The sequence below is a fragment of the Centropristis striata genome, chromosome 3, assembly GCF_030273125.1.
Source record: "Centropristis striata isolate RG_2023a ecotype Rhode Island chromosome 3, C.striata_1.0, whole genome shotgun sequence".
NCBI lineage: Eukaryota > Metazoa > Chordata > Actinopteri > Perciformes > Serranidae > Centropristis > Centropristis striata.
In genome coordinates this window covers 33,885,760-34,007,655 of record NC_081519.1, presented here as the reverse complement: position 1 = coordinate 34,007,655, position 121,896 = coordinate 33,885,760, and the positions used below count along the sequence as shown (strand labels likewise).

The following is a 121,896-nucleotide window of genomic DNA, read 5'->3' as shown; positions in this document are numbered from 1 at the left end:
TCAATTTAATTTAGAAGTAAATTCGTCATACTAATGAATAACTAAATATATAATGCTTAATATATGAAAAATATTTGTAAAATGTAAAATTAGTTGCAGCTCTGATCATTTCTAATTTACTTGCAGGCTCAGTCTTGCTGCGCTCTGATTGGCTGAAATTTTGGGAATGACTTGATGAATGGGTTTATTTTGTCCACATATTTGCCTCCCAGGTAGCACCTTCGCTATATTAGTGGTCAAAAAGCTTCCTCAAACAAATATTAACGTTCACATGTGAAGCTCAGAACTATACAAAACGGTTAAACACTATTGTAGTTATTTATTGCCAGTTTAACTTACAGAAATGGATTCTGACTGCCGCTTGAGCAAGCCAAACTCCGCCTGAGAGACAATACTTAGGGAGTGTAACATCACACTGTAGCACAACAAACCCCGGAAAAGGGAAGCGGAAGATTGAGCCAAATGTTAAACAAAAAAGTGAAGTTAGTGAAGTCCATGGTAGCTCAAATAAACGTTTCTGCGACTTGACGTGCACGTATGAAAGAAACAGTTTAGAAATGTAACGTTTAAAAGTCATTAATCTCGTCGAAAAGTGGCAGTTGAGGCAAATCGCGAAGCTAACGGTTAGCTTAGTTTGACAACAAGACGCTCTGAAACTGATGACACGAAAGTATTGGACGAGCAGTTTGTGATGATTATTAAGAATATCATCCAGTTTGTGACAAATCAACCCGTACTGTTTCATTTCAGGTGAGTTACCGTAGTTTCTTGATAACCGACAGCTACCGTTAGCTAACGTTTGCTTGGTTAACTGGTTTGTTTAACGTAAACAAGGGCTTACCTCATAACGAAACTAGTGCGCATACAGCTACCTGTAATTTTAGTTTCCCTTTTTTACCCGTGTTTTTATTGTTTTTCTTTAATACAGAGATGGAAGAAGTAGTGTCATCGTTTACCCAAGTAAAAGTAGCAATGCCACAGTGTACTAGTGTGTTACAAGCATTGTTTTTATTGTGTTCAGCGATGGAAGAAGTAGTCTCATCTTTTACCAAAGTAAAAGCAGCAGTGTAATAGTGTATTAAAAGCAGATCCCTTTAAAGTTAAAGTACTGCATTCAAAGTCGTACTCAATGAAAGTATCGTATATCCATATTCTGCCTAAATATATCGGAATATGACTTTTGGTCCATATCGCCCAGCCCTACTATAATGTATATGTTCTATAAGATTATCATATGTTTGTATTGTGAAGCTGTCCTGTGAGAATCATGTATCTAAAAAAAAAAAATCGACTTTCATTGTTTTATACACAGCCATCTTTTCTTCTCTTTTTTTCTTTTTTTTTGTTAGCTTTGTAATGATGCATTTTCTAGAAAATCCAAGATGGTTTTTAAATAGTTTATTAGGTTTAAAACAAAAACAACATTCAAAATCAACACAAATGGAAATGCATGTTTTTCCATGGAAGATGCAAAACTGTGATTTGAAATGTAATGATAGCTGTCAAATCAATGTGGTGACGTAAAAAGTACAATAATTGTATCTTAAAAGTAGTGGACTAGAAGTATAAAGTCGCATGAAATGGAAATACTCAAGTTAGGTTCCTAAAAATTGTACATAGCACCTGAATAGAAACAAGTACTTAGACACATTCCAGAATATATTTTGTAATAATAATAATCTAAATCTGTAAATTAACTAAATGTGAATATAAATAAAGTGTTGTAAAAATTACACTATTTCTCTTTGAAATGTAGTATAAATGTATCTCTAATATTTTTTGCACAAAAAGGAAGTCTTCTAATGAAGAAACTTACTAATTTGCAGTATTTGAGTAAGTCTACTCGGTTACTTCCCATCATAGCTTTTGCGTTGGGTTCAATGTGTTTGTGCCTCTTTTTTTGTTTAGTGATCAACTCTGGATTTCTGCCCAGTCCTCTCTGTTTCCTGTGCTCTTTGTGAAATGACCTGACTGTGACTTCACTGGTTCCAGCATCTGATGACAATGGCCAGAATAGCCTGGTATCAAGAGAAGGTAAGACAAATATTTTGCTGTTAAAGACCTATTTCAAAAGCTTGATTTAATTTAGCCTACAAACCAAAGTGCTTCTAAATTATTATTTTTTAAAGTAAGGCATTTTTGAAACAAGTATGTTGTTATTGGCAGAGAAACTGCTATATATTCATGTTGTCTTTATTATTTGATTGAATGCTGATTTTTAAGTTGTATTCCAAAGGTTGTGTGCAACTAAGATTCATTACAGAAAAAAGATGCATTTATTTATTTTATATCAATAAAAAGTGGATGGTCTCAGAGATAACCCAGCACACACACCACACACTGACATTTATTGATTTATTTTCCTAGTTAATTTGACAGCGATACAGCTCATGGATCTACAAAAACACTTTTTTCCTGTTTACCTTTTCCCTGGTTCTGTATGACTGCGTACAATCCACATAAAGTTGTGAAAAAAACGGGTTCAACAGGTTTTTATATGCTGAAACATGCAGGGGGATGTTTACTAACCCTGCCAGGGCTCAAAGCTGCCAGGGGCACAAAATTGTGCATCACTGACTTTTTCTCAAGTCATCTAATGAGCTCAGGCATGTGTTGGCGTGTCTGAAAAGCAGTCAAAAGAAGAGTTTTCAGCTAATGGACTTGGAATATTATACCACTAAGTCCCATATTCTCCCTTTGAAATGCTATTTACAAGAGTTTATGTGGGATGATTAAGTTTATTGTTTCATATACATCATTCTGACATGTATGAGGTTCTTAATTTGGTTTCTTTAAATGCCAGATATAAATTGAATTAAGCATTTATAAATGTTTTGTAACCTTATTTATTTGAAGCACTTTTTACAATCATACAATTCCTGTATTTATTAAGACCCTCTACCACTCTGTTCTCTTGATATAGAAAGTAATAAAAAAGCATTTTGTCCCGTTAAATGTGTGAGCCCAACATGCGATTTTTAACAGTAACACCTTTGTGCGGCAAATATGGACAAACTCAGTTTAAAAAGGGCTTAAAATGCTTAATTTTACCTAATGTGTTTTCAAGTGAAGGAATATGCTTGAATTTGGATATAGTCCTTGAAAAATGCTTGATATTGTAACATAATCTGTTTTTTCATCTCCATTTCACTCATGTATATCAAATCTAAGCTAGTTAACAGTGAAATAAATCCTCTTTTGATCCCTAATTCTGCAAAGTTGTAGGCATTAAATAATCATGATTAAACTGTATGTTTTGAAATTGCATCCATAGTAACACTTTAGGTGTGACGAAAGCTTCGAGGGTCTGGAAAATTTTGGTTTAGGTGTCTTGAATGAGAATTTTACACTTAAAAAGCAGTACGAACTCTGAATAAAGCTCTGTTGTTGCTACAGATCGGGGCCTATGATCAACAAGTCTGGGAGAAATCTCTGGAGCAGACGGATCTAAATGTAAGACACGTACAAACCTCTGTAAATAAATCAATATTTGCTTATTTATCCTGTGCATTTCCACTAAATCAACAATATGACTTGCCATTCATCATCTAGGGTTTGGACAGCAAACCAAGGAAGACGGGTCACATCAAACCAGACCTCATCGATGTCGACTTAGTGAGAGGTGAGGGTCAATGAAAAGTAGTTGCAGACACACAGCTACACACTAGCAAACACGTTTTCTGCCTCTGGCACTAATACCACACCAACATGTAATTTCTGCCTTCTTTCACTGGTTATTTGTTCTGTTTCTGTGACTTCTGTTAAATTGTGTTTCATTTAGTCATGCTTCAGCTTTATGGTAATAAAATGTCAAACAACACCAAAACAAAGTTAGTTTGTTTCATCGAGGGTATTCAGACGTATCTATAATGGTTTCCATGAAGCTGTGTGAAAAAAACCCTTTCCCATTCCTCCCCTCAGGATCCACGTTCAGCAAAGCCAAACCAGAGAGTCCCTGGACAGCTCTGACTCGGAAAGGTCTGGTCAGAGTGCTGCTGTTCCCGTTCTTCTTCCAGTGGTGGATCCAGGTGACCTCCAAGTCCATCTCCTCATGCATCCTCCTGCTGTACTTCATGCAAGGTTAACTCACCATTTCTAATCTAATTTTATTTATACTTTGGCTGTGAGTTCATGCAAACCTAACAAACTACTTAGCCCTTTCTGCCTATGAATATAAATAAGAGTTTAACTGCATAGATATAACATTACAAGTGTAACATCGGTACAGACAAATACCAAATGGAAAGCACATGCAAAAATATGCAAAATGCATGTACAAAGACATGACGCATGCAGCAAACAGTCACCTGCCAGATCAACCCTACAATGATAGAAAAAAGCCAACTTAGACATTTTTAGTGTCTTTGAGACAGTCGACAGACTCAGCTTATCTAATGGGAAGAGGGAGATTGTTCCAAAGTCAATATGCTTAGACAGAAAAAGTTCAGTCTGCTTTTCTCTTGCGTTGGTCAGGCCATACAGGTTTTGGTTGGATGACATCAGTCAGCACTCAGGTTTAGTAACTCAGGAATAGGCAGGAACGAGGCCATAGATAGGCCTGTCATGATAACCACATTTTGTTATGTACATTGTCCTGGAAATAATTGCACCAAATTATAATATTGTCATTTTGGGCTGGCTCAGAGTAGAGCAAGTTGATTTTATGGCATCATTAAAATCCTATTTGAACAAACATGCATGTAAATACAACGGGCAAACCGTACAGTATATGGACATGACCTTGTTAAAATCCTGCTGAAGTTAGTAGTAGTAGTTTATTTAAAAGGGGACAGTGCAATTTCGTAAAACACATGATTACACATGGTTAAAAAAGCCAGAGTTAGCCAGAAGGCTAGTTTTCATCTGTAGTCCCCTGGCCATGATGTAAAAAAGCAGAGAATTACGAAACAAAAAACAAACAAACAAAAAAAAACACGTACAATATACAAAATACATATACAAACACTTACGATACAATTAAGAAAAAATACAACATCACAACATAACATTTTATCATAACATCAAAACAACACAACAGGCTTATCTTTTAGTGTTGGCAGCTGTAGGTGTTGATAAGCCACAATTTTAACTTTTTTGTGAAGGCCTTGTATGTTGTAAGCAGTTTAACCTCCTCGGGTACTGAGTTCCACACACTTGCACTCCTTACTGACCAGGCCGACTTACTGAAAGTGCTTCTGCGCAGAGGAATATAACAGTCACCTCTGACAGAGCCTCGAGTAACACGCTCAAAGTTGATATTGTAATTACTGTGACAAGCCTACCATGTAGTGTCTAATAAGTGTATAAAAAAAATCTTAAATTTGGTGCTGAAGTCGAGAGAATCTGCACACTTTTTCTCTGTGGTTCCTGTTTAAAATCCTTTCATTGCAACAGTGACAGTTTGATTGTGTCATTCTCCGGTTACATTCTTCATACACATTACTGAGGCTGCATTAAGCCACTGAAGCATAATGACACAGTACTCGGGTTTCAATATGTGCTCAGTTCAGTATCTCTGTTTGTCACAGTTTTCATTCAATAATATGCAACAATAAACGTGTTACCCATCCCACCTGAGCAACACAGAAAGGCCTCATTAGTAGGCATGAATCCTGTTATAATGGCTCCCCTAAGAGACCGTTTTGTTTGCTGTTGCCAAATGTTTTGCTCCCCTCAGTGGCAGCAGTGCTGCTGTACTTGGAGGTCCCCGGGGCGAGTGCCAGCGAGGTGTTTGGGCCCATGTGTCTGATGCTGCTGCTGGGTACCGTGCACTGCCAGATTGTGTCGACTGAGTCCAGCCGGTGGCCCTCGGGCAGTCCAGCTGCCAGCTGCACCACCAGCCCCGCTCGCAGACGGAGGTGCTTCTCTCATTGTTAGGCACTGCACACTCATTTGGCTTTACAAACACACTCTCACCTCCTGGCTCATGCATAAACTCCCACATTACACACAAACATAGACTTTTAATCCACCTAAAGTTATTTGAAGCACTAAAGTCTGTAATACTTCATTCTGTAATAATCATTCTTTCACTCCTCTGCTTATTTTGTAACGCCTACTGTTTCGCTTGTCTTTGACTGATCCTTCTATTCTGTCTCCTTTAGGCCAAGGAAGGGCAGAGGGCTGAAAAAATCAGAAGAAAAGAACGACAGCGGAGACACAGAGCAGCAGGGTTCCTGGCAGTTCGAAGAAAGCCAGCGATTATACAGGAACGAAGAGAGGAGGGTACAGTCACTCATCTCACTAGTCAATCTCAGAACTGTCGGAAGTAAAGTCTTTTTTAAAAACATTCATTAATTACAGATGCACTATACTGGGAAAAGTAGTTAAACTTGAGTTTTGTAATATGTGCATTATTCGGCTAATTTAAATGTAAAATTGATTTGTTAACCTGTTTAGTTTTGTTTACCATCTAAATAGACTGATTGATTCAAACCAGAATTATTCTCCGTTGAGCAGGCAAATGGCACAAATATATTATAAATACCAAGAAATTGCAGTAGTTAGAGTATAGATCTCGTTAAAGTTAACAGAATAAACCCCCGTTCTGCCTGCCAAAGAATAGTTGAATCAGTTCAGTCCCACACAGCGTCCTAACTTTCAAGGTGGCTGTGAAAATTTTAAAAAGGATTTATTCATCTCATATCGAGCTTTACTTTAGTACCTTAGAGGTACCTTAGGAGTTCGAGGAAAGCCAGCGATTATACAGGAATGAAGAGAGGAGGGTACAGTCACTCATCGCACTTGTCAACTCTGTCAGAACTGTCAGAAGAAAAGTCATTTACTAAAAACATTCATTAATTACAGGTGGGCTATACTGGAAAAGTAGTTAAACTTGAGCATTATTTGGCTAATTTCAGTGTAAAACTGATTTGTAATAACATAAAATGTTAAGTTTTGTTTACCATCTCAAAAGGTTAATTGATTCTAACCGGAATCATTCTCAGTTCAGGAGGCAAATGACACAAATATTTTATAAATACTAGAAAATTGCAGTAGTTTGAGTATAGATTTCAGCAAAGTTAACAGAATGAAACCCGTTCTTAGTGTAACTTCCCCCCACCTATGACTCTGAGTACCTTTTAAAAGCGCTATATAAATGTATCATTGTTATTTACCTTCCAAATAAGAGTTAAATCAGTTGTCCCTCATAGCTTCATAAATTTCAAGGAGGCTGTGGAAATGTAAAAAGGATTTCTTCATCACATATCAAGCTTCACTTTAGCACATTAGAACATATCAGCTGCTGAAATTAATCTTCAGATGCTCCAGCTCAAAATGTGACCAAGCTTTTCTGTGGATATCAGTGTTTGAGCCATAAATCCAAAACGTGGTCTGCAAATTGATTAAGGCTTGTTTTTAGTCTGGCCGATTTATGGAAATGCCTTTTGTTTTGTGATTCTGTGCAAAATGTACTCAGGCATTCAGCGTATACCAATCCCCGTTGGCGAAATACATTGTCGTGTCATATTGACAAAAAAGTTGCCCTTTGTATCGCCACCATAAGTGATGAGTTAACCGACAAAGGCGTTTCAGCAGCTGGCTGACATTACTGCTTGTTTTAAACAACCATTTCTGCTGTAATGGTAGAATGAATGAATACAAGCCACAATTATGTTACCTCGGGCTGCAAATCATGACAGGAATCACCACTGAAGTAAAATGTCAACTTCTAAGTGAAAATGCCGAGAAAATAATCCCACCAATACTAATGTTCCCGCCGATATGTTCTCCCTCGCAGAAGCAACGGCTGGTGAAGAGTCAGCAGTCGATGATGATATAAAACAGTCAGCAAAATAGGTTTCTCAAAAATTTGGAGTCACTGCAACTGCGAGAGCTCTTTGGCCATATAGTCATAAATGAGCTCAACAAATATAAAGCTAATAGGTTCAATAGTATGTGTGATTAGCTGCAGGCAGGTACACACAAAAACACAAACACACACACACCCTGCAGGCTTACAACTGGCAGCGAGATAGAGATAAAAGATAAAACTTGTATCTTTAACCCTCTGTAGTCTCCAAAAGTGTCAAAGCATGACTTCTTCATGACATCCAGACTAGAAAACAAAGCAGCGTGGAGCCCTACTGTAAATTTACCTCTTAAGTTCTGGCTGTAAACTCCATGAGGCCAGTTTCAGTTTGATGATGATATACCAAGTAAAACTGGAGACAAGGTCAAATATATTTTGTATAAAATTATAGAACTGGATGTAACCCTCTTATATGTTATATTTGCAACCTTTGTTAACATTTGCAACATTTCAAATTCTTTATTGAGCATGATAGTGTTTTGAACGTTAAAAAAAAGATTCACAATCACATTTTATATTGGACTAAAGGACTAAAAAAGACAGAAAATGACTAAAAAAAATTGACAAAATTATTTTAAAAAAATAGACAAAATGATTAAAAAAAGACACAAAATGACCAAAAAAGACACACAATGACCAAAAAGAGACACAAAAAGACACAAAATAACTAAAAAAGACACAACAACAAACACAAAATGACCAAAAAAGACGCAACAACAAACACAAAATGACCAAAAAAGACACAAAATTACCAAAAAATGACCAAAAAAGGCACTAAATAGACACAAAATGACTTACAAAGACACAAAAAGAAATGAAAAGTATTAAAAAATTGACAAAATAGCCCAAGATTCCATGGAGTTGATGCAATCGATGACCCCCTCGTCTGTTACTAGAGCTTATAATAAATACTAGAACCTTCATTGATGTTTTATTCACTTCAGGGCTATTGTATTGGAGTTCATTAGATTGTCAGAAGTCTTGTAATTTTCAATAGTACACGTTCATATATAAAGCTGCTCTCGCCTCAAAGGTCTTTAACTCCACTCAACTGAAGCAAATGTACAAAATTTAATCTGCTTTTTAATGAACAAGTACATGAAAGTCAACCTTTACTGCCTAGTGTTTAATGTATTTATTTATCAATTTATGTAAGTTGTTTCATTATTGGAAACATTGAATGCCAGTCACCCTTTGGAAAAGATGTTCTAAGTCATGATATTGAATGTAATACTTTCATAAAAATGTATCAAACAGGAGGGCGCTTGCATACAAATGTCATTTTTGAAGGTTGCTTTATAAATCATTATAGCAGTATCATCTTTGGCATTTCAAATAAGATTTCTGCATGTTTTTGAACACATTTTAAAAGTGATCTGTATGTGTGTCTCACAGGCAAAAAGAAAGTCAGGATTTGGGGCGTCTGACGAGCTCTCCAGTGAGGAGGAGGAGGAGGTTCAACCAGTGGAAGTAATTCTTCCAGCTCCTCATCAAGACAGACTCCCTGCTGCTCCAGCGTCTTCTGTTAGGAACAGAGTGAAGTCTAACGCCAAACCCACATTAAGACCTCAGGTAAACCTCACAGGGTTCGTACGGGTGCTTGAAATCCTTGAAAATGCTCGAATTTAAATGTTGTATTTTCAAGGTTTAAAAAGTGCTTGGATTTTGGATGAAGTGCTTGTAAATGCTTGAAATTCTTACTGTATATCTCTTACAATCTGACTATATCCATCTATAGACTATAGATAATCACATGTTCAATGTAAAAAATAATCAGTAGCTGAAATGAAGAGTGTTCCTCCTAAAAGTGTAATACCATCGCTGTTGGTATGGTTAAGTGAAATCTCCCCCTTTTAGAATGTAAGTACTCATCTAAAACATGCAATTTACAACAGGTGTAAGATACTGGAAAAGCTTGAAAATGGACCTTGAAATTTCCTTGATAAATGCTTGAATTTGACCACTGCTAAAATGTACGAACGCTGACCTCATTGTTACACTGTGTTAATGAAACTGTGAGTTAGACGTGCATGGATTTTAAAGTGATGAGTAAAGTTCAGCATGATTTGAAGCAAGTCTTCACATGCTGATGACAGGAAGGGAGTGCGGCGTCCATCAAGGTGAAGCCTCGAGAGGTGGACCGCCTCCGGCCGAGCGGGGGCTCTCGTCCCGCCTCCGACACCGACGACACTCTGTGGGAGGAGCTTCTCCAAGGGCCTGACTCCGCCTCCACGGGGAGCAGTGACAGCGAGGCCAACGGAAGGTACAATGCTGGTATGGCAATCCCACAAACCACCACTCTGAGCAGCGACGATGAGAGCCTGCAGCAGGGAATCACTGGAGTAAGAGCGCCAAAAATTTTCTTTTTTTTACTGGTTTTGAATTATTGTGTCTTAAACATGTTGGTAGATTTTATTCATGGACGTCGAACACTCATTTTTATGAAGTTATATCTACTGTTAAATGTTGTAATAAGCACGGCAATCAATTAAAAAAAAAAAAAAATTGTACAATTGGCTGCGATTAATTATGATAATTGCTTCATTTTACTACAAGCTGACCATAAGCTGTGATGGGGACGCTCATGGGCACCCATAGAACCCATTTTCATTCAGATTTTTGAAGGTGAGAGGGACCCCTTTGAAAATGGCCGTGCAAGTTTTTTTCTTGCCAAAATTTTGCCAAACCTTGAAGCATTCATTTTCGGATTGGATCTTCTAGTTTTGGAGCTGTGGGATAGGCAACCTGAGGCTCCGGAGCACCATGTGGCTCTTCCGCAGTGGCTCCCTGTGGCTGTGATAAAACAGTTATATGACCTGAAATGGATAATTCTTTACATTTTAATTTTAATTTATTAAAGGTGTAGGCCCAAAGCAATTTGTATTCTTCAATTGTAAAAATGTGTAACTTATATACGGCATTATTAGTCAACTAAAATGTGCATCATAGCGTACAAAAGCTCATGGCGCGATGCTAAGCTAAATTTTGCCAACTTCGAGTCAAGTTTTAATTTTTCCCAGCTAGGCTAGCTTTTGATTCCAAATTTGCACTTGGGTCCATGCTGCGTTCTGACAAAATCATATTAATAAGTGTTCATTATGACCTTTTAGTATTGCTCATAGGCTAATTTAAACTTAGTAGGTGGTATTGTCTTCATTTTTAGGCTCAAAATAGGGTTTGTGGCTCCAATGCAACATTTTTTCTCATTTTTTGGCCAACAGTGTCTCTTTTGTTACGAAAGGTTGCCGACCCCTGTTCTATTTTCACATGATCTCTTCTGTTGCATTAAAACTGAGTCCACTACAGCCTTCGAAAAACAATTACTGGCTTCAATTTGACAGCACTAGTTGTATTTTTTTAATTGCTGAGATTATTAGCAGTCCGTATTAGTCAAATCCCCATGGTGATATCTATCCACAACCATCTCCTTTAATCTAAATGTATCTTAAGACAATTGCAGAACTCTTGTAGAACTCCACTTTTTATTTCCACATTTAAAACCAGCAGTAAACTTTCTGTGTTTGCTTTCAGAGCCAGCTGTCCTGGCTGCAGGCGTGTCACCCGTCCAAGGACCGTGTCAGTGCCATCATATGGGAGCAGGGCGAGTGCAAGAAAGCCGACATGTCAGTACTGGAGATCAGTGGGATCATCCTCACACGGGTACACATTATCCTCTTTATCTTGGTCTGTGAGTGAAGATTGCTCCGAGTTACAAGCTATAAAACAGTTTGTGCAGCATAATACAAGTGTTTAAACTCTTACCCATTCATAGCTATCGTCCGTGCCCTCACGTACAACAGTATTTAAGACTGAATCGCTTCTGCAACCTTACGTGCATAATCTGACTTGAAAGATGCACACCCACCTACTTTTACTCACCGGAGCAAAAATGTACTGTATTTTCTTAAGTTTGAGAAAAATAAAATGGTCATTAGGGGCTCTTCAAAGGCTTAATTAAGTATTCAGTACCTTTCTTTACCATCTTGAGAAGAAAATCCAATTTCCCGCTGTTCTGTAATAAGGAAAAGGTCAGAATGAGCCCTGCTTTCTTAATACAGCCCTCTCTGCCCTGCAGGTTTTAAGAAAAACATTTTACAAAATACAAAAATCTGATAACAAGCTACACTTTTATCTTTTTTTTATCTTGTCTTTTTCTCTATTTAATTTGATTTGTATTACTATTATTATTAATAATAATATTATGTATGTTGTCTTTTGGAGCCATCATCATGAATGAAATAATGTGTCAGATAAACATTAGATTTAACATTTAACATAATTACCAAGATGGCAACATTTAGCTGTCAGACTTATAGTTTTATAATCACTTGACCTTTGCAGAATCAAAGCCAGGCTGTGCTCTTTTATGTTGCTGCTGTCGCTTTTATCAGCATAAATCTGTTGCAAATATGTCTCCTCTTTCTCTCTCTCTGTCGTGTTTCTTGCTCACAGGTGAAGCAGGTGGAGCAGGGTAAAGGTTACCTGGTGCTCGGCGGGCTGATGACCGCCACGCTGGCGCTGCTCCCCTTTGCCTTCCGCCTGGCTCAGCGGCTGGACATGTCCGTCCTCGGCTCCCTGTCCCTGAAAGAGCTGGGGAGAATAGCGATGGGGCAGCGTGATGCAAAGGCCTGCGCCTTTTATTTTATCACAGCGGTGCAAAGAGTCTGCCTCACAGGACTGTTCTTCTTCATGATGTGTGTGGCCGAGAGAACGTACAAACAGGTGAGCATTTGAACCATTCGCTTGTTCTTTATTTTCAATTACGTCTCTCCAAAATCTGAAATTGGTAGTAAAGTAGTTACAATATTCAGGGTTCATACGGGTGCTTGAAATCCTTGAAAATGCTTGGATTTTAATGTTGAATTTCAATGTTTGAAAAGTGCTTGGATTAAGTGCTTGTAAATGCTTGAAATTCTTACTGTATTTCTCTTGCAAAAAAAAGTTTATTTAGTTCATTTAAAAATAAAGAACTTAAAAAAAAGCATTTTTAATGCTTATTTGTTTTAGCTGATAAATAACATTGTTTATTTTTACACAGGCCTTTTCAAGTCGAGTGTCTCTGCTCTTCTCTGTCTATTCATGAAGAGATATTTATCTTATAAATCTGTGGACATACTGGCAAAAAAAACAAACAACTGGACTGAAAATAACAATAAACACTACGACATCCCTAATTAAACACATAGTAAACTAAAGGAAACCAGACAAAAAGACCTAAAGATTAATGGGGCCTCATGCAAGAAGCACTTGTTCTGAAGTGGCTTGTGATACATGCATATCTCATATTTCTCTCTTAGACACAAACCAGATTTACTAGTAGTCCAGACCTGTAGTATTAATCAGGTGCAGTTTTTCCACTATTGAATTATATATTTCATTACTTTTAAGTGTTTTTGAGTTTAATTTAGAAATTCAAAAGTAAGACAAAGATAAGATAATAATCTGAGAATGTTCTTAATGAGGCAGCTGACTGAAGGTTGTTTTTTTAATGCAGTGTACTTGAATTAATCCTGACAGTATAAATTCATCAATCCATTTATTTACTCTTGTTGACTTGGCTTCCCTCTAGTGGCAGTTAAGAAGCACTGCAACATAACCACCCACTTGCCTTTTAACTCTGCACATCCATGTTTCCCCCACAGAGACTCTTATTTGCAAAGTACTTCAGCCACCTCACTTCAGCTCGCAAGGCCAAGAAGTCAGAGATCCCTCATTTCAGGCTGAAGAAAGTCCAGAACATCAAGATGTGGCTGTCACTACGCTCTTTCCTCAGGGTTTGTGCTCTCCTGCTTTAATAATTACTCTGTTCTTTTAATTACTGCACTTTTGCAATGGACTTTTCTTTGTTTGTAACGGTGTGTCACTGATTATTTTTAATTCCCTACAGAGACGAGGGCCGCAGCGATCCGTTGACGTCATCGTCTCCACTATCTTCCTGTTGGCGCTTTCCATTTCATTCATCATCTGTGCCCAGGTCAGTCGTATATCCGCTGGAACAGATCGCATCTGTTTGAAGAACACAAATTTAATAACCTTGTGGAAATAGTGTGACACTTGCATGGAGATAAAATAACAGGAAGACAGCTGCAAAACATGTAACCATCTAATCATATTACCTGAAGGGAAGATAAAAAAAAATATTTTATTCATTGTTGTTGTTTATTTTAACAACAACAAAGTGCCTGGGGCTTCGACATGTGCGCAGATGGCACTAGGGACGGGGGGGATATGTCTCCCCCAGATTCAAAGTGATCCTGATCCGTCCCCCCCACTTTCAGCATCAGTAAAACAGAGGATTAATGTTCCGTTAGTTAGATTATTTACATTGCAGCGCACCTAGAGAGTCTGGTGGCTAATGGTGCGTTCAAGGTCTACACAAATGTCAGAATTTTACGAAATTGTTCCAAGCTCCAAGTTCCGACTTTCAAGTTCTAACTTTGAGTGTAAATTAAACACACCATAAGGCGTTACGGTAAGAGCACGTTAGACCCGCCTTCAAAATAAAAGCAAACACATGTAGCTTTCAAAATAAGAACACATGAATGTGTTAGCAGAGTCCACCACAGAATTTACAAGAAGACTGTCAAAATAGGATGCCTTAAATAAAACATAGAAGAAACCTTATTCACCTTTACAATAATTCATTAAAATATGCAATGATTAAGATGGAATAGTGGCATTAGAATATGCGAGAGGCACCAAATTTAGGCTTTTAGGGCAAAAATGTTCTCCGGGGCAGTATGCCCCCAGAACTCCCTACTTTGTTTGGGTCCCCCATCATAGTCTCAGAAGATCTTGTGGGAAACACTGATCCTTAAGGCTTGACAGACTGTACAGACAAGAAATTGTCCAGCAGTATGTTCAGGGTGATGAAAGGAGGAGAGATGTTTTTGGGTCCTTCATTGAGTCAGCTTCAAGTCAGTAAATTTGTACTGAATTTAATGCACAAACTTCCATTTATGTATGTTAAAAAATGTTTAAATAACATATATTTGGGTTAAGGCATGGAGTGGAAAAATAACTAATCGAGTTGAAATCATTTGCTGACAGCTTCGTCCCCCCCAGTTCAAAAATCCCATCTGCGCCCCTGGGCTTCGAGTATAAATACTGTTGTTTTTGTTGCCTTTCATCAGCTCCTGCACAGCCACCAGACATTCCTAGACTCCCTGACTAACTGGGAGCTGATGGTGTGGGCGTCCTCCCTCGTCCTCTTCCTGTTACGGCTCGCCACGCTGGGCTCCGAGACCAACTGCAAGTACAGCAACTCCTCTGTGCTGCTCACTGAGCAGGTAAGAACCCACATGGAGCTGCAGGTTATTTCTCACTCGGAAACACCATCAGCTTATTCAGCGAGGAGCATCGATCCATTGGATGATATTCGCCTTGTTATCTGCCATTGGTTGATCAGCAAATAGTCAGAGTTAAGCCCCAAATGTCCTCAAATCAGAAGTCCTGGAGTTGGGTTTTTACAGCCAGACTTAGCTTGGAGATTAGTTTAAATATTCTGCTACTGCAGCTGCTGATTTGGAGAGAGGAAGCCACTGGCATTTACATTTTTTAACACTATTTTCATTGGTTTTAGTGTTGGAAGAACATGAAATATACAGTCAGATATACAATATTTGCAAACATAACCCTCACCCAACACTCAACATCACCCATTCAGAGGAAAAGAAAAAACAATTAATTGCATTAATTAAAAGGTTATCAAAATATTTTTAAGTGTCTAAAATAAATACAAATAACTTGTTAAAAATACATTACAAATTACAAAATACATACATTATTATTATTATTATTATTATTATTATTAATAATAATAATAATAATAATAATAATATAATAGGTATGAAACTCTTTATGTGCTTGCCATTATTGTTCGCTGACATTTACATTTAATCAAAAATAATGTTTTTGTTGGGCTAAGTACTAAAGAAATTCTTCTCATTAAGTAGGTAGAGATATGGAACATGATACAAACTTTTGAAGAAGTAAATTACAACAAAAAGTATTTTTCTTTAAAAAGAAGTAAACATTGAGGGTTGTTTCATAAATCTGTATGATCAGATTTGTGCTCAAAGATAATGTAATTAAATGCTGAATGACGTTTTTTTTAAATTTATCTGGCACAAAAGGTAGAATAAATAACCAGAAAAGTCAATACATTAACAAAACAAAAATGTTAAATTGTTATCTAGAATTTAAAAGTCGATGCATCCCTGTGATTCTGTTTTAGTATCATTTATTGAAGGTTTGAATACATCAACTACTTTATTTCACACTTCACAGACTATAAAACTGTTCTTGGTTGCAGATCAATTTGTATCTGAAGATGGAGAAAAAGCCCAATAAGAAAGAAGAACTCAATATAGTGAACAATGTGTTGAAACTGGCAACAAAGCTGATGAAGGTAAGACATTTTTTTGATCTTTGAGAAAGAAATTGTCATTATAATTTACCATAGAGAGGAAATTAAGAGGCGTTATTTGAATGATTGCAGTTATTTTTCCATTGAGTTCAGTAATCCACCAGCACAGTCACTCATAATTGTTTTCAAGTGTAAAATATTGTAAATAGTTTAATTTGAAGTATTTTAATCTCAGCTGATATAAAGTATGATAAAGGCATTGTTTCTTCTTTTTTTTTTTCTTGTTTTGCAATACTGTGTTAAGTCTTTTAAAAATTCATTGATATTGTGTCTTTTTTAGGACAATAAACCAAAACCTAGTTCAAAACTCAGGCCTTCAAGACATCCCTATTAACATCTGTGATAAATGCAGGCTCCGACCCACATTATTGAGTCCAGATGACTCCATTTTATTCCCTTTCAGGAGCTGGATATTCCGTTCAGACTGCTCGGTCTGACTGTGAACCCTCTGATCTACAACATCACCAGAGTGGTCATCCTGTCCGCTGTGTCCGCTGTGGTCAGCGACCTGCTCGGCTTTAACATCAGGGTGAGTTTTTCTGCTAAAAAAAAAAGAGACGGAGTAGGATAAGGGAAATTACGCTCAATTTTACACATTACGTTCAGTTTATCCATCACATGAAACCGTTTAACAATTTTGAGATTTCAAACATGGTGTACAGTGAGATTATAAGATCTTTTTTTGTACCACTCTTGTGCCTGAAAGTATGTAGCAAGAGCAGTGATGTAAAGTAGCTAAATACATTTGCTCAAATACCTTACTGAAGTACAATTTTGAGGTGCTTTTAAAAGGGAAATATTGCACTTTTTACTTCACCAAATTTGTTTGATGAATTTGTTTTTTTGCAGATAAAGATTTGAAAAAACGGTTAAGTATTTGAAATACAAAGACTTGTTATAAAGTAAGTTAAACCACCAAATAGTAATAGAAAATATTACAGTTAACTCTGTCTTCAATCTCACATGTTACAGCAACAATAATATTAATCTCATATTCTAAAATGTATAACTAAAGAGCCTTTGGCTGCATCGAGAGTCCTTTGATTTTTATCCTTTAAAGTACATTTTCTTGATTATACTTATATGCTTTTATTTAAGTAAGTAAGATTTTAAATGCAGGGATTTTTCTTGTATTAGTGTTTGTTTGTTTTTAAATTGTGGTGTTAGTACTATAACTAAAGTAAAAGATAGCAGCCTAGTTAAGCATAAAGTCTGGATACAGGAGAAAAACAGCTGGCTGCATCCTCTAATGCTCACTGATCAACCACAACTTGTATTTTTTATATTTCTGTTTGTGTGCGGATTAAACAGTAGATATGCATTATGTAAGTCTGTGATCTTTGGAGCTGCAGGTAGGTGTAGCCTCCTAAAAATAGCTTGGTATTTATTGCACAGACATGAGACTGAAGGTGCTGCTGCACTCTGATCTGTGATTATGTTCTGCAAGATGTCTGCTTTTCCTCTAATGAAAGTTTCTTCTGCTTCATTTCCAGCTGTGGAAAATTAAGTCTTAATGTGAAAAAAAACGGCAAACCACTAACAGTCGGACACTGGAGACCAGAAACTCTGCGTGTCTGCTGCGTACCGCGCCTCATCTACAAGAAAAGTGCAAACCTACTGACTGTTTATTCGTTGTATGTGCCTTCCGGCTGAAACTTCTGTCTTTTGAGTTTCATCAGTCTTTTCGCGAGCCTGAGATGCTCTGACAATCGCTCACACGCCACTACCGGCGGCTCAGCTGGCGCCAAACCGCCACGCCACTAACCCAGTGCCTAACCTTTGACCCTTGAATGTTCCTCAGTATTCTGTTAAATATAGCGGTGAGTTCGAGGTCTGAGATCATATCAGGCTTCTGTGGCATCCAGATTTCCAGATGTGAAACGTTTAACGCAGAGGATGATGGAGATAGTTTGTTTAGTCTTATTCACTGATGTTTCCCATCAGTACATTAGTACAACTAACTGTTAAACTATCTAAAGCCGGTAAATCAAAATGGGCTGCGACTTAATTAAATGAATTTTCATAGGACTCAACTTCAGCCAACTTTTTGTACTATTTAAAGAGGAAATGTTGTGATTGTAAGTGGGCTTTTATTTATTTGGGATCCTGTTTTAGCACTTGTAATGGTACCTGTAAATCATGACTCTCTGACCACTATCTGTCTTTTGTGTCGAGGACCATTGTTAAATGAAATAACTATGCAAAGTTTTGTATAGTTATGCTTAAAGAAGAAAATGTTTGATAAAGGTGAATAAATGTTTTTCATCCACTGGTCAGTTTTGTAATGTTTCTCTTTTTTAACATGCCGGCCAGCAACTTATCCTCTGCAGAGCCCTGAACATGGAAGGATTACTAATGGGGACCAGGAGCCCAAGGCGTCAGGGGGCCCACTGGCCTTATCTACAAAATGTCACTCAAAGAGACACGTACCAACTCGGAAGAAACTCAAAATGACTACTAAGAAACATAAAACGACCACAAAGAGACACAAAAAGAGTATAAAGGGTTGGAATAAACAAAAAGAAGATGCAAAGCAGCTTCAAAGAGACGGACAATGACAAAACAACTACAAAGACACTCAAAATGGACTACAAAGAGATACAAGCCAGCTACAAAGAGCCTCAAAACAAAAAAGGGACAAAAAAATGACAGATATACAAAAAGACTGAATAGATGAGAAACGGCTTCAGAGTCGTGGCAATTTTGACAACTGCACTAAGTTAATGGGTGAGCTGGCCAAACACAAAGCACTCAATACTCTGTTCAGCAAGTTTTATTAGCACATTTGTATTCCATACACCGCACAATTCCGAATGGCTCTTTTACAGTACAACAAAGTCCCATACACCGCTCGACTTATTTCTGTTGTATTTCCCAGCATTGATTCTTCAGCAAGTCTCAATGTGGTCCTATCTTCCTGCCCTATACATCACATCAGGACAGAGCCCACTGGTCTACATGTTCCCCTCTCTCATGGTGTTATCAGAGTTAAGTTCACAGAGTGAGTTCCCACAATGCCTTGCGTCTTTAATATCAAGTAGGTCGCCGCCTACTTCATGTCCCACCATGCAGGAAACAAAAAAATTTCCTTCGCAAGTCTCATGACTATGACATGACAAGACAAGACAGTGTCCAGTTCTTGTTGTAAACAAACAGAGATCGCTAAGTGAACACCTCCTGCAGCAGCAGCACATACACACTGTACTGCTACAGAGCTAACTGTTAGCCTATTAGCAATTTGCAGACTGGACGCAAAGGGGTTAACATCCCCTCTCGCTCCAGCTGCAGCTGGGAGAGACTGCTGCAGGAGGACTGTGCGCCTTGGGCTCATTCTTACTCTTCTTAACGAGCCGCCACCCCTGCTCCTTAAGAGGAGTAAGAATGTGTCTCCTTAAGTCTCCAATAACACCAGAAAAAGTCGCTGGATTTGTTGCCAGTCGCTTTTTTAAAAAAAATAGTGCTAAGGGGGGCTGAAAAGTCCCTAAATATATTGTTACCAAACTTGAGCTTGCAGACCCTCGAACCGGAGTAGGTGGACCCCCCTTGGAGAGCTCTCTGTTTAGCTTGTTGAGGTAACATAAAAATGATCGGGACCACGTTGGAAGAACTGCACTTTTATTTTCTATCCCACCTCGCAGAAGAAAAATACAATACCACACTGGCTGCGGTCGCACATGTGTCTGCCTGGTAGAACCCGGATAAACAATACACACACCTTCCCAGAATGCCCTGCTGACGTAGCCATGTAAACCCTAGCCCCTCCCACATAATTAAGTTACAGTAACAGGTTGAGCCTGTAACAACAGAAACAAAGTAGCTAAGTTGGCAACAGTGCTTCACCGGCTTTTACAAATGGTCTATTGTTGTGGCGCCCAGTACGTCACATCCTGCTTAGTGTTCTATCCAATCAGTAACCAGGCTTTTTTCAGGGGAGAAAAACGACTCTGCTCTTCTACAGGGCCGAAAAAAGTCCGGTAAAAAAATGCTCCCGACGGCTGATATTCAAATTAGAGGCGTTTCGGCGAGTGAGACCCGCCTCATTCAGGGTATTGGGCTGTAGTGGAAACACGCTTTTACTGTAATGTTTTGTTCAGAGGGCTTTCTGCATTATTGGTACTAAGAGTGAGTTGACGTATGGTCTATTATGAACGTTACGGTAAGGGGTGAAATATGACGTAGAGGCACACCTCCAGCTTGGAAGGACACCAGCCGACCGAGGAGGCACCTCAGCACCAAGGACAGGCCGACCAGACGGGCTCCTCCAGCCGCAGCGGCGGGGCGCAAACTCTCGGTCCGGCTCATCGAGAGACCTCCGGGGTTTTACCGGCTTTCGGTCCGGCATCGTTTCCTCACTAACCAGGTAAAGATATAATATGAATGAGATGCTGTTAGAAACGCGTGTGCGGTGACTAATGTAAAAATGAAAAAAAAAAAAAAAAAATGAAAAAAATCATGTCGCATAAACTCAGTGACCTCGGTCAGAGGAATCATGGCTTGCTCATATGCGGCTTTATGAAAATACAGCTCATGTAGCCAAGCGGGTTTTTCTCTTCCTTTAAGAGATGATGTGGCGTTTTCATCCTCTGCTCCTCTGGTTTATGTTACCAGGGATACAGGGAGAAAATCGATAACATTTTTAGAGAAATTTGTGTGCAAGATTCTGTTCTTTCAGAGATGCACGGAAGTCATAAACCTCTAAAACATGCTGTGGTGGATTGTAACTACATTTACTCCACTACTGGGGAGACTGACAGTAACATTTTTTGTTTGAACATCAGCAGCTCAGTGGTTATTCGTGATTAATCTCTCAAACCTTGATGCAAGGTACCAATATTCGTCTAGTAAGTACTAAGTAAAACTCACCTGGATACGGGAGAGGATTAGGACCAGGTAGGAGGAAAAAAATATGAGAAAATTAGTTATGTACTTCGAGAATAAAGTCCACTTTTGAGTTTGGTAGAGTAGACTGCAAGATACAACCTGATTTTACTCCATACGACTAACATATGTCTAAAAGATTCACATAAATGACATAAAAGTAGATTTTCCCAAAACAATAGTTTTAGTAGCTACTACCAAGAATGACACATGACTTCACAATCTCATTTATGTATAGGAGGATTTTAGTTCTACTACAACCTTAAATATTGTGGTTGTTTCTTATCATTTTATAACATTGATGAAAATCAGGTTGTAGCTTGCAGTCTTCCCAACTGTTTGGATAGATTTTTTTCTGATATCAACGGTCCTCTTATGAATTATTGACACGGAAATGACAAATCTGTGAAATAACACAAAAAGTTGACTGTATTCTCATCATTTCAACCTTTTTCTCGAACTGCATAATGGAAAAAAATCCTCCTCTCATTATTTTTTTCTCCTATCTGTCCCCAATTCTCTCTTGTACTTGGATGTCTACTACAAAATCATAGATTATGTGAGTTATATCAAATACTAAGAGTTTCGTTGTCTCAACCTACTTAAAAACTGGAGAGAGTTGTAATACTTCCTGGGGATTGATGTAAAACTTAAAGGTTATTAACTGCAGTATTATCCTCACAATGTAATTAATGCAATGAACAATGTTTTTAAAAAACAGTTTTAATAAGGGGAAAAGTTTAAAGTGACAAAAAACCACAAAACTATAAATTTTGCTGTTGTCCTTAATGTGCATGTGTCACAGTTGCAGTGGTGAAATGTAACTAGGTACATTTATCAAGTACTGTACTTAAGTACAATTTTGAGATACTTGTACTTTACTTGAGTATTTCCACACATGTAACTTTATACTTCTACTTAACTACATTTTAGAGGCAAATATTGTACTTTTTACTCCACTCTATCATTTAGCTGACAGCTTTAATTACTTTTCAGGTCCAGATTTAACATAAAAAAATATGATCAATTAAAATGATACTGCGCTGCCTTAACGATAGTAAAACACTGCTAACATAAATGCATCAATAGTAATAATAATCCAATGATATATTTAGAATTTATAAAACAATCTGAGTCGGTCCATTCTGCATAATGAGTACTTTTACTTTTGATACTTTAAGTACATTATTATTATATATTATATTACATATATTATTATGATGCCGATACTTTTGTACTTCAGTAAATTTTGAATGCAGGAATTTTACTTGCAGCGGAGTGATTTCACAGTGTGGTATTAATACTTTTACTGAAGGGATCTGAATATTTTTTACACCACTCGCTCATTGATTTTGAATGTTTGTGATAAAGAGTTCCTTTATGTGTTGAGAAAATTCTCCTACTACTTAAGCTAAATAAACTATTTCAAAACCCTCTTGGGTCAGCTGCAAAAAAAAGTCACAAAGCTAAAAACATCTTATTGAAAATGATGCATTGCTGTAAATTAAACTACCCAAAAGCAAGGCCAGATTAACCATATGGGCAACTGGGCAATTGCCCAGGGGCCCACGACCTCTAAAGGGCCAGGGGAAGTGTGGGCACAAGCCAAATATCTGGTTATCTCTTGCTTATATATGAAACGGTCCATCGGAGCCGTTACTCAAAAATGAATTTTGAGGTGACAGGGTGATTTCTGTTTAAAATGAGCTGAGGACCAAAATGCTACTTGATTCTAGATTCTTGATATTTGTTTGTGTCTTGTCTTTCTCTGTGATGGCTCTATCAATTCAATACATTTGTGCTGCTGGGAATAGGTGCTGTTAAATAAATATTGGATGCTTTGAAAGTGGTTGCTTACTTATTTTTTTGTGAAAATTGAGGACAATTCCTTCCCTATCTTTTTCTATCTTTTTGTACGGTGTCCTTGAGTGCCAAGAAGGCCTTCCCAATAAAATGTGTTATTATTCTTATTATTTTTATTATTATCTATGTAGTGGGTGAATTTTGCCAGATTATACTGATGCTGATGCGTTTTGTTTGGACATTGTGGTGCATTTGTAGTTCTATGAGCGTTTGCACATCTGTACATGAAAACGCTCTTGATGACAGTTAGTTATTGTTGTATTGCGTATATAAACTGTATATTACTGTAATTTATTCTATATTTTGCCAGATTATGGTGATTCTGGGGTCTTGAATATTGTTGCCCAGGGTACAGCAAAGTGTTAATTTGGCCCTGCCCAAAAGTAGTTAAAGTTGTTAAAATTAGCACAACCTTAGTTGTAAAATGCAACATGCACATTAATCCAGCAGTAATATTGATCCAAAAACACATATATCATAATAACTTTTACTTGTAGTAAAGTATTTTCACAGTGTGGTATTCATGTTTTTTTCTGCAGTAAATGATCTGAATACTTCTTCCACCACTGATTACATTTGTCTGCCTCCTCTGTTTCAGAGCAGCTCTGACAATGCCCTTCTGAGAGAAAGACAGAGAGATTTTGACTCAACAACAAGACTTTCAACATGTCGAGCACTCCGATGGAAAACGGCTCCACAAACTCTGTTGAAGCCAAGAAAACAGACCAGAGAGTGAACGAGAAGAAGTGCTGTAAGTGAGGTTTCCCACAATAATTAGATACGAAAAGGCTTTTCTGCATGACTGCTCTAAGAGTCTACAGGTGCACTAAGGTGAAACATAAAGCCTGGCATTGTTCTCTCTGGATTGACGTCATAAAAAGTCACCTCTCTCCGGGACACTGAGTCCAACTTGCAAAAGACAGAAATTAAAAGGTGAATCTCTGTAGGCGAAGAGAAAGAATGTGACACCTTCTGTGATTTTCACTGGTCCTCTCAGGACGTTTCTTTCTCTAATTTCTTCGGATCCTGTCTTTGATCCCAGTCCACTTATGATATTTGTCTCTAAAGAGACAATTATTTTTGTCCAGTGCACTCATGGCCTAGTTATTATTTTGTCCTAATCAGAGGCGGAGCAGAGGGTCAGCTTCCTGGGCTCCAGCGTCGAATGTTTTCAGTCCACTGATGGTATTTGTGTCTAAAAACAGACAATTATTTTTGTCCAAAACACTGATGGCCTAGTTATTATATTGTCTTAATCCAGGGCAGTAGAAGGGGTCGGCTTCCGGGGCTCCAGCACTGAATCTTTCCTCAAAAGCTCTAAATCTTTTTGGTTTTAAACACCTTAAACTTTGTGTCATTTCCCTTCAGTCTCTGTGACTTGACGGGCAGAAAAGTTATGCAACTGGGGAAATATCGCCATCCATGTATCAAAGCATTTTTTTCCTGAGGTCAGCATATTTTTTTCATGATTTGCAATGGGATCACTGCATTCTTACACTATGCTGCGAATTCCAGCAGCTTGCCAAGTCTCCAAGGGTCTATTCTGCACATCACAGGCATTTTTTCTGCCCGATAAGAGTTAAAAAATGTGGGTAAACTTTGGGTAAAACGCTGCGCTTGTTACTGTCACATTCTTTACAAACCTCTCTTGTCTCGTGTGCAGCATGGGCCTCCTATATGACAAACTCTCCAACGGTGATCGTAATGATCGGCTTGCCTGCGAGAGGGAAGACGTACATGTCAAAGAAACTCACACGATACCTCAACTGGATCGGAGTCCCAACTAAAGGTAGAACATGACGTGTGACAACGACCCTTCTTTCTTTCTGTGTATCTTTCAATTTATCCTGTTAACTCTATATTCAAGAAAAAAAAATCTCATTGCACATATTACAAATTATAATCCATATGGCCATCTTGTCTTCAATATAGGCAAGATGAGCACTGTATTTATCAGGTTTAACCTTTTAACATCCGCGTCTTTATTTATATAATTTTCACCTATAACCTATCCAAATTAAAAAGTTAATAAGAGGAGAACTGTAAGGCCAAAATGCATGGACTGTATGATGCTTCATTTGAAATCTTCTTGCTTCTGTAAATGTGCTTGTTTAACATGTGGCCAAAGTACAATAGACAGGGCTGTAACCTTTTCTTGGTTGTTTACTATGGTATTTTTTGTGCTGAATCCATTTCTGCCGGATGTCAAGCTGTAAAAGTTACAGTTTAGTCATAATTATTAATTAATTCGCATAATGATTGATTAATCGCCCAATATTAGAAATGGCTATAATTTTCCAATTTTTTAATATATTATGTATGGTTGTTTGGTATCATTGTAAATGGGGCGTCCATGGCTTTCATTTAAGCCCAACGCTGTATCTTTCTGACAAACACAGAGGTCACATGACCTCTTTAAACCATAAATTACACGCATTTTCCCACAAATTTTGCCTAAACTATTTTAGTTTATTTGATCCCTTTAGGATCAAGGGACATCAGGGACCCAAAAAACCAACAACTGCAATACTTAATAGACTCTGTATATTCAGGAAAAGTATAATATACACCTTCTATTTCTTTGTGAGAGGTTATTGTGAGCCTTAAATTAGAAGTCACCGGCTCAGGCCAATTCACCTCCATCTCACCTCTGAAGGGTTTTTCCCAAATTCGTTCTGTCTACAACCTCAGTTCAAACATGCACAGAAAAACAAAGACCCTTCAAACCGTACGACCATATATATGTTCATATATTCAAATAAGATTGTTTAATTTTGTTTTCACATGAGACATGAACGTTTGTTTGACCCATCCACCACCCATCCCTCCCTAAGTGGACTTTATCATTCTTTATACTTTATTTAATAGCTTTCCTGTTTTCTTCTACACTCTGTAGCTCATTTACGTCTTGACGTCTTTCATAATTACCACGACCACTCGAGGGCGCCACTAACTACAAAACGTAAAAGACAGTCTCCTCAAAAAAGATTCGTTGGTCCTCGTCTATACCATGTTATGTTTGAATATCAATAACTAGGATATGCTTTATGCCATAAGTATGAAAATCACTTGTCAGCCACACCTGTATAACATACCAAACACCTCATCCTGAGATCATTTCAGCAAAAGAGTATTTTGTTTGTCGTGTTATCGGTGTCCCTTAACTACTCCAAAACTATAAAATGGGTATTTAAAAAAAGGTTTATTTTATTGAAACATTTTTTTATTTTATCTTAAGGATATTCAAACAACCTTATCAATATCTGGCGGAGAATTTGTTGTTTTTTCACAAAGAAAGTAACAAATATGTATTTGCCAGTAATTCATAGTGCTTGCTGAGGGAGTTATTAAAAGCTTCAAACTGTTTGCAATGATGATCTCAACGTTCTTTGTATTGTTGTATGTGAACAAACCTCATCTGACATGAAATGACCTGTGCATTGAAATGTATGTTAGAATCTCTTGCTTACAAAAAACTTCAGCGTTTATGTCATTTGTTCATTTTGCAGTGTTTAACCTGGGCGTGTACCGCAGAGAGGCTGTCAGAGCTTATAAGTCCTACGATTTCTTCCGCCACGACAATGAGGAAGCCATGAAAATACGAAAGTAAGTTCCACTTTAACAGATGAGGTCGTCATGTGCTCTTCAGTCATTACATAGGGCATTATCTGCCTATGAGTAAGGGAAGCTGCAGCATCTCTACCATCTGAGTGTAACGTTTCCCCCAGTCAACATGAATCTGTTTGGTATTCTGCAGCCTGCACTGCTGCATCAGTGACTAAGCTGTTTTTGGGCCAACAGTCGATACTCAGTCGGGGTCAGCAGCACAGTGTTAATAGTACCTTAAACTGGCATTGATCTATACTTAATGTGCACTCACATGACAAAGTAGCACCACCAGATTCTCGTTTGGATTCAGATCAACATGAAATCACTGCTGATTTCTCCGAAAAGATGCAGAGCAAAGAATATAACAGCCCCCCTCTCTTTCCTTCTTGGTCTTATCCAGCAGTGCCAATTGAAATGGGGTTTATCGTTCACGGCTGTCATGAAAATGCGACAGGCTCTCGACAGTCTGTGCTCCCAGTGCTGAATTGTGACCTAGATATTAAACAGGCTGCCGCTGTCACTCTGAAGCTGACACATGCCCGTTAGGATCCAGGGTGCTGCATCGGTATCCAACAACCTGGGTCACACTGACACTGGAGAGAGTTTGTCTCTCTGCTATTGGAAGAATCAGCTGGGTGGGGTTAAAGGAATAGTTCCACTGCTGAGTGTTAGATGCAAAGCGGTGGCCAGATGGGTGGGATTGTCCCCAAAAAATCCCCCTGAGTTAAGTAATAGTAATAGATAAGAGGAAGTAATAGACCAACAGTTTTGGAAATGTACTTCTTCACTTGTTTGTCCCTTGTTGGATGCTTTCTGCTTGTATATAACTATTTATGTAATAAGCGGTCGCCTGTAAGTTGCAATCATTTTGTTGTCAGACACAATCCTCTGTTAATTGTGGTTTCATTTTCATTGTGATATGTTGTGTATGAAGAGATTGACTAATGCAGTTTTGAGAAGATATACACTATCTGTCAAGAATAAATCACATTGTCACAATGATCCTTTCATGGAAAGAGGTTTAACTTTATAAGCAACTGTGTAGCTTTATAGGCAACTGCCAGTAGCCTGTTAGCTTAGCATTAAGGCAAGGCAAGTTTATCTTATTGTGCAATTCAGCAACAAGAACATTCAAAGTGCTTTACATAAAACATTAAAAGAATGTTGAATACAATTAGTTAAAATTAGTTAAAAGAATTATTGAAATCAGTGCCCAGAAGCATCAGTGGCAGAAATTTGATTTTTTTTTAAAGAGGAAAACCCTATAAACAACTACTTATTTCCCCTTGAGTGCCCTCTAATACAGTTCTTTTGTAATACAAATGTTCCAGTTATGATTACAAAATCAGCTTTACAAATGATTGGATGTATCACCAGCAATATTTTATTGAATCTTCATTTTCCTGTGTGTTTTATAACCTTTAGTAAATAAACATTAACATGCTGGCATATACTGTAAATTTACCTTAAAAGCACAGTTACCCTAGTGTTGTATGTACTGTCCAATATGCAGTAATATACTGTTGAAATAAATCACAGTAGATGCACGGTGACATAACAGTAAAAAGCTGGCATCTCTGCTGACAGTATTTTACAGTGACATTCTTTACAGGGTTTGGCTTATCAAGTGTGTAACTCAGACATCGTTTGTTGAAAAATATATTGCTGCTGAGTTTGTCTAAAGGTGTTTGTTAGTGCTTTGAGCAGCACAAATCAAATTTTATACCCCTCAGTTTTATTGGGGTGGCAGCAGAAATCTCAGAGGTGGATTTGTCACAAGCTCAGCACATAAAACTGGAAACAGTCCCTGCAGTAGGAGGAGGTGGGAAATATGTTTTTGTGATTGAGATAACTCACCTTTTAACCCAGATACCATTGATATTCCTTATGCAAAAAACAGTCTACTTCATGAGAAAGACAAAGACTAAACAAATAACAAAAAAGCACTGAGAATAAATGTCTATTTGATCCCTACAACACTAGTAATACTTTCTGATTTGTGACATTTTCCATGACATTTGCAAATAATAGGCGTTACATGCGCTTTTGTAATTGCAATGACTGTGGATTTTAGTGAATGAGAGCAAACGGAGGCTGTCAGACAGAAGTGTTTTCATGTTTTCTCTCTGTCTCCCGCAGGCAGTGTGCTCTGGTTGCTCTGCAGGATGTGAAGGCGTACCTGACAGCAGAGGGAGGTCAGATTGCGGTCAGTCTTCTCTGCCGTTCTGTTCATCTGTCTCGCTGTCTGAATCGCAATGTTGACTCATTTCCAAAAGCTAAAAAAAAAATCTGGAACAGAAATGCATCTGGCATTAGGACAGCCTTAATCCTAAACTGTCCTTCAAACATTTTACCAGAGAAAACACACATACATTATACTTGATGAATACTTTCCCTCTCTTGTGCTCCTTTTTATCAGGTGTTTGATGCAACAAACACAACAAGAGAACGGAGAGACCTCATTCTAGCCTTTGTGAAGGAGAATTCATTTAAGGTAAGATTGGCCAAATAAATAATAGGTGTATATTTTTTGCATGTATGTGTTGGGGATTTGCAATTGTTTTTTTAGTTATGCAACAACATATAAGCTTATGGGCTCAAACAATAGTCGTAATTCCATCAATGCACCTTTTGAAGATTTGCATGAGAAAAGGTTGTTGGAAACACCAAAATTTAATAAAACTTGCACAAAAAATGTGCAAAGTATTTTTTGCTCGCTTGAGGTGGTTTTTGTCTTTTTTCGAAAAATAGTTAATGTGCTAAAACGAAAAATGGAAAGGCTTTTTTCCGAATAAGTTCAGACGTAGCGTGCACTTTACTCACTGGACTGATCAGCTGTTTACGCTCTGTCGGAAAAAACAAAAGAAGAAGAAGCTGTTTCCGTTATCTCAACCCCATTTTATCTCGTTGTCTGATTAGCAACCTCTTTTTATTTTTGTTTTCTCTCTACTTCTTGTACTGTTTACAGACGGATTACAATACATTACACTGCCATCTTTTGACCAAAGTTTGTTACTGCAGTTTTGTTTATTTGTCTAAACCAGTTGATGGAAACTGCCCTAATTCGCATTTTCTTTCATGCAAAATTTCTCTTCAAATTGGCTTCGACTTTAATGGAAACATGGCTCATGCAGGTTTAAAGATATTCAAAAAGGCACCAGAAACTACAGATGCTAAATAGTGAGTAGCTAAATCAGGTACATAGCATCTTTTCTCTCGAGATTAATGTATTTTTGTCATAGTCCCTAATAAAAATAACTTGAATAAACTAATCTAAACTTTGCAAATGTTTCATGAGGAAAGGAGTGAACTTAGCATTTGGGTGTCAAGAATACAAACAGCTAATTTTGGAAAGAGAATGTGTGAAGTGAATGTAAATATAACAGTTTGTTTATAAGAAAGCCCCACATGGTGCCTTAAGTCTCTGAGGAGGAAACAGCTGATAGTGTGACACAGAGGTGATTTAAGAAAGCTCTGGCACACGCTGACCCTGAGAGCCGCCCTCTTTCCGACAGGTGTTCTTCGTGGAGTCGGTGTGTGACGACCCGGAGGTCATCGCTGCTAATATTCTGGTATGTCACCAGCGAGACTCACAGGTCTGACCGTGACTCTGTCTGGGTCGAACACACAATCTATTAATATTTAGACTATCTACAGTGTTATGTCAGAGGGGCAGTGCCTGCTCACATTGTTTGAATGTTCTGAATACCTGTAACAGGAAGTGAAAGTGTCCAGTCCAGACTACCCCGAGAGGCACAGAGAGAGAGTAATGGATGACTTCCTGAAACGGATCGAGTGCTACAAGGTTACTTACCAACCGTTAGATCCTGATGATTACGACAAGTAAGAACATCAACTTGCACTGCTTCTATTTATGCATCTTTATTAAAAGTGCTGTACATGACATTCAGAGCAGATTTATGGTTCAGATTCTGAGCCAGATTGGCCCCCACACAGCTCTTGAACTCATTCCCAATTTATCACATACAGACACTTAGTAGGTGACCCTTAGTGTCACTTTTTAACAGCCCGTGCAGCTCACATGCATTTATATGCTAGTGTGGCTGGACCTGCTATCAAACAGAGAACAGTTCGGATTACAACCAACCCCCCAGGAAGAGCGCTGGGCTTTGAATTTAAATTTGAATTTGACATACATTAGTGGCTGAACTGTGGAATTCAAACTTCAGGGACATAAAGACTTTTTCCCATTGACTGACATTGGGAAGGAGGGAGTGTTGGACAGCAACAGCAAACATTTAAAACACCAAGCACACCATACAAACTATAGAAAAGTATTTATAAATATAGAAGAACAAACTATCCAAGAACAACTCTACAACAAACACATGTACATATTAAAAATAAATAAGTATAAATAAGTGGTTGTGTGAGAGTCCAGTGTCATCTTTCAGACAGACTTGGAGTGTCACACAGTTTTATTGCTTGTGTTTTTTTTTAATAGTTTAAAGAAGGTAAATTAGTTGTTTCATGATCAGAATTTAATCCATTTGGTCCGATAACATTCAGAAAGTCTAGAAGAGCTGCATGATTATATAATTTCATCCCCGTTAAACTTAGCTGAGAGGCAGACTGGAAGGGAGCCAGCTCGGCTGCAGGAAGTTCTCTGGTGCACATGCTGTATGGAAGATCCATAAAAGTCATTTTATACAAGGAAGATGAGCTTTTTAGGCTTTATGCACATGGATGTATTATAACAACTGGAAACTTGACCCAAAGATGGCACCTATTCAGTCCAAGACAATTTCTTACGCCTAAATATTTTTACTTCCACATTATGCAGCATAGCATAGCCCCGCCTGCAAGTTTCAGCTCAGAAACACTTTTTCTTACAGTTTTACAAATATAAAGCCTTTGCGAATAAAAAAATCATACCAGAAAAAGTAATTATCGACCTTGTTTAAAGTTCAAGATGTCCGTCAACAGTTTTAACTGTAACTGGGGGGGATTTTTTTGTTACAATATCACATGTGGCCACTGGGAAAATATGGCTGCAAGGCTGAGCAGCAGCCCCATATCCAGTCATACAAAACATCCACATTCATGCACCACTGAGCAACTTTCATAGGAATTAACAGGGTCCGCCTCCACTGCTCTATCTAGTTTCCCATCCACTATTACAACACACACATAGCCTCCTATGGCTATGGCTTCATTCTCTGTTCAGGATGTCATTAATCCACTATATCTTTACATGATAACATAATTGTTTGCTGCTATATTTATGTTCTGAATGTCGTTTACAGCATCTTAAAACAGGCCACAAAACATCCACATTCATGCACCTTCATCTCTTAATAATGTACTTTATTACCTGTGTCTTTTTATCTATTGCTGATTTTAATGTGTCCAAGTTTTCTCTTAGTCTTTTGTTTTTTGTTTCTGGTTTCTGTAGCACGTTGAGATTTCTTTATGAAAAGTGCTTTACAAATAAAATGTATTATTATATTATTACAAGATTATTCATGTAAAACTTAATCTGGAATGGAAGCGTAGAAATGTGTTTGCATCTTGCAAATCATTTGGTAGAACTACAGTTGCAGTTCAGGGTGAAAGCACTAGATGGTGTCAGTTAATCATTTGACTCAGCTTCTTGGTTCTTTGGTGCCTGCAGGGACACGTCTTTCATCAAGGTGATGAACGTGGGCCGGCGCTTCCTGGTAAACCGGGTGCAGGATTACATCCAGAGCAAGATCGTCTACTACCTCATGAACATCCACGTGCACTCCCACTCCATCTACCTGTGTCGGCACGGAGAGAGCAACCACAACGTCGAAGGCCGCATCGGAGGAGACTCGGAACTTTCTCCTCGAGGGAAACAGGTTGTCTTTTCATTATCCTCGTTTTATGAACTGCAAAGCCAGCGGCTTCTGAAAACCAAATTACAAACTCCTCTCGGGGAGATCAGCTCAGTGGGATAAGATGTACTTAACTTCAGTACTATGAACACCTGAGTCATGGCCTTTATCACATTAAATCCATTTCACATTTACTTGTCTCCGTCGGTTGAACATGAATCTAATGAAGCAGACAGGAATTAATGATGGATGGACAGATGATTGGATTCCTTTCTCTGTCTCTCTCAGTACGCCAGCGCTCTGCGAGAGTTCATTGAGGAGCACAAACTGTCAGATTTGAAGGTTTGGACAAGCCAACTGAGAAGAACCATCCAGACAGCGGAGGAGCTGGGAGTCCCTTACGAACAGTGGAAGATACTCAACGAGATTGATGCTGTCAGTACCCTCAACATCATCATCAACATTTAATAATAACCGATTCACAGAGCTCAGGTTAAGATAAAGAGAAACAATATTTTGGATTTTTTCTGAGATATTTGGAATAATGCGTGGAAACAGAGGCTTCCTTTTTGTTGTTTTTTAATTGGTTTAAATAGTAGTGACTTTACAGGTACAATCGTGACAGAAACAGGGATAAAATATTCAAGAAAATTAAGAAAATACAGTAAAAAGACAAAAAATGATGATATAATAGTCATAATTGCAATAATATTATGCAGTTAGTTTAACTTAAATTAGTGGCATACATTTTGTGTGTGTAAGTGGGAAAAATAAATAAATAAAGTATAAAGAATAATAATATTTTCATAAATAATGCATATAAAAAAATGAAAACCACTAGGTGGTATATAATAAGGGAGGAATACAAAATAAATTAATTAAATAAACAAAAGTAAAGTTACCAGTGGTTGAGAAATTATTCAGATCCTTTACTCAACTAAAATACTAATGCCTAACTGTAAAAAAAAAAATTCTGTTACAGGTAAATAAGTATTAAAAGAACACAATGCAGTTAAATGACATCTTGCTGATTCATTTTCTGTAAATCGACTAAATTGTTTTAGCTTTACATGTTCATACTTGGAAGTTTAGTTCTTTGTCTTTCTATAATCTCTATGTTCACTGTATTAAAATCCTGCAGTGATGTTTTCTGGGCAGCTTTTGCTTTAGACATTAAGATTAAAGCTCTGTTATCTTGGTCCAGGGCGTGTGTGAAGAGATGACTTACGAGATGATCGAGAACACATTCCCAGAGGAGTTCGCTCTGAGGGACCAGGACAAGTACCACTACCGCTACCCAGGAGGAGAGGTGACCCACACGCTGCCTCCTTACTTTTGTTTCCAAGTTCTTTTTGTTTCTTCTGCAGTGTTGTTAACCCGTAAGAACCCAGACCCAGTTATCCTTAAACGAAAATTATGGGGTTACACAACAGACCAAGTGGACCACATAGAGCACATTTACTGCTCACAGAAACACAAAGTTGCCTTTTTCTTTACATCAACAACTAATTATTTTTCAGATTTGTTTTTAAGTAACAAAATAAGGATAAATCAATAATAAATAAAAACAAATAACCATTTGCCTTTTTGTTTGCTTCTCCATAACATATATCAAAATTGTGACTTTAATTTGATCAGGAAATGTGGTCAGAAGAAGTTAAAACATTACATTTACATTTACATTTAGTCATTTAGCAGACGCTTTTATCCAAAGCGACTTACAGGAAGAGTAAAAGCAAACAATCAAGGTATACTGCAATAAAGGACACCTTATTAATGGATTAGAATTGTTAAATGGGTTTTAACTTAGCCTTGTAACAAAAAATAAGCTTTTTGAAATTAGTCACTTTTTCACATTTCTGTTTCCAGTCACAGCCACATTTTGGAGAAGTCACTTCTTGTCACATGACCACCACCAGGGTGTTGAGTATGTGTCGCTTAGGGATTTAATGAGTGAAGGTGAAGCATAAAGCTGAATATGGGAGATTATAGAAGATTGAAGGTGTTTGTTACATGGGTGTCACCATGGGTTCTTATGGGTTAAGGTAGTTTTTTCTCTTTCTCCAGTCCTACCAAGACCTTGTCCAGCGTTTGGAGCCGGTGATCATGGAGTTGGAGAGACAGGGCAACGTGTTGGTCATCTGCCACCAGGCTGTGATGCGCTGTCTGCTCGCTTACTTCCTGGACAAGGGTGCAGGTCAGATAAACACAAACACAAACTTATTTATACATATACAAAATCTCTAGGGTTGAGCTGAGAATTTAGAAGAAACAAGTATCCAGTAAAGAGCATGTACTCAGGGTATCCACGGGGTCTTAAAAAGTCTTAAAACGTCTAAAATCCAATAATTTGAGTCATGCGCGCAGATGGCACTAGGGACGAGGGGGATATGTCCCTCCCAGATTCAAAGTGATCCTGATCCTTATTCTACTTTACAATAATTCATTAAAATATGCAATGATTAAGATGGAATAGTGGCATTAGAATGTGCGGGAGGCACCAAATTTAGGCTTTTAGGGCAAAAATGTTCTACGGGGGAGTATGCCCCCAGACCTCCCTACTTTGTTTGGGTCCCCCCATCATAGTCTCAGGAAATCTTGTGGGAAACACTGGTCCTAAAGGCCTGACAGACTGTATAGACAAGAAATTGCCCAGCAGTATTTTCAGGGTAATGAAAGGAGGAAAGATGTTTTTGGGTCTTTCCTTGAGTCAGCTTCAAGTCAGTAAATTTGTTTGGCTGCACTGGAAATTTCATGCACAAACTTCCATTTATTTATGTTAATATGTTGGTTGTTGTTTACACTACAGTTTATTTAAAAATGTTTAAATTAAACATATTTTGGTTAAGGCATGGAGTGGAAAAATAACTCATTGAGTTGAAAACATTTGCTGAGAGCTTCGTCCCCCCCAATTCAAAAATCCCATCTGCGCCCCTGATTTGAGTTTAAGGCCTTAAAATGTCTAAAATTATCCTAAAATGTCTTGAATACGATTTTGAAAGGTCTTTAGGATGTATTAACGTTACTTTTATTTAAAACAAATGCATAGACTTCAGTCTCGCTTTTTAATGTTTCGATTTTTGAGTTCTAAACAAATATTAGTTCACAATAGAGAGGCTTCTGGTGTTTTTAGTTAGGTTAAGCATTTTTTATTCCAATGTGAAAGAGCTGTGAATAAATGCATATACTTTGCAAGTAATTCTGGGCCTCTGATTTTCCTTCATGTCTTTTGTACTTTTTTGCCAGTATGGATGTGAAATGGTTCTTAAATTGTATTCATTATGGTCTTAAAAAGTCTTAAATTTGTTATGTTTATAAAACTTGCTCATCCCTATAAATTTGTAAACTCTTCTTCATCCTATAGAAGATCTCCCATACATGAAATGTCCGCTGCACACAATACTCAAGCTGACCCCTGTTGCATATGGTAGGTCTTTACTTTAGATCTCAATGCTGCAACTTTAATGTGCATGTTTTATTTAAACGTTTTCTATCTTTTGTCTTGTAGGTTGCAAAGTGGAAATGTTTTATCTTAACGTGGAGGCAGTGAACACACATCGAGACCGACCTCTTGTAAGTGACTCTGCGTCTAGCTGAATCATCACAGCTGTTATGAATTAAAGCTTCAATTGTGATCATATATGCAGATTATGTTTATTGTTTACTTACACTATAATAGCTAATAATTTACAAGCAAAATCTCAACATCTAATCCAAACAGGTTTGTTGTTTGTTGTGTCTGCTGGTTGAGTGCACTTTATCCCTGTGAAGTTTTTGCTGCCTTGACTCCCTTTTCCCTATCCCTGTTTTGTTACAGTATGCTCCTTTTATCTTTAACTTAATTAATCAGTCTGGCTTGAGCTGCGAGCTAATGAATGTTACGTCAGTTGTTGTTGTTATGTTACCTTGATGGAGACAATGGCTGATAGTGCTACCTTGCTTGGCTGATCTAATCGTTATCATTGTTCTGGTTGCATCCTGATATTAAGAGTATAGCTCAGCCCCAAAGTCCACACTCACAGACTTACATGTGAGACATTTTTCCGGTAAGTGCATGAGGACTTAGGACTGTCTCACTGTCCAAACATTAAGTGCATGAGGGCTCTCTTGCAGACATTGTGAGCCCTATATGAAATAACCCAAAATTCATGGTACTACGATCCTAAAATCTAAAAAAAAAAACAAGGAAGACTTGAACACATTACATTAACAAGTATTTAAGATGCATAAAAATACATGAAATCAGATGATTCCAAGCATATTGGTTATTTTACACACCTGGTTTATTCATCAACCATTTGGTTTAATGTTGCTTCATAATGCTGTTTTGGGTCATCTCACAATAATCTCTCATCCACTCTGTAATACAAGAGCCTAGAAAACAATAAATCAGGCAGACGGTCCCTTAGGAGCTCCGGCAATCCCAGATACTGTCACTCACATGAAATGATAAGGCCTTAGGATTCAAGATTATGTTGCAATATGTTGTTGGAAAAGGAGGTGAAATAACACTCCAGAGTTATGCTAAAATTCTGACCTCAATATATCTGACTGAAAATGGGTTCTATCGGTACCTACAAGTCTCCCCTTTACAGGCATACACACTCTTTATTAATCCCATGCAGTTTTTGACAAAAAAACACAAAAAAGTGCCCTTTTTGCATGCACAGTAAATGTGCTTATATCCGCCTATTCTCAAATGGTGTTGAATCTTTTTGCATACTGGGGTCACTAAACAGTTTTTGAGTTGCATAAATTGGGTATGACTGGAAAGCTGAGATTCTTGTGGATCCAAAGATGTGTGATGAGGTTAGTCTCCAGTAGTATTTCTTGAAACTTGAACTGCTGTGACCTCTAGGATTATCACAGCCTCATGAAACTTTACAACCACAAACTAGAGCCCTAGAGTATGAAGAAGCAGTATAGCCTTGCTAGGTATATTGTCAATAAGGGTGTTTCTCTGCAGTTTGTACAATGGAATTGCATCCAATTGCAGAAAAATAGTTTTGGCATTGTAAAGGTAACATAATATGTCAGGGCAAGGTGCTTTCCCATTCCTATTTATACTATTTGTATCAGCCTCTTGCACTCAAGCACTTACCAGGCAAAGTCAGCTCAGCTCGTGAGGGCTGGGTGGAGATTGGGATTGGGCCTGTGTACAGTATTTATACTGCTGGTGTTAAAGCTTTAAGTAACTATCTTGATCGGAGCAGGTGTTGCTCTTTTAGTCCTGTTCTATCAGAGCTTTACTCCTACCTGTTATTAATGTTTTGTGTTGTGTGGTGGGATAACATTTTTAAAAACGTCACTAAAATACAGCTTCAGTTGTCTAACCTGTGGCTGTGGATCCACGTGGAGTGTGTGGCCAGTAGTTCCCCGTCCTCCCTGGGTGTTTGTATGTTCCCTGATCTCTTTCCTTTGGGTATTTCATCTCCTACCAGGGTAAAATCCCGAAGGACTCTACTCTCATACATCGGCGGAATAGTTACACTCCCTTGTCCAGTCACGACCAGGTCAAGCGTCCCAGGCTCTACAGCGCGGGCAACCAGCCCTGGCTCCCGCTCGCCCCCACCCCGTCAGCTCTGATGCCCGAGGGACGGCAAAGCCAAGTTAGTGCCAAAGTTCCAGGCTCGCCCTCTAAACCAGTCACCGTCAACTGTAATCAGTCACCTCCCGCCACAGTTGTAACCCTGTGTTTGGCATTCCCTCGCCTTACTGTTGGATTCTCTCGATGATTCAGTGTCTGTGTTGAAAACGACGTACACACAATCCATCTCTCTATCTACCTTTCTCTCTCAGGGCATGTTCTGTTCTGGATGTTGAATGAAGTCTCTTTTTATGTTTGCATGATCTCTGCTTCACCACTGGGCTGTCTCCAGCTTGAATATGCAGAACAGCATGTCTACTTTTCTTTAGTTAGCCTTGACGGGATACAAAAGACACACAAACATCAAAGACATTCTGTACTGTATTTTGTTACATGTACTGTATTAACCCTCTAAGGCCCAACATTGCAAAATTGCAACATCTTTTTGAAACTTTCTAGTAGTAGCTATTTCTGACTCAATGTACATATCCCAACTCTTCAGACCCTAAACTGTTTTATTTACCCCTTTTCGACCAGAGCTGGTGCCCAATTGCGAATTTCTTTGGTTTTCCACCACCAAAGAGCCAGCTCCCGACCATGAAAACTGGTTCCCCAGCGGCACCAAGTCTTTGCTAGTCTTGAACCGCGAACTGCTACGTCAGGGGCTGGGGGCGGGGCTATCAGACCAACAAGACCAACTCAGTGCCGTTGAGAGAGACGAACTAAAATGTGTATCTTTCATTTATTTGATTTGTTTAACTGCAATGTGATTGATACGGGCGAGCTAGCGTGCTAAGATGAGTGGGCGAACGCTAGCATGCTAACATTAGCGGGCTAGCATTAGCTTACAACAAAGTCCAACATTAACATGTTACGTTCAGTGTTAATAATAATGTATTCCATACACTGCAAAAAAAGGTGTGTCTAAAAACAAGATAAAAACACTAAATCTGAGGGAAATTATCTTGCTGGATGGACAGATAATTTCACTTGACAAGATTTCTTAAATTAAGATTGTTAAATCTAGAAATAAGCATGTTGAACGCTTAAAATAAGAAAATTAACTCTTAAAACAAGATAAATTATCTAACACGTTATACTTAGTACATTTTCTTTAAGTGTTACAATAAGGCAACAGGGTAGGGTTCAATGGCTGTCATTCACCAAATACGAGTAGAGTACTAAGACATAATAAATCATTATAATGTTCAAAAAAAGTTCAATGTCTAATTATGACGAAATTATCAGAGGACTGATGTAAAAAAAACAGTTTTGCAAGGTCATAAAAAAGAAAATCATGGAACAATTATAAATGTACCTGCTTTTTATTGCGATGTATTAAACAGTGTTATGTCCATTAAAAATATTTTTATCATACATATTTTGAACTAATTGAGTCATCAATGCATAATAATCTATGTACTTTAAAAGTAATTAAAGTGGTGATAGTTGTAACCAAAAAGACTCTGAACTGTTGTTGCACAAATTTGCAGTGTTCCAAATAAAAAATAAAAAGAAAGAAAAAAACACATTGTACTCTTGATCAGAGGCAAAAAAAGTTGAAATAGGAGAAGAAAAAAAATCAACATCAGTAAAATCAGTGGTTGGGTTTTAGAGGGTTAATAGCTGCACATAAATCTACAATGATGAGTCTTTTTTTTTTTTAAACTGAATCCTATTTGATAACTTTTTTTTCAAAGCAATTAAAAAAAACATAATCCACAATGACAGATTTGAATTTTAGGAATGCATATTCATATTTGTACGTGTTGTGTATTTGTTGGCCTTGCCCTGTGGGTACAGTGCTTCAGCCCCTCTCCACATCTCTATCTCTGTCTCTCTCTCTCTCTCTCTCTCTCTCTCTCTCTATCTATCTCTCTCTATCTCTCTCTCTGTCTCTCTGTCTTCCTCCTCACCTGTTTTACAGCCTCGGATAGGAAGCGGTTGCCTGTGAGTATTTTGGCGATTCAGTACATGTAGCCAGCCCTTCATTTTCTTTCCCACAATTCAACTCATGTCATTGTAACCCATGCCAATATGTTGTCACAGTGGTGCATTTTTATTGTTTTCGTTCTTTGTGTTTCTCTAACCTTCCATTACCTTAGCACTTTATTTAAAATGAAAGCTGCAGCCGGCTTTATTTTATCTCAGCGGCCTTATCAAGAACACTATCAGACACTTTAGTGGCTTAATAAATGACTGCGGAAGGGGAATCGACTTCTGTAAAAGGCTTTGATGATAGTTAAGACACGTTGATATATTTCAAAATGGGAAAATGATGTAGAAAATCTAACCCTATTTTAGTATTGATTTCCTTTTTATTGCATTAAATGAAGTGCACCAGATTAAAATGGTGAGCCGGTGATTTGCAGGGTCAGAATGTGGTTAATAATTAATCACTTCTTCATAATGAAGAGTCTCCGCTAATGTGGCTGTTTTACCACACTTCACATAATGACCTAATTCTTCAAGGAGGAATTTAAGACTCCTGGGAAGCTGTTAGTTTCCACGAATAGGATTTGCTTCTGTAAGTCATTAATTTGCAAATGTCAGTGACATTCTCTCTTTTTTTCCTTCTTGAAGGAGTCCCTGTGCGAAGGAAGCGACTTTGACAGCCCAGAAGAAACTGGTGGCTGTGTCCGCTTCTGAGTGAAGAAGAAAGCCTCTTTTTCTCATGGCAGAAGTTCTTTGTGGTCAGATTATGAGGTCGTTTTCTGATCCTATGTATCTCAAATCTCTCTGTTTACCTTTACTGTGCATGCTGAGGCTTAGAACTGGGAGCCTAAGTATCATAAACACCTCTGCATGTGCAACAAAATCAATCAACCAAAAAAGGAAAACAGGAAACGAAATAAGCTTCATTGTAAATACTTCTATGCCTTATTGATCTTGATAGATTTAGCTCCTCTGTATGAATGTAACAAGTTATGCATCATTGATGAAAACCCATTTTCACTATTGCAAATAGAGCATGTCATAAAGTAGATGCTGTAAAAAATATTTTTATAATACTTTCATCTGCCATGCAAACAATCAGTAGTTGTGACTCTTATAAAATGTGTTAGCCATCATCTGTTATGTCTCATGTTATTGATTTGCTTTAGATTTGAGCGAATGTACTTGCTGGGTTCAGAAGGAAACTAAAATATTGAGTTTCTTTCTTCTGCTGCAGAGGCATTTTACACATCGCATTGCTGGACATACTGTAAACCAGCAGCCGTTAAAGAAAGTTACTTTTTTCTCACAAGCTGCCATTTGTTCATGCATTAAGCTGGTGTAATCTGTCACAATGTACACTAAATCCTAAATGTTTCTTGCCTGTTTATTCTAGGAAGGGATTTTGTGCAGCAAAAACATCAACATGCTGACGGTATGTTAGCTATTTATTCACATTTGTGTTCATGTTGTCATCCTGGCCTAACATTTAATTTACCCGCTTTATGCAAAATTATCTTTACCCCTTTAAATTGTCTTTACATCAGCCTTTTTCAAAAGACAAAATCCTTTTATTTTACTTGATAATAGACAGTGGCACAAGTTTAATTCTATGACTATGTGATATTTAACTGTTGATAAGTTTATGCTCAAAGCAGCCTATGTGTGCCTTTAAGGAAGACAATAAAAGTGGATTTTGAAGTGACAGGACAGTTTCTCCCCCGTAGAAATGTAGGGGACAAGTAAAAGTTATTTTAATAATGGCCTTCATTTAATTACTCTTTGTTTAATGCAAAATTGTCTCGAAATTCTTAAAGATCTAGATTAAATATGACAAATATTCGGCCTCGGGGGCATTACAGTATGATTAGAAGACAGATATGTGTGGAAGAGATGGTCTGGGGACTAACTTCTTTACATGTCGCTGTAACTGGAGTCAGACAATTATTCAGCCAACTGGAAGCAGAAGGAACTGTAATTAATTGTTTTAAAGAACTGCAAACTTGTGTGTTTGTGTCGTTATAACACAATAAATGTGTTTTATTCTCTTGAAAAGTGTTCCCTGGGTTCATCCACTACAACACTTGCCATAAAGAATTTAAACCTTCATGTCTTTTATAAAGTTTAAAAGTGTGAGAACAGAAGAAAACTACAGCTTGAATGAATAAAACTACAACTGGGGCAGAGCTGGTATTTCTACTTCTACTACTACTACATATGTCATTGTAAATTAATTTACTCCATATTCTTCAAAACTCATAACACTTTCTTCTTTTTTATTTCATTTTAACATTTCAACTCTTATCTGGCCAGCTGGTATATGTGAGCTAGCCACGACCAGATTGACCGTATATGTATGTTTTAAACTTTATTTACACAAAGAAACTTAGAATAGGTTTACCATTCAAAACGTAACAAGAAAATGTAAGCTTGAAACAAAGAATAGAATAAATAAATAAAGGAAAACATAATAATAAAACAAAATAAATCAAAAGGCAAAAAAGGGCAACATAATTAAATACATTGCAAGTAAAAAAATTTTATATAAGGCTCTAACTTTCCCAGCTTTGGATTTGGTGCAGTTTTTTTTATTACATGTGTATGGAATTTTTAGAATTTTGCTAATTAGGAAATGAGATTGATAGTATACATTTTCATGGCAGACATTTCATCATCCTCACAAAAAAACAAACTTAAAGAGTTAATTAAACTTTAGGTGTAGATTCTAAGTGTACGTTTTTAAACATTTTTTAAGATTATTCGGTCATCTACCAAAAAGTCTGACTAAAGGTGCAATCCCAAAAAGGTGAGTTGTTGTTGTTTCATATGCGAGCTAACAGAGAGAACAAAGAGGGTACACATTTAACTTGTATTTTACAAAAACTGAATTAGATGTGTGAAAATGTGCAATATTTTCAGAGACCTCTTGCACCTTATTTGAAACAACAATTAAAAAAAAAAAAGCATTGATAGCCTTATAATTATAGACTGTGCAAAAAATTACTAGAATATATGTTTTTCAAATGACACCCCCTGTCTAAACATTTGACACAAGCAAATACTGGCATACTCCTGAGAACACAGTCCATGGCTGAGAAAAAAATATGTTCCAAGGCTGGAGGTTTTAACTATGTGTTCAGAAATACATTGAGGAAATCTTTAAAATTAAATTATCTGACTCCAACACACAATCCTCACCTATTTCTCTATTTCGCTGATCGTTTGATGGGGAAGGATGAGCAGGAGACGTCCAAGTTCTCAGTTTAACTTCACTTTATTACAATACGTCAAGAAATGTGCAGTTTACAGAGTCTCTGGGTTCAATCTTCACTTCCTTGATTACACATAGGCTGGTCAGTTCATGAAGGCTGGACGTAGTCTAATTTCCCTAAAACCCAGTTTTATAGCCAAACAAAAGTTTTCTAAGAATGTAGCTAGATCTCTACAGAAGGTGCCTCCCCTCGATCCTGATGATTTGTCAGTTTATTCAATATGTGGACACGTCATGTCACCAAGCAGAGAAGTTATCTTTCTGCTCAGCACACCATGCCAGTGACCTGACCTGTTAACAAAACTTTCAAAACACAAACACCTGCCTTGATATGACTTGCAGAGATATTATTTGAGACACAGACACTTTGCAATACAAAATAAAACATAAAATATATCTTATTGTGATTATAGAATCTTACTCCAAGTAGGAGAGAGAAAGTTTAAGTAGATGGAGTAAATGTATTTAGAGTAAATGTATTTAGTTTAATCATAGTTTAAAAACAATATTAGCACATGCTCATTGTAGCAAAGCAGCTTGCATGATTATAAATGCACAGAGAGAGGTTACATACACAGTTAGTGAATTACGCACGCATAAATAGTGACCTACGTCCATCAGATGGAGACCCCCACCCACAGAGACAGACACCGATTTATGCAGCATATGAATTGTCATCGTCCCATCAGTGCATTTGCGCAGCTGAAGCATTAAAGCCTAACAAACAGTACATTTTAAAGCACAATTAAGGAGCACCATTGGATGCCTAGAGTTGGATATTTCAGAGCTGAATTTGATTTAGTTTTCGTGGATTTTTAAAAAGAACTCATCTGAACATCAGTTTGTGAGGGTGGCCGTCCTGCTGGCTGAGATATCGCTGTTGTTCTGTCCTTGCGGAGTTTATCTTGAGAAAGCTTTTTATTCACTTCCAAAGGTTTAGTTTTTGATGGAGATAATTTGGAATCAGTGGGTTTATGCATATATAGATATGTATATCCTTTATTTAACCAGGTAAAAGTCTCGTTGAGATTTAAAAAATATATTTTCCAAGAGAGACCTGGTCAAGAAAGCAGCATAAAAAGTGACAACATACAACATTACAACAACACAGTTAAGTAAGTACATAAACAATTAAAAACAATTAAACACAAATACAGCCATCACAACAACACTGAAGGAGCCTCAGTAGAGACTTATATGGAGCAGTCACACTGACCAAGAGAAATTATTTCTTTATCCTTTGGAATCGATTTAAATTCACCGATTGTGATCAACTCAGAATCAATGAACAGAACCTGAAAGTGTCACTCCTGCTTGTAGCTATTAGTGGATTTACGGTAAGAGCCGTTGTTTATCAAACAGACAACGTCATGACGTCGCACAGGCGTTAACTGACGTCCTACACATCAGTCTCACTGGTGTTTATTGTTTGAGGCTGCAGTCAACAGCAGGTAAGAAAACTAAATAACATAGCTCACTGTCATGTCTCTTAATATACACTGTCGTGTATACACTGTGTCGATTGTAAGGTAACAGAATTTACCAAAGTTTATGTGGATGTGAGTCGCTTGGAAAAACGCTCCACTTAACGCCAAGTTAATGTGCAGGTTAGCATGCTAACGTTAGCAGGATGTTACATGATACAGCGACCGTTAACGTCTGTTTGTGAGTTCGGAAAAGTGTCTTTCTTTCAAACATTTTCAGGATAAATGTCGCTAATACTTTGGCTGTTTCTCGAATCAAATGACAAGTTACTATTTCCACATAACGCTGTATTTGTCCTGCTCGGCAGGGAGTTCCTAGCTTAGCTTACTGTCTGTTTGCCTTGCTGTTGAGTTGAGTCGTCAACGTTAACTGACAGGACAAAGAAGATAAAACAAAGCGTTGTCGCTGTCATGTGTTCTGCTCTGCTGCTGCTCATCAGCACTTTTATTGTTGTGTCGGGTCCATTTAGAAAGCAGCATTATGGCACAGCGGCCAGCATAATGAAGGGTTTCCGACATCCTGATTCTGGCTGTTGCACAAGTTAGACTAACGTATACAATTAGTCAGCTAATACAACTAACGTTAGCTGATCACCACGACACGATAAAGCCGCTAAGCTCCAAGCTAAGTTAGTTGAATAACCACCACAAAAACACGTAAATAGAGTACATTTTATCACCAAGTCGACAGAGATGTGTGAATGCATATCGTCACACTTTTAAAATAATCGCCTAAGTAATTTTTTTGTCAGAATTGTTTTTTTTTCCTAAGCCATCTCCTCATGACGCCGCCACCTATGGTAAAATCGCCTATACCCTCAGTTGATCAGGTCATGTGCTTTTACATGTAATAATGGCCTATGTTAAGTGTGTGACTTAAGCGGATTTATAATGCCAAGTCAAAATAAAATGTGACTTAGGCCTTTTTTTTGAACATGCCTTTGTGACTTAAGCAAGATATGTTGACACTTTATTTTGAAAGTGTCTACATGAGAGTGTCATAAACATGACATAGGATGTGTCATGAACATTAATGACACTTTGAAGTAACATTAATGCTCGTGATACTTGTCATGTCATGTTTCTGAGAGGCTTGTGTGACTCTTATGTAGACACCTTCAAAATAAAGTGTTACCATATCTTGCTTAAGTCACAAAGGCATGTACAAAAATTGCCTAAGTCATTTATTTCTCTTAAGTTACATAATTTACACACACACATTGTTATTACTATGCCAATAGCCATCCTTTGTTACATCCTTTTTGAGTGAAATTATCAATAAGTGTCATATGTTACACTTTTGATGATATTTTCGACGATAAGAGAAAAACTAAAAAAAAACACCCTCAGTTATGTAAGTTACTAAGTAGATAAAGAGGAACTCAATATTTTTCAAACTCTATGGTTATCTGGTGCTTTTTGTTTATAATTTCTGAAGTAATGCTTCATAGGATCTGGTCCGATCTAGCCTAAGTTTGTGCCTCACACATTATGACTCTGTGCATTTTTAAACTTTTGCATTGATTAATGAATGAATTGCACATTCTTAAAAACAGAAAGTGGTTTACAGTATGTTTAAAAACAAACCTAGCAACGTAGTATTTTCAAAATACAATAAAAAAGACAAAAAAAACACCAATTGTGATGAATATGTAAGAATCTACAGTGATTTTTAAATTATTTTGATACACTGCCTTTTGTTTACTTATGATAAACAGTAATTGATTGCCTGAGTTTTCTGCAACTATTATTGAAATGGTGAAGTGGAAATTAATTAAGAATCGACAGATTTAATCATACAGCAAGAGACCATCTTCACTTTTAAATCAGCCATTATTACCTCTTCCACCTCTACTTTGATTTGTTAATATTTTATTTTAATTTCAAATAAAAAAAGTGACTTGTTACCGACATAATTCCATGACATGGCTTTTAATTATTTTTTGAGAATGTTCCACTGTTACAATGACAACAAAACAAAAATAAACAACATAAGCAGTAAACGGCTTCAGGTTTCTGCTGAACATTACCCCACTCTCAAAATTTATTTCATACCATTAATGATGAAACGGTGAGATGAGAGTGGTACATATTTACTGATGCAGAAAAGAATGACAGTGCCTGGATATAAATATGACTGAATATATTCCAACTGGGCTTTTATAGTCATTAACCTCCCAAAAAAATACAAAGTTTAATCAATATTCTTTTTCAAAAATCCATCAGAAAGTGTCCTTAATAGCTATTTAAATTTCTTCACAACAAATTCCTTGCATCACTGAGGTGGTGTCGTCGTGTTTTGTTTTATTTTTTACAGGTAGGATGTTGCGGCTACGCTGTAAGACCAAAAATGGGAGCCACATAATGCAGGGCTTGACTCATCAGTCCTGTGTGCAAGAGCTGAAGAAAAAGGTGGAGGAGCTGACTGGTATCCCCTGTGATGTGCAGAAGTTTATGGTTGGCTATCCACCCTCCAGCCTTGATCTTCGAAATGGAGATGCTCACTTAAAGGACTACCCAATCAAATCAGGTATGTTGTCGAACATCCAAAACATGCAGACAAATTCACATTTTTTTTCAAGATACTGTATTATGTCGACGTGGCATACTATACTAGGGGTTCTCAAAGAATGTTGCACTGGGACAGTGGTCAAAGGAGTTATCACCCACAATCAATGCAAAGTAAACATAAGTTACTATGATGTCTTAAAATATATGAATGTTAACTTCAGGTTTCCTTCATATACCCTGTTAGGAAAACTGAATTACCAAAAGCAGCCGTGACAGTTTCTGTAAAGAAAAAGTTGTTGTGGAATATTTTGTACTCCAAACCAGTTGAAATTCAATTTCCCCTGTTATATTGCAGTAGACGACTTAAAACTTGCCAGAGCTTTTATTTGCAATATAGGTCATCTGACCCTCAATTCAACACGTAGTTTGAGAGGAAAGAAGCTATCTTTTCGACAGCTATCCAGGTGCAATCTCTTTTTTTTTTTTATGAAGGTCTGACCAGGCTTAACTGTGTTGTGTCATCCTCTGCAGGGGACACACTCATTGTTGAGGAAGAAAAAAACAAGCCAAAGCCTCCTCAGGAACCCACTGTGACTAAAACACCACGCCTGGAAGCCTCACCCATGCTGGCACGACGAGTGGTCCCAGCTGACAACTCCTGCCTCTTCACCAGTGTGTATTATGTGGTTGAAGGTGGTGTATATGACCCCGCTTGTGCTCCTGAAATGCGAGGCCTCATCGCCCAGATTGTGTCAAGTGACCCCACTGCTTACTCTGAAGCGGTGCTGGGAAAGACCAATGAGGAGTATTGCACTTGGATAAGGCGTGACGACACCTGGGGGGGAGCCATCGAGGTGTCCATCCTGTCCAAGTTTTACCAGTGTGAGATCTGTGTGGTGGACACTCAGACAGTCCGAGTGGATCGATTTGGGGAGGATGCCGGCTACCACAAACGTGTCCTGCTCATCTACGACGGCATCCACTACGACCCACTGCAGAAAGAGACTCCCGGCTCCGACGCTCCGCCCCAGACTATCTTCTCCACCACGGACGACGTGATCCTGGCCCAGGCCCTCGAGCTGGCAGACGAGGCTCGCCGCAAGCGGCAGTTCACGGACGTTAACCGCTTTGCGTTGCGCTGCATGGTGTGCCAGACAGGCCTGGTGGGACAAAAGGAAGCTCGTGAGCATGCCAAGGAAACAGGCCACACTAATTTCGGCGAAGTGTGAACACTGTTTTGTCTTTTCTCCCTCTCACAAATACAACCACCACCAACCCTGTGTCTGGCAACTCTGTTGGTCTATCTGTCAATCTGCTTGTGTGATCCTCTACCTCACATTGTCCAGCGACATCTATGGAGAATCTGCAGACGCTGTGTTCAGCCTCTAACCTGTTCAGTATTACTTTTTAACTGCTGTCAGTTCTCAAAGTCAGAAACACTGCTGCAGTGCTCCGATGTCCTAAAACCATCATTTTAGTCTATTAGGGATGGTTTCAAATCTGTCTAACTGGGTAAAGTAAAATATGCAAACAATTCTTGGGATTTGCTTTAATCTCTTTTGATTACTCAGATGACTGGGTTTTATTGCTAAAATAGCAACTGATGTGCGGTCAATTAGAAAATGCAACAAATTGCCAATACTTGCCTGTGACTTATTAAAACTGTATGTGATAAAACCCCGCTATCTGGCTCTAAAAAGAGTTTGAAACAACCACTGAGAATTATTTGCACTATGGCGTGATGCTATTCACTGTTGTCTTAAGCGCAGCACACAAAGTATGACTGTTATTCATCATGTTGGTTATGTAGCACGTTTTTTTTTTTATTTCTCTTGTTGACAGATGTTATAAAATCTTCCAATGCTAAAAACTGCTAATTTGGTTGGATGTAGATGTCTGAATTGTTGAGCACAGTTGCACTGTGTTAATGCTAAGCTGGATTCATCTTTATACAAATGTGACATGTTTTTGAATTTACTGAGCTATTGCGATTGAGGTTATGCATTTTGAAATACAATATCATGGTACAAATTGTGTTTCAAAATTACACTTATTACTTATGTGGGACTTTTTTTTGTCTTTTTTCTATGTTACTAACTTTTTTTTTTGAGGTTGCAACATGGTTGATCAGTGATCGTATTTTAGATTAGATTAAAAATATATAATGGTGCTGAAAACACAACATTTCACAAACTCTGTAGCTCTTTGTTTGTCTTCATGGGTATGACAGTTTTTCAGGAGTGTAATTTTTAATTCTGGTGTGTAATTTTCAAATGTCATGCTGTAATCTTTTTAAAAATACATTTTTTGTGTTTTGTATTGCTGCATATTTTGAAAAACACTATTAAGCATGATGAGTTGTTTGAGCCTTGTATTTCGGTACACAAATCCTGGTGAGAGGGGAGTGTAGTGAATAGAAATCTGAGAGGAGTGAGTGCAAAGATACACTGTATGAGATCCTGCACACTTAATGAATTTACTGTTCAGGTACAGTCCATATGTTAAGCTAATCAGTATTAACCTTGGCATTCTTAATTTTTCAGCTTACATTTGCAGCCAAAAAGTATCTCTAGACAGGGTGTTTGAAAACTGTAAGTAAACATTCATTTTGATTTAACACTTAGTGCATGATGTCCAAAAAAAAAACGCCATTCTGTTTTGCTGTATGTTTCACACAACTGGAGCAAGTTCTCACATTTCCAGCTAAAGTCAGGCATCATCTCTTTGCTAATTCCTTTAATTCACACTGCCTATAAGATTAAAGCATGCACTTGTTTATTTTAAGCCACAGCTCAAAAATGTTAAGTTGGAGGAGGCCTGAAGATAGTTGAAATATTTTTCTCCTTAAACTCAGTTGATGGTGTTGTGGAGAACCAGGAGTTCTGCTTCACATATCTAGTGGCAATATTGTTTCGAAGTTGTTGCGAAAAAAAACAAAAGTTTGACAGTGGAGAACTTGATTTGGGCTTTCTTTCAGATTTTTTTTGTGTTCAGATTCAGAGGTGGTGTTAAACAAACTGCAAAGCTCAAATGTCAAATCATTTCTTTGTTTGGATGTGAATTATTAGGATCTTTTTTCCTCATCTATTACCTTTTAGGTAGTTTATTTTAACAGTGATTATGAATTAGTCAGCTTGCATTAAGTGAAACTATGAAATGGCTTTGTATTTGTATTTACTAAGTTCTCATGACTCTTCAAGGACAATAACAATGAATGTTGCACACAAAGCACTACAGAATAACTGGATTTACTTGATTTTTTTCAGTGTTGTGTCAATTAAAAGTTATAGCAACAGTGTTGTGTACGAGTCGTTCTGTATCAGCATACTATACTATGCTATTCTATACATGGAACCTTTTTATTTTCTACTATACTCTGACTTTTTAGGTAATTTTGAATGTACTAGACATTTTTTTCTGAAATTTTGACGACATATGCAAGACCTTTCCGGTGATGTATTTGGTTTAGCTCTATGACAAAGTTTTATTTTTTCACATCTCGCACTCAGAGCACTCAAAGGGCTGTGGGAATCTAAGTCTGTTAGGGCAGATTTCCAAGGTTTGAAAAAAATAAAACGTTGCTAGCTAAACTAGCTAAACCAAATACATCACCGGAAAGGTCTTGGCCTGGAGAGTAACATATATCAATTTCAGGGTTCTATAATATTCTTGCTTTGAGATATTGACCTTTGAACCTTAACCCTGGGGCATATTTAAATGATTATAAATAAGAGACAAAAAGGGTTACAAAATGTGAGCATAGTCACTAAGGGGTGGGAGTGGGGGGGCTTTAGGATATGCTGAAAAAATAACAAATCCCCCATTGAACAAGACAATATTTAAATTCTGATGCCAAAAATGTGATTGACATCCCCTCAAACCCCTGGAAAGCCACTAATTAAGTATTTCCAACTTCCAATTTTAAGGGAAAACCTGTTTTATTAAAAAAACTACAACTCCCTAGACCTCTCGTTTTGTAGTTCTTCCATATTAGGGTTGTGAAAACCTATTTCTACCCAATATATCGAATATCACACACTGTCTAATAAATAATTATACTGTATGTATATTATCTATGCTAAAAAAAGACAACAATGTTTGTTTAATGAAGATATTTTAACTAAAACAGGAGAGCAGAGTCGGGGACATTTACAGTGAAGCGCGATTCAATGAGATCGCACAGCACATCCGCGAGGATCGGACCACATCCGGTATGATCGCGGTAGATTACAAAATAAAACAGATTTCAAAATAAAACACAGCGGATCGTCTTTTTCTGGCGAGAAAAAAATGATACTGAGAGCCACAGCATGAAGCTATTTTATTGTTGAATTATCAGTGAGACTTTGATGTGTTTGTGTTGAGAAATGTTGACGATGTCATTAAAAGAAATCCTTAAAATAGGGAGAAAAATACTTCCATGCACAGGGTCCTCGGTTCTCCAATCAGATTGTCGCTGGCAGCGTCATGGAGGGCCGTGGTCGGGATATTATTGGAGTGAAGAGACGGCTCTAAGCCATATACAGTCTATGCTCTAAGCGTTTCTCAGCGCCGCGAGTGGGTCTATATTGGAGTCAATTGAGAACCCAGAGCGTTTCACACAGACGTGGAAGGGTACCCTTTGCGTCAGTATGATACGTCTAGGGGTGTGACAAATCGTCGGTATATTACGCTTTGGGAATGAGAACGGGTTGGTTTATCCATAGACTGTATAAATAGAGTTTAGAGTTTATCACGGGTTCTTGCGGTCTCCCATATGGTCAGGATTATCGCGTGATCTCGTTATCTCGCATGTATACAACCGGCTCGCTAAGCTGACGTGCTGCTGCTGTAACGCGCCCGGTGTGAATTGACGCCGGGCAGAAGACGCAGCAAAACCGCGGTGGAGCCGTGCTGCTGCTGTAACGCGCCCGGTGGAAATCCCCAGTAATCCAAACAATTGCTAATATGTCCGTCCTCACTGTGGGCAAAGCTGTGTACACATTCTGAAACTTGTCACACCGTCTCAAAATAGACGAGTCCGCCGGCTCAACTGAGCACCTCCAAACTTTTTCAAACTGTACAGGTGGCAGTTTTCTGGAACAAAGTGTGACCTTCAGCTCTCATTATATTAGGCTGTGTTAGTCATTCGCTCGAGATGGGAAATTCAGTTGCCAAAAGCTTTTCTGCAGGAGACACCCACTGGCTCATTACACCAAAAGAATATATAATGATGTATTCTAACAGCAAGGTCAGACTTATCGTGTGTCCTCTGGTTGAAGAGATGGATAAATATTTTTTCTTCAACATGGTTTTGTAACAACTCTTTTGGTTTGATATTAATGGTGTTGCGATGATTTCTTAGTATTGAGAAAGTTTGTTTAGCAGAGTGAAAGGACCTTTTCATCATGTTAACAGCATAACTGTATGAATGACAGTGTTAAAAATCGACTTGAGAAGTAATTGAACATAGAACAGAAACTATTTGATGGATTTATGACTTTTGAGTATCTACAAAACTAATAACAGTCCCATCATCAGGCTCACACCTCTACTTTATGCTTAATACTAAATAGCATATCTTAGCATGCTAATGTGACCGACTTAATAATGAGATCAGTGGTCACATAAACAAATAGATAAAAAGTATAAAACTTTTCAATAATCTGTTTGTTTATTAGTGGTTTATATTTACCAGCCGCCACAGCATGTGGTTGGTTGTGTTTTCACATTGTGTGTGTGTGTGTGTGTGTGGTTACCTACTGCAGCAGGACTACCACAGAAACAGTTTTGAGGACTTCACTAAGTTTTCGTATGTCTTTCTGTGGACAGATTTTGGCTTCTGCCATACCGTCACAACTGTGCACGATGCAGTCATGAAACTTCTGTGTTCAGGTGTGTAGTTGAGATCAAAATAAAGGCTGAGGTTAAAGATGGGTTTGATACAAGCGGGGACGCTAAAAGTAGAGAAGTAGAGAAGGGGCCATTGGCTGCAGGCTAGAATGTATCATAGACTTGCCTTTATAAACTATGGATGTAGTTTCTGTGATGACACCCATAGGTCTCTGGAGAGTTATATAAAAACTAACCCCTGTTGTCATGAAAGGGCAAATAAGGACCAAAACTGTTTGTACCAGCCTGTAAAAATGTCCTTTTCTGTTGGGTATTTGACCATTGGGAGTCTGTGGAGCTAGCCTCAAGTGGCCAGTCGTTCGCCTGGGTGATTATATGATCGCGATAAATTTCAGGTGGATTACAGTGATCGGCTGTGAGCATATTTACTCTATCAAATATGTCGGGAATGTGTGTGTGACAACAGCCAATTAGAGTCGACTTTATATTTGTCTTTGTTCATCTTATTTAATTACTTTAAAATTACTTTTAATTTTTAATTTACTTTTTTTAATTTAATTCATATGTTAATATACTATTGAACTAATCTCTAGTTTCCTTAGTTTCCAGTACAGATGCTTTAAAACTAGCAATTTAAAAACAATGTAAATTTTTTTGATAATAATCAAGTTTGGAGGACATGAAAAAATATATATTGTGATCATTTTTTTTGTCATAATGCCCAGCCCTAGCCAGTCCTTCAACTGTATTTTTTTTTTTGGCAATTCTGCATTGGCTTCACTTTCCAGGCTGCTTGGAACGTAGCCTCCAAACGTAGATAAGAGCATCACTAGCATACTGAAGAAGCATCAAGACTTCACTTAGTAGCTACCGAACAATGAATGATAAAGGTTAAGGTGAGGTTCAAAAATAGGGTTTGGGCAAGGGACATCTCATTATTCATAAGATGAGCGATGTCTTCTTGTGTAATGAGGATGACATGAAGCCCCTTTATGCCCTATTTATTAGTAATGGGACATAATAGTTCTACGCCACTGATTTTCAAGCGGTGTACCACAGCAGGCCTGGTGTGCAGTAGATTTCTTTTTTAATTAAAAGAACTAGATGTGTGTGAGGAATAAAAAGAATAAAGGAGACAGTTTTAGCTGTCCAACAGGTCCAGAATCATCACCACTGATGATAGAAATAGCACTAACTATCATCATTTCTGTATGAAACAGTTTCAGAGATCATAACATATTAACTACATTAAACAGACAGTTTTAATTGGAGTTCAGTGTGACAGTGTGTCAGTAGATGAAAGCACCTTGGCACAGCTAAATATCGATAAAACCAACAACAACTTGTGGCTTCATTTATTGAATAGTGTTGCGTTCATTAGTTCAATAGTTAAATATGGACACAGCCAGGCTCACTGGTTCTCTGTACGGGTCTTTGTGCTAAACTAACGTAACAAGCTACTTCAGCTTGATATTGAACGTATAAATATAAATATTTGATTGGAATTAAAACTTTGCAGACAGTCACAATTTTTGTCTAGTGCTACCCCCGCGACCCGGCCCTGGATAAGCGGAGAAAAATGGATGGATGGATGGTTCACTTCAGCATAATACCTTTTGTCTGAACCTTCAGATGGTTGGTCAACCATTTACTAAATCATCAGGTGTCAAGATGAGATTCTGAAGTGAAGAAAGGTTTTATTTATTTACATATTACAAGCACTAACTAATAGTCTAGACGGATTTCAGAAAAAAAGGCTTTCTATAAGAAGTGAGGAGCATTTCTGGGTACAAGTCGGGAAGTAGTCGGGAGTAAAAAATGGTTCCAAAGCGAAATTTTGAGTTTTTGACCTTCCAATTTGCATATCAAAATGGCCACCAAACTGCCCATCTTGCACAGTCATTGGACCATTTTCCCGTAGTTTTTTTGTAAGTAGGCAATCAAGATGACATGCAAAATACCAACTTTTAAGGTGACAGGATCACAGGATCATTTCCAGGCAACTTTCAGGTATTGGATTCTGTGACATAAGAATGGGCTGTAGTCCTGAATCGCCATGTTTCCATCCCATTTCCAAGGGTGAAGGAAGCTCAGGTTTGGCATAGTGAGCATTTCTCCAAACCATTGCCTGGTAGTGTACTCTCAGCAGATGGAAGTGGAGCGCATCGTTTAGTTATAGCATTTCATGCTATAACTTGTTGTGATACGACATCATATTTATTTATTTAGCGAATGCAAAGAACTTAAGCCAAGCAGTTGCCTCCTGGTCTGCTGTATGGAGGGTAACTAATCCCCCTTTCAATCTTTGGAGAGGACAAACTTCTATGATGTGTTCCATGGTTTGCTCCTCTCCACAAGCACACAGTGGGGTAGGGCGACTGCCCCATTGTGAAGGCTGGCCAAGCAGGGGCCATGTCCAGTCCTGAAGCGACTGACCACTGTCTCCTTGGGAGGTTGGTGCAAGGGACCTGTTGGTTGGGGTCTGGCACCAGATGTTTGCTTGGGACCTCCTTGGACTCCCATTCCATTTTCCAGGCCAATTGGATGGTGAAATCAACTGGTGGGATGTTCTTCCAAATTGGTCGTCTAGATGGAAGTCGAGCAGTGGGTGGGTTGTAGATGTCTGCATGGATTGGTGAATGGGGAGAGACTTTGACCTTTTGAAGCATCTTGTGAGTGACTACTTCTCACTGGATATGTGTGGGGGCGGGGGTGTTTGATAGGACAGGAAGCCAGGGGAGTGGTGTTGAGCGGATAGTCCCAGTTCAAATCAAAATCAAATCAACTTTATTTCTATAGCCCTTTAAGACAGCGTTAGCTGATACAAAGTGCTGTACATGGCAGGACAGATCAACAATAAAAACAATAAAAACAAAGAACAAGCAAAAACAACTAAAACAAAGCGAGTCTCATGCTGGGTAAAACAAAAAACAGTAAATAAAAGTGGGTTTTAAGAGAGAGCAGCAGAGAAGGCAGCAGAGAAGTTTCCAGCAGTGAGGGGGTTAAAAGCACGACAGAGCCTGACAGGTGAACAATGTTTAGCCGGCACACAGAGAAAATCAACGCTAAATAAGACTGGTGCATGATCAGAAAACACACAATCACCAATCTCTAAGTTTGACACAGTCAGACCATGAGCAAGAACTAAGTCTAATGTATGACCATGCTTGTGCGTGGAGCCAGACACACACTGCTTCAGGTTAAAAGAGTCCACAATGTTTAAAAAGTCCTTCACCATAGGCTTATCAGGACAGCACACATGCAGATTAAAATCGCTGACAAGAAGGACATGATCATAGTTGGGCATCACTCCTGCAAGGAAGTTTGAAAACTCACTTAAGAATTCCTTATTGTATTTTGGGGGCCGGTAGATGACGGCACAGAGCACCGGGTCTGAGCGACCAACCTCGAACACGATCAGTTCAAAACTGGAGAAGGATGCAGGACGCTGTTTGCAATTAAAAGTTCCTTTAAAAACAGTCGCCGTTCCTCCACCTTGGCCCAGTGCCGAGAGTTAAAATAGGAGCAATCAGCCGGTAAAAGTTCTAAAAGTGGGCTGCCAGATCACGAGAGTTGAATAAATCCCTTAGGATGAAAGTTTTGTTTTCCAGCCACCTGGCGTTAACCAGGCCAATTCTGGTCGGAGCTGGAGCTTGTGGCCCAGCAGATCGCTGAACGTGGAGCGGCGTCCTCAGGTTGTGGTGATTGATCCCACGCCGGCGGAGCCGCGGGGAGACGAGGTTGCGCAGCCGGAAGATCCCTACGTCATCCAGGCCGGTGACAGGTACCAGACAGCTGTCAATGGGATCAAGGAAGCGCTGGGGCGCCGTGAGGGGATGCGATGATCCTTGCGCAGTACGGGAGCCACACGAGGAGTGTGCCAGGCAGATTCTTAATTTTACCATTTGGCCGCTGCATTTACCGCGGCGACGCCGGGAAGATAGTGCTGAGGCCCGGAGAAGGTAAGACGGTCCATCATGGTTAAAGGCCCTTAGATCTATGGCACTTTGTTGTAGATCCAGGAGGGATTGACGATCATATAACAGCAGAGACTCGATCTGAGAGGTGTTAAAGCTTAAAAACACTAAAATCACGGACAAAAGTGGGAGCAACAGGGTGGTCCGTAGCGTAGTGGGTTACACAGGCGCCCCATGTATAGAGGCTACAGTCCTCGCTGCGGTGGAGCCGCGTTCGAATCCGGCCTGAGCTCCCTTTACCGCATGTCCTCCCCTCAGTCACCCCCTTTCTATCTGTCTCTCACTTTCAATAAAGCATGTAAAAATGCCAAAAAAAAAGTGGGAGCAACAGACGGCGTGCCGCACACACTGGCGCCATCTTGCTTGTAAACTGTTTGTAAATAGAAATACTGAGCCTTTTGAGGTTGCTGAACCGGAGAAAGCCCTGCAGGGCCTGAAATGTGGAAAGGCAGCAGGATATATCAACATCTCTCCAGAGTTCATGAAACACCTTGGCCCCCGAGTCCTAACCTGGCTGACACAATTCTACACCAGGATCGTAAAGACAAACTTGATCCCAAAGAAATGGTGGACAGCAAAAGTTATTGCCATACCAAAACCTGGTAAAGACCAAAAACTACCAGCCAGCTACCGCCCAATCTCCCTACTCAGCGTTCCTTTCAAAATCCTGGAATCCTCCTGGATCTCTCCAGGAGTAGAGGAAATTCTTTGTGTGGATCAGGCAGGTTTCCGCAAGGACCGCAGCACAGGAGAACAAGTACTGGCCCTATCCACCTTCATCGAAAATGGGGGCGAGAGCAGACTGAAGACAGGGACTGTGTTCCTCGATCTCACAGCCGCCTATGATACTGTCTGGCACAAAGGCCTCCTACTTAAACTCATTAAGGCGCTCCCTGCCTGGGCAATGGCAATAATACAAACTCTGCTGACAAACAGAAGGTTCAGAGTTCACCTCGGTCAGAACACGAGCGCCTGGAGAAGGCAGACAAATGGGCTGCCACAAGGCTCAGTTGTAGCTCCAACTGTGTTCAACCTCTACACAAATGACCTACCCACCACCAAATCTCGCAAATTCATCTATGCAGATGACATCTGTCTGGCATTTCAAGCACCAGATTTTGATCAACTGGAATGGGTGCTCACTGAAGACCTTGCTTTACTGGACCAGTTCTGCAAAACATGGTGCCTAAAGCCAAGCCCAGCAAAAGCTGTATCCAGTGTGTTCCATCTCCACAATGCAAAAGCTGCCAGAGAACTAAACATCTACCTGGGCGGACTCCAGCTGAAGCATGCCTCAAATCCAACCTACCTTGGAGTGACCCTTGACAGGACCCTATCCTTCAAGGAACACCTAAAAGGGACGGCAGCTAAGGTTAAGTCAAGAAACAACCTGCTCTGCAAGCTCGCTGGTGCAAAATGGGGGGCAGCAGCCTCCACACTGCGCACCTCAGCACTGGCCCTTGCATACTCTGCAGCTGAATACTGTGCCCCTGTCTGGTCCAGGTCACCCCATACACACCATGTGGACACCCAGCTCAATGCGACCATGAGGACCATAACTGGGACTATCCGCTCAACACCACTGCCCTGGCTTCCTGTCCTATCAAACATCCCCGCCCCCCACACACACATATCCGGCGAGAAGCAGTCACTCACAAGATGCCTCCAAAGGTCAAAGTCCAAAAATTTACCAAAAAAGGTACAAATTGACCACAAAAGGATTTAAAAAAGACATAAAATGACCAAAAAAAGACACAAAATTACCAAAAAAGACACAAAATGACTAAAAAAAGACACAAAATTAACAAAAAATGACCAAAAAAGGTACAAATTGACCACAAAAGGATTTAAAAAAGACATAAAATGACCAAAAAAAGACACAAAATTACCAAAAAAGACACAAAATGAATAGAAAAAGACACAAAATTACCAAAAAGGCACAAATTGACCACAAAATGATAAAAAAAGACACAAAATTACCAAAAAAGACACAAAATGACTAAAAAAAAGACCACCCACTGCTCGACTTCCATCTAGACCAGTAGTTCTCAACCTTTTTGAGTCGCGACCCCCAATTTAACACGCATGTTGTCCGCGACCCCCGCTCACTGAACACAATCTCACATGCACAGTTCAGATCACACAAAATGACCAAAAAAAGACACAAAATTACCAAAAAAGACACAAAATGACTAGAAAAAGACACAAAATTACCAAAAAGGCACAAATTGACCACAAAATGATAAAAAAAAGACACAAAATTACCAAAAAAGACACAAAATGACTAAAAAAAGACCACCCACTGCTCGACTTCCATCTAGACCAGTAGTTCTCAACCTTTTTGAGTCGCGACCCCCAATTTAACATGCATGTTGTCCGCGACCCCCGCTCACTGAACACAATCTCACACGCACAGTTCAGATCACACAAAATGACCAAAAAAAGACACAAATTTACCAAAAAAGACACAAAATGACCAATAAAAGACACAAATGACCAAAAAAAGACACAAAATTAACAAAAAATGACCAAAAAAGGTACAAATTGACCACAAAAGGATTTTAAAAAGACATAAAATTACCAAAAAAGACACAAAATGACTAAAAAAAGACACAAAATGACCAAAAAGGCACAAATTGACCACAAAATGATAAAAAAGAAGACACAAAATTACCAAAAAAGACACAAAATTACTAAAAGAAGACACAAAATAACAATAAAAAGACACAAATTGACCAAAAAAAGGAAACAAAATTACCAAAAAAAGACACAAAATTACCAAAAAGACTAAAACACATGAACACTTTAACACAGTGGAGACAGAGCTGACTTCCAAAATCATTTGGTGACCCCCAGAAATCATCTCGTGACCCCAACTGGGGTCCCGACCCCAAGGTTGAGAATAGCTGATCTAGACGACCAATTTGGAAGAACATCCCACCAGTTGATTTCACCATCCAATTGGCCTGGAAAATGGAATGGGAGTCCAAGGAGGTCCCGAACAAACATCTGGTGCAAGACCCCAACCAACAGGTCCCTTGCACCAACCTCCCAAGGAGACAGTGGTCAGTCGCTTCAGGACTGGACATGGCCCCTGCTTGGCCAGCCTTCACAATGGGGCAGTAGCCCTACCCCACTGTGTGCTTGTGGAGAGGAGCAAACCATGGAACACATCATAGAAGTTTGTCCTCTCCAAAGACTGAAAGGAGGATTAGTTACCCTCCATACAGCAGCTTAAGTTCTTTGCATTCGCTAAATAAATAAATATGATGTTGTATCACAACAAGTTATGAAACAAGTTTGTTAAAAACAGCATCAATGGATATATATTGTGGCTTCCTTGTGGTATCAGACAACAGCCAGAGTTTTTTACATGCTACATGCGGGAAATGGGAACTTTTCAACCATCAAGGGTGCTACCAGGACACGACGCACAAAAGCAGCTCAACCAATCAGACGACTTGTTGAGGGTCGTGATGTGCCTCTTCCGAAAAACGATGTGATGCCACATCATACATTGCAAGTCACACCAAAAGTACATCATGGAAAGTCTGGAAAATGCACCATCAATTGCTCAGCAACCTCGGAATTGGTAATCTCACGGAGGAGAATCAAAGATCCTCAGAGGCTTCTGTCTGCAGAATATATGATGTGCATCAAACAGACTCTGTTGATGCAGCAAGGCATATACTTCTCTCCAGGGCAGGTAAACCAGAAGCAATGCCACCGACAAATGATGCGCTCCACTTCCATCTGCTGAGAGTACACTACCAGGCAATGGTTTGGAGAAATGCTCACTATGCCAAACCTGAGCTTCCTTCACCCTTGGAAATGGGATGGAAACATGGCGATTCAGGACTACAGCCCATTCTTATGTCACAGAATCCAATACCTGAAAGTAGCCTGGAAATGATCCTGTGTGCCTGTAAAAAACAATGCACAACACGCCAGTGCAAATGCCGAAAATCGGGGCTGTTATGCACTGCAATGTGTGCATGTCAGGGTGATGACCAATGTCCTTGTTTAAATGTGGAGTTGTGGTCCTCAAGCAAGATGTGTGAACTGTTCAAGGGAATATTATGGAATATGGAATACATCACACATCATATATACAATGGGAACATTTAAAAGTGATATTGATTGAATATTTATGTCAGCCTTAAAAAATGACACAAATAATGCTTAATTTCACCTTAAAAGTTGGTATTTTGCATATATATATACATAATACTTAAATTCCTCATCTTGATTGCCTACTTACAAAAAAACTAGGGGAAAATGGTCCAACGACTGAGCAAGATGGGCAATTTGGCGGCCATTTTGATATGCAAATTAGAAGGTCAATATGAATATGATATGAAATATGTAAAGTAGGTTGGTTCCCGACTTGTACCCATACAATAAATACAATAAAAACAATAAAAACAATAAATATAAAATAATAATAATAATAATAATAAACCGTCTAGACTATAAGACCAAAGGATGGAGTTCATTGGAGTCAGTTGGCTCAGCCCAATGGGTGGTCGGTTGTGCAGGATTAGGAGAACCAGGGGTGCAGCAGAATCTGCTCTAGAGTGCCGTGCTCCTGAGGGTTCACAGCCAAACACACCTCCAACAAGTCCTGGCAGTCTGAGAAGAAAGCAGAGTTTAAGCTGCAGTTCTTTGGAAAATGGAAGGAAGGAAATAACTTTTCGCACTATAAGTACCACAACTCAGGACGGTATTGAGGCTTCTTACCTTTGGACAGCTCAGTGTTGTCGCTGTACACCAGTTCATAGAGCAGAGTGCCCAGCTGCCAGACTGTGCTGGGTTCCGCCTCGTATGTGCCAAGCCGGTAAAACTCTGGAGGGATGTAGTCAATGGTTCCTACAATACACAGAAAGAAACATATCATGAGTAAGACTGACTGATCAGTCCAGAGATCAAATGATGGATGATGGATGAATGATGGATGAAGAGCAGAGGCCAGCAGCGTACCAGAGGAGGAGCGGTACGGTATCTTATTCACCAAGCAGCCACATCCAAAGTCTATGATTCTCACACGAGGGACATCCGAGCTTAAATCAAGGAGGACATTATCTGCTTTAATGTCCCCATGGAAGACTCCAAGAGAGTGCATGTTAACTGCTGCTTCCACCAGCTGCTTCATGATGTTCTGAGACAGAGATAAAGAGAAACCGATGAGTTGGAGCAGAGCGGAGAAGGAAGTGTAAGGAGACACTTAAACCATTATGGGACAGTTTTGCAGCTTTCACACAAAAACGTTAGTGATTGAGTTTGGTTTAGGGCTGCACGATTTGGGGAAAAAAAACCCATCATCATTATTTTGCACGTCACGGCTGTGTGCATCTTCGATTAGTGTCCTCTGGAAACACTTTCCATTGTGTATGAGCTTCTTGCAGTGCTTTTTCTAACCTGGCGTTAATGGTGTAGTGGGTTGTAAAGTTGGTTATTTTTTTCTAAATGCTACACATAAAGATGTTTCTTAATTTGCTAATTTTTTGTCTATTTGCTGCGTGCTGAGCTCTCAGGGCCGACATACATTTTTCATTTTAGGAACCCTTTATAAAGGTGGATTACTATTAAGTGGTAACCAAATAGGCTAAGTTTGGTATGCACTGCATTGACGCCATTTCTAATGAGTACACTGTGCAAATACAGAAAAATCTGCATTCAACTTTTCCACATAACAAATACACACATGTAGTCTGGTGCGAATGATCCGCTAGATTGGAGCTAGTGTCAACAACTAACGAATTTCGGGTCTTATTAATTTCTGCATTGGGTAGTTAATGTCATCTACATTATCATCTTCAGAGCATTCGAGACATATTGTTTTTTATTTAAAGGTTGAGGTTGTTGTTATGGTGTTTGTCGTACAAAATATAGATGTTGAGAAATAAAATGAATACTCTGGTGTGCACCAAAACAACCGGTCCGAGACCTCTTGCAGAGAGGGTCGCGGTCCGTTTCCAAACGGACCCTACTGCGGTTCTATTCCACTGTGAACATAAGCCGATCAGAATCCGACCCAGCAAAAGGAAATGAACCAAAACGCAGTGGATTGTGGGTCACCTGTGTCGCGGAATTTACTCAGATAATATTATAAAGATGAAATTTGTGTCATTTAGTTTCACTCTGGCTACCACTGAGCTAAAGCTAATTTGTCATTGCAGAATTATCATAATTGCTCAAAATAACTTAATATGTACCTTTGTGGTAGAAGCAGATCGTTGTAGGAGCATCAAGGCTCGCCTTCTCTGATTATACAGCTGTCTGATAGCAGCTCGTTGTAAATAATGGATCAACACATTATTGACAACCCCGAGCCTCAACAGGAGCTCTTTCTGAGCGTTTCTCTCCAAATTAGTTTGGTCGGAACACCAGAGCAGATTAAGGCCAGTAAAATTAAACACACTCAGTTTGCGCTAGGTTCCACGTTGCTTTGTTTAAATTTTTCACCGCCAACTTTTCAACCAATAAAAAATAATAGTGTGAGTAGATTTCCAGCTCTCCACCTTCATACAAGCCCCTCTTTAAATCTTTTTTTGTTATTTGGTCCGCTTATATTTCTGCACTTTGAAAGCAAACCAGACTAAATACAAAACGAACCAAATGTAGCAAATTTCACTCTGATTGGGACCAAGGTTATAATAGTTATAATAGTTTTGGAATTTTCATTAGTTTTAGTTTAAATTTCGTTGTGAATTTTTGTTGTCAAATTCAGTTCATTTTAATACGTTTTTAGAGGGAGTTTGCTAGTTTTAATTAGTTTTTATTTTTTTGGAAAATGCTTAGTTTTAGTTTAGTTTTTATTAGTTTTAGTTTTTTTGTAATGGGGTATTTGTTGGGTGCCAGATTAAAAAAAGTCACAATAAAGCTTTTATTTCCTTTGTCTGATCCATCTCAGCCACAATAAGTTTATTAAGTCATAAAACCAGATAGATGAAATGGATTTCATATCAACCAAAAAGGTTTACATATGAAAAAAAAGTTGACAAAGACGAAAAACGAACTTTAGTTAGTTTTAGTTAGTTTTGTAACCACACAATACAGTTTCAGTAAGTTATTGTTTTTTAAAAAACTCTCGTTTTTATTTTTATTTCAGTTAACGAAAATGTTTTTTTTAATTCTAGTTTTCATTATTTCGTTAGTTTTCGTTAACTATAATAACCTTGATTGGGACGAACCAAACGGACTCGGGTCTTAAAACTCTCCTCTGAAACTGACAAAATTCAAAATGATCTCAGTGCAGCTTTAAGGTCACCTCTTGCACACATCTAGTCACAATAAAGCTTTTATTTCCTTTGTCTGATCCATCTCAGCCACAATAAGTTTATTAAGTCATAAAACCAGATAGATGAAATGGATTTCATATCAACCAAAAAGGTTTACATATGAAAAAAAAGTTGACAAAGACGAAAAACGAACTTTAGTTAGTTTTAGTTAGTTTTGTAACCACATAATACAGTTTCAGTAAGTTATCGTTTTTTAAAAAACTCTCGTTTTTATTTTTATTTCAGTTAACGAAAATGTTTTTTCAATTCTAGTTTTCATTATTTCGTTAGTTTTCGTTAACTATAATAACCTTGATTGGGACGAACCAAACGGACTAGGGTCTTAAAACTCTCCTCTGACACTGACAAAATTCAAAATGATCTCAGTGCAGCTTTAAGGTCACCTCTTGCACACATAGACACAAAAACAAGCTCCAGCCAGCTCCAGTACCTTTGCCTGGTCTTCCCTCAGGAACCCATTGTTGTTATCGAGATAGGTCAGCAGGTCCTCACAGGGGACTGGTCTCTCCATGACAAGCAGGACCTCCGGGCCCAGATCATACCAGTCTAATAATGACACGGCAGCATGTTTCCCCAGTGACCTCGCTCCACCTGCCACTCTCAGCATGAGAAGCACCTCCAATGGCACCATGTGCGTCTTTCCATTTAAAACCTACAAACAACACAATGTTTCAGTATAGATGTGGGTGTTTGTGGATGTTTTTCTAGCAAAGTTCAACATTGATTTTGGTGCTGAGACATCAGATCAAATCACTCACCACTGGTCGAGTCCGCACAAGAGCTTCAGGGATGTGTTTGATCGCCACCTACAGGACACAATCACCACAACTTTAGTTGGTGCATGGAGAGACGGCTGTGTGTGCATGTGTGATGTGAGAATACCATATATTTATTACTTACTGGTAAGTTGTCACTTTTTCTTTCTCCAGCATAAACTGTTCCGAAGGCGCCTTCTCCGAGCTGGTGAAGCTGCAGGTACTTGGCCTCAAAATTTTCTTCAAACACAAACACAGATTCATGTTTTAATATTTTTAAACAAAAGATGAGCTTGATGGTTGAAATCAGTTATTGTTAACCCGTGGTTCAGTAAAGTCTTCTTCTAGTTTTTCCCCCATTATAGCTGACAAAACTCACTTAAAAATCACAAACTTTTGCTTGTTTTGTATTAGTTTTCTTCAGTCACAGAGGCAATACTTTGATATTTTGGGAAATACAGTTAATTGCTTTTTAGCCAAAAAATTGTACGGTAAATATAAAACTATATATATTTAAAGCTCAATCAAGAACTAATTGAAATATACTTTTAAAAAAACATTGCAAAGTCAATATCTCTTTTTAATTTAATAATTTAAAATATAGAAGGGATCCTATTCATTTTTATTTTGTCTCATTATTATACTTATTTACTTCTTTTTCTTTTTTTAAAAAAACATGACCTAATACCACCAGTAGCAGGTTAACTAGCTAAAGACTAAAAGCAGGGGGGAAGCCCCAGCACATCTAAAGCTCACTTAGTAACACTTTATATCTTGTTTGTTTTAGCTGTTTACCTGTAGTTGCTGCAGTGTTGACGCATTTTTGAAGCATGAATGATTTTTTTAAGCATAAATGTGATTGCCAGAGTAAAAAGCAAGTGTTATAAACACTACAAACGACCTACACCACAGTCATATGACTTCAACAACAACACTGTATACGTAGACAATAGAGGTGGGGGAAATATCCATACTGCATAGTATCGCAATATTTTGCGTGGCAACATTATTCATGGCCGCCATGTATTGATATTTAGCGGACGAGCCATCAGTATTTTCGCCATATTTTTTGATATACTGGAGATACTGGTTTCATAAGAAACTAGAATATCTAAGGAATCTATAGGCACCATGTGTCAGGATATCGTATATATTTTGCGTGGCAATATTATATCGATTCATGGCCGCCAAGTATCGATATTCAGGAATATACTGGATTTACTGGTATCATATGAAACTAGAAGATCTAGGGAATCTATAGGCACCATGTGTCAGGATATCCTGTCGTAATAAAGCTGCAAAGTTAGGCTTTTTTTATGTTTCAAAGTCGAGTTAGTTAAAGTACATACATGTTTGATATCAGTTCAGTTCAGTTTGACTGAATACTTTGTTGGTCAGTCTGTGGGTTTGACTCTCATTGTGGAGAAATAAAAAGACTGAAGTGAGATGAATAGACTGAGAATTTTCTCTTATTTGACAAAACAAATCTTGATTGAATTTAATTTTGTAGACACAAAATGCAGTTAAACAGTTAAATCGCAATATATTGTATTGCAATACTCACCATATCGCAAAATGCTTAAAATCGTAATAATATCATATAGTGACTCAATTATTGGGATAAAATATGTATGTTTACGTATATGTTTGGACGGGTTGATGGTCCTTTCATTGTCCTAGTACTTGTTACTCTGTTCAATAACAATAAAGTTGAATCTCATCAAAATGGTATTGTGGGGCCTCTGGTGATTCACACCTCTAGTAGACGATGACCTTTTTATATCCCCAACAAACCTCTGTATCTCAGTAAGTCACCAACCAGAGACTCCCTTAACGGCTTATATTCTGTTGTAGAAGAAAATCTCTGAGTCCTACCACACACAGTATATGCTCACACACTCTCCTCTCATTCTCTTTCACACTGTCAGTGTACCTGTGCTGGTCCTGACGGAGCAGGATGGCGTTTCATCGTTCTGCCGGGAGGTTGAAGGGCTGCAGCAGCTCAGGGAGACTTCACAGTCGATATCCCAGATCTTGGTCCTGGGAGACTCTGTTGCTGGCGGCCGCTCAGCACCGACCTCTTTGGTAGGTTCACCAGCATTGGTCTCGTTGTTTCCAGTTCTCTGCCTCTTACAGGGCGTCTCTCTTTCGGTGCTGGCTTTTCTTTTGGTCCCTTTAGCTGTCACATCCTCCACTGGCACCTCAGCGGGTTCATTGATGCCGGAGTTGTTGTCGTGACCCCTCTGCTTTTTTCCGGGGCTTTGTTCTGCTGTTGGGGCCTTTTCATTGGTCTCTCTGGCTGTCACAGTCTCCGCTGTCACCTCAAGGGGTTCGCTGGCACCCCTCTGCCTTTTTCTGGGTGGCTCTGATTTATTTATGCTGACCTTGCGTTTATTACTTCTCACCCTACAGTCGTCCCCCATGCAGTAGTTGGGTTCAGTAGTGCTGCCACTGCTCTCTACACATGAAATAAACCCAGATAACTGGTTCATATTGCATGATTCTACAAAACTCTGTATTGTAAGTTCAACATTGTTTTGTAAATTTTTACTTTTTACTCCACTAAATTTATTTCACAGCTCTAGTTAGCCGCCTCGTACTCAGCTGTGACATTTAAACTCTGCTGAAATCTACAGGTGCATCTCAATAAATTAAAATATGATGGAAAAGTAATTTCCAGTAGTTCAAGTCAAATAGCCCCAACCAAGTATTGAGTCATATAGACGGACATACTTTTTAGAGGCCAACATTTCCATATTAAACATACTTTTTAAAATTGGTCTTTTGTAATATGACATTTTTTTGAGACATTGAATTTTAGATCCTCATTAAATGTAAGCCATAATCATTATAATTAGAAGAAATTAAATAAATGAAGACATAAAATGTTTCATTCTGTGTGTAAGGGATCTATATATTACGTGTTATTTCCAATTTTTGAATTGAATTGCTGACATAAATAAACGTTTCTATGATATTCTCATTTATTGAGATGCACCTGTACATTTAATTGTGATATTTTTACTGTTCTGTAATATGTAGAATAATACTTAGCCATTAAGCCTACTGACTACCTTCATTTGTTCAGTACATTTGGCTTATAAATACTTTATTACTTTTACTTGAGTCCAATCTTGTAACACTGGACTTGTAATAGTGTTTTTGAAGAGTAGTTCTGATACTTTTAAGTGATTACTAACTCTTATTTAGCACACAGCCTACCTGCAAAATAATATTATCACACTGCAACTAAAGTCCAGCTGATAAAGTCACTATATAGAGTCTTTCAAAAATGATTTATCAAAACAAGTGAAAAAAGTGACTACGAAGTCACAATTTAACTCGTTTAAAGAACCTTCTGTTTGTATGTTGAGACAAGTAAGAATAAACCAGGTATATATACATACTTAAATCAATATCAACAAAGTTCACGTCTCTTCAAGAAGACAGGAACTTTCTTTCTACAGTTATTTAACAGGATTTCACACTCACTTGAACCATTCTCTGAGTCCAGAGAATAAAGAGTCTTTTCATCCATGTTGCTTTGTAAGCGATCGGTACAAATATTTGACAATAGAAAATATTTCACTGTGAGTATGAAGAAGTTGTGTGTCTCTCTGCTGATAATATGTGAGTGTGAGTGAATTATCATCTCTCTGAGAGTTCTGAGGTTCAGTGTTCTGATTTTTGAATATCAGGGTTCTATTCCGTGACATCACTAATGGAACACACGCTGAAATAACTAGAGTGGCCAAAATAACTGCTAAAAACACAAAATAGTCCAAAAGCTAAATCAAAAACAATAAAAAGAGACTAATAATGATTATCTCTGGATTGTTTGGGCACTGTAAGCACAACATCATAATGGTGAATGTGTTAGCGAGTTTTTTTTAACACACATCAGATAGTTATGGTCCAACATTAGCTTTTATTTGTAGCCCTTTTTCTATTCACCTGATGAATATAAGTAATATTCTCTCAAATTTAAGTGCAGATTTAGTCTCCACCAACTGAAAAGTACTTTTCACTTTATTTAATAAACTATTTACACTTTTATATAAAGACACTTGCACATTTGACCTCAAGGTCACAAATCCGAAAGCTGCCAACTCGAGCATCTATCACATTAAGGATCAATTAATCAATTAATGGCTATGTTTTTATGCATACTCCTTATAAATACTCCTCCTTATATACTACTAAACATACTAAAACATGAATTCATGGGGAAAATCAAAGATATATATACAGTCCTATGCAAAAGCCTGTTTTGATAACGGACGCTTTTATTTTCAAAGGACGAAAAGGGACTTCCTGTTGATAGTTGAACTAATGTTAACTCAAGTGAGATTAAACTGTAAAGATAACGTCAAGGAGTTCAAAGTTTTATGTTCACAGTAAGCTTCATATTTAAATGTGTTTTGTGTTTAAATAAGTTTTGGATAAAATTAAAGCTAGTAAATCATGCTAGCAAGGTTTGATACAGTAAGCTAGTTTTGCTACAATTAATACTATTTCTATTTCTGTGTGTTTCTATAATTGTTTTTGCAACTTTCCGTTTTGCAAACTGTAGCTTTATCGATCTTAATTATCGATCGTTCCTCAGTTCAGTGATACTGATATGCAGTCAGAGATAAAAAATTTAAATACAAAAATACACAGATCGATTAAAAATTCCACGTGATCGATCAAATTCTTAACGAGCATTAATCATCATCGATTAATTACTCCAATCTCTACTTTGTCAAATAAACTATTTACACTCACTATCAAGACACTTGCACATTTGACCTCAAAGTCACAAATAGTTTCTACCAGAGGCAGGGACCAAGTGTCCTTGTATTGCATGTCACAAGTAGGTTTCAAGTCTTTACACTCAAGTCCCAAGTCAAGACAAATTAAGACAAACGGGTCCTGAGTTTTGTGTTTTAAGTCTTAAACAAGTTGAATGCTCTCTTTACCAAATGTAATGCCATTTAATAATAACTCAATAACTTATGAATGCTTTTTAATTAGCAAAATAATTCACAATAATGATATTATTGCTGTTTTTGAAGTGCTATCAGTCAAATTCATCTTTAATCATGTCTTTTTCTTTTCTTTTTTTCTTTAAACAATTAACAACTATGAACAGTGAAAAGTCAACTACATTAACTGATGAACAAAAAAATCAACAAGGTGCCTGATTATTTACAGGATATTATCATACAACCTCAATGCCCAAAAGTTGGGACTTTGTGCGAAAGGTAAATAAAAGTAGAATGCATCAAATTCAGAATTTCAAGTGTAAATTTACAAAAGAAAAAAAAAATTTTTTCAGTTTGAACATTAAAAAAAACTAAAAACTAAATGTTTTTATTTGAATATATGTCATAAAGAATCAGTAAATGTCACATTCTATTTAATTTACACTTTAGACAATGTCGTAATCTTTTGTGGATTGGGGTTGAATGTGTATTATAACCATGACATGAATTACATTTTGAAAATATTACAGTTATTGTCAATACCAGTATATTGTCACACAACGAACTGAGACTAAATATGTTGAGAATGTACCAGTATAACTATTCATTTAAGTGTAGTGGAAGAACAGTATAATAAATCTGTGTAATACGAATTACACAGAGTTACAAAACTGCATTTGTACATATTTCAATGGTTATGTTGATACGTGAGTCATTAGGTGTGAGGAAATTGTGTGTCGAAATCCCTAATTCACTAAATACTCATTTCACACTAAACTAAGATGCTAAACATTCTGCCGGTGTGTCTGCCAACTCTTGTGTTCTTTTATTCCCATGAAGCACACTGTAAAAAATGTCTGTAGATTTTACGGTGAAAAACTGCTAAACCATGACAGTAAAAGACTGTTAAATGATAAATGAGTTAATTTAGTTTCAGTAACAATGAAACACCGTAAATGTATATATCAGCCAAAACAGTATGTTTTACTTCTTTCTTTCTTTTAAATACATTACTCTACTGTAATATTCACTGGCCCTGTGTTTGTGTCAAAAATATACTGTTATATATAAACAAACTTGAATATCATGAATAAAGATGAAAGTGGCAAAAGACAAAAACTCCAATTTCTGAGAAAAATAAATCAGATATTCTTTAAGATTAAAACCAGTACATTTACGAGTAAAAAATAAAAATATTTTCTGAGATTTTAGATGCAAATTTAAGTGAAAGCAACTGATATTCCGAGATAAAGTTTTAATGTGTAAGCCATCACTGTAATTTTTGCATTTATCTTTTGTAAAAAATACTTTTTCCAACTGTTAAATGTTCTAAACATAATATCTCTAACAAAAATATACTGTCATATTTAATAGTAAAATCTTATGAAGTATTTTCTTGTCAATTATATGGCAGAACAGAGTTTCTTCTGATGGAAAAACTCTTTATTTATACTGTAAAAAATGGAATAAAATGGCAATCTTAAACCTAGCCAATATCTTTTTACCGTAATATTAAAAAAAGTTGCACTGTATTTATTACGGTAAAGTTCTGGCAACCACAGCTGCCGGTTTTTTACCGTAAAAACAACAGTTTGTTTTTTTACAGTGCACCTGTTTGTCTCTCCAACGTAGCATCTTTGTCTCAGAACAAAAACTAGGACACATTTTCACCAGGACATCATGTTATATTTTCCATTTGGCAATGAGTTATGCCACAGTAAAGCCTGTTATTGACGTGAGGAATTGTTGGGTTTTTTGTGCTCAAAGACAGACATGACATTCACTCTGACCCCCTTGCTGTCAGGATAATCTGCCCTGTCAGCTTTCATAAAGAACCAAAGAACACTAAAAAGAGTCCTTTGACTAAAACTAGGCCTCTTACTTGAATTTTAAGTCTTGGCTCTTTTCATGTGCTCTTCCTCTCCCATTCCCCGTCTCATATCTGTCTGTCTACTTATCTATTAATCTCTGCCCGCAGCCTCTCGCACTCCAACCTGTCTCACAGCTGTTTGAGGAGAAGGCGAAATTTGTTGTTAACACTCCTGCTTCACTTTCCTGGAGGTTGGTTAAAAATCTGTGCCAAGATACCATGTTTTCTGTCACTCACTGCTCCTCTTGTCTGCAGCACACGTCTCATTATATGGAAATCGCTCGCTCCCTGTCACCGTAACCTGTGTAGCAGCAGCTGGTAACAAACTAAATATTGAAATAAAAAGTTATTATACACTGTAAAAAATAATCAGTTTAATTTACGGTAAAATACTGGCAGCTGTGGTTGCCAGAACTTCACCGTAAAAATTACAGTGAGTGTATTTTCTATTCTAAATTTGTAATTGTGTCATTCAATCACACATCATGGTTTTCTCCATAAATTTTGCATGAACATGTTATATTTTTACAGCAAAACTGTATGTTTCTTCCAGTTTATGACAGGAAAAAGTAAACGTTTTGTGCTATTCTTTGATTTACGGTAATTAAAAGTGTCTAATGCGGTGATGTACAATTTTTAATTTTACGCCCCATTTCTGATGTATTTGACAGAGTTTTACTGTTATTTCTACAAACATTTTTGACAGTGTAAGTTTGTAGATGAGACATGTTTGCTCTCTGTATCCTGTGTTTATTTTGGAGCAGAACTGAGGACAGGCAGTCTTCAGGCCCAGGACACTTTTTAATGACGCGTCTGTGCCTGTAGATGGCGCTCTGCTCTCACATTCACAGCTGCATGTTCATCTGACTGCAGATACAAGCAGTGCTTGTAAAAGTACTAATACCACACTGTGAAATTACTCTACTACAATAAAAGTCCTGCATTCAAAACTTTTTGTATTCCTATTTATACTGTTATACATGCATTTGAGCATAAAATATGTTAAGTTACTGCACTGTTAACAAATTTAAATTTGCAGTTTCGTCGTATCTGGTGAAGTGCACGGTCCTATATGTGGCCCTGTGGTAGTGACGATGAAAAATTGTGGCCCCCTCCAGCATCCCTGGTCTAGAAACATAACTGGCATTCTGTGAAAGCTCCTATGATTGCACTTTCAACTGGCTTTCTCAGCCTGCCTACATATCATATATAAATAAAGTTATTACTGTAAATATGTGTATTTTCAATAAATAGATGGACTCCAGAGGGTTAAGTATTAGCCGTAGTAGCTGTTAGTGAGTTACATTCACATCTTTAGAAGTAGGCCTACACGTGTAGCCTAAGCATCATTTTTAAAAATTAATAGTTTACTTAAGGTAGTAATTACCTCTTAATTATCAGCATAACAATTAACCCCGTCTTACTTTTAACCCCTGACGACTCATTAAATATGTGTGTGCAACAACAGTCTCGCCCTCACACTCTGAATGTGAACATATGCAGCCAGATGTAAACCGCAGCCGCTCCTGTGTAACTCAACCCCGGAGTTCGCCAGGACAGATCCATCATCATTTACGCCCTGCTGAGCGATGTTTGTCTCAGCAGCTCCCCGCCTGCTAAAGGTCACAGCATAAGAAACTGTTTAGTGGCTCCGAGCTGTATGAAAGGCCGGCCTTGACGGCCTCAGCAGCAGCAGAGCGACAGGCGCAGAGGAAATGAGCGTGAAATGAATGTCACATTGAAATCAAAGGCCGGGAAGATAAATGAGAGAGGTGGTTGGAAATCACCTGGACCGGGGGTGAGAGAGACACAGAGAGAGCAATGGATGGAGGGATGGATGGATGGAGGGATGGAGGGAGGAGTAATTATTAGTGATTGAGCAGCTTCCCCCCTCGTGTGGTTCATTAGGAGGGGGCTGTTCACACACAATCTCCTCTCTGTTGGTCCGTGCCAGAGCCCGGCAACTCCCGTTTATTTGACCATCTGAAATCTTAACAGTTAATACCTGTATATTTCCAGCATAATATTGTCTCTGGCAGAGATTGCTAGAAAACGTATCCGTGTGAAAATAAACAGCTGCATTCGCATGCCAGGTAACACAAGGGCCATGTGCTGGAAAATGAGGCTGAGGAGGGGAGGAGGTCAGACAGGTGAGGTGACAAGGACGGATGAAAGAGACAGAAGCTGTAGGAGAGATGTGAAAATCATATTTATAGTTAGAAACAAACAGAAGCGTCTAACTCTGCAGGAAACGCTGTGGAACTATTCCTTTAAATGACAACCTCAGCTTTCTTTTCTCAAGCAAAAAGTAGCTGTGTGCTTCGTTAGAGTTGCCCTCACTTATCCTCTGTGAAAACACAGAAACACCTGCACACACGCTGTGATTTTTCATCATCATGTTACCGAGCTCCGCCCGCCTGCAGCCGTTTCCACAGCCACACATTTCCACAGTGCGTCAAAGGAAAGAGGGGCCGTGGAAGGTGATAGGCTACAATCATCACCCCCACCACCACCACCATCATCATCATAAAACACACACACACACACACACACACACACAGGGACATGTTTACACACACACACACACACACACACACACACAGTTTATCAGGAGCCAGAGTGGGTTTTTCTTTTCCCCTGGGCTGGCAGGCTTCAGGGAGGAGGAGAGCTAAAAGTCAACATTTCCAGGGTGAAGCTAAATGACGGAGCTGCAGCCGCTCAAACCACAGGCACGTTAAGCAAACACCTGCGGCTCAGGTGGAAAAGCAAGGCCTCTCCGGCCCAGAGAAGGAGTTCTTTCTCTCAGGATCAAGCCTCTCAGCATATGGCCACTTGACACTACAGGAGCTTAAGAGTGAAAGGTGTAATTTAATTGCAGAATGTCGGGACAGTCTTTCAACCCTCTGATGTGTAAACACGAACTAAAACAAAGTGGAACAATCAGAAATTAAACTACATTTATTCAAAAACTTCATAACAAAATTTCAAGAAGATTTCACTGTAAAAAATGCATCACAAAAGTCCAGATCCTGACACACATAATGGCCTGTAATTTGTAGATGAATACGATTCTTTACATTTATAATTGTGGTTCTGCACTTAACCACCCGATTTGAATGTTTTCAGACAATTTAATGGACATTATCAACAGTTATCAGCCCATAAGTATTGACAAATAGGGGTCTGCTCCACCTGCTGGCAGGTCCAGTCGGTTGTTATCAGTCCATTGAAAAAGCTGCTATGCTAACGTGTGTTGTTTAGGGGCATCCTCTACCGGCTGTAACCATTTATAAATGACGCCAAGGCACAAGTGACGTTACCGAGTGTGAAGGGGGAAGCAGGGTAAAGGAGAATAAAGGGTAAAAGTCTCCTGCAGGTCAAACAAACCAGGACTTTCGCCCAGGAGACCGGGGTTTGTGTTCCGGGTCAAAATAAAGTCCATGATGTCATTTACAGTAACGGTACTTTATATCCCTGCTTCATGTTTTTAAGTGACCAATGCTCACGTCGTCCTCCTAACATCTTAATTTCCATGCATTTATTTGACTTTCTTTATCTTTTGTTTGTTTGCTTTTTTTGGTCAGTTTTAGACATGTCTGTCTACATGCATAGTGGCTCAAAATAAACTCATTTACTTTAGGCAATAAAACCACTTGACCAAGGTGATGTTAAAGACTCACCTAATGTGAATGTTCTCAGACAACTGTATGGGTGTTTAGCAGCGATCATCGTCCCATAAGTATGGACGAGTACTACCACTCCGTCTGCTTGTAGGTCCAGTAGGTTGTTATCACCTCATTTAATGGGTAAGAACTTTTAATGGTGTTACTGGAAGCAACGTCACTTAACTTCTTTGTGTTTTTATTCAACAAACGTAATTATGTCACGTCAAGTACTGACAAAACAACTTTGGCATTTACGTGCATTTATTTTTAAACTTTTTAAACCTTTTAAAAAAAACTTTTATAACACCTAACCACAACATTTTTTCGCCCTAACCTAGAGACAAAGTTTAAAAAGTGTAATCATGAGGAAACGGCCACCTCTTAACTAAACCATAACCACTGTTTTCAGCGAGCAGCCACTGAATGGGCTGATAACAACGTATCAACCTGCAGGCAGGCGGAACAGGCCCCTGCTTGCCCAGGCGTACCAGCAGCTTGTGAAGTGCTGGTGCTCAAGAAATAGTCACGGTAAACTGATGAGTAAAGTGTAGAAGTGCCAGTACTGCGAAGGCAACATGGCACCAGCCCATGTCAAGCACTTGCTGTATGTGCCTTTAAACTTGATATAGTTTGTTAAGGGAAAAAAAATCAGATTTGTGCTTAGGCAAGACAAGAGAAGACTTCAGGAAAAGGACATTTAATGAAAAAAATCAGGTGTAGGCACAGATTAATTGATCCTCAAATTACAAATGATCAAGCTTTTTAACAGCGTTTCAGCAGCTGATATTGTTACTGCTGGATATCACATTTCATTAAACATTTTTGGTCTTTTCATGCTTGTTTCCATTTCCATATTCTTTTAACTTCAGAACTTATATATCTTAAAACAGATCCTTTAAGTAGTGAAAGCGACCACTGGTATCAGCTGAAGGGTTTGGCAGTGTCACCGAGCGGATAAACTTCCTCTGACACACGACAACAACACAGACGTGTTCCAGGAAACAAGTCAATCACAATGTATATACAATAACCAACATATTCCTTCATAACAACAACTAAACACGCTGACGTAAATGCGGTCGGTCTGATGTACGTTTGTTTCTCCCTGCATGTTTTAACCCTCTTTTTAACTCTTTTTTTCCGGCGCTGCCTGAGAAAAGTCACCGTGTTCCACGCTCGCTGCTAGGGTCACCACGAGAGGTTTACAGTTCATCGAGCGTATCCAAACTTGTCACAGTTTCCATGTTCGAGCCACAGTCTCACCAGTCACTGCTGCCGTGTCAGAGGAGCCCTGGCCCTGAACTGGAGTTAACTCGTTCTCCTCCTCCTCCTCCACCTCGGGGAGAGTTTTCTGTGAGCAATGAAGAAACTAATAAACACACTCTCGCAGTGATCCGTGTCACATTGTTTGGCCCACCTGCAACCTGTAAACTCCTCACCATGGACTGGATGTTCTCAATTTGTTCCACCAGGAGGCCCTGGCTTATATTAGCCTAAAGGGGGCACTGGAAGAGCATCTGGTCCAGGCAGCATGCAGTAAATACAGCAGCACGCTCGCTGGCTTGGTGTTCAGTTTCAAGTCAATTACCGAGTCCCAGGAAAACCACAAGACGGGGAGCAGAAGTTCTGTCAGAGAGCGGGGCAGATCAGGGCACAATGAGGGTTTTAAGAGCTCAAACATTTCGACTGGAGTGAAAGAAAAAGAAAAAAAGAGTCATTTCCAAGAAGTGGGGTTCATGTTAATAACAACTGAAAAACTATCATAACAACAGAAATAAACAGTAAAAACTTTATGTGCTGTAACTCACAGAGCTTCTGAAAGAAAGCATGAAAAACAAAGACAGCAAGAAGTATTCAGGTCCTTTATTTAAACAAACTTTATGGATTTTTATTTTTCAATTTAATCCCGATGCCTTGGGGCGTCTCGGTTGCTCACTAATAGAGCACGCCACTAAGGCTCAGTCCTCGCTGGGTTCAAATCCGTTACCTCTGTCTGCCTTTTCTACTCTCTTTGTCACTGTCTACTGAAGCTGAAAAATGCCCAAAAAGTACAAAATACTGATGCCTCTACGTGCCAACAGAAGACTATTTTATTAATTGTTAAATCTGTATTTCAGAGCAGTTGTAAAAGTGCAGCAGCGATCGTGTGTTTTGTCTGCAGTGGTGGAAAATAACTAGTATAACTTTTAGATTTATAAAACATTCTAACCTTCCAGCTGTCCAAACTCTTCCTGCAATTTCTTGTTTATGTGATAAATTTAAACATCTGGCTACACACAGTCATGCAATACCGTCCACAAACACCAACATCCTGATGCACAAATCCCATCTTCCTCCGGTTTGATCAAAGAGACGTTTAGCAGTGTGACACCTGAACACACGCACAGGATTACATTTACATAAACACACGCATCCGTGCGTGTGCACACGAGTCTTAACTCGGAGCAGAAGACGTGGAGCTGAAGTCAAAAGGGGGAAACTGACGAGAAGCAACCAGGGACAATAATTCTGGTCCTAAAGGGACCAGTTCAACCAAAACAAGCTGTAAACGAGCTGTAAACAAAGAGATCTGTTTGAGGTTTTCTTCTTTCAGGTGCAGTTCTAAAACCTCCTTAAGGTCAGACAGACAAGAAACACATGACCGGAAAAAGGTTTTTCAGTCTTTTTTAAATAGCATGAAGGCTTGAAGTGATTATATTAGTTTATTAACCATGCAAAAAAATGTTTAGTAACACAAAGTACAGCCGAAACTGACGGCAATGTCATTAGTTTTGCAGGGATTTGCTTCTAAAATTAAGTATTGGACATATTAAAAGTGAGGAAGACCACAATAAATTAAACAACTCTCATAAATATGTTGCTTCAACATGCTAAATAGCATAGGAAGTAGGAAGTCTTCTTAAAATAACATCTATTACAGAAACTCACCACTGGGATAAAAAAAAAAAGTGATTCAGGTCAGATGAATGATACAATGCTGGGTTAACATCTTAACAGGGCAGCATACATAAATCAAGAGAAAGCCCTAACGGTCAGTGGAAGATTTTTGTTCATCAGCGAATATCAGAAATATATAAATGGATTCACTATGAGCTATTTTTGTACATGTAATTATAGTGGAACTATTACACTAGTTGACAATGTGACAAATGTTTCCAATTATAAAATAAAAGACCAATATCAGCCCACTGACATTTATCCAGTCAAACCACGAATATTCTATATTTCCTGCCATCTAAACAAACTTTCTTTTCCTGCTATGGTGTGATGTTTTATAAACAACAGGTCTCCAAGCACTGGCTCACAGTTATGGAAGAAGGGTGACTGGTAACAAATTGACTCTTTATTTTACTGGTCTAACCTCACGGCAGACGCTGTCTCGCTGTGCGGTTTCAGCACTGTCACTCACCCCTGTCTGTCTAAATATCAGCAGCGCCGCCTACACAGCCGTCTCTCTCACTGAGTTATTATTGTCGCTGCTTGGCAAAGCTCGGGGGCGGACAGGAGAGCACAGTGGCACATTCAAACAAAACCTGCACAGAATCTGGATTTTAACCATTTACTGCACAGAACTGACTCTGGATTGTATTAATATTTATAAATATCATAATTATGATAAGGAGGGATGAGAGCACCATTTTTCTCAAATGGTAGTTTTAGTTACACAGATGTTTCTTGAAAGACCAAAACAATGTAAATGTTTATTTCAAGGGATGAGAATTACAACAAAAAAAGATTCCTGAAAAACCAAACTACCCATCCACAATCAAATCAGTTTCTTTTGACCAGTGATGGCTGAGGTTCACATCCTCTAACATAGGTGACTGGAAACTGTGAGGGATCCTGGGGAACTGGGTTTGAGGGCTGTCTCCTTCGGCTGTCACTTTAAGATGCCAATAAATGACAAACAGGGTCACATTTTCAATTAAAATGAGTCTAAGATGCACAAATTAACAAAATCGATCTGTGGTATACCTGTGGTTCATAAAATCATTTTTTGACCAGCAAAGAGTCTGGGCCAGGAATCAACTTGAAAAGCCCTATTACAGATGCCCAAACCACCTAAATTGACACCTTTTGACACAAAGGAGCAGCAGCAGCTCTACTCTGAGCTCCCTCCACGTGTCTGAGCTCCAGCCACCCATACGAAGGAAACTCATTTCGGCTGCTTTCATTCTTTTGGTCACTACCCAGAGCTAATGACCATAGCTGAGGGTTGAAACATCGATGATCTGGTAAATAATTACATTTACCTTCCAGCTCAGCACTTTTTTCAAACCGCCGGTCCACCTCACACTCCATTCTACCCTCACTTGTAAACAAGACCCCAAGATACTCACTCCATTGGCCTTATGGATCACTGAAAAAAACTCTCAATCAGTGGAAACAAACTGTGACTGGTATCATTCCGTTTGAGGCTTTCTCTACAGCATTGAAGGACAAACCCTTTGTATTCTACCGGACCTGGGATCCATTTCTTGACTACCTAGGGGCCACCACATCTCGTAGGATGTGGTCAGGACTTGTGGACCTGGCCTGGGAAAAGATGCAGAGTTATAGAGTGATAAGCTATCAAACTTGAGTATGTATTATATTGTCTTCTTTGGTCACCCTGACTACCCCCATTTTTATTTTTATTTATTTATTTATTTATTTATTTATTTATTTTATTTTATTTTATTTATTTATTGATTATTTTATTTTTTCCTTTTACTATGCCAGGCTTAAATGTCTGTATTTTGTCCACTATTATTAGTGATATGTTTTCTTTTGTCTCTGTCGCTTCTGCTTTGCAAGAAAAAGTTTAATAAAAACATATTTGGAAAAAAATAAAGATACTCAAAAAAAGATACTCACTCCACACCAATATGGGACCATCCAGCGTTTTCCAGCAAAGAACCACAGCCTCCATCTTGAGTCTTGCTGACTCTCATCCTGACCACTCCACACTTGCTGAAAATCACTCCAGTGCATGCTGAAGGTCCCGGTCTAATGAAGCCAGGGGCTTTGGAGGGGTCCCATGAGGTTAATAGTAGCAGGCAGGAGAGGAGCTGGATGGGGCTAACAAACCCAGTTCTTGGACCTGGTCTTCATGTGTGAAACCTGGAGTCAACCCACCTGGTTAAGAGCGGAAGTCTTTAGGCCTGTCCTTTCACCCTCACCTTAGTCAAGTGGTTTAATTGCATGAAGTTATCCATTTCCTATGAACATGGAAGTTTATTTTGAATAGCCACTATGCATATAAGTAGCAGAAACCCGGGTGAATGAGGGTTCCCTATCATACGACTCATGCCGTGGCACCGTACGCCAGTGCCTGCAATAAAACGTCGGTATGTGATGAGTCGGGATGAGAGTGTTGAGGGCGTACTGACCGCCATCTACAAATTACTTCATGCAACCCATTTCCAAGAAACTGTACATGCTACTTTCACTCAGACGATTTCAGCCTTTTCTCTAGCACCACCTTCAAGCCAAAGTTTGCATATTTTCGCCCATTAAGAATAGAGTTGTAAGTTGTTTCTCCAGCTACCATTGAATCAACTGTCTTAAGTTTTCTGCTGTGTGAAGAACATTAAAAGTGTCACAGAGCTGCTTGTGTAGCTATAAAGTCAAATTAAAGTCAAAGACACTTGATGCTTTGCCTTGCAGCTCCTAATGTGTTTTAGCCACAATTATCCGCATATAAAGTCAGTCTGGAATGGTTTGGACTGAAATTACAACTACAAATTGCAAGGGGCTGAGAGAAAAGCAACAGTATACTCTGTTAATGCAGAGAGGTGCATTACACTGGGGCGTACTTTACAATTAAAGCAAACATAAAGCTGTTATTGAGCCTCGTCTGTGCTGCGGCTATTTGGCCTGTCACCGTTACTCACATCCTTTAGCTGTTTAGTTGAATCGACTGGATCAGGTTGATTTTATGCGTGATCCATGACAGACTTATATTATCCAATCACTTCTGTTCATCCATCACTTCCTCATACAGAGCGGAGCGGTGAAGGACTCAGATCGAGAGGAAAAAGGAAAGAAATTTGAGAGAGACAGAGAGGGAAAGAGAAACACTGCACCAGAACACCAGGTCTGGTTACAAACCACCAGAGACCTCCTCGACTGCCAAAATCTCCAAATCTGAACCCGAGCATTCTGGCTGCTAATTATTCCTAGAGCTAGGTCAAAACTAAATTTATGACACTAAGCTGGCACCCCTTGTGGCATCATAAATTAAACTGGCAAAGGTTTTTAGAATCAAAACCAAGGCCCCCTGTCCTCCAGCAACAGGAAGGGAAATTAAAAAGTGGAGCATGTAAACGTGGATGTTCACAGGGTCGACTCTGAGACACGGCTCTCCATTTCTAGCCAGCAACTTCAAGTGTTTTTGTACTTTCTGAAAAAACAAAGAAATGTTCATGTACATTTTGGTATTAGTGCCCTTTAGAAGTAAGTATGACATTTTTTATCAGCAGACAAGGTGTGAGTCAGGTTGTTATAGAGACTCAAGGAGGTTGGATCGATATTTCAACAAAAAAAGGACTTTAAAACAGGAGACTGCTGTTTGCTTCCAGAATCGGCAGTTTCTTTTCACTATTATGATGATTTTTTTTTTGTGTGTTTTTCATTGTAACCATATAAAGAAATATCCCATAACCATAACAAAACATCCATCCATTTTCCTCCACTTATCCGGGGCCGGGTCGCGGGGGCAGCAGGCTAAGCAGGGCATTCCAGGCACCCTTCTCCCCAGCCACAACGTCCAGCTCCTCCTGGGGGACCCCGAGGTGTTCCCAGGCCAGGAGAGAGATATAATCCCTCCACCGTGTTCTGGGTCTTCCCCGGATCCTCCTACCAGTTGGACGTACCCAGAACCACCTCAGCTGGGAACGTGTTTGACGTTGTGCCGAGTATGCGGACACAGCTTTCACTTTGGTTATATGGGGACCGGATAGCTCGTAGCAATTTATTCAAATTTGGTGTAAATGTCCATTTGGAATCAACCCTGTACAGACTAGATGTTGGAGGTCAAAAGTCACTGTGATCTTCAACTGTCTCACTCCAGGGATGATCTGGATATATTTTGGAGGTCAAAGGTCACTGTGGCCTCACAAAATACCTTTTTTAACCCACAAATTTGACATAAAATGATGAAGATGCCGGGTTGAAGAAGTGTGTGAAGCATCCAATTTTTTTTAGAATTTGAAGCTTCTTTGCAGCAACATCTATATTTGCAGCATCTTTTGCTGTCATAGGAAAAAAAGCTTCCTAGGAAAAAAATATTAAGCATGCATCTTTACAGATTAGCTCTTTACTTTAAGTTTATATCTTCAACAATTATTCTGGACTTTTTTTACTTAGTGTAAGTCACCGTTTCAGTGTAATGCATGGATGTGTAATCACATAGGCCTATGTTTTGTATTTATATATTTTTTACTGAGTACTTGATTTTGCTACCTGTTTGTGCATAGGTGTGTGTGTGTGTGTGTGTGTAAGACTGGGCTACCCTGACATGACCTGACACCCTTCTCACCCTTTTGTTTGGACAAAGTGGAAGCCTAGAAAAACTGCTCACTTCAAATGACATAATGCAAAGTTTTTTTTTCTGGAGAGGGGGGTTGGGGTGGGGGGTGCTGGTTTGTGCCATTTTGTGTTACAGCTCGAGTGAGTCACTGGTGGAAAGAGGGGAGGAAGATTTGAGAAGAAATATTGCTGTTAAATGAGTTTGGACAGCATGACATCACGGGGTAATTAAAACAGCTTTCTGGAATTCCGTTTCCAATTCCTGCGCTCAGGTTTTTTGGAGGATTTTTTCGAGCACCTGCAGGTTGGTGTGTGAGTGAAATATTTTCACTGGACGGAGTTCAAACTTTGAAGGGAAAGAGAAAAAAACGGAGGCAGCGGCATTACGCCATTCTTGCCTCTCTTGGAAAAAAGTGGGATTTAAAGAAGTTTCTTACAAGATATCCAGCAGTATCGTGCCGTGGAGTGTTTAATGCAAGTCCACCTTTTCTCAGCCTTTTCTTGGATTTCTGCTTTATCACAGACAGGATCTCTGCAGCACTATGGTTCTTACACATGACGGATGGGAGAATAAAGCTCTGCAGGATGTGTTTCTTCAACTTATAAAACTCGGTTATAGTCCACATCTTTGCTTTTACAACCTTGCATATGTCTGTAGTCTATTTCAGACGGGAGAAGCACTTTTTATTCATTTCACCTCTGGCAGAGCGCAGAGTAAACTCAGAGGATGAAAGGCTCGGACCAAACAGGACTTCTCCTTCTTCTTTTTTTAATCAATCAGGTCAATTAATTCTGAACAGACTGCGGTTTATTACGATGACGGCCTGGCAAAAGGCACAAGGGCTTTAGGATGAAAGTCGTGAAGCGTCTCTCTCTTCTGTTGAGCTGCTTGACTCTCATTTACCTGCATCCCGTTCTCAGTTCACTCAGCCGGACCAGACCGAGCCAGCACCACCACCACCGGCTGGGAGAGGCAGTGGAGCGCGCGGCAGGCGCCGGGGGAGGAGAGCAAGCCCACGGACGAAACGGGAGAGGAGTCGGTGGTTCCACGCCAGCCGCGGGCAGGCAACCGGTGACCGCTACTGGGACGTGGAAACCCTCACCTGTGAGTCCGGCGAGGATTACGCGGATCCGCGCGGGCCCGCCGTTAATCAAGGGCGAAACGACTGTTGTTAAAAGCAAACTTACTACGTCCTCATCCTCGTCGCTGCACAGCGGGGCCGTGCCGGTGAACCGTGCACATCTGCAGCAGCAGCAGCGGGACAGAGCGGTCAGTTTGGGACGCAAAGAGGCTGCACGCTCCTGGCTGCCCGGCGGGGATGCTCACATTAAAGCGCACGCTCCGGCTGCTCTTAGCGCGCATGCAGCAGGGAAAGGAGTCGGGGCTGCTGGAGGTGGAGCAGGAGTCTCACCGGGGAAAAAAATGGGGAAAGTTGCTTCCAGGGCGAGTGCAGCTGCTCCAGCGCGCACCGGACCTCCTCAAAGAGCCATGCTGGCGCAGCGGGGAGCCAGCAGCAAAGCGCAGAAACTGAGCGACCGGGAAGCGCATCACAAACAGCCGCTGGTGACTCCTCACGACTACATGCTGTCGCTTTACTGGTCTCTCTCCACCGGGGACCTGAACAGCAGCGCGCTGCATGAAGCGGGTCTGGCCAACACCATCACCAGCTTCGTGGATAAAGGACAAGGTAAACATCAGGTCCTCTCTCTTGCCATTAGCATAAAATTCGGTCAATTACAAAGTTTTTTTTTTTTTTTTTTTTTGCAGTTTTACTGGTGCTGTTTGAATCTTTGAATTACATATTTTGTCACACAAGAAAGTTCATTTATTATCTGTTTTTATTGAGCAATGGGGCTTTAATACCCACATATCACCAACGTCTCCAGCTGAACACAGATGTTATTTTTTGTGTAAGGAATTGATAAAAATGTGGCACAATGTGATATATCTCTATTCTCTTTGTGTATATAAGGAAAACCTGGGCACAGATGAAGGAATAAATCTCTGTGTTTCTCATAAATGATAGAAATATCAATCAAAAGATAAAATATCAATAATTTGGAACAGTGTTGTGGCACAAGCTAACCTTGTGGACTTCATGTGGCAGTCAATCACATCTCCACTGCCTCAGAAGGCTAATTTTGGCAGCATTGCAGACTTTTAAAGTGCAACTGTGAAGCAGTATATCACCTAATGGTTAGTTCTTTCTTGGGTTTAAAACAGTTTAATTTAAAGTGAGAGTAGAAGTGTTGCTGATTAACTGGAGTATTTATCATAAAAACTGACAAAAGGAGGGACATGAGCCAGTGCAGGTTTCAGGTTCAGAGCAGAGGTGAGTGGAGAGTGCTGAGGAGGCCGAACCAGAGGTTGGGAATGAGGAGGAGGTCTGGGACTACAGGGGAGATGGAGCCTGATCCCTGGGCTGACAGATCTGAGGGAGCGGACTGCAGGTCAAACATCAGGCTGCAGGTTACTGGAGGAGGGCGGCGCAGGAAACAGGGCTGTAAATTGTCTAAATGTCTGTGTTCGGGAGTCTGTGAGGTAGGAGAGTCAGAGCATCTGGAGAGGAGTCTGGAAGGTCAGCTGCTCGTACACGTACAGAGGGGAATGATGGGAAAAGAGATGACTCTGTTACTCATAACCGTGCTGGAACCGACTTCAAAGTTGTCAGGATGCTGCTGCGAGCTGAGTGAGCTATCACACATCTAAACGTCACGTCAGTATGTGAGAAGATTGATACCAATCTGTACGTTGAATATGGAGCTGGAACCAGCAGCCACTTAGCTGAGCATAAAGACTAGAAACAGGGGGAAAGAGCTAGCCTGGCTCGGTTCAAAGGCAACAAAACCCACCTGTAACGTGTGAAAATGACAAGTTGTGGTTTTATAGAGAGGTGAATTCTGGATTAGACTTGAGTTTTACTTCCATTCTATGCAAGTGATGGGGCACAACAAAGCACCAAACTGATTTCCATGTGGGTCACATTCAGCAATAGTAATCGCTCACTTAGGATTTGTGTCCACAGTGGTGTTTTTGGACACAAGGGTTCATGCCACTTCCCAGTATTGGACACTTGATGGGCGTACCCATCATCATGTTGACAGATAATTGACAGGTGCTCCGAACCACTGCAAAATTTAACATTTTCACAAGTTAATTTCAGAGAGATGCTTTAATTTCTCTATATTATGAATCATACAGGCTACACCACCCGTTTGCAAATGTTATCACACGATTGTATGGGCATGATCAGCCATTATCAGCCCACAAGAATGGGCGAGTAGGGGTGGTTATCAGCTCATCCAATGGCCGCTAGCTGAAAACAAAGCAGTAACGTTCAGTTTAAGGCCACAGTTTGGTCAGGTTTACACTACAAAACTACGTCTCTAAGGTTAGGGCATAGAAGTTTGTGGTTAGGCGTTATAAATGATCATTAATTCTGGAAGTGAAGTACTTACGAGGACGACATCAATACCTGAAGTCTCATAGTGATGTTGGTTACATAAAAAACATTATGTTACCATTACCTTACTTAGTTTTGCTTTCACACTTTTCACACTCTGTAAACTCACATCTGCCTTGGTGTCGATCATAATTAGTTTGGCTGCTAGAGGGCGCCCATAAAACAAATCAACCTTTTCAATGGACTAATAAGAACCTACTGGACCTGCCAGCAGGTAGAGCAGGCCCCTACTAGTCCAATCTTATTGAAATGATAACCGCTGATGAACGCCCTTTCAATCATCTGATAACATCCGAATTGAGTGCCAAAAGTGCAAAAACGTCCTGCTCGCACTTGATTGGACGAACGCTTTCGAACAGCATCCACATGGCGGCTTGTTTGGAAAATTTTTCACATAAAAATAGTTGTGAAATGTGTTTCTGAAAATATTTGATGCAAGACATCAGTGAAGCAGTTGCAGAATATGTCTTTATTTTACATTGATAATGGCAAGTTTAAACATTTTTCACAACCTAAACAGAATGCACGCTGACTGACACAGACAAAGAATGGAAGTGATGGAACCTTTGGTCTTTGCCCTTATACTTTGGTTTTGGTTTATGTTATGATAACAAATGAGATATAACATATTGGTGAGCTTTACAGAAGCTGCCAGGTGAACACTGTGACTCTTTGACCACTCAGGCCAGCTGTTCCCCTCTGTTTCCACTGCTTATGCTAAGTTAAGCTAATCAGCTGCTGGCCAAAGCTTCAAAATCAACTGATACTCTCCACTGAACCTTGCTTCTTATTCAGTCATAATTATTTAATATTAGAGAGAAATATTCTGGATGTGAAGTATGAAGGGTCCCGTGCACATGCATGTAGATGTGTATATTTTTGTGTGTGTGTGCTGTTTAGTTTCTGTGTGTTTCGAGCCATCTGGTCGCTCACTGGCAGCGCTGCAGCTCTCAGTGATATACGGCCTCGGGAGGGTAAATAAACACTCCTCGCAGCCACAAGTAGGGTGGCCCCCCGGTGTAATGTTATCTTTACGGTGTAAAACTGTTTAAAACAATGTTTAAATGACCAGAGTTTAATATTTCTAGCCCTGCTAAAGGTTTACATTTCAAGCACTTAATGTACTTTTAATTTGGGCTTTATTTGTTTAGTGTGTCCTCAGCAAATCACTGGTGACCTCCTCCGCATGTCGAGGGGCTGAGCCAAGGTGTAACTGATGGCCTGACACATCTCTTCCCCCTCACTCCTTCACATTCACTCACTTCCCCTTTTCTCTTTCTTTCTCTCTTTCTTTTCCTCTTTTATCACGTGTTGCTTAGATGTTTTCTCGTGCATTCAGCTCAGTTGGAAAGAGGACAGAAAGCAGAAAGCAGTCCTCAAACAGGACAGAAAACAGATGAAAGAAGTAAACAAACAAAATGAAAAAGGGGGAAAGATGGAAGGGAAAAAATAAACAATTTTACATAATTTTGCCCGCAGCATTTATATCAATGAATATTGGTTGAATAACTCTCTCACAGGGCTCCAAACAGTTTCAGGGGAGGCTTATTGAATAGAAGTGGGGAAAAAAAGGAAAAATCAATAGAAAGTCAGATAAGATACCGATCTGGTTAAATAGATCAGAGATTCAGAAGTTTTGGGGAATGTTGCTGTTTTTCCCATTTTTCCAGCGATAGAAACTAAAATGATGACTTAGAGTTTTCTTATAATCTGGACTGAGCATGTTGCATCTGTCACTCTGAGTGTGCCGCTCAACTCCTTGTGCAGGAACTAGTCATCTCTTGTCTTGAGTACTGCCAATTTAAAAGATTAACCTTTGTTAAGGAGAATTTATTGCAGCACTATTTTATTAGAATGCATTTGTTTCAGCTAGGTGTCCCTAATAAAGTGGTAACTCAGTGTATGCAATGATTACTTTGTTTAAGTTTGATTGTAAAGCATCAACTGAGCTGATAACAACCTGACACTTCATCTCAGATTAAATCTAACAAACACTTCCATCATCTCTGTTTTAAAAGTGTGTGACAGTTTGTAGAATCTAATTCAAATCAGTTTGAGCTTTAATCAGATCTTCCACAGAGAAGAGCCAGGATGTGTGTATGTGTGTGTGTGTGTGTGTGTGTGTGTGTGTGTGTGTGTGTGTGTGTGTGTGTGTGTGTGTTGTCGATGGTTTGTTTCCTCTGCAGCTGGTTAACTGTCTATCGGCAGTTAACTGGCTGCAGGTTCATAATAACAGGCCTGTTTACAGTCCGATGTGGTCTCTCCCTGTCTGTTTCTAATGTACTTTTCAATGCATGCTTAAGTCCTGGATAGGAAGGAGGGGGAATGACGTGAGAAGAAGTGAGCAGAGTGGAGGGATCTGCTGCTGTGTGTGTGTGTGTGTGTGTGTGTGTGAGAGAGAGAGAGAGAGAGAGAGAGAGAGAGAGAGAGAGAGAGAGAGAGAGAGAGAGAGAGAAAGAGAGAGTGTGTACTTAGGTGGATTTCATTGCTGGATTCCATTTAGACATGGAAGTTCACTGGTTTCCCTCACTGACAACAAAAGAAAACATTACACACCACACCATTCAATTCACTCCTCCTGATGTTTTTGTGCTTGTGTGTGCTTATGTGTGTGCGTGTGTGTGTGTGCATGTTAGTGCCTACGTGCAGAAGAAGAACTTTACCATAGATGTGTAAATATTGTGTAAATATTTGTGTTATTCTTCCCCTTGACTGTGTTTTTCTGCCCATGGTGCATGTGTGCATTGGGGTTGCAGCGAACGACCACATTTACCACAGCTCAAGGTGAAGTTTTTAAAAGTCTGACAGTCCAAGACCAAAAGATATTCAGACTACTAGCATGTTTGACAAAGAAGAGCTAGAAACCGTCACGTCTGAGGATCTGGAACAGATAAATGTTGTGCAAATTGCTGCTTAAAAAGAAAAAGTTTGTATGTTTTCTGTCTGTACAGTTGTATGTGCATGAATTGGTGTATTCACATCTGTTGTTGCCATCTCACATCCCTTCCTTGCACCTGCACTTTTCATGTGTGCAAAAGTAATTTGTGTGTATTTGACTTTCTATCAGTTGGAACTCACATTTCTGTGTCTTTGTGTCTCTGTCCTCCCTCGCAGACGAGCGTGGGCCCCAGCTGAGACGACAGAGGTATCACTTCAACGTCAGCTCTCTGGAACGAGACGGGCTCCTGGGGGCCGAACTACGCATTCTGAGGAAGCGTCTGTCTGACCCCCGCAGGGCCTCAATGGGATCCACAGCCTCTGACGGAGCGGGTGGAGGGATCTCGTCCCCGTGCCTGAAGCTGTACACCTGCGCTTCAGGTAAACAACAGGCTGTTCTGCTCCAGACAAAGACCGTGGAGGATCTGCTCGGCGGAGGCGGGTTTGGCAGCAAATGGGAAGTTTTTGACATATGGAAAGTCTTCAAGGGCTTCAAAAACCAGCAAAACCAGCACTCCCAGCAGCTGTGTGTTGAACTGGAGGCCCTGGAGCACAGAGCCGGGCGCCCCATGGACCTGCGCACTCTGGGGTTCGCCCGACTCGGCAGGACCAACAAGGAAAAGGCCTTCCTCCTGGTGTTTGGCAAAAGCAAGAAGCGCGACCTGTTCTACAACGAGATCAAAGCGCGGTCAGGCCACGACAACAAAACCGTCTACGAGTACCTGTTCACCCAGCGGCGGATGCGCCGGGCTCCTGCTGCGAGGGGGGTTAAGAAACCGCCGCAGCAGCAGCAGCAGCCGCCGTTACAGACCCTCCCCCAACACCAGGTGGTGAAGACCCAGACGAGGCCGCGTTGCCACCGGAGACGACTCCACGTGAACTTTAAAGAGATGGGCTGGGACGACTGGATCATCGCGCCGCTGGAGTACGAGGCCTACCACTGCGACGGCGTCTGCGACTTCCCCATCCGCTCGCATCTCGAACCGACCAACCACGCCATCATACAGACCCTGATGAACTCCATGGACCCGGAGTCGACGCCGCCGACCTGCTGCGTCCCGACACGACTCAGCCCGATCAGCATCCTGTACATCGACTCGGCCAATAACGTCGTCTACAAGCAGTACGAGGACATGGTGGTGGAGTCGTGTGGCTGCAGGTAGCAAAGAAAGGTGGGACACAGAAAGAATACTGCTTCACTTTGAGGGACGATAGATAAAACCTGAAGTGGGAAGAACATTTCAGCTAACTGAGCGAACTCACTGCAATGCACCAGACATTATTCTTCACACTCAAGTGGACTATCAGACTACATACCAAAGACTGCTGAAGACTAAACAGAGGAAGATAAACTCATGGAGGTGATGCTCTTTAACACCCACTCAACAAAACTTGTGTATAATGTTGATGTTTGTTGCGTCTGAGACAAGCCAGAAACAACAACCAGAGACACTTTGGATTGATCTCATCCTCAACAGACTTTTACTGCTTTTGTTTCTCTCTTTACAGACTTGTATCTGATTGGTGTAAAAAGTTTGCGTGTAACAGAAATGCTATGGAAACATTATACTCCGAAATGCCCTTTTCTCTAGCACTTATCTGCCATTGTGCCTTTTCCTATTCAGATGTACAATGAAGAGTATTTGTGTGTCTTGTCCAAGAAGTTTTTTTTATGAAGCATGTAAAGAATTTGTGATGTATAAATACAGACTGGTGATGAAGTGCTAATCTGACCTGCTCCAAGTGTGGGAAAGTTGCATAAACTACTCTTCAATAAAAAATGTCTAATTGACTGAGCTCCAAACTCCTATCAGTGTGAACGTCTGCCCCCCCAGACTCTGTAGACTAAACTATCAGAGGAATTCATAGGATCTTCACATGCCAAATCACAGTTTAACCTTAGAATGACTGAGTTTGATTTGGTTTCAAGTGTTTTTGCGGTTCGGCTTCACAAACAGCCTCAAGTTTGGTTGAAGGTTTGGTGATGAGTTAGCAGGTATTAAAACACATTTCTCTCTCAATTAATTAGGAACTTCATTGATGTAATCATTAGCCAGGATCTGGATCAAACATTTCCCTGAACTGAAACTATAGGAGCAAATGCAGCTGTGAACCACCTGAGAGGGCAGCCGCACCTTTAATTATACTTAACTTTCAGCTTCAATATAAGTTAAACAAGTGAGTTATACAAAAGTTGTCATGATCAGGGGAAGTATCTCCAGCGATCTAAACTGTTCATTGCACCCGGCTGTAAACATGTTTATTTCTGCTGTAAAGTTGGACATTTTAACATGAGGATCTATGAGGATTGAGCCAGCCTCAAGTGGCCAGAAGAGGAACTGCAGGCTTTGGTACCTCGAGGTTCTGGCCAAATGAAGGACAGTTGAAGCCAACTGACAACAGCATAAGACAATTTTCCATTTGTGTACATAAGGAACTGATGAAAAAAATTCAGCAAAAATTTAAATTCATAAACATCCAGAAAAACTTTTCCTGTCAACATAAATTTAAAACAGGGCTGTACGAGTTTATGTGATAAACTCATTAAAGCAAATTTGTGTTCTGATAACCCACAAAGCTTTTCCACAAAGCTGGATAGCAACCAGCAGCAGTGATAAAAAGGTATTTTGAACAGCAAGTTCAGCTACAAAACAAGACCCACACAGCTAACGCAGACGGTCCTGTTAGCCCTGAAACAGCTGATTAACATTGTGCAGGACGACGGTCCATGAGAAATAATTCGGATCACATCCAGCTACGTTAATACACTTCTGAATTGCCATCGTATTGAAGGTACACAACCTGTATTAAGACAAAGGAGTTGAGACTAACTTCCACAGCTGAGACTTCACTTAGTGATCACAGTTACCTCGAGGTGACAGAGCATTATTTTGGGAAATAGGAGTAACTAAAGGTAACTTCAGTTCTACGAGCATGTGCATAGCCCTCTAACTGCTGTAGTGTTTTTCAATCTACAATGATAAATCTGCAAAGAGTTGCATAAAAAATAAATATTTGTCCTCTCCCATGTTGATAAGAGTATTAAATACTTGAAAAATCTCCCTGGCAGTCCTAGTTCAAATGCACAAAGAAAAAATATGCTCACATTACAGCAGTGGCACCTCTACAGCAGGAAAAAAAAACAATACTGTTAGCAAACAATAATAAAATATGCACAAAAAAATGAACCTTGACCTGCACTTATATAGCGCTTTTCTAGTCACTTTGCGACCACTCAAAGTGCTTTACACTACAGACTGCGCTCATTCACCCTTTCACACACACATTCATGCTGGTGGCAGAGGTGCCACCTGCCACCATTGGGAATTCATTCTCACACCGATGAACGCAGCATCAGGAGCAATTTGGGGTTCAGTATCTTGCTCAAGGATACTTTGACATGTAGGCTGCCATGGTCAGGGATCAAACCACCAACCCTCCGATCAGAAGACGACCCGCTCTACCAACAGAGCCACAGCCGCCCCAAAAATTAAGTCTACATGATTAATTACCCGACTATTACAATAAATGTGGATTTCTGTCCGTGATAACAACTGGTTCTATTATTTTCCAGTTTATTGTCACTGTCAGCGGCATCAGCGTCCATTCTCTGAGTAAAATAAATGTGTCGGGTATTTCCTGTTGTTCTAACTGTTCCTTAACTGTCAGTAACCACACCTGTCTCACAGAGTAGTTAAAACTAACCCCAAGTATCATGAAAGGGTAAAGTTGCATAAGACAGCTGTCCATAGTTCTAATGTCATAACAATGCCAGTATAAATGTCTGGAAATTATTTAGAGTAACCTAAAAAAAATGTCTATACAAGCTAAATAAGTGTCTCACTTCAGACGTTCTCTCTTGCAGAACTACTCTGTTAATATGATTCAGGTATACATTTTGTCTACCTTAAATTATACACACAGGTTTCATTTCAGGGTAGAGACTGAAACAAACACAAATACAGCCCAGGAACCAAACAGTAGAAGAGTTTTCCTGGAGGACACAGTTTGAAACACCATCAGACCCATCAGACGATTCCTCACCGCATGTTTTGGACCTGCAGGTTAAGAGTTCCTGCCTGTCTGTAACCTGTTAGCTTGAGGAGCCCGGGGTTTCAGGAACGATCCTGACAACCTGTAAAGCTGCACAGACAGCTTTATTGTTACTATGCAACCTGAAAAAGCAGCAAAACTTCTCTATGTGTGTCTCCCACAGTCAGCAGCGAGTGCACCTGTCTGCCTGCCCCTCGTAGAGCTCCTCCACCATTGGATGAAGCCATCTGCGCCGAGTCTAACTTGTTTCTCTTGGAGACCGAGTGATGTAAGCATTTCCTTTAATCAAAGCTGAGGCATGCCAGTGGTATTACCCCCTCTCTGAAAAGCTGAACTGACAAGGCGAAGGTGGGGAGAGGCTGAGCAGGACCGGACTTAAACAACTTTAAAGAATTCAGCTGCTCGTCCAAACCAGAAATCTTGGATTAAACATTACAAACTGCAGACTGTTTGAGGAAACGACTGTTAGAGTCTGGAGAGAAGAATTAACACGGACTTTGAGGACCAGAGCTTAGAGTTATCAGCACTGTTCAGCTTGTGTTTTAGTCCCAGATCAGCTTATTTAGTTTAGATAGCATTTAATAGACAAGAACATAAAGTGTCCCTTTTAAACACTTAATAAAAACTACATATTTTAAGTCAACGCGCTGCTGCAGTTGTCTTTCACTTCTAGAAAATCAAGAACTTCACATTCAATTTTTGTGTATCATGGCTGTGAAAATAGGCTCCGTTTGTTCAGAGGCAGTGATTTATGGCGGCTGTGATTTGTGTGCTGGTTAACAATCAGCTCATTCTTTTCAATGCGATAAGGAACACATTCACTCCGACTTGACAGACCTAAATTTAGCTGCATTCAACAAATGCCAGTTACAGATAAGAAGTACTCAGTGTTTGTTTGTTTTTCAGAGACCCACTTTAAAAAACTCGAGGCGAAACCCTGAAACCAACGCCTATTAAAACATGATGTTTCTTTTGCAGTTCTATGTTCAAAAGAAAAACATGTACTCAGATAAATATGCCATAAAGATGCAGCACTTGCTCATGTTTTCGTTGAACATCAACCTGAGGGCCATTAACTCTCGGCTGAAGTTAACGACTGTGTTGGAGTCCGTCCCCTGTTTAACAATGTTTCACTGCTGTTAAAATGATGTTTCCTGCAGTGGGGCGCTCCGTGGTTCAGGTTAGAAATAAGGTTCGGTTCAGGTTTAGGTCGGAGCAAACACAGAAACAGAACAGAACCCAAGAGTGGTTAGAGCAACAAACTGCACAGCTACCGGAGTTTCCAGCCCATTTTCTTTAATAAAAATAATAACTTTGACCTTCAAATTATGTGCTATGCATGCACCAAAATCTAATTTTGCATGTATATTATCAACAATCCATCCTCATGTTTACGCTTGGAGTTAGTGGCACCCTCTAGTGACCATAGCGTAGTAATCGTCAATGACAGCGAGGTGGAGTATAAAGCACAAAGTGTCAGTTAAGGTGGAAGGGAGTCCCAGGACTTTCGCCCGTAAAATTGACCAAAAAAGACACAAAATGACAAAAAAGACACAACAATACCCAAAAAAGATGTAAACGTACCAAAATAAGAATACAAAATTACCAAAAAAAATTACCACAAAAAAGAACACAAAATTACCCCAAAAGATGTAAAATTACCACAAAAAAGACAAAAATTACCAAAAAAAGACACAACATAAAAGACATTACCATTACAAAAGATGTTAAATTACCAGAAAATAGGTCAAAATTAACAAAATAAGACATTAAAATGACCAAAAAATACACTAAAATAAAAAAGACACAAAATGACCCTAAAAGATCTAAAATTACCAGAAAAGACACAAATTACCAAAAAAATACATAAAATGAGTGGACCAGAATGGCGTCCCATGTGAAACCAAAGTGCAGCATGTGATTCAAACATCTCTTAACTTCCTGCATCACATTTTTACTGAACTATGTCACTTCCAGTAGTCACGTTATCCTCGTAACTACTTCACTTCCAGCAACTACATCATTTATTCCCTATTTAAATTGTCTTTTACAGCCTAACCAGGAACTGTTTGGTCCTAACCTTAGAGAAGTGCTGACGGAGCACAAATTCAACCAAACTGCAGCTTTTTCTTCCAGCATTGAGCCTTACGAGCCTCCTGCAGCCGGTAGGGGCACTGCTTTTATAAACACTCCTGTGTATCATGTCCAGCAAAACTGGATTTTGGATTATGTATAGCATATAGTTCGTGTAAAGTCGTGTTATTTGTACGCAAATTAAAGAGACCTGGTTAGTGTTTCTGTTTGGAGAGTGACCCTGTTAACTAGTGACTCTCATTAACTAGTGACTAGTTAGACAGCAGTTGAGAATGGACAAAAAATATTGCAGGGATAAAAAATAGTTTATAAGATTACAAACTTAGCATGTTCACCATCTTAAGTTTAAGATGTTAACTTCTTGGCTAATTAGCACAAAACACACCTGAGGCTGATGGGAATGTCATTAGTTCTGCAGAAGTGATGCACACATGAACATTTTTTACCCAGTGAGCGAACGAGAAGAAAAGTATGTACAGTTTAACCTGAAAGGAACATGAATGTCTGAACCAAATTTTATCATATTGTTCATCCCAAGGCTAAACTGTGGTGCTGCCACCAGTTGCCCGAGGGGTTTAGTCAAAAATATTTAAAAAGAGAAAGCTACAAGCTGAGCTGCAATCAGTTTTCAGAGAGCTTTCAAAGTTCTGGAAACGGAAAACCTTGCAGCCACTCTGCAGTCAAACTATTCGTCAGTGCTACTGCAGCCCTGTGAGAAGAGCTGTAACGAGTCGAAGGAGGTATTGAGCAGAGTGTTGTTAAATGGACATTGGGAAACAGTATTCCCCACAGAGAGAGCGCCTGGCTTTAATTATCACACATTTCCACACATTAGCCCATGTGAGATACAGGCGCTGGATTATACAAACAGCTGATTTAAATCTGCATGTATGATTTATGGTGACTGATATTTCCTATGATTTATGACGGTGTAAAAGTGTGCTGGCCCGACAGGAAATGAAACATAATTGGGAAATTGACTTCACATTATGCTTTCTTGTATGTTTTTTCCTCCTATCACGGAATGGGATTGTTTAAGGAGGAACACAAGAAACCTTGTTGGGTATAATGTTACCGCTCTTAGAGGAACTTCAGTTTTACTGTTTTCTTCTTGAGTTCTCACTCAAGATTCATATAGTTGTGATTTTAAAGATCACCTTAACACCTTAAGAAAACATTTTTAAAAGTCAGGTCTTGTCTAAATTAACATCAAGCTCAGACTTTTATATATTATCAACCATATTCTTCTCAAACTATGGCACAATAGTTAAATTTATTACTTAAAGTTTTACTAAGAAACACTATGTCTGCCTGATTTGTCTTTATTTCTATCTAACAAGTCCTCCAAATTAAAAACACAGCTTGGTCCATCTCATCAAACACCGACACTTTCTTGCGGCCCTTGGTGTGTGATGCCCATTAGCAGCTGTATAAGATGCACCAGGCAAACCCATGTGTGGCAATATTAGACGCTTAGAGTAACGGACACAATGCAGGTAGCACAAAGATATGTGACGAGTTGGCCTGAGAATGCATTTCAATACACATATCGGCATTTTCTCTTAAGGTTTGGTTTGATTACGTTCAGTCACAAAAACAGCTCTGTTTTGGTTCAGGACAAACTATAAATACAATGGACCAGTTTTCCTGCAACCACAGGGAAATTCCTGAAATTGTGTTGCCCTTCACCACAACCAGTTACCTGTTTTACCTGCTAATGTAATATGACCAGCTGTTGGCTGTAGTTTCACATTTACCGTACAAACATGACAGTGGCATCAAACTTCACATATAACTCTCTTTAAATAAGTGAGTATGTCCTTCCCCATGTGTTGTACAGCAGATTAAACAAGAAACATTTTTAAGTTTCTATTTAACAGCGCCCTCTAGTGGCTGCAGTTATTATGAAGGATGCCAGGGCGGAATTATGGTTACAGAGTATAAAGAACAATAAGGTCCACTAAAGGAGGGTGTGAGGAGGGTGGATGTGTCAAACAAACACAGAACTTTGACAAAAAAACAATAAACTTTGTAATTTAAGGCCAAACAACTAAACTTCCTTGCATAATCTGTGCACAGCTACCTAATTTACATCACATTTTACTTCAGCTAGATAACATCACTTCCAGTAGTTACCATCATTTGTGACACCTAGCCGTGTACTTTTTTCCAAACCAGCTCATAGTTGTGTTGCCTAAACCTAACTAAACTGCGAGGTTTAAGGTGTAGATTGGTGAATTATCGTGGACATGGGGAGAAGAAAGTTGACGGCTGGTTGAAAATGGGAAGCAAACAACGATCTCCCCTGTTAAAGATCGAGGCTCCGTTGAACTCTTGTTGACCCATCCATCCACCTCGACCTCCTTCCTGCGCAGACTTTGTGGCTCTATAACAACCTCACACTGTTTCCTGCTTTCCTCCAGACGGATTGAAGTCAGAAGTCCTATGGCTGCTTTTTTTTGTGTGTAATTTGTTGACAGTTTCCCTCGATCACCAGATATCACAACAAGAGCAACCGATCTCTACCACAGAACAAGTAAACTTGCTAATTCGAGCAGCGATCCAACAGAAACATCTCACGAAAGTTCAACAATGGCGTCTTTTTGTTGAGAAATCTTAGCACACGGTGAAGCAACAGCTGGATCCACGACGCCGATCAAAACCCTCCAAGTCGTGGTTTGGATGTATGGATTTTACAGGCGATAAATAAGGAACTTAAAGTGCATTTCTTCTCAAAGCCGACATTATGGAAACGGACTCTCCATATTATTCCATAATGCAGTTCTGTTGGCGCGGTGCCACGGCCGGCCCCGCCCGGCCCTTTGGCCCACAGAGCCCATAATCAGATTACGTTCTAGTGAACTCTGCGGTTCGCCTTCTCGAGCCCAGAAATCTGTAGTAAAGCAGAAACATGGATTGTTTACGGGTTTCGGGTTTCTTCGTCGCTGTTTGTGGCCGGGAATTGTGGCAAAGTGTCAGGCCGAATCCAAGTGAACAGGATCAAGAACCCGGTTGAAGAGGGCTATTGTGTTTCCCCGCTCAGATATAATCAGAAACATATGCCTTCCATCTTCAACGCTGAAAAGGGAGGCTTGTTTAACAGGGCTTAACTTCATTGAACACAACTTTAATGGTCGCCCCTATTACACGATTTAACAATGATGTTTCGGGAAGGCTTGCAAAAGCATTTGTGTGAGTGTGAGTGTGAGTGTGTGTGTGTGTGTGTGTGTGTGTGTCCCACGAGAGGACCGTACACACCCGGAAGGCGTGTGTTCCCACTGAGAGCTCCAGACCTGAACAACCTTGTCCAAGGTTAGTGTTCCACATCTCCATCACACACACACACACACACACACACAATTTTACCTCCTCCAATTTTATGCAGCGCTGCGTTTTGATAATCACATCACACATTTTACTCCCACTTTATCTGCAATCTGATTATTATTAACAGCGGGCGGACTAAACATCTCTCTAATCATGTGTTAACTGTTAGACAACAAAGCAGATTTCAGATTAAAGTCTAATGATCACAGACTCGTTTACTTGTCATACGTGGATAAAATCGCGCTGAGACACGTACGGCACGGCGGGGGTCGACCAGGAAAAATAAGTTTTGTCTTTTCTTCACCGTCATGAGGTCAAGAAGAGATGTGAAGCTCAGAGAATCTGACTGCACTCTTTGATACTTTGCCCAGTAGTTTTGTAAAATTGCTCCTCGTGCAGGCTTTATCAATGTGCTCAACTCGGTGAAAAACATGACTTTATTACTGAGGTTGGAGTTTAAATAAAATAGGTATAAAGGCAAAAAAAAGCGAAACCAGCTGGATGTCACATTGAGATCATTTGCTCCCCTTCATTTCCACTTATATTTATCCCAGTAACCGTAGTAAGATAGGCAGAACATGTTTGACCTACAAATCTGCTGCTGTACACTTCATCAATCATTGGTTTTTATGAACGGCTGAATGGTTCGTCACTTTAAGATCGCTTCCACATTCAAAGTGTGTTGGACTCTGAAGTGTTTCTTTGGTTTGGTTTCTTCCACACTGAGCTTTATGCAAACAGACAGAAGTTATTGAGCCACCATCAGCCTCCATTCTGTGGCTAAATCATTAGGGTGGTTTCCATTACAGTCCAATACCCGGAATGAGGCGGGTCTCACTCGCCGAAACGCCCCTAATTTGAATATGAGCGAACTTTTTTTGTCCCTGTCGAAGAGCAGGGCTGTTTTTCTCCCCTGAAAAAAGCTGGTTGCTGATTGGATAGAACGCTAAGCAGGATGTAACGTAGTAGTTGATGCCACAACAACATGCGCCATTTGTAAAAGCCGGCGAGTAGTCACAAGCGACAATAAACATAAGCCCCTTTCATAGTGTGGTCCCGCAAATCCCCGCTATATTGCTGGAAAGATCTGTGCCAGCTCTTCGCCTTGGGTCGTTCATAGTAATCCCGCAAAGAGCACAGTGCTAATAGGCTAACAGTTAGCTCTGTAGCAGTACAGTGTGTATGTGCTGCTGCTGCAGGAGGTGTTCACTTAGCAATCTCTGTTTGTTTACAACAAGCACCGGACACACTGTGCACAGTTAGCGATGCCGGTTAATTCACAATCATGATGTTTATGATCAGCGGAGACCCTGTGCCTAATTAGTCATGCTGCTTTGTTTATGATCAGTGGCGGACGTTGTGCACAGTTAACGACGACGGCCACAGTTGCGTCTGTTTAATCCATCGCGCATTTGATCATGGTCGAAACTGTTGCTAAGCCAATACGTGACGATTGAAAACCATACATCATCTCTGGAGTCTCGATACTTTACTTCATCATTAGAGACATTATCCTGCTGCTACCATGCTGCTATTGTTCATTCTCACATTTCCACCCAAATTCAGCCCAAAATACTCTGTGTTCTGGTTGGTTTCTTTCCTTTGGTTCAGACTGCTTTCTCACCTGCAGAGAACCCAGAACCCCATTTTTTAGAGGAGCAGAGTTCAGTACTTTGGTTGGCACCAGAGTTCATTTGAGCGTTCACACCAGCAGAAAGCAAATGGACTATAAGACAAAACCAACAGATTTCATTTAAAGTGGACCTGCTCAGCTCAGGAGTGAAAGCCCCCTTAGTGTTGCTACCACAGTTAACAGCATTATCTCCTTTCCTTTGGGACATGATGGACCAGTGAATCCTCATATGTTACAGGAGAAAAGAAAGGAAGCAGCTGCTTTCTTTAGCATTTAGAGAATTTGATAAGCTCTTATTTTGGCTGCCACTTAGATACTTCTGGGTGATTTCACTCAGGTAGGAACTCTCTGCGGCCGCAGCCTCTGCTGGTGTTGATCTGCTGCTAAATCACTGATAGAGAAAACAGGTTTGTATCGTGAGGTGCACTCTGTTCAGCTGTGGGAGGAGAGGTGACATTATTCTGCAGTAAATTATATTCTGTTACACTTTGTGCACACATAGGTAAACTTTAATGTCAGGGGACGGAAAGGAAATACCTAAAAACAATGTTTTATTCATTACTTTTTGAGTATCTGCGTTGCTCATCCTGAGCTTATCTGAGCAGCTGGAAGGTTCAGTGGAGGTGTAAAAGTGATCCGTGGAGGAGGTGGCTGCAGGCTTTTGCTCCAACCAAGCAGGAACACACCTGACTCAACTCATTCAATCACCTGCACTGTCTTCACTCCGTTCATTTGTTGTATCAGGTGTGCTCTGCAGCCACACGGCCCTCTCATGGATCACTTTCACGCCAATGTTCCTCTCAAACCAGGGCTGGGACCAAATATACACCTCAGCCCAGCTCCAGCTGCTTGATGTGTGCACAGGAGGTGTTCCACTATTGATTTGATATCAAAAAGCTCACTATATTTTGGAGAGTTCTGCATTACAGTTGCATTTTTTGGGTGATTGGACTGCAAGCACTTCTGTTCTGGAAACTGCTGAATTAGCACGGGGACAAACATCATCAGATAAAGATAAATTTGGGCTCATTGAATTCACAAGAGTCTCAACTTTCCAGTGATACCCGATTTATTCAGCTCACAGACTGTTTAGGTACCCCAGTGTGTACAAATATTCACATACAACATTTTTTGAATAGAGTAAAAAAGTTTGTATCACGTGCAAAAATTGCTTATTTTTTGTTGTGAAAAACTGCATGTTATCAGCATAAAGAGGGTATGTCTGTAAAGTGGAGACTCGTAGGTACCCATTTTTATTCAGATATCTCAGAGGTCAGTATAAACATCTTTACTCAAGCTTTAAAACAGAGGCAGTAAACATGTTAACTTGTCATTAGTTGTGGGGTCACAAAGAGCAGATTAACAACAATGTTTAATACACAAAATCATCTATCTATAAAAGCAAGAAGCGTCTGTGTTTGTGTGTGTGTGTGTGTGTGTGTGTGTGTGTGTGTGTGTGTGTGTGTGTGTGTATGTGTGTGTGTCTATGGCATATCTCTCTGACCGTTAATCAGACTGACCTCAGATTTCGTATGTGGCTTGTGCATGGCATGAAGGTGTGCATCGTGCATCCTCGATTTTGAAGATTTTTGAATTCATTTTTCAAAATATCATTATTTACGTAGGACGCATTGCACTGTTTCCGATCGGACGCCTTTTAGGGGAACTCCGCCCCATTGTGTGATAGGCCTACACCTTGTCAGTAACACAATTCACTCTGGATTTCCTCACCTGACTCATCTCATCTGTAAGTTTATTTAGCCTATTTTCCAATAATTTTCGAATAGTTTATAGCGAATATCAGTGTTCAATGTGTATGTGATGGATGGTGTGGTTAACTTATGAAAAGTAAGTGTTTTATGGAGTTGCAGATGTTGTTGTAGCGCGATTAGCATGCTAAGTGGAGATTTAGCTTTATTCACCTCTTATGTTGCATTATGTAATTCAGGGATGATATTCATGTTAATTAGCGTAATGCCCATAATCATTTGATATGAGATACTTACATGCAATATAGTATATCAGCTAATTGGGTTCATGTTAATGTACTTTTCGTGCAGCATACTGTTTAATGTGCTATCTCACAATTAACATGCTAAGCGGAGATGTAAGCCCTTTCTTCTACATCAGTTTGATCCATTGAAAACCGTAAAAACTAAAAACTTTATTAACTGACAGCTAAGCATAATATGGAAGGAAAGATACTCCCTACGGGCAAGGCACTAGTAATCATAAAACACATTTTAAATTCAGAGTGTTTTGAAAGATGTTTTGTTGAATTGCTTTTCATTTTGTGCAGCTCTGTACCGGACAGTTATGAAACGATAATCCCATCATCTGCCCTGCGACCTCTGGATCCAGCCTTCTGCCCCGCTGTGTTTTTCACCACTTCTCCTTCCAAACCTCTCTCGCTGGGTTTTTATTGCTATCAGATCTGGCTTGGCTGAGCTGACCAGTGTTTAACTTTTTAGTAAATGCGGTCGTGGTTTTCCTTGACAGATGTTAGGGAGGAATTTTATCAAGTGGCCGCGCCAAAAACTTCTCAAAGAAAAACAGAGCCGTTTTATCTGGCACGCCGTGTATGACACCTACGTTCACAGCTGTGTATGTCTTTCCCAGCATGCATGTGGGTGTGTATCTGTTATGTGAGTGCATGAGTGTGAGTGTGTGTGTGTGTGTGTGTGTGTGTGTGTGTGTGTGTGTGTGTGCTTAAATGGTTTGCATATTATCTGTGAACTTGTACATGCATTTCTTTTCATAAAAATGTGATTATAAGTACGATTTTGTTTTCACTCACAGGTTATTTTGTGTGTGTATGAGTGTGTGTGTGCACTTGAACAGGGTGGGTTTTTAAAGCACACAGGCCAGGTTACAGTCTAAATGTACAGCCCAGAAGGGGGGTATTTTTCTTCAGAGTTCAACATCTCCAAGCCTTGGCAGAAGAGCAGCTGAGTACATTTTCAGCCCATTTTAACCTCCAACTTTTTATCATGAGTTAGTGCCGCGCTGCTGCTGCTGCTTCACCTTCCTCCTCCTCCAGGAATCACTCAAAAAAAAAAGCCACAATTTCTGTTCTGCTGTGAAAACATAGCTCTCTTTTCAGTGCAAACCCCGGCCTGGAAAGCATTTGATTGAGGGGTACATGTTTCGTGTTAAGATACAGTAGGTCTATTCATTTCTATCCACTTGTTGAGTGTAAGAGCAGAAGCACGCCACCGAATGTTGTTACCTTTGAGGAAGAGACTTGTTTCCATGGCAGTGTCAACAGCTGCATCTTGATTCTTTTTCCTCATGTTTCTGATCCAGTTTCTCCTCCAGTGATGGGACTTTCTATGTCCAACCTGAACCTGAAAATAGCCCAATTTTCACACTAAAAGCATTGACGATAACATTTACTGTCCATACCTACATAAGTAGTACCCTGAGATTCTTATATAATACCTGTGAGCTGTGAGCCAAGACCATAGACTGTATAAAAAATGGACATAGTCACTGTGACGTCACCCATTGGTTTGTGGACTGCCTGTTGGAAGCATCGAGCTCAGCGTTACACTCGTCGCCATCTTGCGTCGCCATCTTGTTTCCGATACGGGGAGCAGACCATATTTGGACTGTGGAGGAGCGAGAGGGATCTGATCACTGACTACAGCCTCTCTACACCTCAACCTGACTGAGCGAAGCCGCGGCTAATTCATGTTAGCATTAACTGGGATGTTAATTTTGGCTAGCAAAAAACAAAATGTATGTTACTTACCTCATAAAACTGAACAGCAACTCCTTGGAGTGTCTGTTAGTCCAATCAAACGCCTAACAAGACATTTTTAATGAACAAAACATTAAAATGAACTGTCATTAAGTGAAAATACAGTGAAAGGGTCGAAGTTATGAGACCACACCGCTAAACTTCCTTTTTTATATCTATATAATGTTATATATAACTTTATTGACACATTGCCGTGGAAATGCATTGTTCTGCTTCGCTCCTGATGACAGCTCGCCTTGTTAGTGACCTGTCAATCAAAGGTAGCCACGCCCCAAATTATACGATACTTTATCTTCTATTTCTTCTAAATGGAAGATAATCTAAATCTAAAATAAATAATAAACATCAAATTGTCTTGAAGAAGATTTTTTGTTAGCGATTGAGACCATTATGTTGTAAGAAGTGAGAAGTTTGCTCATTTTGCATCGAGATTAATGGACAGAAATGTTTTGCAGCCAAACTTAGCGCCCGCTACTGGAATTTTCAGTAGAATGCAGCTTAAGGCACTTCCTGGTTTGCCTCCCTGCTAACTGTGACTGTGAGGTTTCTGCCTGGCCAGAACCTGCAGGGCTGTGTCTAAGGGCACTTTTACAACCCAAAGTTTAGTCCGTTTCAATCGAACTCTGCTGGTTAAATCCTTGTTCCGGTTCGTTTGGTCTCTTGTGATGCTCCAGTTGTACTCTGGTTTGGACCAGAGTACAACCGGTCCCAGACCTCCTGTGAGAGGGATTCACTGTGAACGTTACCCGACCAGAATCCGTCCCAATTCAAGGAAATTAACCAAAACGCTAATTTGTCATTGCAGAATTATCAACATATATCGCTCAGAATAAGTTAATATTTCCTGGGTGGTAGCAGCAGATGGTGGTCGGAGCTCTCATTCTCTGATTCTACACCTATCTGATCGCAGCACATCGTCTGTGGAAGTAATGGATCAACACGTTGTTGACACCCCGGAGCCTCAACAGGAGCTCGCTCTGGCCGTTTCTCTCCACATTAGTTTGGTGAACACCAGAGCAGATTACGGCCACTAGAATCAAACTGACTCGGTTTGCACTTGGTTCCATGTTGCTTTGTTTATTTTTATTTTTTATTTTCATAACTTTTCAACCAATAACAAATACCAATGCGAGTAGATATCAGCCCTCCACCATCGTACATGCCCCTCTTTGTATTTATTTGGTCTGTTACATTTCTGCACCGTGAAAGAAACCAGATAACTACAAAACAACCAAATGTATCAATTTCTCTCTGATCGACGAACCAAATGGATTCGGGCTATGAAAGCACCCTAAAGAGGAAGTCAATGACGTAGTATCAAGAGTGACAAAGTCCACATAGAAAGAAGATCGAGATGGAGGGACGAGTAAAACAAATATAGGACTTTGACCAAGGAGACGGGTTGTGTTTGTGTTTGTGTCCCTTATAAGAGCATAAATCAATGTTGTTGTTTGAAGTTATGCTCCTCTAGCACAGGTTTTTGAACCTTTTTGTCATACTTTATGTCACAATTAACATTGCACTTTACGTTGCACTTTAGGTCATTCTTTATGTTTGGCGCATACATAACTACCTCACTTCTTGCAGTTTTTAAAAATAGTTTCCTAAACTTACCCTAAACAGGAATAGTTTTTCTCACCTTAAACAAGTAGTTTTGTTGCCTTAACATAAACAAACTGAGTGTTTAAAATGTCAACAATTCAGTTAATAAGAGCACTAATATCTGAATCGCTTCTCTGAGTCGTATTTGAGAGAAGGAACAAACAGACGATGTGGTCAGATGGTTTGGAGGACTTGTTGGACTAGTGACATTCTTCCTTTCCTTCCTTCTCCTAAACTGACCTGATTAGAGAACAACAGATACAGCAAGCCTAACTTTCCTCTTCTTCATTTTTCTGCATGTTTACATTAGACATTCTCATGTTACAGGTAAAATATGCAGGACTTTTAGCTACTTACTTATTTTAAAATGTACTTTATTTCACTGAGAGGAAATAAAATAACATGATGTTCTTTTTCTGCAGTTGCTTTTTATGTTTTATAAGCCAATAAACTAAACTAAACATAAACAGATCATTTCACTATCACCTCTCTCTCTTTCCTTCACTCTCACCCTCAGACATACTTTCATGACCACACACAAAGCCTGACAGATACTGGACACGCACACACACGGACACGCACACACGCACACACACACACACACACACACACACACTGTGAACCTTTATCATTACCAGGTGTTGAAAAGAAGAGATATCACTTATAGAGATTCATCAATCAGCACAACTCCCAGCTGCCAGAAGTTCTTCTTTTTTTTCCAACATGTTAAACATTTTGACCACCTGTGAACTTTGGCTCAATACGTCAAAACTAATTTTTCACTTTTACAAAAATGTCATAAAGATGAATATTAGGATATGAGGTTTTTTTTAAGTAAGTGTTGTACTGGAGGAATGGCCCTGCAAAGGAAAAAACTGCATTTTTTACTTTTTTTGTCAAAGGTACTAAAGACTTTCTCTGCTCTCGACTCGCTCCTTCTACACCACACTCACCCCGCCGCCTCTGCCACCTCCTCCACTGAAATACAAGCCGGGTTTGATTTTAATGTTATCACGCGATTAAATGGGCTTTATCAGTGTTTATCAGCCCTGAAGATTGGCCGAGTAAAGTTGAAGATGTTTTTAGAAGTATCACCAGTTAAATAACTTTAAGCGTGTTTCTACTGAGTACTCTTTGGAAAGCGGATGAGTATTTTGGCTCCGCCCACTAGTTAGTTCCACCTCTGCCTCTGTTCCCATACAGGTACTTTTGTATCAACTAACCAATGGAGTCCTAATGTGACAACAGACCGACACGGCAAGCAGCCATGCCAACTTAGCAACTTTGTCGCTATATTTAGCGACTATTCAGACCCTTCTAGTGACTCTTTTTCCAAAAAGCGACTAGCGACAAATCTAGCAACTTATTCTGGCGTTATTGTAGACTTTTGGAGACTCGTTCCTACTCTTCTTAATGAGTAGCAGGTGCTGTCCCAAAAGTTCCTACCCGAGGCAGGTACTTTCTGAGCCGCTATCTGAGCCGCTAACCGGTGAAGTTGGGCGGATCTTGGACGGATCGTCTCTCCCAAGCCACATCCATAGTGGCTCACTGGAAGGAAAAGTACCTAATTGAAACGCACCTTTTGTCACTTCTGGTGCTTGTGTTGTCCTCCAAAAAACCTTTCAGCATTTACTTGCATTTATTTTACTTTTAGAAATGTCTTTTATAATGTCAAAGGAATTTTTTGCCCTAACCTTAGAGGAGTAGTTTTGTGGTGCAGTTATAAACCACTTTAAATACTCTGCAAGAACAGAGAAATTTGTTCTTGTTGTTGAGGTGGCAAGAAAAAGAAAAAAAGTTATTTCTGGCCAAGACATTTTATACTTCACGAGAAACTCCACTGCAGAACTTCTGGGAACTCCTCATAGGGCCCTACCAATGCACCACACGTCTCATTCAAATTTCTGATCAATCTCACAATAGTTCTTGGACACCACACAGGAAAAAAAGTTCTGCCCAGATGATGCGTCAAGAACAGAGAAATGTGTTCTCTCTGGGCTGCAAGAACACGAACAAATTTCACTGTTCCTGCGGGGTACGATTAGCCTTTAGAATACAGCTTGTCTGAAATACAAGCCGTTTTTTTTTTTTAAATGGGTGTTATCAGTGTTTATCAGCCCTGAAGTTTGGCCGAGTAAAGTTGAAGATGTTATTAGAAGTATCACCCAGATGCCCAGATGATGCGTCAAGAACAGTAGAAATGTGTTCTCTCTCCCAGGGCTGCAAGAATATAATTTTGTTCCTGCAGCCCTGGGAGAGAACAAATTTCTCTGTTTTTAACAAAATGTAATCACTTTGTTTAGAGCTAGCAGCCACTGAATGGGCTTATTACTGCTGATAATAACCATTTGAAACAAGAGAGCACTTAAGCAACAGCACAGCTTTTCTACTTATTTCCCAACAAGATATCATGATATTGTTTTCCTTATATCTTGTAGTTTCATATGAGATCATTATTTCTGAGAGGAAAAGAAATGGCAGAAAAATCCAGCTGATGGGTTCAATTCATCATTTTTATATTGTCCTTTTCATTGGGAACTCCAGAATATTTTGTCAAATGAGATACAATTTGAAAATCATTTATCATTTAATTAGTTAGACAGATTTTAGTTACACATATGTTATTTAAATTCATACAGTACCTGATGGTTTAGTTTTTTTCCTTTTTTCAAGAAAGTTATTTATTTTTGATATGCCGTCTTGTAATCTCATGTGGGACAGGCAAAACGTTTGGCACGACACAGAAATAAAAACTAACAGTGTTTGGTCGGTGACACCTTTAGTGCTTGGCTCTTCCTGCTGCGGTGTCTCTGCGCCGTCCATCAGTCAGTGGGCTGTAAATCAAGATTCAATTCGGAAACGCAGAGTAGCAAAACAGACTTTTATTTATATAAAAACGTTACGGATGATTACTTATGCCACTTTGCTGCTGTGTCTGTCTGTTACACTCTGCTGGCTCATGGTTGACTGGTCTATTTATCATAGTCAGCATATAGAAAGAAAGGAGCCCAGACTCTACACTACTACACTACACACACACACACACACACACACACACACACACACACACACAAGCTGTTTTCATTCAGAAAGTAAGCATGTCGAGCCCCCTCCTCGAGGACGCAGGCAGAGAGAAAACACGGGTGGTACGAATTCTCTAACAGTCTCCAGTCGCAGCATTTGGCCGACGCTCTTCTCCATCAAGGCATTCCAGGAGAGACAGATAATTTGTCTGTTTCCTCCTATTTGCATCCACATCGCTGCTCTGTGTGTGTGTGTGTGTGTGTGTGTGTGTGTGTGTGTGTGTGTGTGTTTGTGTGTGTGTTTGTGTGTGTGTCAGACAGTGTGTTTAATAATGGTGTAAAAGTGTTTGTGTGTATTCAAGTTGAAGCACATGCTTAAGAGACTGAAAGTGTAAGTGTAACATGTGCAGGAGGAGTAAGTGTGTGAAGCATAGACTGTATATAAATAATGGACGTAGTCACCGTGACGTCACCCATTGGTTTGTGGCCCGTTGGAAGCATCGAGTTCAGCGTTACACTCATCTCCATCTTGTGTCACCATCTTGCTTTCGATACGCGGAGCAGACCATATCTGGACTGTGGAGGAGCGAGAGGGATCTAATCACTGACTACAGCCTCTCTACACCTCAACCTGACTGAGAGAAGCCGCTGCTAATTCATGTTAGCATTAACTGGAGCATTAACTGGGATGTTAGTTTTGGCTAGCAAAAGAACAAAAACAAAATGTTTGTTACTGACCTCAGAAAACTGAGCAGTGACTCCTTGGAGTGTCTGTTAGTCCAACCAAAAGCTGAACAAGACATTTTTACTGAACAAAACGTTCAAATAAACTGTCATTAAGTGAAAATACAGTGAAAGGGTCAAAGTGATGAGACAAAACCGCTAAACATCCTTTTTTATATCTATATAACGTTATATATAACTTTATTGACACGTTGCCGTGGATTCTGCTTCTCTCCTGATGACGGCTCGCCTTGTTAGTGACCTGTCAATCAAAGGTAGCCACGCCCCAAATCATATGATTCTTTATCTTCTATTTTCTTCTAAATGGGGACATTATTAGAACTATTAACATCAAATTGTCTTGAAGAAGATTTTTTACTAGGAATTGAGACCATAGTGTTGTCCTAGAAAAAAATTCTGAGGTAATATATCAAGTGAGAAGTTTTATCATTTTGCATTGAAATTAATGGACAGAAATATTTTTGCAGTCACACTCAGCGCCGCCTGCTGGAATTTTCATTAGAATGCAGGCTTAAGGCACTTCCTGGTTTGCCTCCCAGCTCAGACCCGGAGGTTGACGCCTGGTGTGAAGGCATGTTTGCACATGTGTGTGTGTGTGTGTGTGTGTGTGTGTGTGTGTGAAAGAGAAATCAGCAGGTAATACGGTGCTCAGTCAGATACATTAGTGGAGATGTTTCAGACTTTACTATATATCTGGGATTCCCATCTGTGTGGAGCAACGAGGTGGTGTGTGTACGTTTGTGTGTGTGTGTGTGTGTGTGTGTGTTTGTGTGTGAGCGTCTTTCCGTGTATCCCTACATGTGTTTTAATATGTTTTCATGCATCTTTGAAACTTTACATACAAGCTAAGATATATTTTGTGTGTGTGTGTGTGTGTGTGTGTGTGTGTGTGTGTGTGTGTGTGTGTACCTCGCTGCATCGTCTGGCTCTTGTAAGAGCGTCCCTACGTGTGGGAGAGGGGGCTATTTAAGCAGCATTACTTTGGCTGTGAGCTGCCAAGTACCTGTCGCCTCGACTTCGCCTTCCCTCTTTGTCTTCTCTTTCTCAATATGGCCAACACCTGCAGAAACAGTGCAGACACACATACACACACACATACTGTATGAATACACACGCACACAAAGAAACAAGGTCTCAAGTGTCGTCTACAGCGGATATGATGCGCCCACATTTTGAGAGACTCCTTATTTCTTCCAGCACAGTCTAACTCTTCTCCCCACATTGTGTCTGGTGTCTTTTTACACTTGGGGGATCCATTATTTACTTATTTATTTTGTGTAAAAGGCTCCCCACAAGGCTCTAATATCCCCACTAATTCACCTAACATTTATTAGAGGTTTTTACATCATTCTGTTGCGTTGCAGTAATGTTCCTTATATATCCATCATCTAAACATACACCTTTTTGTCTAAGTTGTTGTGTTTTTAGCTTCAAAACGTTAATCCATGTGACCAGCCGTAGCTTTCTGGATGATGACGCTGCTACATATATATCCTTACCAGTGTGTTAATACGTTCCCTGTTTGGAGAAGTTGTGTACTGGCACGAAGGCTAAGCAGTATACTGCACATCAGAGACAGAAAGTCTCACAATAACACTAAAATTACTGTTTTTCTCAAAGGAGTCTGGTGACTTTAAAGAGAGAGCAATATGTACTGCTGTGAACTGCAGGGGCACAGATGGGATTTTTGAACTGGGGGGGATGAAGCTCACCAAATTATTTCAACTCAATTAGTTATTTTTCCATTCCATGCCTTAACCAAAATGTTATATATAAGCATTTTTAAATGAACTGTAGTGAAAACAACAACCAACATATTTACATAAAATAAGTTTGTACCTAAAATTCCCAGTGCAGCCAAACAAATTTACTGACTTGAAGCTGACTCAATGAAGGACCCCAAAACATCTCTTCTCCTTTCATTACCCTGAACATACTGCTGGGCAATTTCTTGTCTGTCAGGATTTTCTGACACTATGATGGGGGACCCAAACAAAGCCCTAAAAGCCTAAATTTGGTGCCTCATTCTAATGCCACTATTCGATCTTAATCATTGCATATTTTAGAGAATTATTGTAAAGGAGAAAAAGGGTTCTTTTATGTTTTATTTAAGGCGTCATATTTTGACAGTCTTTGCAAATTCTATGGTGGACTCTGCTAACACATCCATGTGCTCTTATTTTGAAAGCTACATGTGTTTGCTTTTATTTTGAAGGCGGGTCTGACACGTTCTTACCGTAACGCCTCATGGTGTGTTATATTAATGCTGAAAGTCAGAACTTGGAGCTTGGAACAACATTGAAAATTCTGACATTCATGTAGACCTTGAACGCACCATTAGCCACTGGACTCTGTTTGTGCACTGCAATGTAAATTGTCTAACTAAGGGAACATTAATCCTCTGTTTTACCGACGATGTTTGTTGCTGAAAGTGGGGGGGTGGATCAGGATCATTATGAATCTGGGGGGGACATATCCCCCCCATCCCTAGTGCCATCTGCGTGCATGGTGTACTGTTATAGGGACCTAAAAAAGGACTTTACACATACACATAACACCACACCAGCTTATCTTGTTGTCAGACAGCTCTTTACGATGGGGAACTGAAGATGTTATCTATGCTTTCCTCCATTGACAAAAAACAGCAATTTTACCTCAAAGAACACAAGAACTGCTTGTCCAACATTACCACCGTCATGTACTTAGTTTGTGATGTTATTGTGGTGTTCGCAGCAGTTAATTCTGTGCTGTGATATATTTTAGGATATCGCAACCTGTGAAATAACTCGCTTCACTGTCAGAATTTAATCCGGTCAGTCTGATAACATTTGGAAAGTCTTAACTCTAAAAGCGTCGTAACATTAAATTAATTTATTCAAATTAACATTCAGATTAGCCGAGCCTGTTCGGCCAGCTGGAGTCTGCAGTGAGCTGACTCTACAGGCCCGATAGATGCAGAAGAGCTGCAGGAGTATTATTTATACAAGAATTCAAACTTTTTTGGGTTACCACAGTAAGACATGCCTGCTACAGCCATGTCTTACTGTGGTAACCTTCAGCATTGTTATTTGCACAGCTTAACATCCTTTCTGTATTTGTGGCAGTCTGCATCAGTGAATACTGACTCGTGCATGTAGCTGAAAACAGTAACGTTCAATGATAAGACATTATTCTTTAGCTGTAGTTTTTATATTTCAGTATTGAGCTGTCATTGTAGTTTTTAGCATGGAGGAAAATAAATGTTGGCATTGCACATTCCTGCAAACCACCGATGGTTGATATGAAATGTTTCAAGCAGTCTTTCATTAGTAGAAGTGTAATCAGTGGGAAGCTTTAACTTTCCAAACCTGGAAACATTTTGTTTTCTGACTGCCAGCATCGAGACAACAACATATTAAACGTTATTACATCTTTAGCTTCATCTTGTGGTTTGTTAGAATCACTCAGTAAACTTCAGGAGCCTCTGTTCGTCTCTTTCTGTCAGATATTCCATGAATGTACTTCTGCACAGCCGCCAACTTGGACACCCTCGAATGTTGGACTTTCTCACCAGCACAACGCACAATTAGATACACAAACACAGACTCTCCACCCACACAGAGCCAACTCCTCCTCTGTCTCCCACTCTTAGCTTCTTCATAAACACAGTTACTCCAACGTTAAACCACGTGGAGCTGGCACGCTACAATAAACGCTATAAAACCACATAAATGGCTAAATAAATATCGCCACAGGGTGGCCTGCAAATATTATGAGAGACAACCGGAGGAAAAGCAAAGTGTGTGTGTGTGTGTGTTGTGTGTGTGTGTGTGTGTGTGTGTGTGTGTGTCAGGAAACTTGGACTAAAATAATAATTTGCTTTACATTTCTTATGTTACATTTACATTTTACGAGGTGTTAACTGTGTCGTGTCTAAAAATGACTACAGACATTTCATATTTTCTTAGGATAATAACTTACATGTTCCCGAATGTTTCCAACAATTTTCAAAAGAAACCCATAATTTTAATCAAGGAAATGGTCCCTGTCTTTGTCAGCACCAGAGGTCAGGGCCAGCGGGGATGTTTTTTGGAGAGAAGTCTTCAGGAATTAGATTAAACTGGACAACTTCTAACTGTTCTTTCATGTGAGTTTTATCAGATTTTGGTGTTTCCATCAAGCTTTTCTCACAAGAACCTTGTGTGGATAAAACACGACTATTGCATGTTTCTGCAAATACATACAAAAAAATAAATTTAAAAACGTGTTTGGGTGGAGACGAAAATACGAACCAGGACTTTTTACTGGTAGAGTGTGTTTGTGTGCCGTCTTTGGAAGTTTTGTGCTGAAGTAGCTGCTGCTGGAGGTTATGTCTAAAGACGGACGGATCACACACTGAGCAACTGTCCTGATTATCACAGACTGCATGAACTGTCAAACCAACTGAAACAACTAAACACATCAAACTCTGTCGAGGGTGACAGTTTAAAGGGTAAACAAACAGACCAGCTGGTGGTGATAATGCACCAGTTTGTTGTTTGCCAACCGCCAATAAAACTTAGCTTTTTCCTCATCTGGATCCTCTGTGCCTTGCCATGTCTCTACACTGTCAATCAATATGTGTTGTGTGTGAGTCTGAGTGTGTGTGTTTGTGTGCGTGCCTGTCTATGTGCGTGTGTGTGCATACGGCAGATGTGTATGTGGGGAGGGGAGGGGTGGGTTTTTGTCATTTTTATTGTCTATTTTTATTCTTATTTTTTGTAAAGCACTTTGTGTTGCATTTATATGTATGAAAAGCGCTATATAAATAAAGTTTGATTTGATTTGATTTGATTTAAACAATAAAACTGTTGTTTTGATATTCCTGCTCCTTCCAGTCGTCTTCTGGTGCTGTTTCCTGTGTCCCAGCCTCTTCTTCATTTGCTGTTGGCAGCACGTGTTTGTAGCCGGGTCGGTAATCAGTTCAAACGACCCACCTGTGTTCAGATTTGGCTAAAAACATTCAAACGTGTTTGATTGTCTGCGACTGAGGTCGGGTCTGCTCCCCTCACACACTAACAGATGTTTGACTGTCCCCAAATGGTGCAGACTGCTGCAGACTTTGCCCAACTGGGAATCGTGGGTAAAATCTGCGAAATATCTTGTAGCTTTAGATAAGAAAGCCCAACTAGGTTTAGGTTAGATAAGAAGAACAGAGTGGTTGTGGTATCTAACCCAAATTATTCATTCATTCATTCATTATCCAATTCTACAATGCTACAATGTCATTTAGCAGACGCTTTTATCCAAAGCGACGTATAAATGAGAGTAATACAACACAAGCAAGAATGAAGTCAAGAAACAGTAAGAGTAAGTGCAGTGGGTTAAGTTCGAGTCCATTAGGACACAAGTGTTTTATAGCGGTCAGTGTGTGTCAAGAGTAAAGAGTTGGGTCTCTTCTTAAAGATTGAGAAGGACTCAGAGGAACGGATGGGATTTGGAAGTTTGTTCCACCACCAGGAAACTACAGAGTCTGGTTTGAGACGCAGAGGCCTTCAGGGGCGGAGGAGCCAGACTTCTTTCACTCGAGGAGCGTAGTGGACGGGAGGGTTTGTGAATCTGAACAAAGGAGTTCAGATAAGAATTATTATTATCCTTCACTGGTTATCCGCACTCGGGTCGCGGGGGGCTGGAGCCGATCCCAGCTGACACTGGGTGAGAGGCGGGGTACACCTGGACAGGTCTCCAGACTATCACAGGGCCGACACATAGAGACAGACAATCACACTCTCATTCACACCTACGGGCAATTATTCATTCATTCATTCATTACCATTAACCGCTTATCCGCAATCGGGTCGCGGGGGGCTGGAGTCGGTCCCAGCTGACACTGGGTGAGAGGCGGGGTACACCTGGACAGGTCTCCAGACTATCACAGGGCTGACACATAGAGACAGACAATCACGCTCTCATTCACACCTACGGGCAAGTAAGAGTCACCAATTTAACCTAAGTGCATGTTGGACAGTTGGACTGTGGGAGGAAGCCGGAGTACCCGGTGAGAACCCAAGCTGCACACAGAAGAAGGCCGAGTCAAACCCGCAACCCTCTTGCTGTGAGGCAAGAGGGCTAACCACTACCCCACCATGTAGCCCCTAGCTTAAACAAAAGTGTTTAAAACACTGATTGTCATCTTGAGAATGTGCTGCAGTCATCACACGCCACAATAAGAAGAGAACAGAAAAATTTGTGTACATCATATTTTGCGTTCAAAAATTTTGGGATTCAACATAATCAGTGGTTTGCAGAAACAATACAAAACATGTATTCTGGTACCGGGCTGACTGAAGGTCTCTGGTGTTTCTTTCAGCAGATCCCTTCCCCCTGAGGAAACACTAACCTGGGCAATATATTGTGATATTGCTGTTTCAGCTGGCTAACAAAAATCTACCACACAGCTTTACAGCATCATTAGTTATCTGTCTTTTGTTATGACTTTAATGGAGACCCTGAGCAGGCAGAGAACTACAAATTGTACTGTCTGAATATCTCAGCAACAAAGTGAATACGTGTATTTCTGAATGTGGAAGTGTTCCTGTGGATAGATGAGCATCAGCAAACATCTGAGACGGCTGACGTCCGTGACACGCACCATAGCCTGCTGAGTCACCAGGACACTCCTAATCATGGTGTTTTTAAAGGTGGATAATCACACCTATAATGTTCACTTCTGCTCTATATTCAGGCCTCTCCAGCCATCTGGCGTGTGGGCCGCGGTGTCACAGTCCTGCACCTCGCCACAATTTATTTCAGACTTTTTTCCTTGTTTAAGCAGAGCGCTGAAGTGTGCAGACAGATCAAAAGGCCGTGTCCAATATCCTGAGGTTTCTATATACAGGTCCGGATTCGACTGCTCCACCGCATGCACACGTCTTTATACACACGCGCACACACACACACACACACAAACACACACAGAGCTGAACAACTGTGCCTCTGCAGAATGAATTTCATCAGTCATTCCCGAACCTAAAAACCTTATAAAGCCCCCAAAAATGCAAATCTCTCTTTTTTGCCAAGATTTGCTGCTGACAGTGTTCCAAGATTCACCAAATTTTTTCCTGCACACAGTAAATTGCTCGTTTCAGCTTGATGAACACCACCTGTGCACATGCAGGTGCAGCTTTGTTAAGGGAACCTGAGTCGCTCTCATAGACTGTATACAAATAATGGACGTAGTGACCGTAACGTCACCAATTGGTTTGTGGCCTGTTGGAAGCATCGAGTTCAGAGTTACACGCGTCGCCATCTTGTGTCACCATCTTGTTTCCGATACGGGGAGCAGACCATATCTGGACTGTGGAGGAGCGAGAGGGATCTGATCACTGACTACAGCCTCTCTACACCTCAACCTGACTGAGAGAAGACGCTGCTAATTCATCTTAGCATTAACTGGAGCATTAACTGGGATGTTAGTTTTGGGTAGCAAAAAACAAAAAAAAATGTATGTTACTTACCAAAGAAAACTGAACAGCGACTCCTTGGAGTGTCTGTTAGTCCAACCAAACGCTGAAGACATTTTTAACAACAAAAACTTGAACAAAACATTCAAGTAAACTTATCACTTATTGTCATTAAGTGAAAGTACAGTGGGGAAGGGTCAAAGTTATGAGACCAAACCGGTAAACGTTTATATCTATATAACGTTATATATAACTTTATTGCCGTGGATACGCATTGTTCTACTTCTCTCCTGATGATGGCTCACCCTGTTAGTGACCTGTCAATCAAAGGTAGCCATGCCCCAAATCATACGATTCTTTATCTTCTATTTTCTTCTAAATGGGGCCATTATTTGAACTATTAACATCAAATTGTCTTGAAGAAGATTTTTTTACTAGCGAATGAGACCATAGACCAAAATATTTCTGAGGGAATAAATCAAGTGAGAAGTTTTCTCATTTTGCACTCAAATTAATGGACAGAATTTTTTTGCAGCCAAACTTAGCGCCCCCTGCTGGAATTTTTGGTAGAATGCAGGCTGAAGGCACTTCCTGGTTTGCCTCCTTGCTCAGACCCGGAGGTTGCTGCCTGGTCACTCTGCCTCCGGGCCAGCTGCTGCATTCACAAAAATAGAGAGTAATAAGGATTTTACACCACAAAGCTACAATCTACAGTGTCGCTTTTATCCAAAGCGACATACATTTGAGAGATCATATAACACAAGCAAGGCTGAAGTCGAGAAACAACACAAGAATAAGTGGCGTATACTACGTTGAGTCCTGTTAGGACGTAAGTGTTTTTGGGACACGAGTGCTTTTCAGTAGTTCAGTAGTAGTTTTTTTATTTTTTTGCATGTTCTGTGTGTTGATTATGTGTTATGATTATGTGTTCACTAAAGAGTTGGGTCTTCATCCTCTATTTGAAGATTGAGAGGGATTTCGAAAGGTTTTTCCACCACAAGCTTCAAAATATCAGCAGATGAAAATATGCATGTGCAGACAGAAAAATGAGTCAGCTGACAGCAAAAAAGAGTCACACTCTGGCATAAAAAACGGAATAGTTTTCAATGACAAAAATCATGAAATCTGTTTTTAGTTATGGTGCACATCAGCTATAATTATTTTAGTTATTTATTACAAGTAGATTTGTGTAACATATTTACAGATTCTCTCCACTAAGCAATGTGATTTTCTTCTGTTTACATCTACTAAAATGTGTATCTTTGACTAAACTTGTATCTGTGTAAAGAGAAGTACTTTTTATGTTCCTCTACTGAACGAGATGCCTGTCTCTTCTCTAAGATTCAAACATGCACCAGGAACACTAGATTATTTCCGTGAAGAAAATTGAAACCAACAGCTCAGAGCGGACTTGTTGGTACAAACATCGTAACATCGCAGCAGGAGTTATTGTTCGTTTCATAACCACTAACGCTTTCACAGCCTCTCTAGTGGCATAGACATGATCAAATGTTGCTTTTGTTCCTCTCACAAACCATCTGAATGTGCCCTGCTTGTTCACTGGTAAACTAAGGGCATAACATATTTAAAACCTTTTTATGTTTTTAAACCAGTGATTAATCACAGCAGAGTATTTGAGACTTTAAACTTTAAAGTTGCTTTCAGAAAGTAGTTGTTTGAGCTTGGCTCTGCAGATTAATATTCATGCTGAGTTGTTTTTAAATGTATCTGACAGACAGGAGGAAAAGTCTGTCTGTGCTCAGCTTACATCTGAGTTTACCGGGGTAGACCCAGAACACGGTGGAGGGATTATATCTCTCGCCTGGCCTGGGGACGCCTCGTGGTCCCCCAGGAGGAGCTGGACGTTGTGGCAGGGGAGAGGGGCGCCTGGAATGCCCTGCTTAGCCTGCTGGCCCCGCGACCCGGCCCCGGATAAGCGGACGAGAATGGATGGATGGACAACAGGAATTGTAGTTCGTTATGCACCTCAAAGTATGAGGGGCCATATAGGCCATAATTCATGTCTTCCCTCTCACATAAACCTTTTTAGCTCTCACATACACTATTTGTAGGTTTCACATTCACTTTTTTAAGTGTATGTGAGAGCTAAAAATAGTGTATGTGAGAGCTAAAAATAGTGTATGTTAGAGCTAAAAATATTGTATGTGAGAGCTAAAAATAGTGTTTGTCAGAGCTCAAGAAAAGGAAATGTGAGAGCTAAATAAAAGTTTTATGTGAGAGCAAAAAAAGTGAATGTAAGAGCTAAAAAGTGTATATAAGCACAAAAAAAGTGTATGCGAGAGCTACAAATAGTGTTTGTTAGAGCTCAAGAAAAGGAAATGTCAGAGCTAAATAAAAGTTTATGTGAGAGCAAAAAAAGTGAATGTGACAACTAAAAAATAGTGTATGTAAGAGCTAAAAAAAAGTGTATGTGAGTGTGTAAAAGGCAACTATAACAAGCAGAATAGTGAAAGTAGTATTTATGTGCATGTTTGTCTCCCCTCCATGTTTTTCAGAACATTTGAGGCCATAAATCAGATAATCTCTCTATAAATAACAGATAAGTTGGTGCAGCAGATTTATCCTCTCACAGAGTCATTCATAACTATCAGGAAAAGGCTTTTTTAACTTTTCTTTTCTTTCTTGACTTTTGAAAAGCTTTTCCCACAATCCACCACCTTTCTCCGTGTTTCCTTCAGCCAGAGTTCAGGTCAAGAAAAGTTTATGTGAGAGCTAAATAAAAGTTTATGTGAGAGCTAAAAAAAAGTGTATGTGAGAGCTACGAATAGTGTATGTAAGAGCTAAAAAAAAGTATATGTAAGAGCTAAATAAAGTGTATGTGAGAGTTAAAAGGGTGTATGTGAGCACTAAAAATAGTGTATGTGAGCTACAAATAGTGTTTGTTAGAGGTCAAGAAAAGGAAATGTGAGAGCTAAAAAAAAGTGTATGTGAGAGGTGCGTTTTGTGTATGTGAGAGCGAAGAACAAGTAGACATAATTTTAAGAATGTTATTTAGTGAAAACCATATGAGACAAATATTTATTTGTAGAATGGCAGACTATTTTATTGAAAATGATTTCATTCATAGCTCAGAGAAAACTTTCAGTACAAGAACATTTGAGTGATACTCATAAATCCCTCATACGTGCCACCACACAATGATTCTCTTGGTACGAGGTTTTGCATCAGGGCCATTTAGTTTTCGTCAACAGAGAACTGTGATTCAACATGAAGACTCACTCAGAGACACTTTGTGTTTCCAGACCTCTCCTCTGTCCTCGTTGTGTAACGTGAAACACTGATGAAGAAATGAAAGCCAGCGATCTGGTTCTGTTCGTTAGCCGACCTTTAGCCTCATTAAAGGATTCCATCTCTGGTTTGTGTAACTGAACCGCAGCTCTTTTGTCTCTCTCAGCTGAAATGTGACCATTTCCTGATAATATAATTTCATAATAATGTTTTCCAGCTTTTTATTTTCAACCATATTGTATGCATCTTCTTTACTCGTTGCTCCTTTTTTTTTTTTTTTTTGCTTTTTAAAAGAAACCTTAAGTTCCCCAAAACCACCGAACGAAAAGCTTCTGGTGTTCCTGAAGTCATTTTAATGCATTGTGTGGACTCCTGCAGGGTTTTGGTGTCTGATGAAGGCAAGTCGACTTTAATTATAGAGCGCAATATAAGAAATCACAAATTTTCAGCCTGAGGCTTTACAGTTTACTGCATACGAATCTTGCTGCAGATCACAAAAAACTGCCTCAATAAAAAAACTTTAACAGAGAAAAGCATGAAAGAAACCTCAGGAAGAGGGACAGAGGAGGAACATTATTAGAAATGTAATGAAAAATATACACGGTCGCCCATAAAGTTGGAATAAAATAGTCTTTACCTCTTTCCATGAAACGATTGTGACAGATAAAGTGTATATGTTCTCAAAACACTATTAATTAATCTCTTCTAAACACATTACAATGAGAATAAAACCACAATTAACAGGATTGTGTCTGAAAACTAAATTATTCCAAGTTTATGGGCGACCGTGTTTATAATGAGAATGTTACATCTCCTTTAGTACTGTACTTAAGCCGATTTTTTTTTTTTAAATGTTGTGGTATTTTATGCTTCTACTTTACCACAATAACTTCAGAGCTTTTGTTCTTTTACAAATTAAGATTTTTGAATGCAAAACATACCCGGCTGAAGTCATTATTAATACGAAATATATATGTGTGTGTATATATCAACTAATAAATAATAATGTTTCTACAGAGTAAAAGTAATGAAGATGAGCTCCACTTTTTACAAGTGATTTACACATTGTTTCTAAATTTTATTTTCCTTTTGTCAGATTTGTCAATACTTCTAATATTTTTTACTTGTTTAATTGCTAATATCGTTCTTATATTTCTAGTTTATTCTTCTTGTTTACTAGTTATTGTTATTTTAATTTGAGCTCCTCTTGCTATTCACTTTGCTGCTGTAATACTGGACATTTCCCAGTATAAAGGAAAATCTAAACTTGTCTTATCTTTTCTTATCTTATGAATGCATCATTGTGCATCATCCAACTAAAACCGTATCCAATTACATCCATTTAGCTTAATGAGCACTTTTACTTTTTATTCGTTAAATAAAGTTTGATGCCTTTTACCTAAGTCCAATTTTGAAAGCAGGACTTTTCTACAATGTTGTACTGCTGCTTTAACATCAGCAAAACATCTTTTGAATACAAGATACAGAATAAACCAACAAGGTAAATTT

General features: G+C 39.5%; 5 protein-coding genes across 12 annotated transcripts; 4 read left to right on the top strand and 1 right to left on the bottom strand.

Moving 5' to 3' along the window:
- The first annotated feature begins 350 nt into the window (after nucleotides 1–350).
- Nucleotides 351–18,517, top strand: phtf1 (putative homeodomain transcription factor 1). Of its 2 annotated transcripts, none has more exons than XM_059330194.1 (17): nucleotides 351–750; nucleotides 1,909–2,034; nucleotides 3,397–3,453; nucleotides 3,553–3,622; nucleotides 3,922–4,080; nucleotides 5,678–5,858; nucleotides 6,105–6,225; nucleotides 9,209–9,385; nucleotides 9,910–10,155; nucleotides 11,345–11,473; nucleotides 12,266–12,535; nucleotides 13,456–13,587; nucleotides 13,701–13,787; nucleotides 14,947–15,102; nucleotides 16,128–16,223; nucleotides 16,645–16,770; nucleotides 17,091–17,726. In XM_059330194.1, the coding sequence occupies exons 2-17, from the start codon at nucleotides 1,999–2,001 to the stop codon at nucleotides 17,100–17,102; spliced, it is 2,055 nt and encodes a 684-aa protein (XP_059186177.1). In that variant the 5' UTR covers nucleotides 351–750; nucleotides 1,909–1,998; the 3' UTR covers nucleotides 17,103–17,726. The 2 variants fall into 2 exon arrangements, with proteins under 2 accessions (XP_059186177.1, XP_059186176.1); XM_059330193.1 differs by lacking the exon at nucleotides 17,091–17,726 and adding an exon at nucleotides 17,735–18,517 and having other exon boundaries at nucleotides 354–750.
- Nucleotides 18,518–20,468: 1,951 nt separating this feature from the next.
- pfkfb2b (6-phosphofructo-2-kinase/fructose-2,6-biphosphatase 2b) lies at nucleotides 20,469–41,987 on the top strand. Of its 6 annotated transcripts, none has more exons than XM_059329506.1 (17): nucleotides 20,469–20,601; nucleotides 23,581–23,733; nucleotides 24,646–24,771; nucleotides 26,492–26,588; nucleotides 28,731–28,797; nucleotides 29,011–29,085; nucleotides 30,107–30,163; nucleotides 30,310–30,434; nucleotides 32,227–32,434; nucleotides 32,699–32,845; nucleotides 33,615–33,719; nucleotides 34,478–34,607; nucleotides 35,775–35,837; nucleotides 35,919–35,983; nucleotides 37,852–38,019; nucleotides 39,925–39,947; nucleotides 40,581–41,987. In XM_059329506.1, exons 2-17 carry the CDS (start codon nucleotides 23,649–23,651, stop codon nucleotides 40,648–40,650), a joined length of 1,611 nt encoding a protein of 536 aa, XP_059185489.1. In that variant the 5' UTR covers nucleotides 20,469–20,601; nucleotides 23,581–23,648; the 3' UTR covers nucleotides 40,651–41,987. The 6 variants fall into 6 exon arrangements, with proteins under 6 accessions (XP_059185489.1, XP_059185493.1, XP_059185492.1 ...); XM_059329508.1 differs by having other exon boundaries at nucleotides 20,480–20,601; nucleotides 23,586–23,733; XM_059329507.1 differs by lacking the exon at nucleotides 20,469–20,601 and adding an exon at nucleotides 20,948–21,082.
- A 2,388-nt stretch (nucleotides 41,988–44,375) lies between these two features.
- Nucleotides 44,376–50,494, top strand: yod1 (YOD1 deubiquitinase). Of its 2 annotated transcripts, none has more exons than XM_059330033.1 (3): nucleotides 44,376–44,654; nucleotides 47,005–47,217; nucleotides 47,730–50,494. In XM_059330033.1, exons 2-3 carry the CDS (start codon nucleotides 47,010–47,012, stop codon nucleotides 48,425–48,427), a joined length of 906 nt encoding a protein of 301 aa, XP_059186016.1. In that variant the 5' UTR covers nucleotides 44,376–44,654; nucleotides 47,005–47,009; the 3' UTR covers nucleotides 48,428–50,494. The 2 variants fall into 2 exon arrangements, with proteins under 2 accessions (XP_059186016.1, XP_059186017.1); XM_059330034.1 differs by lacking the exon at nucleotides 44,376–44,654 and adding an exon at nucleotides 44,715–44,732.
- Nucleotides 50,495–61,162: 10,668 nt separating this feature from the next.
- LOC131968106 (serine/threonine-protein kinase pim-2-like) lies at nucleotides 61,163–67,350 on the bottom strand. The gene is made up of 8 exons (XM_059328851.1): nucleotides 67,311–67,350; nucleotides 66,997–67,257; nucleotides 65,209–65,303; nucleotides 65,070–65,114; nucleotides 64,739–64,960; nucleotides 61,988–62,165; nucleotides 61,748–61,876; nucleotides 61,163–61,639 (listed from the first exon to the last, which is right to left on the bottom strand). The coding sequence occupies exons 1-8, from the start codon at nucleotides 67,348–67,350 to the stop codon at nucleotides 61,548–61,550; spliced, it is 1,062 nt and encodes a 353-aa protein (XP_059184834.1). The 3' UTR covers nucleotides 61,163–61,547.
- A 16,118-nt stretch (nucleotides 67,351–83,468) lies between these two features.
- On the top strand, nucleotides 83,469–91,258 carry gdf5 (growth differentiation factor 5). The gene is made up of 2 exons (XM_059329673.1): nucleotides 83,469–84,765; nucleotides 89,656–91,258. Exons 1-2 carry the CDS (start codon nucleotides 83,928–83,930, stop codon nucleotides 90,639–90,641), a joined length of 1,824 nt encoding a protein of 607 aa, XP_059185656.1. The 5' UTR covers nucleotides 83,469–83,927; the 3' UTR covers nucleotides 90,642–91,258.
- The last annotated feature ends 30,638 nt before the right edge of the window (nucleotides 91,259–121,896 follow it).

Coding starts and splice junctions, on each gene's coding strand:
- phtf1 (XM_059330193.1), top strand. CDS start 1,999: ATGACAATGGCCAGAATAGCCTGGTATCAAGAGAAG. Junction 6,226..9,208: donor ACAGGAACGAAGAGAGGAGG/GTACAGTCACTC, acceptor TGTGTCTCACAG/GCAAAAAGAAAGTCAGGATT. Junction 13,788..14,946: donor CATTCATCATCTGTGCCCAG/GTCAGTCGTATA, acceptor GCCTTTCATCAG/CTCCTGCACAGCCACCAGAC.
- pfkfb2b (XM_059329506.1), top strand. CDS start 23,649: ATGTCGAGCACTCCGATGGAAAACGGCTCCACAAACTCTGTTGAAGCC. Junction 23,734..24,645: donor AGTGAACGAGAAGAAGTGCT/GTAAGTGAGGTT, acceptor TCTCGTGTGCAG/CATGGGCCTCCTATATGACA. Junction 35,838..35,918: donor GCTGACCCCTGTTGCATATG/GTAGGTCTTTAC, acceptor TTTGTCTTGTAG/GTTGCAAAGTGGAAATGTTT.
- gdf5 (XM_059329673.1), top strand. CDS start 83,928: ATGAAAGTCGTGAAGCGTCTCTCTCTTCTGTTGAGCTGCTTGACTCTC. Junction 84,766..89,655: donor CTTCGTGGATAAAGGACAAG/GTAAACATCAGG, acceptor CCTCCCTCGCAG/ACGAGCGTGGGCCCCAGCTG.
- yod1 (XM_059330033.1), top strand. CDS start 47,010: ATGTTGCGGCTACGCTGTAAGACCAAAAATGGGAGCCACATAATGCAG. Junction 47,218..47,729: donor GGACTACCCAATCAAATCAG/GTATGTTGTCGA, acceptor CATCCTCTGCAG/GGGACACACTCATTGTTGAG.
- LOC131968106 (XM_059328851.1), bottom strand. CDS start 67,350: ATGAAAAGGCCCCAACAGCAGAACAAAGCCCCGGAAAAAA. Junction 65,304..66,996: donor CTCCGTCAGGACCAGCACAG/GTACACTGACAG, acceptor TTGTGTTTGAAG/AAAATTTTGAGGCCAAGTAC. Junction 61,640..61,747: donor CAACACTGAGCTGTCCAAAG/GTAAGAAGCCTC, acceptor CTTTCTTCTCAG/ACTGCCAGGACTTGTTGGAG.